The 144,179-nt window shown below is 41.1% G+C and overlaps 4 protein-coding genes across 5 annotated transcripts in view; 2 read left to right on the forward strand and 2 right to left on the reverse strand.

The window, feature by feature from the left end:
• Positions 1 to 773: 773 nt before the first annotated feature.
• COL28A1 (collagen type XXVIII alpha 1 chain) lies at positions 774 to 61,980 on the forward strand (the record flags this gene model as incomplete). The annotated part of the gene is given in 36 exon segments (XM_084260291.1): positions 774 to 894; positions 1,462 to 2,021; positions 3,388 to 3,408; positions 3,939 to 3,995; positions 5,012 to 5,065; positions 5,584 to 5,625; positions 6,325 to 6,351; positions 7,446 to 7,490; positions 10,096 to 10,140; positions 12,780 to 12,833; positions 20,429 to 20,497; positions 21,863 to 21,931; positions 23,432 to 23,500; positions 24,391 to 24,459; positions 25,260 to 25,328; positions 26,023 to 26,091; positions 27,455 to 27,523; positions 28,505 to 28,576; positions 30,418 to 30,486; positions 31,047 to 31,118; positions 31,762 to 31,830; positions 34,589 to 34,657; positions 39,231 to 39,299; positions 41,378 to 41,446; positions 48,456 to 48,524; positions 50,591 to 50,659; positions 55,027 to 55,095; positions 56,227 to 56,307; positions 56,397 to 56,432; positions 56,555 to 56,591; positions 56,873 to 57,015; positions 57,017 to 57,431; positions 58,136 to 58,323; positions 59,127 to 59,334; positions 59,790 to 59,966; positions 60,870 to 61,980. Coding segments are annotated over 35 exon segments (3,486 nt in total). The 3' UTR covers positions 59,963 to 59,966; positions 60,870 to 61,980.
• Positions 61,981 to 80,608: 18,628 nt separating this feature from the next.
• Positions 80,609 to 85,546, reverse strand: C1GALT1 (core 1 synthase, glycoprotein-N-acetylgalactosamine 3-beta-galactosyltransferase 1; the record flags this gene model as incomplete). Its single annotated transcript, XM_084280342.1, has 3 exons — positions 85,321 to 85,546; positions 83,040 to 83,707; positions 80,609 to 80,818 (listed from the first exon to the last, which is right to left on the reverse strand). The coding sequence occupies exons 1-3, from the start codon at positions 85,541 to 85,543 to the stop codon at positions 80,609 to 80,611; spliced, it is 1,101 nt and encodes a 366-aa protein (XP_084136468.1). The 5' UTR covers positions 85,544 to 85,546.
• An 18,073-nt stretch (positions 85,547 to 103,619) lies between these two features.
• On the forward strand, positions 103,620 to 123,401 carry ASNS (asparagine synthetase (glutamine-hydrolyzing)). Of its 2 annotated transcripts, none has more exons than XM_084280061.1 (12): positions 103,620 to 103,663; positions 104,804 to 105,071; positions 108,036 to 108,273; positions 109,745 to 109,930; positions 110,614 to 110,715; positions 112,835 to 112,962; positions 113,749 to 113,875; positions 115,219 to 115,325; positions 115,661 to 115,761; positions 119,628 to 119,709; positions 119,973 to 120,128; positions 121,466 to 123,401. In XM_084280061.1, exons 2-12 carry the CDS (start codon positions 104,823 to 104,825, stop codon positions 121,673 to 121,675), a joined length of 1,686 nt encoding a protein of 561 aa, XP_084136187.1. In that variant the 5' UTR covers positions 103,620 to 103,663; positions 104,804 to 104,822; the 3' UTR covers positions 121,676 to 123,401. The 2 variants fall into 2 exon arrangements, with proteins under 2 accessions (XP_084136187.1, XP_084136188.1); XM_084280062.1 differs by having other exon boundaries at positions 103,626 to 103,663; positions 104,816 to 105,071.
• Positions 123,402 to 140,012: 16,611 nt separating this feature from the next.
• Positions 140,013 to 144,179, reverse strand: part of TAC1 (tachykinin precursor 1) — a gene marked incomplete at both ends in the record, with an annotated part of 5,321 nt that continues 1,154 nt past the window's right edge. The window contains 2 exons of the mRNA XM_084260009.1: positions 140,013 to 140,062; positions 142,644 to 142,697. Coding sequence (XP_084116135.1) covers positions 140,013 to 140,062; positions 142,644 to 142,697 — 104 coding nt within the window. The remainder of the gene's footprint in view (positions 140,063 to 142,643; positions 142,698 to 144,179) is intronic.

Genomic DNA, 144,179 nt, shown 5'->3' on the forward strand with positions numbered 1-144,179 from the left:
TTTTTATGTAAATCAGGTTTAATGGACTTCAGTTTTCTCTAGAAATATGTTGAATTGCTGACTTATATGTTGTAATGTTTCTTTTATTAGTGTATATTGTCATTAGAATATGTCTTTATGGAAAGTACTGCACACATTCTGTAACATTAATAATACATTCATCTACTGAATTTCATTACTATGCCATTGTTTCTCAGAAGAATTAAGTGGTTCATGTGGATGCTCCAGACCTAGGTAATACATCTGCATTCCAAAATACCCAGGTCTTGTTGATTCCTAACAATTGGGGATTTCTAGAAACAAATGATATTCTATGTTTTCTGTAGTATTTTTGCTAGTTTAATATAATAAGTTTAATAACAAAGTATGTTAATAGCAATATACATCAGTAACAATGCCTTTCACCTTTCTTTGTTAAAAGTTCAAATAAAAGCTAGAGATAGCATTGGCTTTTTTTGTGTTAAGAAAGAAAAGGGACTCCTGTGTGTGTTCTACCCTAGTTTCTTCTCAAATGAAACAGGTTCTAACACACTTGTGAGATACAACTGGGATGATACTGGTTGCTATGCTTAAATCACCTACCCAGGGACATTTTATAATTGTTTTTTAAAATACTGTCTCTAGAATCGAGCTTCCCACAAATGTGTATTCTGTATGCAATTAATCTGCATTTATTTAATTGCATCTATTAAAGAAGTATTCACAGGTGTGATTTTTTAATTTTTTTTTTTTTACAGGAAGGAGAAGTCATCTAATTTGGGATCCAAGTCACTATGTGGAAAAAACATGTTTTCTTTTGCTTTTTATTTCTGGCAATAGAAACAAACCAGATAGCATATGGGCAAACCAGAAAGAAAGGAAGGAATTCTTATTCTTTGATGCAAAAAGATGAGGGTAAAACCATTTTCTTAAAATTTCTGATTTACTGTGGTGTATGTCTCTGTATATTTCAAGGTAATTAGCTAGTAATTGACAAGTTATGTGTGCATTTATAGAACGTAGTTTATTTTGATTATCAGGTCTGGAAAATGTCTCTTGGAATGTGGTGACATTTACTTTGTCATGGACTCTGGTTTGATCTATGATTTTCATTGACACTCATAAGCTTTTTAAAATAAATTATAAGGAGCCTAACTTTTAGTTTGAAAATGCATGTGGAAAATTTTGTATACAAAAATCAAATAAAATGCTAAAGCAATCCCATCAGGACCCTAATTTGACAGTTTATTGTCTGTAGGCTGTTTTTATAAAACTGGTATGACTTAAAGTAACTTAAATTTAGTTGGCCTCAGTAGAGTTTCTTGGATTTTACAGTGATAATTATCCTTAGAAGTTTTACAGGGGTGGCAGGGGAATGCTTGGGGAAATGATTTGAGAATCGGGATAGTTGCAGAGTCACCCGAGATCTGTTGTGCAGGTGTGCCCATCATTCATAGATTTAACTTTCTTGTTCCATTGCAGGTGACAGGTGTCTCATCGATATAGTCTTTATCTTGGATAGTTCAGAAAGTGCAAAAGATCAGCTCTTTGATTTACAGAAGAATTTTGTTCAGAACGTCAGTGACAGCGTTTTCCAGATGAAGCCAGTTAAGTCTCAGAAGTATAATGTCAGACTGGCAGGTATGCAGTTCAGCAGCACAGTCAGCATTGATCATCCTTTTACTGCCTGGAAAAACGTGCAGAATTTTAGAGACAAAATCAAATCTCTGGGCTTTATTGGCCATGGCACCTACTCTTACTATGCAATTTCCAATGCCACTCAGCTGTTTAAAACCGAAAGCCGTAAGAGAAGTGTGAAAGTGGTTTTTTTGATGACTGATGGTGTGGATCATCCAAACAGCCCTGATGTCCAGGGTATAGCCACAGCAGCTAGGAGTCTTGGAATACATTTTTTTACTATCTGCCTCTCTAAGAAAAAAGTCCAAGAAGAAAAATTGCATGTGATATCTGGTGATGCGTCCTCTAAACATGTCTTATGCCTGGATGATCAGAACCTAATAGTGGATGTGGAATTGGAACTGGTAAGTAATGCTGGTGTTAACCTTGTCACCTGTTTACCTATGGCATATTTCATTTAACCTTGGTCCTGTCCTGAAAGCGGTGCAGAGGTTTTAGAGGTGCATGCCTTAGGAGTCAGGACAGAGGGAGCTTCCTCCTCCCAGCTGCTCTGCAGGGAGTTGCATGTTTGGACAATAATAGCTCAGCTTCACTGATCACTGATGGACAGGGTATTTCCCAGCACACGGCATGTGTCTTTGAGTTTATGGTGCTAACTTTCTTTTGGGGAAGAGTGGCCAGAAAGCTGCCAGGCAGAAAAGGACCTGGGAGTGCTGGCTGACAGCTGGATGAACAGGAGCCAGCAGTGTGCCCAGGTGGCCGAGGCAGCCAACAGTATCCTGGTTTGTATCAAAAATAGTGTGGCCAGCAAGACTAGGGAAGTGATCATTCCCCTGTACTTGGCACTGGTGAGGCCTCACCTCAAGTACTGTGTTCAGTTTTGGGCCCCTCACTACAAGAAAGACATTGAGGTACTGGAGTGTATCCAGAGAAGGGCAGTGAAGCTGGTGAAGGATCTGGAAACCAAGTCTTATGAGGAGCAGCAGAAGGAACTGGGGTTGTTTAGTCTGGAGAAGAGGAAGCTAAAGGGAGACCTTATTGCTCTTTACAGCTACCCTAAAGGAGGTTGTAGCCAGGTGGGTGTTGGTGTCTTCTCCCAAGTAATAGGATTAGAGGAAACGGCCTCAAGTTTTGCCAGGGAAGGTTTAGATTGGATATTGGGGAAAAAATTCTTTACTCAAGGAGTGGTCAGGCATTGGAACTGGCTGCCCAGAGAGGTGGTAGATTCATCATCCCCAGAAGTGTTCAAAAAACATGTAGATGTGCCACTTCAGGACATGGTTTAGCAGGGATGGTGGTGTTGGGTTGACAGTTGGAGCTGATGACCTTAGAGGTCTTTTCCAACCTTAATGATTCTCTGATTCTGTGATAACTTGTTCTCATGCATGAGGCTGATAAAATCACCGCCTCCTTCCCCTATATATTTTGTTAGTGTGTCCTTCCATAATAAGGCCTTTCATTAGGAAGTCTTTTCATATTCCAGTCGTTAGGATTGTTCATTAATATTGTCTATGTAGCTGTCCCATTATATCTCATTTGTTTTCTGATCATTACGGGTCAGATGAAGTAACCCCCTATTGCTGCCAGAGAACCCTTTTTCATACAAGCAGATCCACAAACTGCTTCTTCCCACTGTGGGGAAGGGATGAAGGTATTCGCATTCTTTGCCATTCACCTTGGAAATTCTTTAAACTAGAGAGGAAAAATGGTTACATTAGTACTCTGTTCAATTAAATCTGTATGAAAGTAATACTTTTCTTTTCTTTGCAGGAAGCCTTGTTTCAGAAGCAGGTAGGTTTTTTAACTTTGGTGTGTTACAATTACTGAAATTCATACTAGATCCTCCTGGTGTCTGCTTCTTCTATAATGCAACAATACTTCAGGTTTAATCAACCTGGGGGAAGTTTCCAAACATGGTTTCTTTTAATTTAACTTCGATCCATTTCTTCCATCCCTCCTGAGAAATCTACAACTTCTGTTCATTAGTGAGTAGTATCAAGGGTAAGACATAGAGAACTCTTCCTGTGAGAGTGGAATAGGACTGGTACAACACATGGAAGTTCATTAGTGGTCTCATTAGAAAACAATAACAATGTCAAAATGGTCCAAAAATTATGTAAGGTTTCATGGTGCTGTATACTATGTATAAACTATATTAAACATTCATAGTTAAAGTAGCAAGAGATTTATTTGCTTCCTGTTATTCCACTTTTATATTGTCTAGTCTGTTGCTAGGCAAGAACAGGGCATGGGAAGGTGGGTTTTTTACTTTGAAATATTACATTTTTAAAATGTCCTTCATGTTTCTATTAACATTGTAGTGTATGCAGAAGAACTGTGTGTGTGAAAAGGGAGTAAAAGGAGACAAAGGTGATTCTGTAAGTATGTGTTTATTTGAAAAGCTTCCAGAATTAAAATTTGATTCATTGAGATCAATGTTGCACAGTATTTTAATTGGTTGCTATGTCTGTAAACAGCAGGACATTAGCTGTACTGCAAATTGAAGTGATGTGTCGTATCACTGTGAAAGGCCACTTATGGCACAGGAGGAAATCTGTCACATACTGTCTGGGAAATATATTTATACTATACAGTAACAAAACACAGCAGATAAATGGGCCCGTGATTTTGAAGCCCAAATTGAAAGGTTTATTCTTGAATCTTGCAATGGGTAAGGAAAGGTCAACTGACAAAGGTTTAACTCCACCAGCAGTTTCTATGTGTGTAAGGGATAAAGGTTCAAAAGACTGAGGGTGATGGCATATATGAAGAAAGGGCTAAAACTCTGTGACCTGCGCTCTCTTTTTTTTCTCACATGACACTTACAAAATTGTTTCTTGCCTCTGGTAAAGAAGAGAGAAGTGGGAGCCTCTCTGATCCCTTTTGTATTTTTAATAGCTCCCCCAGAGACAGCCAAGGTACATGCAGAGGATTTTGCCTTTCTCCCTAGACACTAAGAAACTGGTTGGCCATATGTGTAGCAGGTTATGATAGCAGGGCCTATCATCCAGTCCCTCAGCTATGGGTAATGTGCAACTGGAACTAAATCCCTGTTTGCAATTTAAAATTCAAGATCCAAGTATTTTAAGGGTTATTTATATAAAATTAATATTTATATAAAATTAAGGTTTTCCGTGACACCTTCTTGTTTGATTTTATGTAGAAAATACATTTATCATTAAATACTGATTAAAAAAATTCAGAGATAACTTATAAGGCCAGATCTTTTTAGCTAAGTGAAAGCAGTGTCACATGTACCATAGCTGAATCAGTGTGTGTTTCTACCTAAGCTCTAATTCCCAAAATATTTTTGGCTGCCCTGAAGATATTATCATAGAGAAACTGAAGAATTTTTTCCTCAAAATGGTAACAATATTTTCCTGCTTTGTTTCAGGGCAGCGCTGGTAGCAGAGGGGAAAAAGGTGAGCCAGGACCAAAAGGAAACAAGGTAAAATGATTTTTCATAATAAAACAAATTTCTGTCCAGTTTAATTTGGATCATAGGAGGCATTATAACATAAGTTAAAGTATAATCCAAAAGATTGTCTTTTGCTGAGAGAGGTTTATAGTCAGCTGCTTTAGAAGGGGCTTTAGAAGCGAGGGAGAAATTTGGAACTAAACTGCTACCAAGTATATACTGGCTATCATTCCATTTTATTCTCTGACAGCAGAGGTCTCTGAACCTAGCTGCAGTCTCTCTAAGCCCCACAGAGCATTCTAACGGTACACAAACCTCTTGAGCAGAGCAGCTTGCTCTGGTGATGAAGTTTTTATCTGGTAACAGTAGTGGAGTTTTCTATGCTAATTCACGAATTATGTTTCCTTGATTGTGGGAGGAAGAAGTGTGGATGTTTGTAAATGGAAAAAAGCAGCTTCTGCTTCTTAAAAAGTGTTCTTGGTTTTAGTGTTATAGTGATAAATAAAAGACCAATACATATTTTAGTTGTATTCCTTTGCTTCCAATAGGGTGATGCTCATAAAGGAGATCGCGGAGAAAAAGGTGCAGAGGTATGTGACTACTGCAGTGCCAACTCAGATCTGGCTTTTCAGATCATCTTCCAGACCACGATTCACAAGTTAGTTCCACTCAACTGGAAGTGTTTTCCATTTTTCACACATCTACTTTATTCACTTATTTAGAGCACCCAAACTAAGCTCTGATCTGGAGAAATGCCTATCCTGAGAGAAACAGTCTAACCATGTGTTTAGGTGTAGAGACGGGATGCTACTGTCAAAAGGAACTCTTGAAGCTACATGGTTTTGTATTGACTTGCATTAGACTTATTCCAAGCAGTGATGACAATGTCATCACTAAAAACATCTAGAGAGTTCTTCAGTAGCTTCTGACATCTGATTTTCTGAGCTGGAATTATTGTTGATTCACAGTAGAAAGATTAAGAGTACTCCATGGGCAAGAACAATTCCATTTAAAAGGCCCGCTTAAATGGTAGTGTATCTCTGCCAAGGGGCTGGCAAACCCAGTTGTGCATTTACAGCTACTGCTAGGAAGAAGAAGCACACGTCCAGATTTGCAGAGAATTATATGTTAAATGATTCCTGAGAGATATTTTTATTTTTAAATAGTTAAACCTCTGAAACATAATTTTTGACTGGGTTGGATTTTTTCTCCCTGTTCTGCCTTTGCTTCCTCTTGTATAATTTTTCCCCTTTTTTTTTTTTTTTTTTTTTTTGTAAACTTTCAAATAGGGAGTTCCTGGCTACAAGGGAGACAAGGTAAGATTTTTATAGAATAGTAGTCTGAAAATAGATATGTCACTTGCTGACAGTATAAGTAAAAGAATGGAAAGAAGAACCTGTCTTATCTTTTTGTCATGAGAGCTCCTAATGCAATCCCTAGAACTAAATTCATCATTTATGTAAATTTTTGCAGACTTACTTGTTGCAATTAAAAAAAAATCAGAAAATCTAATCTAAATATAAAACTGTCAAAGACCAGAAATAAAGCTTCTGGAAGGGAACAGAAAGTTGAGGGTTGAGTAAGAGATTAAGTAGAAAGAATGTGAAATTGTTTACTACAAACACAAATAGATGTGGTAGTCATTAGCCTTCAAAAAACTTACCACCAGGAAGTTTACTTTTAAGCTAATTATACCTTCTGAGTTCTAATGTTTTGTCAAAAAACAATCTCAAGATAGGCCCTCCAAGAAGCTAAAGAAATTACATGCTGCAATGACTTGCTTGATTCTAGAGCTGAAATTTATTTGCAAACTGGACCGTCACAGCCATAACAGAAACAGAGAGAATTCCATTTTGGCTGCATGGTTTGGACACTTATCTCCCTGAAAGGGTTGTTAATAAAAGCAGTGATTCTCTGAATATTTGTATTCATTACAAAAATGCTTCAGTTGTTTATATGGAAACATTTCATGGAAAAGGGAAAAGTAGGCTCATAGGTCTAATTTTCATGTGTCTATTGATACGTTAAATCGTCAGTGGAACACATTAATAGTTCTCTTTCCTCATTCCATTTGTACAATCTCAGAATTGTTATTCAGGAAAATCTCAGACATCACAATAATGCAATTAGAATATAAAGAGGATCTCTGGAGGCAGCACAGCGAGCTGGAAAAATACAGCAGAACTTACTAGATGTTAAATGTCTTAGCCTCTTACAATGTAGGCTGGAAATTTTGTAGGCATTTTCATAGAGAAAAAGTATTTATCTTTAGCAGAGCAGACCATGCCACTCTCAGGTCCTTGGAATCTACTAACCCTTCTGTGCTACTGAACTTCTTGCACAGCCATTAATGCATGTAATGTATTCCAAACATCTTGTTTAGCTCTTAACCTTTTGATTTCTTGTAAAGGGTGAAAGAGGAGAGTGTGGATCCCCAGGAATGAAAGGGGAAAGAGTAAGTATAATATTTATTTGAACTGTTTTGCGCTGATGAAGATACTAGAAAATCATGTAACATATTCCTAACATAAGTTGTAAAGATTATTGTAAATTTGGAACATCTCATAATTTCCTATCAATAGAGATACATTCATAGTAGATATGTGTTTCTTAGAAACAACCCACAGTTCACCATATTATTTTTTTTTCCATTTTGCAGAAGTGTGGTCAAATAAATTCTGTCCTGACCAATGCCAAGCACAGCTTACAAAGGCATAGTAGTATGTTATGGAGTTCACCTTTTTTGTCCCTTGAAATCATAATTTTTCTTCAAATGTATAAAGTTATATTAAAATAGAAGCAGGTCTTGCACAACCTGAACAACTTGCAGGTTTATCAGCCCATCTGTGCTGATATGCATTCACACATGTATCTACTCCTCCTCTTCTTTTAACTTGAAGTGCAGAAATGATAACAAGTGAATATAGAACTTTGTCTGGGATTTATACTCTGAAAGATGGCTGGATAATGTACTCCCGAGTGAGACAATCATGTATCTTGAGTTCCTGTAAATAGGTTTGCATACATACTACAGATCACTGGTTTATAGTTGGAGTTGTTAGGTACTACCAACTAGATTGCAATAAATCATTCTATCAAAGCACAGTTCTTCAGTTTTAACATCCATATTATGCTTACCTTTATCAAAGACCAAACTGAAAAGTATGTGGCTCCTGTTATTTGGTGATGAATTTTGGGTAGGAGTTATGAAACATTCAAGACAGCAGGTTTTGTCACAAAATAAAAAGGGCATTATAAGGCAGATCTAAAGGCTGAGAGTGTCTTGTGAGATGCTGGACTTCAAAATGGCAGCGAGTGAGTCAGAAAAGAATGAAATATCAGTGAAAAAGGAGAAAGAGTTGTATCTCTCAAAGGAATAAAGAAAGATCATAACTTCTTTATCCAGGCTATACATGAGAAATAGCACGAGGTTATGTGAAATGTCTAGCCAGATTAAAGGAAGCTGTTCAGAAGTTGGCAAAGAACATAATCAAAGCAGCCAAGGAATCTGGACATAGAAGGCATACGCCAGGGCTGCTGGAAATCTGCTGTTTTCGTTTCTGTTGAGAACAGTGATAAAGAGGAAACAAGAAGTTTGACATCTGCAGAGGATCAGAGATTGTAGTAGATTCTGGGCTTCAAAAACCTAGTTAACAAAGGAGAATGACAATCACTTCTGAAATCTCCAGCTTCACATTCACAAATGCAGAAGACAGAACAAAATTATTTTATTTTTATTTTTGATGATAGTAGGCTGTGCTAGACAAAATCTTCAGAAAAAAACAAACATGGGCAAATCCAGTATTCCAAGGTGGATGTTTAAGTGCAGTGATGGATATCGGAGCACGGTTGGCAGTAGTGTTGACTGATTTGAAAACGTTGAGGCTTTTCCCTGCTGCTTTCAAGTCTCATAAATGAGAATGAGTCCTGTAGAGGTTTTGATGCTGTGAATCTGAGTTTCTCCAAAAGCTGTTCAGGTTTGAAATTAAGACAGTTTGCATTTGGCTTGGAAATGAAAACTGTCTCCAGTCATATGTGTGTATTCTACCAAAAGTAGCTATCACCACATCAGCATATTGGGGTTTGTGCCATACATTGCTTGTGTACTTTTGTAAATGGGCTAGAACTGCTTGGGGTTATCTGCTATCTCTGGTGGCTGATGCTTTGCCTGGGAGCAAATGCCAGTGAGCAGAGAATTGTTAAAAAAATCCAAATCATCTGTAGGGGAAGAGAGTCAATGGGATGTGGCTGCATAGGTATCATTGCTCAGTTTGTCAAGGCTATGAGATGTTCAAAGTGTGACATGTGCCTTGGAAAATGTAGCAGTCTGCCAGTGCCTCTCTGTGTGGAGATGTTGCTTATACAAAGAAAAGAAAGAAAAGAACAGTAAACTATTTGCTGGAAGCTATTTTTGCTTTAGAAATAAGTTATAATTTAGTATTGAGTCAACTGGAAGTGAAACCCCATAGAATATGCATTCTGGTGAAAGATTAAAACCAGTGCAGCAGAAAGATTTGTGAACAATCTACAGTGGTAGGAACTGGTGAGAACTCATTGAATGGAGAAATGTCAGCTAATGGAATAAAAAACTACGTCTTTTTTTTTTTAATGTGTTTTTAATGTGGGATTTTTTGGGTGAACTATTAAGTGTGATTCAGACATGCTACTGGTCAGCAGTTTGAGGTAGGGGGTCAAAGTTATTTGAAGTTATTCTGGTATAAGCACTGCACCATTTTTTAAAGAATTCTGTATCTGATCTACTTCTGAATTTAAAGAGCTGAAGCAAATAATTAGTTAATCAAATAGCTAACATGTTAAGCAACCATCCACAGTGTTTGTTGTATATGAAAAGTATTTTTCACCAAATATTGAGTATGTAATGTAACAGGCAATTACTGAACACAGAATGAGAAGAGCAGTACTGTGGAGAGAGAATAAACTCCCTAGAAGAGGCTTGAACAGAGATATGAGTCATTACATGTACACTGCCGTTTTCAGCACTTGAAAGCAGTAATAGCAATTTCCTAGTAATCTGATAATTTAATCTTATTTTTCCTCAGGGTTTGGAAGGTCCTTTTGGCCCTAGGGGACCCCGGGGACCTCAGGTAAGGGAACTGAAAGCCACCCAATAAAATAAAGCTAACAACATATTACATTCTGTAAATTTTATCTACATACAACCTGTCAGCTCTGTGGAGAACAATATGTTTGGTACATGAGGCACCAAAACAACAGTCTTGCAAATGTTTGTCTTTTGGAAATAATTTTCAAAGAAAAGTCTTGGCAGCTAGTGCTGCTTAAAGCTACTTGGGGTGTGTGGCTGCCTTGGGCTCCCCAGCTGCAGAGTTCTCCTCTTGTCCTCAGAGTACAAACGTGCCTCTACTTGCTGAATTCCTCCTGTATTACATGTCAGCATCCAGCTATTGTGGAAAGCTGTACACAGTCCTCCTGGAATACAAGGCAGCCAGAGAGACTGAATTTTGTTGAAGAGAGAAAAATCTGCAGTCATTATGTAAGAACTTGAGAAATGAGCAGAGAAAGTCTTTATGTTATTAGGAGCAGAGATTTTTACCGCTCTCAGATCAATGATCATTTATTTGTTATCTGTCTGGAAGTCCAGATCTTTTTTTTCTCTATTTGGAGTTGCTGAAAAGGGTTATTGCTGTCTTTCTTCTTCTTACAGCCTGATAAATTTCCTTTAAAAAATTGGTACTAGACATATAAAAAAGAGCTGCTGGATGGAGTAGGTATCTCAAGAGGTGACACCAGTCTCCTAGTAAATCCATAGGTGATGTGGAATGATGATGGCCAACATTTGCCCAGTTGCTTCTCTACTGACTGAGCCTGGGTTATATGAAGGAAAACATAATGGGGGCATAATAGGGTTATAGAAATTTATTACACGACATTAAGATGTGAACATTCACTCCTAACTACGATTTTTGTTGTCTTTATATTATGTTTTTCTGCTTTCCTTTTGCTTACCAGTGGAAATGCAATAATGCTACAAATTTAAGAATTTTTTATTTTATGATCCAGCAATTCTCTCTGGTAAGCGATTAGTAAATATGTCACTTATTCTTGCTTATTAAAAAATGGAAACACATGGAGACTAAGAGATTTTTGGCCAGTTTTGACAGGAGATAATGAGACAAGTCAAATCACCAGCATTTCCCTACAAAATTTTAGCTCACCGTGCAGTATATGTTCAGTTTTGTAGGGTCCGTAAAACACCAGCTGCTGTTGCAAGTCAAACCATCCCTAAATTCTTGTACAATGACACAACCTGATTATTTTAAGGCAAAATTAATTTCTTTTCATGCACAACATCACTGAAACTATTCCTACATTATCCCAGCTTTGAGCTTAACATTGCATATCATCATATAGTACAATGATCTACATTCAGCTTAGGTTTGAAAGGCTAATTACAAAAAACAAGTCCTCACTGCTGGAGAACAGAAACAGATGAATGTATTGCTATACAAGAGGACTAATCAGTGGTTACAAGGATTTACTGTAATTCTGAGCTATGAGAGTTAAGTAATTAGCATGGGAACTACAAACAGCTTAATGACCAAAAGGAAGATACCATACAGTGAGTTTGAGAATGTTAATACTAATACATAAGATGAATCAGAGTATATTGTGTATTTCTGTTAGCACACCCTCAAGCATTTGCTACTGGGACATTGCCCATCTCACATCATGATCTTTTTTTTTTTTTTTCTTGGGAAGAATAGGCTATAAAAATGTGATTTCACAAAGTCTCTTATGGAAATTATTTTCAAGTACTAAGGGATTTTTAAAAAATACTTTGTTTCTTTATATGACACTGAGATACTGAGAGAGTAGAGTTTGCTTCTTTTGAAACAAACAGAACTGCAGGATTCCTTTCAGTAAATAATACTCCATGAAAATGCATAAGGCAAGGAGTAAGGCCATGTGACTCTGAGTTTGTGTACAATACAGCACTTAGGACATCACTGTATGCCTATGAGGCAGTTATTCCCTAGTTTGTACAATTTTGATTTGAGCATAATTTGGAACATTAACTATATTCACTTAATTCACTGTTTTCCCCCCCAGATTTTGATTTGTGGTCATGTAACTGTTACTTACGTGTATGATTGCATTTTTGCATCTTTGTGCAAAAGCTGCAAAAGGAAAGGAGACAATAACAATTAATTGTTTTTCCTGGAAATCACTGCTATGGCAAAATTTTTGCATCTGTTTCTTAGCCAAAATGCAGTATTTTGGAGGTTTTACTATAGCTCTTAAGGATGGTACCTGAAAGGGATTCTTTTTTGTTTCTTTTTGGACAGGAACATTTTTCCTGAAGTTTATCATATTTAAGAAAGGGAATGAACACAATCTGAGGACAATTTTATGTTAATGATAAACCATATACATTTGGATTTGGGCCAGTTTTAGTCTTTTTATGAGCATAAGATTATCCATGTGTGACCCAGCATTTTTACTACAATGAACTGTAATTTTTTGGTATTATTCTTTTTGAATCTAATGGTTTTTTAAATTTTTTTTCTTTCTCCAGCCACTTAAGCTTCATGAGGCTTAACAATATTCAGGGTGTTAGGCACTTCACAGTGTGTGATGCAGAAAACCCTGGTCTTTTAGAGCTTAACATTGTGTACATCTTACTGCACCTGGTTAGGCCAAATTCAAAAGAAACTTTACATGCACCTTCAAAGGCAACTCATTCTATACTTTGACTTTTGTGCAGGGTATCAGTGGACCTCCAGGTGAGCCAGGCCCAAAAGGCATCCAAGGGAGCAAGGTAAGATGTAATTGTATATGTTTAGATGTTATTTATATAGCAGGAGAAGATGCAGAGACTGTGCAGAGTCTTTGTACTCTACATTTTCCTCTATAGTTCTTTGTTAGTGGTGTCCTTTGCGTGGCACACATGTGCACCACTGGCTTGATGCACCATAGTGCTATCACGTTGTGAAGGCTTTGTATTGTGGGCATGTACAGCCAGTTCTCCGTCTGGGTCTCTGAGAGCATTTCATAGGGCCCCAATAGGGTGCTGCCAAAGACCTGCCCAGAGCCACAGCACTTAGGTTGGAATATAAACCACCTGAATATGTGTCTGGGCTTTTGTCATCACTTGGGAAGTTTTTTCTATGATATTTTTGAGTAAAATGCCTTGTGTTTAAAGATTTTATGTATTTCTAGATGGTGGTTATATAATCTTTCGATCAAGTATTTAAAGTAATTTTTAGTTGCTTGTATACTGTAAAAATTCAAGACAACTTTGAAATTGGTAGAGGTGTAAGATTTGATGACAATGCCTTAGTTATATATAAAATAGATCATTTAGAGTTAATGACTGCATCTTGTCAAGCAAAATCTATTGGATAACATTTGATTAACTTAGGCAGTCTCCTGGTTTGCAGACTTTGGGGAAATTGCTTCATGTGAACACAGTTGTGTTGCCTGTGGGACAGCCATTAACCTCATTGTTTGGTATAGAAAGGTCTTTCATGTATCAGTTTGAAAATGTAGGGTCTAATGACAAGGGCTTTCTACCACAGGAAAGCCTGAGTAAAGCAATGCTATATCTAAGTTATACAAGGCAACTGAATTCACACAAAACAATGTCAAAGATGCAATATTTAAACACATGTTTTGTTTCTTAGGCAACAATTTCATTTGAAGATTCACAGAAATAAATTTAGATATGGGAATGCCTATGGTAAAATATTTGGAATACTGGCACCCATCGTGATTTTCCTCTTCCTCACAAATGCTTTTTCATATTTCTTATTCCTTCATCTTGTCAACAAAATACTTGATTGGGAAAGACGCTACAGAATATTTCAGAAGAGGGGAATGAAAGAGGATGAGGGGTCTGAAAGAAGCTATTCATACATGTGGTGGAAAAGCCATGCCTCTCTAACTTCAGTACAGCAAATGACAGTAATTATTTTATCTGTCATTTGACAATGAGGATTCCAAGAGAGTACTACCAGATACTTTTATTACACACTAGGCCATATGTGTTGAATGTAGTTTGTCCTCCTGTCAGTCTCTTCATACACTTTCAAGTTTGTAAAATACCTGCAGCTGTCTCTAGAATTCATCTACCTGGATATAATTTTTGTATATATTTATATCTTGTTACACTTTGGCTGGAGATTTTATGTTCCTTCCTTTTTCAACTTCCAACTCTACCACCTGTTGTTTAAATTCTACAGTCAAGGTTTTTCCAGACTCAGACATTTATCGTCATAGAAATATTGCCAGACATGTTTAATTAATACACTTAGGTAATTTTACTTAGCATATTATAGAAATATATGTATATTTAGAGGTTATCTCTTGTCCATACCTAGTGCCAAAGCTATCCTTTCACATTTTGGAGCTTATCTGAGAGGAATGAAAGAAATTTTAATGATCAGCCCAAATAGTCAGTGGTTGTTTACAGCTTGATCAACACCCATTCAGCTAGTAAAGGTCAAGGCCTTTCTTTTGGTTCAGGCACATAGCAGACTTTCCAATATCTTTTGTCCTTACAGAAGGATTATTCAATTGCTTTTTTAAAATTAGTCTTCATGACACATAATACAATATCTCTGGAAAGTGGCAGTTATAAATAACTGCCTTGGATAAAATAAATAAGTCTATTCTTAGTGCAGTTCCTTATATCTGTGGCCTTTCCATACTAATACTTTCTGCTTTTTGAGCTAAACTAGTGACTTCACCCCAGTTCCGCAGAGCTGGAGTCAGGGGCATGGCATCAGTATCGATGTGACATAACGCAGAACACCACCACTGAGCACTTTTATTCATGTTAGTGGGCCATGTTGAGGCTTGAAAGAGGAGATTCAGCTCTTCAAAACAAAAACTCCGGATCAAGCTCAGACTACAGATGTTTTGGGCCTCATCTTTGAAGTCTACAGTTCACTCGTGTGTCTGGCCAGCTCAGTCCCCCCCACACCTCTAAATCAGTGCCGTACCCATTCTCTCCCTTGCCGGGCTGAGCAGGGGTCAGCATCGTCTGTGTGCTGTCTGGATGCCCCTGGCTCTGGCAGCCACCAGCAGGAGAGGGCTGGCAGCATTGCAGCTCTAACTAATTTAATTTGATTTCTCTGAAGCAAGGTGGCATGGAGTGCTTTCACACCTTACTACTTCTGTTACTGATATGCATTTCCTTATTCTCTCTTAAGCTGCTGGCTAATCTATCAGTGTGAAGTCTTACTGGCTGCACAATACTGCCATCCCTTTCCATGATACCTCTGTAGCATATTACCAGTAGTGATTTCACTCTCTCTCATTATCCCACTGCCTGCATTGGTGGAACTGGAACTCAGCCTACCTGCTTCCATCTAGACACCTAAACTTAGGGGTGATCATACTGAGCTGAATTGCATCCGTAACCTATTAAAGTCTTTCCAATACATTTCTCAATCAGTCCTTATCTTTAATAACATCTTTAATATACAAGCAGACTTTGTCACTTTACTTCTACCCTCTTTTGAAGCCACATGTGAGTACATCAAACAACCTACATCCTGCACTGAATGGAGCTCAGTGTGGCATTAACTAAAACCAAGTTTTGCTATTAAGAAAACTTAAAAAAAAAATTCTCTATTTACTTTTCTGCAGAATTGTAACATCTCAAATCCATCTACATATTTTTATTGCTACATGTACAAACCTTCTCCATAAAGAGCCTGAGGCATTTAAAATGACAAATTGGAACTCCACTTCTATAGAAATAAAATAAAATATTAACTTACATTATTATTAACTTACCTGACTAAATATATATCCATTTAACCATATGCTGAACTTGCATGCTAACAGTAGACCTGTAGAACACAGAATAAGTCATAATAGCTCTAAGAGAAAAACATTAAAAAGTGACAGGACACTTCCCTCACAGTTAGGAGTTGGGAACTGGTGATTTTCACTGTGTTTCTCCTGTCTTTGGAAGCAGACTTGGTCCTGTTCCCCACACATGTCCTGAGCAAAGGAGAAGAGGATTCTTCTGTTTGTTTTCTGCTTTACCAACTTGCTGTTGCCTATTGGCAGTGTTTCAGTAGAAAGATGTTAAATTTACAGGAGAAAAATTCTATTCTTATAGCCAAATTCTACATTATTTTCTCTCTCTTACTAACCTAAAATACCAAGAAAAAATAACATTCACAGTTGTGCTTTATATTTTCTTAGATGTTTGCTTCACTTTAGGGCATTCTTCAGCTTCATCAGCCACCGCATATTGTGTCCATCCTAGCATAAACAAAAAACTTGAATCAAAGTGTGCCATATACTTCATTCAGCTACAAAACATGTAAAGAAAATTACATAAAGCCCATTGGAAAAAAATATAGTTCTTTAAATTATCATGCACAATTAATTAATTGTATTTCCAGAACATCAATTGATAACCTGGGTCTAAGGAGGAGACTCTCAACTCTTGTTAATCTGCAGTTTATAGGAGTAGGGAGCCTTGATTTCATGTTTCTTGTCTCACTAAGAATGCAAGGATGGCCCCAGGGGTGATTTTGCTGTCTGATGAAACCATTTCCAAAAGCCCAGCAGATTTGATGTCACTTAGAGAAAGACTAAAAGTACCAGAAGCAGAAAGTTTGTGAAGAGAAAAGCCATCCTACCCTTGCTTCTGCTCCATTGATGTCCCATATGCCTGTCTAGAGGGCCAGGCATTGGCTAGATGGATAGTTAATAGGTTGTTTGGGGATTGCATCAGTTGTGGTTGCTTTTACTTGGTTTGCCTCTCAAAGATCATGTTAAGGTTTTACAGGAAGCCATAGGCTTTCAAAAGGGGACACAAGACATAAAGTCAGTGTTATTTATTAGAAGAAACAAAAGATTTACTTGCTCTATAAATGTAACATATTCTATCATAAGCAGTAGCATCAAGAAACATTACCCAGTGAGAATCCCATCACTCAACATTCCCAGTAATCTGTTTTCTGTCGTTTTCATATTTGGTTCTACACATCTCTTAACTGCATTGGTTAATACAATGAAATAGCATTCTAGCTGGTTACTGCATTCACTTTTGTTGGATTTACTTATTACTGCATGTATTATGTAGTTTCATTCTCAGATTAGAGCTTTGCCCTTCAGTTGCAATAGAAGAGGAAAAATACAAATATTCTAACACAAAAGGATCTCATGCACCTCAATTTCCTCTCTAAAAAGGGAACAATCACCATGATTTTTCTGGAAAACAGAGTTCTAAAAATGTATATAATGCCATTCATTTTGATCAAGGACACTTCTCAGCCCAAAGGTTCTGCTGCTTACGTTTTCACTAAGCTAAACTACCTCATTGAAGTCAGCAATGCAGAATGTGCACTTTCCCCTAGTATTCTCTGTGTTAGATAAAAACACAAATTTTCAACACGCATGCGTCTGTTCAAAATAGTAGGCATCATTTTGTCTATTTTTATTAATTTATGCTTAATTAATATTTATTTTTTAAAAACAACCCAACAAAGATATTCTATAGCACAGCAGTAAGGTTCCACGGGATTGCTTATATCCAAGAAATGTGTTTGTTAGTGAGGGGACTGACCATTTACAAACAGATTGATATGGTTACAGATTATCAATTTGGGGCATAAAATCAGGAAGTGGGCATGACTTGTGTTCCACTGTTGGAGAAGCACTGAACAGGCATGGTCTCAACCTTTTAAGGAAAGAGTTAAGTTTGAATGTGGGTATTCAAAGCAGTTATTCCCAGAAAATCATCTTGGGATAATCATCTGAAAAATCCATCATTGCGTGTTTCCCTGAAAACATATCCCAGAACAAACTGCTTCTTTTCTGATGACTTATAAATTCTTTCCTTACTATGTGGCAAGCTCAACTTTCCCAGGAGATTCAAAACTACAATTCCTTTGCTGATGTCATTCTGCCAGTGCACATTATGTACTGAAGCACAATCCAAAGCTGAACTTCCATTGTTGCTTAGCTGCTTGTAACCTGGTCTCAATTAAATTCAGTAGCCTAAATTACTATCATTGGAAATGCAATGGAGGCTCCTAAGTCCCTAAAAGCTTTCTGAAAAGTATATATTATTTTCTAAACAAATAGAATAAAGCATTTACTTACATATTTCCCCTACTCATCTAAAACAATAAGCCCCAAAAGCCCTGAAATTCAGCTAACTGTTGGTGTAAAAGACAACAGTACTTAGAACAGAGAATTTGTAAAGAGAATTAAAGGGGAGACAAGTACAACTTCCGGTTGTATTATTCTTGGCCTTCCCTAAATTTCCTGCTGATAAGAAACAATAAAAATGATTTTTGTTCAGTAGATTTTAAAAGGACAGTTTGTTCAATGCCAAATTAATCCCATGGGGGAACTGGATGTCTAGAAGACGGGCCTTTTGTGGAATTGTTGCTGTTGTCTGATCAGTTTCAAAACAAACACAGGAGGAAACAGCTATGAACAAAAAGGGTATATTTCTAATTGGCTTTATATCATTAAAAAATGCATCATTTATGATAGTCTCAATGCACATCTATTTACTTGTGTGAAGCCACTGGTCCAAAGGCTTCATGAAAATATTGTTAGGAAACCCAAACAGCAAGGTCTACCTAGGAATACAGTAAACTTGCTATATTCTGATTTCTGGCAACAGCTACATGCACAGAATCCACATTAAAGCAATGTCAGTGTGGCTAATACCCTACTGGTGCCCCATGTGGAGATACACGCATTATTCTGCTGAGTTGTGCCACCTGTCTCTGATTTTTTCTCTGCCTTTTAAGACTTACCTCCTATTGACATATTAATTTATTAGATTAAGAAGGTGTGTTATAAAATCTGGAGGAAAGCAAATGTTACTCCAGTCTTTGGAAAGGTCAAGAAGGAGGATCTGGGTAACTACAGACTGGTCAGCCTTACTTCCATCCCTGGAAAGGTGATGGAAAGACTTATCCTTGATACTGTTTCTAGCCACATCAAGGATAAGAGTGTTGTTTGGAGCAGTCAACATGGTTTTACCAAGGGGAAGTCATGTTTGACTAATCTAATAGCCTTTTATGAGGATATAACCAGGTGGATAGATGATGGTAGGGCAGTAGATGTGGTCTACCTTGACCTCAGAAAAACATTTCACACCATCTCCCACAGCATCCTCGTGGCTAAACTGAGGAACTGTGGTCTGGATTGCAGAGTAGTGAGGTGGATTGAGAGCTGGTTGAAGGAAAGAAGCCAGCAAGTTTTGATCAATGGGACAGAGTCTAGCTGGAGGCCTGTATCTAGTGGAGTCCCTCAGGGCATGGTGTTGGGACCTGTACTGTTGAATGTATTATTGGTGACCTGGATGAGGGAATAGAGTGCTGGGAGGGGCGGCTGACACACTAGAGGGTTGTGCTGCCATTGAGCAAGACAGACAGGCTGGAGATCTGGGCAGGGAGAACTTAAATGAGATTTAGCAAGAGCAAGTGTAGGGTCTTGCATCTAGGAAAGAAGAACCCCAGGTACCGGTATAGGTCGGGGACTGGCCTGTTGGAGAGCAGCATAGGTGAGGAGGACCTGGGGGGGTCCTGGTGGACAGCAGGATGCCCATAAGCCAGCAATGTGCCCTCCTGGCTAAGAAGGCCAATGGCATCCTGGGGTGTATTAGAAGGAGTGTGGTTAGTAGGTCAAGAGAGGCCCTTCTCCCCCTCTATTCTGAGACTGCACCTGGAATATTGTGTCCAGTTCTGGGCCCTTTACTTTAAGAAGGACATAGAACTCCTCAAAAGAGTCCAGCGCAGGGCCACCAAGATGGTTAAGGGAGTGGAACACCTTCCTTATGAGGAAAGGCTATGGGAGCTGAGCCTCTTTAGCTTGAAGAAGAGAAGACTTATTAAGTGACCTTATTAATGCTTGTAAAGGATGAGAGTCAGGAGGATGGAGCCAGGTTCTTCTGAATGATGGCCAGAAGTAGGACAAGGGGCCAACAGGAGCAAGCTGGAGCACAGGAAGTTCCATGTGAATATAAGGAGGAACTTTTTCACTGTGAGAGTGACGGAGCACTGGAACAGACTGTCCAGAGTGGTTGTGGAGTCTCCTTCACTGGAGACATTCAAAATCCACCTGGAGGCCTACCGGTGTGATTTAGTCTAGGTGATCCTGCTCTGGCAAGGGGGTTGGACTAGATGATCTTTTGAGGTCCCTTCCAGCTCCTAATGTTCTGTGATTCTGTGAAACTTGTATGGGATCTAAATATTTGCTTTTAAGACAGGTGGAGTTTTTGAGGGGAAGTTGTTATATTTTAAATGTTTTTTACTTTAAAGATGTTATTTCCACAGCCCTAAATGAGGCTGTGGAAAGACACTCTTGTGGAATTTGGTTAAGTTTCAATTTGTAATAATAGTTTCTTTCCATTTTTTTTTCCTTTAGGGAGAGCAAGGCCCTTTAGGTCCCTATGGTCCTCCAGGACTCCCCGGTGTTGGAGAGCCAGGACCCAAGGTAGTTCTCAATAATATCTCTGTTAAAGTACTAACTGTCATTTTTTTGGATCAAAGTTCTCACCTGCTCTTTTATTGAACTCAAACTTTTGCTTTCTAAATGTAAAACCATGACAATATTGATGGGTCCCATCAAGTCTTTAAGTTTTTATCATGATCCGATTAGTATAATAGAAGCCAGGAATAATGCCATTTAAATGGAGGTTAAATATGTGAGATAATTTTCAAGCACTAGCAGATGCTTGCACTAATGAGTAAACCATATTTCAAGGCATAGAACACGTCAGTCACAGTGATACACAGTCAAGTGACAGATTAGCCTTGTTATTTCTTCACTGGGGAACAGATGTTCTTACAGGTTATAAAATTCTCTTCTCTCAAGCAGCATTTAATTCCTCCATCTTGTTTTATTGCAAAAGGTGGAATCCAGTCTTGCTGATCTTGAAAAGTCATGTCTGCCTGTGCTAGCCAGCCAGAGCTCTTTTTGGGAAACTGCAAAAGCATCGACATAGGAAACATGACTACTCAGTTTATGAGAGTTTTTTCAGAGACCTACAGCTCAGATTCAAACAAGAAATTTTAATTGGGCAGAACTAGATCTCCCCCTAGTTCTTCTGGCTTCTAAGTCTTTGTTGTTGCTTTATGCCTTTTTCATCCTTTTTTTTTTGGAGTCAAATGCAGGTGTCATGTTTTCTGTGCAGTGGGGCACCCCCTGGAACATAGAAGGGGTTTATATGGCTCAGAAACTAGTAATTTGCAAAAAAGAACCAATAGGGGGTCATTTCAGAAGGAAATACAGTTTATGGAGGAGCAATGTCATTCCCAGTGTCTATGTTACTCTGGGGAGAGAAAAAAACTCTGTGCTTTTATCTTTGAATCACATAATCCTCAGTAAACAGGAAGAATTGTGAAGGTTATGACACCTTATAAATAGAAGACACAGTGAAGTTCCCACGCAAACCCATATTCCACTGGAGCTTCGAGTGCGTAGATAGATGCTGCCCTGAGCATCCCTCTCCCCTGAGCATTCCTGCTTCACAGTTGAGTCGTATTGCAACCAAATTTAGCCTGACTTTGCTCTCTCATCCCTGTCATCTCTTAGGTCCTGCACTTTTAAGCATTTACTCCTATGCAAAATGATAACACCCTTTTGCTGTTGGCATGAGGGCTGGAATGTGATCTAGTGTTCCAAGTACTAGCCAAAAAGTACTTTCACGTGTTTCTAAATTGTTATCCCAGCTTTTTTCACACATCTGACTTCAGACCTTTCTGGAGACATTATTAAGCCATCTGTATTTAAACGTTATGCTTTTTAAAAGCATCAAGTGGAAACAGGACTGAACTTTCTAATATTCTTTTTCACAAGGGTGCTCAAGGTCAAGAAGGTAAAATAGGATTCCCAGGACCTCCTGGAATTGGTGAGCCAGGATTACCGGTAAGTCAGTGTTATATGCATTGGAAGTGGAAATATAGTAAAATAAGTCTTAGTGAGTGTAAAGGATTGACAGCTGCTATGTTGGCTTGTAGTGGTTTAACCCCAGGCAGCAGCTCACCGACACCCCCACAGCGGGATGGGGGAAAGAATCAGAAGAGTAAAAGCGAGAAAACTCGTGGGTTGAGATAAACACAGTTTAATAAGCAAAGCAAAAGCTGCCCACACAAGCAAGCAAAACAAACAGTTCGCTCAGCACTTCACTCTTTCCAGCACAAATCCAAACCATAGACTCTTATTAGCTACTACGAAGAAAAGTATCCCAGCCAAAAGCAGCATATGGCTACTGATGCCATAAACCACCTTGTTTCAAGAGCAGCGGAACTGTGTTTGGCTACAGCAGCTCAGTATTGCAGCAGCAATTGTATGTGGCATGCCCAAGGAGGAGAATAAAGCCACATCCAGACAAACCTTGCAGAAATAAATAAAACACTTGGTCCATGTGAGCAGGTTTGCAGTGTCCAGTTTTCAGGAAGACATGGAGCTGTATATAAAGAGCTGTACCTCTACTTGTTTCAGTTGAGGATAATCTTTAAAAATTGTCTACGACCAAGTTTTAAGAAGATGAAAATCCAAGACCTGAAATGCTCCTCAACTCCTGTGTGTGATTTAGGTTGCCTGAAAAACAAAGATCCAAATTATATGTTTTTAACTATATCTATTTTCTGAAGTACAGAACTTCAGCAAGATTTTTGTAACATTGAGTTAGTGCTCACTGGTTGCTTTTTCTTTCTGAACTGTGTAAAGTGTCTGGTTTCCGTGTGTATTTCATTAAAGATCCCAAAGACATTCTTCATTAAGATGTCACCAATTTGATGGATGTTACATTCCTTCTAATAGTATTTTTGAACGTCACTTTGTGGTTGTAAAAGTCTATTTTTCTCACCAAAAAATGTAGAAACTTTTTTGCCCAATCAAGACCATCATTAAAACCTGTTTATTGCCTTTAAACAATGAAAGAGCTGAATTTTGTGGAAGAAGTATTAAAAATAATTATTTCTGTAGTTGTTTAAAACAAAATTTACACTCTCTAATTTTGTATCTTTAGCCTTCCACTGGGTATGAAACAGCTATGTTCAAATTAATGATTTGCATTATGAAAAATAATTAAACTGTATGAACTATAGGGAATAAATTTCACAGTGGTAAATGTATTTATTATAAATTAATCTACAAGTTCATTTGAGTTTTAAGGGCACAATCTTTAGACATTAATTATGTAAATCACACCATTTCAGCATTAGCTTATTCTAATCTAAATCCTCCAATTAAGGGTTGCTACCTTAATTTCATTTGCTTGGGCTCAGCCAGCTGTAATGGAAACATTTTTACTTACCAGTGTCGTAAGAGTTGCAAGAACATATACTAGCAAGTTAAACAAAATGTCAATGAAAAATGGAGTTGTTGATATAGTCTGAAGGTAGAGGGGTTTTTTTCTTACAGGGACCACGTGGCCCTGATGGTCTGCCAGGTGAGAAAGGTCTACCAGGAGAGGGCATTCAAGGCCAAAAGGTACTTTTGTGGAATTTATTATTTTTTTTTTTTTAACATTGTGGGCCAAATTTGCAGTAGTGTCTAAGTTATTTAAGATTACTGATCATTCCACTGGTATAAAATGTTAGCTAATGGATCTTGGCTTTCTGAGACATTGTGCTCTCTGAATATCCCTCTGAGTTCAGAAAATCTATCAAGTTAATTATAAAAAAGGTCATACAGGCCAATGATTCTCTTCTTTATGTGTTTAATAAGATATATTATTTTGGTAGCATTAATGAGATAAACTGTCTTCTGAAAGACTACTTAGCTATTTACATTCTGTGTTGGAAGAAAGCATTCAGGACCTATTTTCATTCTGTCGTACCATCTTGTGAAACTGAAGGGTGGGTTGTATGAGTCTCTCTGGACAGTGATGTTCCTTATTTAAAAAGTAAGTACAAACAGTCAAATACTTATTATTAAATCACAACTGGGCTTCCCATCAAAATTTATCCCTCATTCTTAGTGGCTTCAAGATTCTCAAGAGCCTTGAGCTACTAAGCAAATATTTTTCTTCCTTTTAAGGAAAAGATGTTATTTGTGTCCTTGCACCAAGTTCTGAACTGCTCTCTTGGACTAATGAACATATTATGAAATTTTCAAAATATAGCTTCCTTCTTCCTAGTATTTTATTTTCTCCTTCTGCAGTCCTGTGTTCAACAACACAGGGAATGCAGATGAAGCGTGTTATGAATTGTAACTGAATCACTTTTCTCTAATACCGATGACTCCATTGACTATTTTTCTTCTTTCTTTGTGAAGAAATACTTTTTTCCTCATCATCCACATTGGGATGACCAGTTTGTCTAAGATGGTATTCTTTATAAATTCCCAGATGCAGTTACAAAACTGTCACATATTTCTAGGGTGAAAAAGGCTCTGAAGGTGTAGCTGGTCCCCCTGGACTGCCTGGCCAACAAATCAAAGGTGACAAGGTGAGGCACGGAGTGTTTTTCTAGTTGTATCTGTAGTTAATTATATATATAGTTAAAATAATGATGGATTAGTCACACGATATCACAACAGTACAAAAGTATGTTGTACCTGGAACCTGAGGAGCTATCATACTCAGTTCTATGCAGCTCCCTATTTGTCTGTACAAGTAGCTGAGCCTCTTAATGTTGGCTGAGAGCACTAAGGACTGTATTCTCTGCAGCTGGGAGCATGAGGAAATAAATGAACATTTTTCTTCCAAAATTTATTTCAGAAATACTGTATTTAACTTATTTTAAATTTTATTTAAGTATTTTTTAAAATGTAGAAAACCCTTTGAGTCATCTAATATAACGGACTTGGAACAAGCAAAGGGACACTCTGGCTTTTGAATCCTAGCTTTTTGGTATCCAATCCCCCAAAGAGGGATCCAGAACAATTCCAGTTCCTTAGGCCTTGATGAGCATCCAGCCTGTGTCTTATGCATACCCTGAGTGGCTGATGCTAAATGCCCAAATGTCATATAGAGCAGAGGCAATGATTCAAGATCTGCCTTCTCATGGTTTGGTGTCATAGTTTTCCTTCATTTCTACCTACCTTGTCGGTAGGAAGGGGTATTATTTTTATTAGATCAAGTACTAAAGGCAGTCTTTCAGGTATCCAAACACATTTAACTCAAATAGAATCAGCAAACTTCATGGTATTGCAGCATGTGGACTATTCACCTGGTTTTATTTTAAATATATTGACCAGCTAGCATGGACTGTTTCATTTTCGCTCTTGGGAATACTTTTTTGTATAGGGTGAACAAGGTCAAGTAGGACCACAGGGCCCAGCAGGACCACCAGGAATAGGAAATCCAGGAAGCCAGGTAAGTCTACATTTTGGACATGTAATGAGCATTTGCATATATTTTTCATTTTATACTTTATCATATGTCTAATTTTGATGCGAAGACATTAAAAACATCACAGTGCTTTTGCATTTTAAGGAGTATCAAACTGGTCTTTAGGCAAAGTTTGGAGATCAAATAAGTGATTCCAACTGAATTTTGGAATTTAGTATCAAGTAAAAACAAATTTGGTCTAATCTGCATATTAATTTCCATAGGAGATAAATCAGATGCATTGCTTGCATGATGACATAATGCACCACTTCTGAATTTCAAGCCCTTTCAAACTTGAACACAGCCTTTAACAGTTAGATACAGAAAAACTGAAGCATCCCAAAAGATCTCTTTGGACTTTTTTTGAAAGATAAAAGTTCATGTTTCCACCATACTATCCCAGTGACTCAGGGGTTTACATGCAGATACTGAGACACTTCCCTTTTTTTTTTTCTCTCTAAACACTAATTGTCACTACACTAGGATACATCACTGAAATCTACAGGATAGTGACAAAGGGAAAATAAAGTAAAGACCTCAGAACTATGCCTGAGGACAGGAAAGCAAATTGTTTACTATTAAAGATAAGATAAAGTCATTATCAACTGGAAGATGGGCACATGGGGAATTTCATATGTGGCAGAGTGTAATGCACTAACTAATTTATTTTGTTTTGTAGGGTATACAGGGTCCACAAGGAAATCCTGGGGCAAAAGGATCTAAAGGTTCTGGTCTGCCAGGTCCAAAGGTACTGATTCTGACACTTTTTTTAAAATAGCACCAGCAAGAAATAACAAGCATTGTATCTTTCACAGGATTTTTAAGAGTGTGTTTGATGAGGTGGAAATGTAAGTCTTCATTGGACATAATGTTTCACTTTTGAATCTTCAAGGGAAAACCACCCCTGTTGTCATGGTGTTCCCAAAGGGAGCATATGGCTTCTGCTTAGCATCAACCTTTGTGAATGTGGATTTTAGGTTCTCTGTGAACAAACATTTTTAAACAAAGCATATTTCAGACATGTTTGTAACAAATGAGTTTGGTGCTACATAGACATTGTGTTCAAGTACAGCATTTTACAGAAAAACTTAGCTGTAAACCAGTAACAGTTTTGAGACTTTAGGCTGGTCCCACCACTCCTTAAGCCTGTCCTTCAGCCTTCCATGGTCACCACGAAGAAGAACCAAAACCAAAGGTAGAAAGAAATGCTAGGAGAAAAAAAAAAAAAAGATCTAAAGTGTTCTTAGTAACTGACACTGCGCCACAGGAGGGAAAGTAGGAAGAGAATAGGAAAGTGGGATAAATTAATAACTCCTGTCAAAGCCCAAGCCTCTAATGATGAAGTGTCAAGTGTGCACCAGAAGGGGAGAAAGAGGGAACTGCTGAAATACGAAGGAGAGCAAGTTGAATGAACTGATGACCTGTAAAGCAGAAGTGGGCTTTGTAATCACCTTGATTTACAAAAGAAAGACATTAGCTAATGTAGCAAAAGCAGGGAGAAAATAATTTTCTTCTGCACGTGTACAAATTACTTTGGCACATAAGTAGCAGTCACAGCAGCAGTGTTTAACTATGTGGGGAAAATTAGGTAGCTGTGAAACATGTTTTCTATGAGGACACTTTTCCTAGTGTGAAGATGTACTTTTAAAAACCAAATTGAAAAATGGAATTCCTATTTTTGTTTTAGAACTACTGAAAGGAAGAATTGTGAGCTTAAAACTTTCTCTTATTCAGAAGTTCTGATTTTTCTTTATTTGGATTCACTTTTCATTCAGTAACCAAAGAGATTTTGATGGAGTGGCATAAAGTACAACATACAATGTATTTTTACAGAAAGGACAAAGTTGGAATGATTCACTTGACTTGCTGCTGACTGCAAAGTTAAACAACATAGATACAGTCCTACAAGTTACTGGGGTTTTTAAAGAAGAGACTTTTCCAGTTAAAAAACTGCTTTGCTGAAAACTTGAGCACTTAGAATCACAGAATATCTCTAGTTGTAAGGGACCCATAAAGATCATAAAGTGGGTAAAGCAGTTAGTGGAATTGTGCAAGTGATGAATGAAGCTAAATTGTGTTCTTATGTTAAACAAAAGATGTTTTGTTACTAGGGTCAGCCAGGTGAGCCTGGACAAAAAGGAGAACCTGGACTTCCTGGAATTGGTGTACGAGGACTTAAAGTGAGCCTGGTTTTATTTTTAACTGCTCCTTAGAGGGTCTTCTAATTCTTTCACTAGTTGCTGATAAACTAACTGTAGGATTTGTTGGTATAAATTGACTATGATCAAAATAAGAATGAATTTCAGTGACAGATACTCACTTCACAGTTTTAGCTTTTAAACTCAAAATGCTGCACTAGAGCTCCCACCCTCTCTCCTAAGATCTTTACTGCAGCCATAACTGGTACAAAATTTCCCCCCATCTTTCCTGAGCTACTGTGCTATTTCGAGGCCTGCTAGAAATGTTGCTACCTCTGTTCCTCTGCAATGATTTGAAAAAAACCCAAAGACAGTCTGTGTGACAGTGGTGGTCATGCTGCCTGCATGTTAGAAGAGTTTTAAACACTCAACTTTGACTTCAGCTGCCGTTTTAAAGACTGTATAACATGTCCTTAATTATTTAAGTAGGGTAAGATGACATAGACATCTTGCTTTTGGTAATTTTCCCCAGGATCGTGGAAGAAGCACTTGGCAGGACTAGTTCCTGTGGATAGTTTTGTGGCAAGTCTTAAAAGTAGTGCCTAGACCAGTTTGTGTAAAAAGCTCCAGTCAACAACTAATTTCATTTTGGCATTTTTGGCTGACCACTTCTTAAGTCCCAAGTGTTTGACTTTGCAAGTAAATTACATTTGTATCATATGGTTCTTTTTGCACAGAATAATCAACAGCCCTTAATCATGTTTTTACTCACTGAATAAATGTAAATTTATTTAATAAAAACCAAAAATTTAAGAAGTAGGTGGGGAGCTTGGAAAGAAATTTAAAATACTCATTTTAAGTTGCATGAGTAGAGCAGATTCCTGGCTTTATAGACATAGCAACTGGCATTTGAGCAAAAGTGTGGTATATCATTAAGTAATACTTTAACATACTGTTAGATCCATATTACAGAATAAAGAATTTATTGAAGTATGCAGATTTAATGATTTATTCTTCTTTAAGGGAGATACAGGTCTATCAGGACTCCCAGGAGAGAGAGGGGTACAGGGAGATCCTGGAAAGTCAGGGAAAAAGGTAAGGAAATATATTTTATGGCATGTAAATTGTGTAAATGAAAGCACAAACCATTCTTTGCAGGTATGCAATGGGAAGGAGTTCATCCTGGAGGAGGGCATGTGCCAGTACTTTTGCCAGAGAAAAGGGATGAGGCTAGTTGAGATGTTTCTGACAAACTTAGTATACTAACAGTGGCTCTGATCTGAATCTGCAACTGATTTGGCTGCCCTGCCTTTAGCGTGCTCTTGACACAATCTTTCACAATCTTCTTGGAGTCTGTGTCTTTACCTGTTCCTTACAGCCTGTGCAGATTTTTCCTGACACCAAGAAGTCACATTGAAATTCATGTGACTTAGGGTCACATGTATCAGGGTGATGAGTTGTGGCTGAAACCTGTCAACCTGGTACAGAAGCCCTCACAAGCAGCTGAAACCAGGGCTACTTGTTTCCAAGGGAAATTCTGAGATTTGAAGAGAAACTCTGACACTGGAAGAAAAAAGCATAACTTCAAAATAGTGGAAAGAAATTTATAGGGGTGCAAAGTGCCCCAAATAGTTAAATGGAGGCTTTTAATTTTACTCCTTCCAAACAGACTGAGCTGCTGAGTGAGCAAAATTCAGCTCTTTGGCTGATTGTTGAATGGCTGCTGAGAATCCAGGCGCGTCCAAACTCTGCTACTGTGCAGCTCTTAAATGAGGGTAGCAGCTGGCCAACGTAGAATTGATGAAATGAAAATGATTCAGAGTAAGCAAGTCAGCATTTTTTGACTTCCAGGTCTTTAATCAGAAAATGCCTGAATAGCTGTAATAAACATCTATTATAAATGCAGCTTCACATTTTTTTCATCTACAAGTGTAATGTAAATACCAGTTTGACAAGCTACAAATGCAAAAATGGGCAGCATTTCTGTTGCTACTTAATTCATTTTTTAAAATAGCCACTATATAAGTGCTCAAAAATGAATATACTAGTGTATCAGAAGTGCAACATCAGAATAAAGAGTGAATAATGGGTTAAAGTTCCAGGTGGCTTTTGTATTTGGGAATGCTGCTGTTGTAGGTTTTTTTTCTCTTACACATTGCCTTTATTCTGATGGTCAACTTGGTGCTGTCACTCTCAAAATTCTTTATAAGTGAAAATATTAGTATTGATCAGGTAGCTTGGGTATTCAGGGCAGTGTAGAAAACAGCTTGATGCCTGCAGTGAGTAACATGGTGATGTTACAGGAGTTATTTGCAGGTGGGAAGCTGTCTCACAGAAGTGGGATCCAGTTTGATGCCTATTAACAGCAGGCTCTGTAATGCCACTTCCATCAAAAGCTGAAATCAGAAACGGTTTAATCTGCTTTTCATTTACTGAATTACCTGTGGTCATTCTAATATACTAATTTGACTTATAGTATGCATAAATACTTTGTAGATAACGTTCCTTAATAAAATGTTTTATGTGGATGATATGCGAATCATGCGAAGTAATGTTTCTGACAAGTATTTGCAGCCTAGATTGGCCTCTGGCTAAAATTACTTGCCTAAAATTACTGCTTCTTAAGAGTTGCTATTCTCAGACCTTTTCTGGTAACTTTGCAGGCAATGCCTCATCCTCATGTGAATTCTTCCTATGAAAGATCGATGCAATTGCAACTGGCGCGATTACAGATGCCTGTGAAAATGAGGAATGTGAATGCAGGAGGAGGGTAGAAAGGGTTTAAGGCATCAGAATATTTTTAGCAGGAAAAAAATTAACCTGATATTTACTGACATTTTTGTCAAGAGTGTTTATGCAAGCATTGTTTCTCATAATTCTGTTAATTCAATAAAATTATCGACATGAAAATTAATTAACCATCTAATCTCCGTTAGGGGGAAAAGGGAGATCAAGGTCCGAGAGGCCTGGAAGGACCACCTGGAAAAGGAGATGTGGGCCAAAAGGTATGGCTTGATATGCACCCTGGAGAAATGCTACAAACTTCTATAAGCGTTCAGATTCTGGCCTATTTTTTCATTCACTATATCTGAAGTAGCAACTGTATTTTAACTGATGATTTGAAAGGATTTGAGAGAGTGATGTGTTCCTGAGCCTGAACGAGTGCAGCAAAATGGGACTGGAAATATGGACCCTAAAACTAATTGAGCAGTAGAAATTTCCTAAAATTTCAGAACAGAGTTTTCATTAAAATTAGGAGGAGGCAAATTATCTCAGTTTGCTGATATGGAGAGAGTAGGAGCTAAGAGAAATGAGGTGACTCGTTAGATATCTAAACATGAAATTAAAAGCCTGGAAATACGTATTAGTGGACAGACAGCTTTTATCTCCCACCTAGTTAAATTTAAGGCATTTGGGGGCAGATTCTAGAACCAAGTAGGATTTCAGTTGGATTGGAGCATCTAAACTATGGGCGCCGTTATCTTCATGCCTTTGGTTATTTGTGTATCTGTCATTGTGAATGAATCTTTACTGTGATTGAAAAAAAATGGTTTGTTTTTTTCAGGGTGACCCTGGAGAAAAAGGATCCCAAGGACTGATTGGTTATAAAGGACCACAAGGCCCAGCTGGACCAAAAGTAAGCTTGTTCTTACAGGGCAACCCTTCACTTTGAATTTTATAAAAGAATCTATGAAGTGTATGTAATGTACAGATTTCTCAAGCATCTGGCACTTGGAGAGTTAGCAAAGAACAAGCAGAAATATTTCCATCCTCTGTCCTGAATGACAAAAAAGTCATAAGGAGAAAAAGAATTGGTAAACATGTAATTGCAGACCTTATAGTTATGCATGAGCACTGAGAAGCTAAATTGGAGTTGTCCAAGTGATTCTAACCATGAGCATATAGTGAATTTTTGCATTGGAACTTTAAATTTGTTTTACAATATTTGTAAGCAATCACTCTGTAAGTGTTGCTCTGTATGTTAAAGAAATTGAAATAATGCAAGTGTTCTGGTTATTCCACTGGCTTTGTAAGCCAGACACAAAGCACTAAACATCAAATACATGTTTCAGCCAATAGTGATTTAAAACATGAAACTTGAACCAGCTTTCACAAGAACAGCAAGCTGATTTATGTTTTTTTCCCAAATGCTGTCTATTTTGTAGATAATCTGTAGTGTAGATGTTTTTATAATATAAAGAATAGAAAAAAACCTTTTTGCTGCTCGTGCAGAAAATGAAACTGTCTGTTTAAATCTAGATGATGCCATTTTGTAACAGGGTGAACCGGGAGAGAGAGGACCACCTGGTGTCGCTGGATCATCTATTCAGGGACCTGCTGGACCAAAGGTCATTGCCTGATATGTGTTTGTGGGAGATGAGAGATCTCTGGTGTACATTTCTGTCAAAACTAAAAGAATAGAAGTTAAAGAGGTTAAAATTCCTTGTCCTAATAACAATGATGAGGGAATTTTACAAATAAGGACTGAAAAGTACTAAAAATTGACAGAGGGTGTTTGGGGGTGTTTTAAAAGGATACTGAACTTTCTACATGTTATTGCATCCTGAAGCCACTTATGAACTTTTCTTTTTTAATTCCTTGTTACATTTCTGCTGTGTTGTTGTTCCCCTCCCTACCCCCTCCCCACCCCCCACTCTACCCCCCACTTCCCCCCCTCCCCCGTGAAATTAAAAAGTTCGAAGTCTTTTTTTTTGTCCTTGGTTGAAATTTACTATACACTGTGTGTTTCTTGGACTAAAGGTTTCCTGAATGTGCCAGTAAATCCTTGCAGGAATGTGCCTATGTGTAGTTCTAGGGAGTTATATGCTGAACTTGGTGATTTTCTGGGAATGTGTTTGGAGATTTTTTTGTATGTGATGTGCATGTTTCCAAGTGAACAGCTGGCCTGTAGATGCTATTTAAATGAAATGTTGTAAATGAGATAGCTAGAGCTACATCCACCTCATTTTCTCTATGGGGAAGATATACCTAAAATGTATGGGACTTGTTGTGCTGAGTAAAATAAGCAGATTCAGCAACAGTAAAGCTAACTTTGCAGGTTTCAAAAACATTTGAAAATTCACTACCATACTATTCTTATTTTAAGAATAAAATAGGTGCTGTTTTTATTATATGTAAGTTAATTTTAACTTTAGTTGATGCTTTTCAGTTTCAGTGATAATTTTTAGGTTAGAGAAATCACTAATGTCCATCCTATTTTTCTGAAGTAATTTCATCCCCGTTTTTCTTCTTTCTTTAAAATATATGTGCCCCCCCCCAGCGCATGTAGGTGTTATATGTACAGTGTATTCCTCAGCCCACCAGCAGGGTATCACAGGGGCCTGGGATGTGGTTTAGACTTGTTTGTGTATGGAGGAGGAAGGAAAAGGGGAATGCAAAAAGCTCAGTGTACGCTGGAGTGAAAACACGATCACAAAGAAGAGAGAAAGGAGAAGACTTTGGGGTGAACTTACCTCTTATATTGGTTTAAAACCACAATAATGTGCCAAAGTTTGTGCCAGGAAAATACATGAGGCACAACTTGTATGAAGACAGGTTTTGCTATACTGGTCTCCCTTCTTCACATTTACCTTGTTACTGTGACATTTTTGGATGACCAGTAAATGAGCTGTTTACTGATCAAATGCATACTGAAAGAACTTTGTAGACTTTATCACCATTTTCACTCTGATTTTATTCTTAGTACAATTCATATCAGTTTCATAGCAGACCAGCCATCATCCAACATGCACTGGAGTCTGGAGTTTTTTCCAAACTCTTCACTAATTTTAGATGAGGACTTTTTTATGTGCAGTTGCTGATGCTAAAACCCAAGAATTTTGCGTAATTATAAAATGCTAGTTGATTTTTAGAAAATGCACAACACCTTGTCTCTCCAGGTCCATAAAAATTTACTTTTTGTAAACAAATATCTGCTATTTTTCCAGTAATTGTTCCTAATCTAGCAAGCTACACAGGTCTGTTTTCTCTCTCCACTGTGGAAAGTACAATGACTCCTAATCATTTTGTCCCTGGAACATCCTGGTATCTGCAGTAGTGAAGCCAGACATTATAAATTTCTAATGCAGGGAAGCAGGATGTTTGTCAAAGTTGGGGAGTTGTCATGGTATGAGGTCTTTTTAGTACACCTCTTAAGTATTTGATGTAGTAGTGGGTGACTGCTAGAGGTCTTAACTCCTGGACAGCCATGGTTGTGTCCACTGGAAATTTGTTTATTTTAAGCTACACCCACGTTTGGGGACTAGAAGTCTTTTTTCCCTTGACAACCATTATGCTGTTACTTATGTGGATGAAGTAACATTAGATAGCTGTTTTTCTCATGTTCCTTTCTCATGGTTACAGCTGCTCAGTTGTTTTGATAGCACATTTGATCTGCATTCCCTAGTGAATGTTTCCTGACATACTCCCTGTTCTTCTCAATAGTGTTAAAAATTGCAAAAAGTTTAACTGAAAATTGCAGTTTGCTTTTTGAGATCCTTAATGTAAAGTAATGTTGCTCTGTGAAGAGATAACATGAGGAACTTGAATTCTAAGCCTGGTTGCTTTCCAGGGAAGTCCCTGTCAGAGCTAAGATTACCCAACAGTTGTCCCTGGTAATATTTAAGAAAAAACTCAAGTTTCTTCCCATTTCTTCAGACTGTGGCGCTCCCCATTTTGAAGTCCTGCACCTGTAGCCTGTCTATACATACTCTGTGTCAGCACTTGTCTGAATTCCTTTGCTGTTTTCTGTGTGCTCTAGCAGAAACAGGGTCATGCAGCCCTGCTTGTGTGGTCAAATCAGGCTGAAGCCACAGGTGAATGCACTGAAACTGAACCATGATATTCAGCCTTCAGTTGAAAGCGAAGGCTTTCGAGTTACTTGTCGAGGTAGAACAAACTCCATGACACAGTTGCAGAGAAGCAAAAGTATAAGAGTGGTCAGAATCAAGGTAGTAAAAGCTTCCTCTAGAATTAATGGTTTCATACTACCTAGTTCAATAATTGTCACTGTCAGAAAGAATTGAATACTTATTCTTTTCTGTAAAACTTTGGAAATTCAAAAGTAAAATAATGAATATAGTTTTGGTTTTGTTTCTTTTTGGATAGGGGGATCCAGGACCCAGGGGGCCACCAGGAGATGATGGACTTCCTGGAAATTCAATAATGGGACCAACGGTAGGTTGGAGTTTTTAGAGAAAAGATGGGAAATAAAGAAACATGAGATATATGCAAAACTTGTGAAAATGTAGAAACCACTTGAACAACTTTTTCAGGAAAGTTTTCAACTTTTCTAACATTCCAGGTTAGCTCTATTTTTAAAAATAAACTTCTTATCTTTTCAAAGAAGAAACAGAAAATAGATTAAATAATCTCTCTAGTGTAGCTCTTCTCCACCTTTCATTATGTCATGGTCTTTGTGTGCCTCTGTGTGGGCAATATACCCTTTACTAAGCATAAACTGAGAGGCATTAGTTATTTTAACAGTGGTGTTTCAGTAGTACCAACCGTGCACATTCAAAAGCATAAGACCCATAATAAAGAGTTAAAAAATAGATCTTTTGGAAGTACTTATTTGTATGCAGGTAACAGAATAGGATTTACTAGGTTATATCCTCCACTGTTTTAACTTCAACACAGAGAATGGAGTACAGTAGTCTGTTGTAGGATTTCTCTGCTCACTGGCTAACTGGCAAGATCAACACACAAGTGAAAGATCACAGATAAAACAGAAAGTTCAGTGATAGCACAGAGATTGCAGTCTATGCATAAGTGGGAGACTGAAAAGTTCTCTTCTGCAGCACATGTGAGCTGACATAAGGCAGCTTGAAGAATAAGGTGAGACCAAGGACCATCCTTTTGTCAGTGGATAAGAGAAAAAGGATATAGATTAATTTCAAAAGGATGAAATTTTTTAGTTTTTATCACTGTTGAACAGTGAAGTGACCTTTTCAAAGAATGATTTTGTGTCTCCTGTTTCTTAAGTGGTAATAAGTAGTTCAAGATGACTGCTGGGCACATAAAGTTATGACTGCTTCATCTCCTTGCATACTGCATTGCAGTTATCAGCATGAAATTTCGTCTGATATTTTACTCAAACCCTTCAGCTGGGGTTTTCCTCAACTCCTTGGAACTGCCTTTAAATTAACTAATCAGAATAATGTGGCATCATTAGAAAACAGTGCCACTCACCTTTCTACATCATTTAACAACAAACTTGAAAAGTGCAGTCCCTAGAACAGATCCCATGTCTACTACAAAAACTGGATATATTTCCTTTTACTTTGCAGCTTTCACCTCCTTCCCTCTAACATAGTATATCATATTGTACATCTGTTAAGTCATGATCTGGGTTGAAAGTTTCTGTAAGCTTTCTGCCACTTTTGATGAGGGAATATTTCAGGAAGACTCCCTTCAGTGTTTGGCAAAGGTACCATTCTTGTGATCTTCACAGACCAAAAGTAGGAACCTTCTTAATAAACTTCTTTTTTTGTTCCTCTACATTTATCATGTCTGCACATAAAATGTTCCACTCAATTCCACTGTTTCACTTCTGGGGAATATAGCTGTTAGACCCAAATTCAAAGACTAATTAGTTTACGTGTACCTAGCACAATGTACTTCAAAATAAAGCAATTTAGGCAATAACTTCTGTGTGATAACATCTTAGGAATACCAGTAATGCTTTACTTCTGTCGTGACAGTCTTCTACCAGTCCACCTACCCGAGGGTGCTGAGTAGCATATTGATTCACATGCATTCAGTAGCTTTTATTTTTAAATCTTCAAAACCTCTACATTTATTGACTTTGTCTTTTATCTAGACTGCTACTTCACTCTGCTTTTTTATAAAAAGAAATTATGAACATGACTTAGTTGTCCAGTCCTACACTTCATCATTTAGGTTTTGATTATGGCAGTTGGGTTTTTTTTCTCAGCAATGACGATGGACTCGAGATTGTTTATATTCTGGTCTTGGGCTTTGAGCTTTTTTCTTTGAAAGAGTGTAGAAGCAGCCATCACTCTAATAATACTTCAGAAGATTGCTTTAAAACCTACCTTGGAAAGGTTGACAAAGTAGATGAATTAACTCAGCATGCCATCTGTGACATCAATGGCACCTGCCTTGTTGGTGCACTGACTTAGAGTGAGGCACTGTGATTGTCTTTTCCTGATGTTACTCCTAGGCTGTCTCTTGTGTATTTTTGATGCAGCTATTAAAAAAATCAAATAATCTGAACTAGAGAACTGCTTCTTATAGCAGATTTGGCTGTGGATTTGACTTAAGTAGATTTATAGCTGTGTTACTAATGGCAAAACCAGCTGCCTGATGAAACCCCATTTCTTACAGAAGAAAATGTGCTAACATATTTGGTATTTACAGTGGTCAGCTAAGGTTAAATGAAATCATCTATTTGGCCTTTTTTATTGTACTGGAATTAGTAAAAATAGAGATGAAGTCATGATCTATGGTTTCCTTTCTTATTTTTAAAAAAATGTTGTTAAACATTTCTAAAACATTTCCCATTTTATCCACAATTTAAAAAATATGAATATTAATATTGAGAAGGAATTAAAATTGGCTTTCCATTGGCTTCCTAGCAACAAAGCTGGTGAATGGTCCAGAGCACAAGTCTGTTGAGGAGCAGTTGAGGGAACTGGAGTTGTCTAGCCTGGAGAAAAGGAGGCTGAGACCTTATCACTTTCTACAGCTACCTGAATGTAGGTTGTAGAGAGCTGAGTGTCAGTCTTTCCTCCCAAGTGAAAGTGATAGGACAAAAGGTAATGGCCTCAAGTTGTGCTGGGGAGGTTTAGATTGGATATTAGGAAATATTTCTTCAGTAAAGGGGCTATCAGTCATTGGAACAGGCTGCCCAGGGTAGTGCTTAGATCGGCATCCCTGGAGGTGGTGGCATTTAAAACACATGTAGATATAGCTTAGCAACATGGTTTACTGATAGATTGGCAGTGTTAGGTTTTTGGTTAAACTTGATGATCTTAAAGATCTTTTCTAACCTGAACTATTCTATGATTATGAATCTGTTTATGAACTAGAAGTACATTTGTTGGTTAAATTTTCACAGAACTCAATTGGAATTCCATTACTTGAAAATTAGGAAACAGGAAAAAACATGCGGTTTGCACCTGGTGGTCAGGTTGTGTTTGAAGTATTCCAGTGAAACTATTCCTTTGGACTGGAAGAGAGATTCATACAGGAGTGACCTACCATGTACCATCTTCTTTAAGCATAAGATACGCTTGCATCCATGTTCCAGATTCCATCTTAAAGTGGTTTTAAGGTTTCATCTTATCCAGAACATTGAGCCTAACTTTTTTTTCTTTGTTCATTTGCCTCCTAACCTACATCACCTACCTGTGATGTAGGTCTTTAGGAGAGACAAAGCAGTGCTTTAATTTTTTCTTGAAAGGGCTCAATTAGTTAAGAATGTATGGTAGAGATGTTCATGGGACACACATTTTGGACCTTAAGTCTCTTATTGTTGGATATCTAACTAGATTATGAGTCAGTTTGTTCTCCAATCATGGACACTATATTCAGACAGACCAGCTGCTGAGGTCTGAGCTGCAATGATGACTCCATTCATAGTTTCTTGAAGCATTACATTACTGCAGATGTTTCCAGGCTCAGTGCACTGATAAAAGAGCAGTTTACAGTCATTTGTAGTTTCTGCTTTCTAGCTATATATTTTTACTAGAATAGAGAGGGTAATACTTGTTATTTGTATGTAATTATTCTCCAGAATAAGTTATCTGTATGTATGTTAATAACTGACCCTCCAACACACTACAGGAACATCCTTTTGCATGTCTGGTGTCTTTGGGACTGAGTGAAGTGTGTACACTTCTCTCCATATGGCCATATAGATACTATTCTTAGGAAAAGAGTGAATTTGTGACCTACAAATATCAGTAAGGATTTCCAATTGGTGGTGCTTTCATATAAACATCATTCCTGTCATCACAGACTGCCAGCATGTCTTGAGGAGTACCTCAAAGCAATATGCTTTATTTCTTGGTTCTGTGAAGAACAGTCTATTGCAAGGTCAATTAATTTTCTCATTAAATGTCGGGAAAATGATCACTGGAGTGAGGGAAAAGATTGCTTCTCTTCTGGTCATGAAAGGAAGCATTGAGGTTTTGCAAATACACAAATCTTCAGTGGGAGTCAGTGGAAGAGTCAACAGAAGGAGTGATTGTCTCCTGATACTGAGCATTTTAGGCTAAACTAGGAGACACTAAGAGAGATTATTTATTTTTATAGCAAGCTGTATTTCTTTCTTTTATTCCTTTCCTTTGTAGAACACAGTTTTACTGTAGTGTATGAGAGAAACAATGTGATTACCTGGAAGTGCAAAATGTGCAACATATGATAATTTATGGCTGGCATATTATGTTTCATTGTTCAAATGCCAGGACTTACCCTCAAAAAAATAAATTTAAATTATGTATTGCCTGAAGATAAAGTCAATGTTCTGGAGATTTCTCTCTGCAACTTCAAATCTAGAAACTAATGATTTACTAATAGAAACTCCTATTCCTCTTGCTGAGGAACATTAAAACAAAACCAAAAACACCACAAAAATTTTTGAGCTTTGTGAACAAGTTGCAAGAACTTGTAACTGTAATTCATTATTTCCAAAAGGATATTGAAGTTTCCTTACATATTTCGTAACGGTTGTTACAGTGTGATGATCCACTTACTAGTATGATGACTGGCTTATTACATTTAGGGTAACCGGGGACTACCTGGACTACCTGGGCCTCGTGGAGCAAAAGGCGATGGTCACAAAGGTGAAGCTGTAAGTACAATTCTAATTCTGGACTTTGTGTTATAAAAAAAAAAAATAAAATTACCATGTGATAACTCAATATTTAATTACTAAGTGCAATTAATCTTTTCTTTCATCCTTTAGCTAGTTTAAATATTTCATATATATTTTGAAGTCCTTTCCTGTCTCAGATACAGTGCTATTCCTACAGGAACCAGATATAAACTCTTTTCATTTCAGTGTCATGAAAGGGATACCATGTAATTGCATAAAGTCTTCATGGCTGCTCATACATGTTTAACGTACTCACTGCTTTGAACTCTTTTCTTTCCCCCCTTCCCTCCTTCTTGTCTCTTTACTGTTCTTTGCTCAAGATCTCTAATAATATCTGCTTGGCCAAATCTTACAGTATTCAATTCCTTCATTTTTGAAGGTTTCCTCCTCCCCTTCACTTTTCTGAAAGTTAGCTCCAGAAGGGGTTAATGCCTGAGTATTCCAGCTGGCACATTCTCTTATGAGAGCATATCATCCTAAATTTCAGTCATCCAAAGCCACACAGACATGTTTGACCGACCTTTCACTAGAAAACGTAAATACTTCTGCCATCCTTCAACCACCACAAGTCAAACTTCCACTAGCACTACTTTCTCTACGTCTGTAATCCATCCCTATTTCAAACTACAACCATAAAGGCACTCCCAAATACACTGATGTGGGACCTGAGTGCTTCCAAATAAGTCCTGGCTCAGGTCCAATTTCCTAACATTCAAACTGATCCTGGGAAGATTCTTTGCCTTTTGAATTAGTTCAAAAGGCATTCAGTCAGAATTCCTGGTGAAATGCCATATGCCTGACACATTTCACAGCATTTAGGGGCACTAGACCCACTCAAGACTCCTTGGAAGGTTGAGTGCCAGTAAGAGAGGGCAGGCAAACATATGAATAAAATCTACCATTATCTCAGATAAAAACAGAAAGCAAGTGCAAAGGCAATCGTGAAGAAGACAGTGATGCAAGTAGATGACTGATGAACTTTCAGTAGGCCTTAAAATGCCTCATGTAACTGAAGTTTTAAGCTTTGCAACGTAAGATACTTGTTTATATGAAAAATAACTATTGACAGATACAGAATCAAAGACGTCAGTGAGAAGCCGAAAACTTTTGCATTTCTAATTAATCAAAAATTCAAGAGAGGCCTGGTTTGCTAACCACTGATTAATAAAACTACAAGTGCTGCTTGTAGTCTCACAGTCACAGGACACAAACAGGCATGTGCACTTCCTGCAGTGACTAGACAATTAAAAACCAGAGCTTTGCCCTGCAGTAGCATTCCTGAAATCACATCTATTCTATGATTCCCATCCGCAGGTGCCATAAAAGTCACACTTCTCTGCAACTCAGTCTCAGGCTTCAGTAAAAGCTAGTTGGGTTTCTCACTGCCACATGGGTACATGTCTTTGAAATGTGTGAAAGGTCTGTTGTGCTGTAGCATGCATTTTCCCCCTTGTCGGGCTGCCTTTCCATGTCCCATGACCTGAAAGGGACCTGAAAGACCTGAAAAGACCTGAAAAGACCAACTTTGTAAACCACTGGCAGACATGGACAGCACTTACGTAGCTGTGTCTCTGTAGCATGACATCTGCCCAATGAATGTTGAAAGGGAGACTGGGGAGGCCTCCAAAGGGGCTGTGATGGATTGAGTGGGAAGTTCAGGAGAATAAGTTATCAAATACAATCACGCCGAAGTATGTTAGGGTTATCCAACCACCGCATTTAGATGGGTTACCTGTGGTATATCAGGTATGTAGTATCTGCGGTGTATGAATCATGGAGAAATGTCTGCTTTCTCACTGGTTTCTCTGAGCTAAGAACAGCTCTCATGTTCTTAAGCCAAGAGCTGGACTTTTTTTCCACCAGTCGGGTGGTCTTTTCAGTCCCTCACATGGGACTGAGGATAACTTGCTCAGTGCACATCAGAAATGTGAAGAATTTGGCAAAATACAAAAGAGATTAGTAACTACTGCTGAAATTCTCTTTTTTTGTTGAATAACACAAGTACTTTTTGTTTAGGACAACTACTGACATGCTTTATTCCTCTGCTGTACCAGGGACCTCCAGGACCAGCAGGCCCACCAGGACCAGCAGGCCCAAAAGGCGTGGGAGATGCAGGACCAAAGGTACTTGCACGCTGGTAGTACGTTCATCTGACTAGTAAACAAGGTAGACAAACATAAAAAAAAAGTGTTAGATTAGAATGGCATATATATGACAAAATGCTGTGATCTCATCTCCCACTTTCCATTTAAGTGAGAAGAAAAGCTGACAATATATTTTTCTGCCATGATAGATACAAACCAGTTCTTGCTTTATCCCCAGATCTGATGCAAATCTCCAGGTTTTCTGTACATCTAAGACCCAGAATGTTTCTAGATGTGAGTTTCCATGGAGAAGTCAAAATTCAACACATGCAGAGGACTGCCTAATAATTATGCACTTTCTCCTACAAAAGTGCAAGGGATGGGGCCCCAAAGGAGTCAGAAGTTATGTGGAACTAGTGAGATATTTAAAAATATCCTAGAAATGGGTTCCCAAGAGAAGGCAATAAACTTTAATCTAAAATTAATATTGGTCTAGAGGCAAAATTCATCAGTAAAAAAAAAACCCAAAGAAAAACTGATAAAAACCCTGATTTCAGGGTTTAGAAATGCAACACTGAAACACTTCTAAATTTTGGGTTTTTTTAATAAAACATAGAATAACTAGTTTTATAAAGTTCTAAGCAGTATGTAAGTCACAAAAAAAGTGACATCATAACTACTATGTTATAAAATGTTGGAAAAAGAGACTTAAGACTAAAATGATACAAGAAATTGCTTTAAAATATCCCACAGAGTGTTTTTATTAATGATTTCCTCATTACATATGTGAAATAGGAAACAGGCAGCCTGTTGCAGGAGAAAGCAAAATAAATATTGCTCAAGCAATCTTTTTTCCCAAAGAGAAAGTACTTTCAACTTCAGCCCACAGAACATGAGAATTCCCATTTAAAATAAACAACAACAGTAACTACTTAAAAATATATCCGCAATAAAGGAAAAAAACTGAAGGACATTCATCTTTAGAAGGACCTGACCTTAGAATGACCACAGAATGGCCTGACAATGGGATCTGGGAAACCTGGCTTCATGCACCAATCTGAATTATCTCTTATATACAAGAGGTTTCACATAAAGTAATGCAAGGTCTGGACCATGACATGAACTGCTAAATAAGTAAAAATTTCAATTTGGTTATTCAATATAGACTTACAGAATATGCATATGGCTAAATTAATCAGATTTTTTTTATATGAGATTGTATCTTTTCCAAGCAGAGGTATCTTATAAGACTTTTTTCTTAGTACTACAGAAGAACATTTCATTAAGACCTTAGAATCTTGTATGAAATTGTCAAAGCAGATATTGATAAATATGTAGTTTAATATTTAGTTAACAGGACTACGGATTGTCTAGGGGAAACATTATCTCTGGAATTCCTCCTCTCTTCCTAAAAGTGTGTAATTCTGTAAAGTAGCTATATCCAAAAGGAATTGGAAAGTCATGTCAGGTAACCAGTAAGATGGTCCCCTACTTTGATGTAATGGTTGAAAGACAGCAAAGCCCTGAAATAAAAATCAGAATTTCAGTAGGAATATAGGGATTTAATATAAATAAGTTAAATCCAGAATGGAAATTAAAAAAATTATTTTTTTTTACATGAAAGGAAACCACTGCAATAATTCTCATAAATGGAATTTTTATAATCTATGTTTGTGGTTGTGTTTCTGAAAATTATCATAAATGTACAAGGTATGCAGAAATGCACTTAGGAAAATCAGAGTGCCTGTCTTACATGAGAGATCAAAAAGTGGGTCACAAGTCATAGAGTCATAGAATCATAGACTGGCATGGGGTGGAAGGGACCCCAAGGATCATACAGCTCCAACCTTCCTGCCACAGGCAGGGCCACCAACCTCCAGGCCTGGATCTACACAAGGTTGCTCTTTGTTGTTCATATAATTGTGAATTTATGTAATTGCTGGAACACGCGATTCTTCAGCTGTATAATGAATGTTCCAACCCAGATCATGAATGATGGAAGTACAATATGGTGTCACAAAATGCATTAGAGGGGAGGAGGTAGAAGCTGTAAAGTAGAAGAAAATATATCCAGGTTTTGCAGTGGAAAAAATGGAATCTAGTCTCTTTCTCATGGTTATTCTTGAACCATTGTAAGTCTTGTGATATAATAACATATATTTGATTAAACTACAGATTCGTTATTTTAGTACTTAGAGCTTTCACTTTCAACTCTAAGCAATGTAAATCATTGCCAGTTGAAGTGAGTTGTTCATACTCTTTTATAAAGGTATCAAATCCTTTCTTGTCAGTCTCCTCTTCACCCATGAATGCCATCAGAAGTATTTCCATCTCTCCAGATCTGTGGGCTGAAGTCTATCTGTGGTATTAGTAAAGGAGGTTTATGGTAATATCTTTTTCTGGAGGAACCAGATTTGTGGTGCACTGGTTGAACATTACCAATTAATTATGATTTTGGCAACTGTCCCACTACTTCAGTCTGAATTTCAGTAAAAATGAAGTAGCTGTCACCAAGAGGTGATGCTCTTATAATTTAATAGCATTTAATTACAACAGGAAATAGTATAACAAAATATCTAGTAATAGAAACTCTTATTCAAGCTTATTATCTATAAAGAATCCAGCAAAAGATTAGGTAAAGGCTAGTGATAAATTCTTATCACTATTCTTATGTGTTTTCTGACAATTTTAGGTCAGATCAGGGATGTTATGTAAATTAAAAGTACATTCCTCATATCCATCAAGTCAGTTCCATTGTCACAAAAAATTATCAGAATTAGGCAGCTTGATTCTAAGAACCAAATTGTTGAAAATCACTGATGCAAAGGAAGTTGTGTTTTTAGGTTAGTTGTGGTTGTGCAAGCTGGGTGTGATCCCACTGCAGGAGCAAGGCCTCCACATGTGCAGCCAGTCCAGTTCCAGTACCTGCAGGTACAAACTCCATCTTCCTGGGTGGGTATTTTAGGCCCAGTAGGAAACATGCTGTTGAAGTGAATCTCCCAGTGCACCCATTCACTGTGCTTTGGGTTCCAGACCAAAAGGAGGTCCCACAACTGGGTTTCCTTCAGATGAAACTAAACTATATGATCTGATCTGGAAGTGCTGTTACCGTACTTCTACCCTCAGCAGGTAATCAGTCCACAGACCAGGCAGGTCCCCTCACATTGCACACAGTGTAAATGTCAGGCTGCAAATTCACTGCTCTTGGGCCTGGCACATTATTTCTTGATGGATGCATAGAGTTAGAAACTCTGCCAACCAAGCAGAGGTTTCTATTCACAATAGCCAATCGTGGGGTAGATTCGGAACGCTCAGTATCCATGGGTTATGGAGAAGTGGTGTCTTGTTCTAGGAGGAGCCTGTAGGGTAGCTGCCTTTGCAAGTAGCACAACACCATTAGGGTACATCACCCTCACACCAAATCTTGAATGAAAAATTTTGCATGGATCTGCATGTTTGATTGTGTTGCTGTGTGATAGTGCCCATCAAATCTGGCCGCTCAGAGCAGTGCTTATCTAGTAGTCTCTGTCAGAAAATTAAAAAATCAAGATTTAAAACCAATTAATTTGAACCTTTACTTTAAAATAGTTCAGCATCTCTTTTAATGATGCATCTAGATTAGTGCATTAATCCTATGGGGAAAGCGCATATTGCTTCTGTAATGGTGAGCAGCTGTAGCATGTGCAGTGTGGAACTGCTGCACCAAAGCATGGGTTATCCAGGTAGCCACATCTGTGATTTAGGTCTGTGCATCCACACTAGACATGGTGTGGAGTACGCTGGGGGGGAAAAAAACCCCACAAAGTATATAAACATCTCTTCTCCCTCCCTGATTTTTTGCTCCTGTTTGCCTGTATAAAGTTTTGAATCTTAGTCCTGCTAGCAAAGGTGCCACAAGAAAAAACAATTCACTTGAATTGCAGCAATTCCCCCAGAACTTAATTCATATAATGGACAATCTAATGTTTTTTCAAATAAAATGTATATGCACCACTACCTCTCATCCCTTCCACATAAAAAAATGAATATAAGAAGAACAGCAACAATCTCTGCCTATAAAACAGAACATTTATTTGATAAAAGAGACTCATAAATTTACACTCTAGTTAATTTGAAATTCCTTTGAGTATCATTATAGAGGAATGTTCCACTCAGCTGAATCAGAGCTCTGTTCTCCCCACTTTCAGAAATGGCTCACATATGTGCACACTGCTAGATAGGAATTTTATGTATCAGAGGTCAAATTCACGTGAAAACAAAATTGGAACATGTGGGATGCATTCAAATCCTGGCAGCACCCTATTTTCTGTAGCATTAAAACAGAAGCACATAATGTCAGAATATAATAAAAAATTGATTTAAAAGCACTTTTGCCAGCTAGGAGGTGGGTTAGAGACATTCAAAAGCCTAGCACTAGCAATAAAGTGAGCTTCATCCTCAGTAACTGGATAGCAGAAGGATTATTAAAACCCCTAGCGTAGTCCCTAGTGCATGAGCATTTGGGCTGGATTCAGTTGCAATATAAATAACTTTTGCAGCTTGGTCTCTTTCTATTTGAAATAAAAGGTGGAAAGTAGAGGTGCAGTGTATTTTTTAAACTGTGTTGTTCTTACAAATATCATTGTATCCACTAGCTCTCACTAAAGAGAGTATTGCAGTGTCTGGTTTATGTTTCAGTATCAAATATACATGCTTTACAGTTAATGAGCTGTATGTATTTGGAAGCCAATGTTTGTTTTTCAGGTGACCATTAGGTCATTTAATGAATACTTGAGGACAACTGGTATGGAATAGACATTTGAATCTCATACTTCACACTGTGTTGACTCAGCTTTTTATTTCTTGTTTCAAGTTGGCTGTTTTGCTGATAGTGACAAGCTAGTCTACAAGCACAACACAGGAAATAAATTAGACCTCATCAAAGAACAGCACTAATCTTTCTTGAAATTAATCCCCTGGAGGACAGTTTAGTGTCACACCTTGGAAAAAAGAACTGCTCCACTTCGCAGCTCATAAAGCAAAATAAAAGTCTTTTTCTCTAAGCCAAGAAATACAGAAACTTTGAGGATTACTATAAAGCTCTACAAAAGAGCTTTTCAGTGAGACATCTGGTATTAACTAAGCATGTGATTCTAAAATTCGATCCTTCACCTGCAACGACCCCATGTAAGAATGTGTTACCCGTGGGAGGAAGAGGCAGATGACTTCAAGTCACCTTTATGCTCTTTTTAGTCAGGGCTGGTCTAAGAGCAGGTTGTAGGTATGCTTTATACTGGACCATAAGGAATGATTTACTCATTTGGTAACCCCTCATTCAGGGTCCATCACAGCAGCTTACAGGCTGTTTCACAGCTCATAGCAGCCCAGGATCTTACAAGTCTTACCTGTATATCCACCTCTTGGCTGTGGCACTGTGGGCAGGTTTCAGAGAGGCTTGGGCAGGAAGAGTTGGCTGCTCTGTGCAACTTCTGCATGTAAAGGGTTCTCCTACAAACAGCTTAAGGTTGTATTATGGTTTGTGGGATCATTGAGGACCAAAAATTGTTCCTCTGATAACAGATGGTACTGAGTAGAAAGATGACTATGGTTGCCTAGACTCTCAGTATTTCTTAGTAGTATGACAGTCTCAAGCTAATTGTAAGAAAATGTGTTGCAGGAGGAATTGAGAAAACAGGTGTGTTTTACAAGATCAGGAATATCTACCAATCATTCCACTGCAAGAGGAGGGATTTCCTAGCACCATGTACCAAACTTAAAGTTCTTACAATCTTAGAGTACTTAAGATCATAACCATTAAGAGTTTATAGCTAGAATTTGGAAAGTAAAAAAGAAAGAAAAAGGCAACAAGTTCAAGGGCATTTCCAATATCTTATCTCTGTAAAAGCCTCAGGCCTTAGTTCCCTTTTCCAAACCAGACTAGAAGAGAACAGCCTCCCCTCTCTGATAAATTTGAGGGAGAAATCTCATCCCAACAAAACTTGGCAACCCAACCAGCTTGACAAACCAATTTAAAGCTAAAGGCATCCATGTACCATGTCTATGTCCTGATTTTTCCTGGCCATTCTCAAGCGCTTGGGAGGAAGGAGGGATTTAAAATAAATTCAGAAGCCAAGCATTAAATCAAGAAGGAAAGCATTATAAGCTCAGTCTTAGCCTTAGCCTGTGGATTCAGAGTTCCCACCTCTCCAAATCCATCAAACATGGAACATGGCCCTAACATATTTATGTAGATAGCACATATGTCAGGACTTAGCATGATATCACAGCCATATATAAAAACCATGGATTAGTGTTTTCTCTCACTAGAGATTGAACCTTAGGCACTTCACCTAAAAGCAGTCTTTAAAATGACTGCACACATTCCTCCGGCAAAGTAAGGGAAGCTAGTAGATTCTGTACTTTTAGTTTACTTTATAATCAGTTTGATACGTTGTTTCTTTTCACCTACCACAACTCGACGTCATCTGTGATTTGTGTGGTTCATGCTTGCACCTCTCTCCTAGTTGGAATGCTCCCTCTGCAGGCACAGCCTTTCCTACAGCTCTTCCAAGTGCAAAACCAAGTACAATGAGGAGGTTTTTATAACGAAAGTTTTTATTTTGCAAAAAAAAAAAATATTTCTTCTTGGCTCAGTTGTTAATATATTGAATGAACAATAGCTTGTCCAGAATATTTCTTTCTTTTGCACTTGCCTGCACAGGCATAGGTGTAAGGACATTTGCTAAACCTGATTCAGAATGTTCTGAGTCTATAACTTACGACTTACAGACTCCTTTTTTCTTTGCAAACTGATGCGAGTTTTCTAGTGATCATGGGCTCAATGTGTGCCTGTTCTCTCTGTACAATTATGGACTGAGGAAAACAAAACCATCTCTTTTTTGTTTGGTCTTTTTTTTAATATGTATCTGTAAAGCAACTGTTTATGTATGTAACATTGGTTTGGTTTGGTTTTTAAACTCAGTAGTTTGACTGACTTGCTTTGTAAATGGATGAAAGATGGAAGAGTTAATGGGTGATAAATCATGGACATTTCTGTGACTACTTTCAGGGAGACCGTGGCATGAGAGGATATCCTGGGCCCCCCGGACCACGGGGCAGTGGAATGGTTGGTCCCAAGGTTGGTACAATGCCAAGTTGAAGTTCTCATGCTCTTTTGTGATGCTGGCTGCCAGATTCTCCTCTCTCAGGCACCAAAGTATCTTCATCAGGTATTGATTTACATTGCTGCAACTGCAGGAGAAAGCAAGCGTAAAACCATGGGCTCTGACCATACACTACTACCAACCTGATTAGGAAGGAATACTAACTGGATAAAAACTGCATTTTCAGCTAAATTTTATGAGATTACAGCTGGAAATTGAACAGAACAATCAGGCTGATAAATTAGCTACATGATGCATTTCTTCTCTTTGTATCTATTCTGTTTCCAAGAGACTCTTTTGTGCCGGAAAATACATTAAATGTGAATTTTATGTTTCTGATTTTTGCTCAATTGAATTGAGTCCAATTGATTTCATTAGTAATACCATTAGGAAAGAAACACGCAAAGACAGAATTCTATAAGCAGCCAGCATGCAACATCTGGGCAATTTTTTCCTCCCTCCACTAAAGTGATTTATAATTCAAAAAAGACCTACTGGTAAGAAAACGAATTCAGTGCGTGCCTGGGTGTCTTTTTTATAGGTGTGTCCATCAGTTATTTTTACAAAGGCAATGAGGAGAAATCTCATGTATATTCCTCCACTTTAACCTAAAAATCTTACACCTTTTTAACTTTTTCTGTGATATCCCTAGCAAAGATCAACAGAAGTCTCCACTGCCATTTTGAATAAACTAGTGTCTGAATGGAGAAACATTGCTTCTGACAACACAGAAATGCAGTGAGTGGCGGGGCATTAACATTTTCTCAGGATGTGTCTGGCTTTGCCTTGCTTTCTGAAACCTGCAGCAGTTTTGGTACCTTGGTAAATCATGCAGACACAATCCCTTTATAAAAAGTAAGCTTGGACTGGGTATCAGTCCTATAAATGTGTGATACTAAGTGATGCTTCCATAAGGCCTTTGAGAATGAAAAATGTGTTCCCTATGAGGAAACAATATTTTGTTTTCAAGGGTGAGAACCTGCTTGGAGCATCTAGTTCATGAGATACACTATTTAGCACAATGTTTTGTGAGAATCCCTCCTTATAAATACATAGGTTAGCAGTGTTTTTCACATGACATTCTGTCAAAGTTTGAGGCAAACTTTTTGTCTATACAGATGAGATTATGATTTTTTTAAGTATCACTAATATCTAGAAGTTAAATATTTAGAGCTATGTATTTCTATTTAATGATGATTAAGTTTTGATATATTTTCGCCTAAATAGTCAACTTATGCAAAGTGTGGGTAACTTTCACACCACTGAGTGCATTCCATTTGCTGTATTTGAGCACAGTGATTATTTGTTATCAGGCAGTTATCAAAAATCCAACCTGAACTCTACAGAAACTTTTATGAAGCTTGGCCAAATTTCAATAGTTTTTTTCAGCCGAAAGTAAAGGGAGGTTTTGGGGTGGGGAGGGAGCAAACATTTCCTCCTGATGCAGTCAAAGGGATATGCTTCCTGTCGTTGCTTTGAAATGTTAGATTAGCATGCCTCTGAAGCATGAGGGCTTTACCTGGCTCTGGCTGTATGGATGCAAAGCAGCAGGTGCTGCTTTGGCTTTTCTCTCTTCCCCTCCCACTTACAATTTGCTGAATGACTGGTGCTCCCAGACACTGTGGCACCCTAGGGGCTTGGCCTACGTACATGGTGCACAAGAACTAGCTAGCATGCCTGGCAGATTTACTTGCGGTGGGTTTCAGGGCTCTGGTCCTTTGTGCCACTCTTGTGTGGGGTGATTGCACGAAGCTGTTGGATAGAGATTCTTTTTGTTGGTTTCTACGTGGGAAAAAGCAGGGGGGAATATCACACTGTGTCACAGGAAAGTTTTATTCTGTAATTATTTTCAGCTTAATTGTTCCTTTGCTTTCCTGGGAATTTGTAATTACAAAGGCCCACAGTGAGAAACCATAAAGAAGAATCAGAATTAGAGTCTTTGACGTGGCTTTGCATGCAGCGACTTTGAGATGACTTCCTTGCTGTTACCAGGAATAGAATTTACTTCCTAATTCTCTTTTTGCCCCGCTGACTGTTACAGGGTGTTATGGGACGGGAAGGCTTGCCGGGTCCACCTGGCCGCCCTGGTGACAGCATACAAGGAAGCAAGGTAATCCAGTTGGATATGGTACCTGTCCAGTTTCTTCTCAAAACTGTCTCTTAGATTCCTTGTTTGCTTTTCTCCTTGCCACTGAGTCAGTGAACTCCTGCAAGTATTTGTTGTATATTTTAAGTTTCTTGTTCATAAGGTATGTAATATTTACTTTAACTGTTGAGTTTTCAGTGTTGGTGGCACCTAATCACTCCTATTACTGTTGTCACTGCAAATACATTTAACCTGGACAAAAGTCTCATCTCTGACACGTGTCACTGATATACCTAGATTTACAGGATGCTCCAAAGAAAACATCCAGGTTTTTCTCTGGATGCCCTTGTAAAATACAGTGACAGAGATCTGCCACTTCAAAATAAGTGAAACACCACATATAGGGTTAGAAAAGAAATTAGCCAGTCTTCCACATACTCTTCATCAGGTTTTTATTCACCCAGTTCCAGCCATAATCACGGCTTCTCTCCTTATCAGGAGAAGCACAAACATGGTAACGTGTTCTGAGCATTCAGTTAATAAATTGCATTTTCATAAGTGTGTAGAAGAAAATTATTAAAACTGAAGGCCCTAGAGAACAGCACCCAAATTTCTCCTATTTCTTTTAAATCAGTTTCCTTAAAGTTAAGCATATGATTGAATATTTCCCTGGATCAGGAGGAATGTCCTCAGCTCTCCAACTCTAGATCATCAAACCACCAGCAATTCAGTAAGGGAGGGCATTGTTTTAGTTGGGTTAGGAAAGATACCTCTCCGTAGTGCAGTGGTCTGTAGCTACTAAAGCCACCAGGGCATCTGTGGACAAAATAGGTATTTGCTAGAAAACAGACACACTGAAACAAACTGACCAAAAAGATCATTAAAAAGTCCCTTGTTGGCAAAATGTTTCAGAGGAGAACCGTTATTTGGTTCAGTGTGGTTCATACAGACTTTACCAATTCCTTCTGAATTTTTGTTCAGTATTTGCTCTGATTCCAGCTTCAGTGTCTTCCATTTTTATACTCATGTTCAATCATTTCCCTTTTTTTCTTAGACACAGCCCTTCCTTTTTCCACTGTGAGGTGTTTCACAGCATAAAAACATACTTTACTACATTCTTTTTTTCCTTCTCATTGTAAAGCTCTCTTTAACAGTTTTTCTCTTCTCAGGACTTTCCTAGACAGAGTTCTCTGCGTGGTTCATGACTGTATATATTTACCTTTGGTTCTGATCCATTTGCAGTTTTGTATGCAGTTTTTTCTATATTACTTGTTATCAGCAACCGCAAAGCTATTACCTATTTTCATGTGAGGAACTTCTTCTTTTCTTTTCTTTTCTTTCTTTGCTGAATCTCTGAGGGTTCCTTGCTCTCTGCAAATAAATTCTGCCATCTCTGTTTGTCTTTATGGCATAGGGAAACTATTTCCTGCCTGGCTTTAATAGGCATTCCTAATGTGTTTCCATAATCTAATACTTTTTCTATATATTTTTAATCTAATTTTTTTTCTGTTCCTGAGAAAAGCTAAAGGTTAGTCAAAAGATACACATCTATCTAGCTAGCTATGAATCTATCTATCTCTATGCAGATACACAGAGTTTGGGATGTTATGTTGACACTGCTATGAATAAATATCCAAAGCATGTTTTAGAAGTGTAGAGATCTCAGTTTAATCATGGAAGTTTTCAAATGGAAGAATACAGCCCACTGACACACACTGTTGTCAAAGGCATGTTTGTGATGTAAGGATGTGGAATTTAGGGCTGTAATTAGGAAAGTAACATTTAGGGATGTAATTAGGATAGTAACATGCACTCTGGCTATGGAAGGTCTTTGCCCTTGTGTTTGAAACCAAACCTGTAATGATGGGGTAGATCAAACTCAGCTGGTGGTGTTTCTGTAGCATTCCATGAGTTCTATAGTTACAGACTTGACATTTAAATTTCTTTCCATTAACAATCACTTTTTAAAATTACAATTATAAAAATTATAAAATTCCTAGGAATTACTTCTTTCTGAATAACTCTGGCTGCTGTCTTCCTCCATATGCTGATGCTTGTTGAGCTTCTGTCCATCTCTTTTGTGTCCTTTTATCTCTTCACAGCCATGTCAATCTTCATCAGCTTAAAGCTACTATACCCCTGTATTTGAACTATCAATATCAGTCCAAGGATTTTTTTTTAATATATGCATAGAGCTCAGCATGACTATGGTAAGAACAGAATGTCAAAAATGAGGAGGTTTTTTAGTAACTTTATGTTGAAAGCTACATTCACGGGTCTTCTTTTTTATGCTTGGTTTCCTTTCAAAACCACAGTCTAGACATTCTCAGATCTGCACTCAATTCACCGAATGACTTTTTTACATAGAAGTCTGCTTATTGATCAGTAACCTAGCAGGATATTAGGGTCAGGGATCCAAGGGTCTGCATCCTTACATGCATACCACTTCAGGCTTTCTGATAAGACTGATGGTCAAGTTTGAATCTAATTATGTACAGGGATCGAACTGGCAAAGCAGTAAGTATTTTAAAATTCTTGCTTTTTACTAAATGTTCAGTTCAGTTTTGGCATCTGTGATAAATCCTTCATGTGTTGATTGATTGCATAAGTAGCAGAAGCAGGATTTGGTTTTGCAGTTGACATTTTAAAGGATAAAACTCATACGTGTGTGCCTGTGAGAAATGTCAGCTGTACAGCTATGAACTTTGCTAGAACAGTAGGTAACATTCATGTCTCATTGCCTGAACCCCCTCCTAGCAATGTCAAATGGGCTGTGACAAATGGCAGCAATAAATCTGTACTTTTGTTGGATCTGACATTTATTAACAGTGAAGGAATACACAGCATATCCCAAGTCCAGTTCACATGTATGTGCTCTGCAGATCTGCAAAGGCATCAATCAGGAAGCTGCATGATGCCCCTGGCCAGGACAGATAGCCAGTCCCAGTGCTGGACCACAAGCACCAAAATAAGCTGGCAAGCTGTTGCACTATGTTGAAAAGCCATTTGCATTAATAACTTGCACGAAGACCCAGGAAGCACTATCCTGCTAGCAAGTGACTTAAAGTAAATTAGATTAAATAGTCTCTGTGCGTTCCTACAGCAGCACAAAATAAATTACCTTGTGCATCCCGTTCCTTAGGAATGTTTCCTATCTGCAGGAAATTACATTTTCTACCCCCACCCCCACCTTGGGAATCAGCTATGTTTCTCTTCCAGTCTCCAGAGCCTACATCACAGTGTCTGAATTTTTGCTGCTGTAGGAAACTGAGAAGAGGGGAAGGGGGGCAGTTCTGCTTACAGAGACAAGCGGCTGCCGGTTAGCAGGTCAGTGATCGGTAGCCCCCATGTCAAGCAGAGCATTTTAGCTCCCCACGTTGAGGCTCCTGCAGTAAGGCAGTGCTCCAGTGGAGATGTGAACACTAAGTTGGACTTCAGTAAGTACCTTTGCCTAGTAAGATGAGAAGGCACCCATTTGCAAGCAGAAGTTCCTATCTCGGCAGGATCTCCATCAAATAAAACTAACTAACCTTGTCCTTGGACCTTGTATGTTAGGTTTGGTATAGGTGGTGACTGCTCCTGATTGCTCTGGCATGCTCTGGAGCTGGTTTTGGTATCTCCCCCAGGCACTGCCTTTATGTGAATTGTGTGTGTGATGTGAATTATGACAGAGCATTTATGTACCAAGGAATATAGTTGCCTCTAGCTGTGTTTAAAATGTATACAGCAGTTGATCTGAAAGAAATAATTGTGTTACCCTGTTAAATAAAGCAGGAAAGTTCCTGGGAGCCAGATGCAGTGAAGGATTTTCTGTATGTATTTTGTAACTGCTGTGTTTTATGACATGCTGTATGCCCACACTGCTGGCATGAACATGCTATTCAAGTCTGTGTGCCTGCAGCAGGGCATGTGTAACAAATCATTATAAACAAATTTGAACTTTGTGTCTGCACTGATACTGTCTTTTGAAGTATCACATTGTGAAAAGTAGACATGTCTTTTTATTTACTTAAGATCGGAAAAACTAAGTCAGCCCTGCAGAGATTCTGGGTGTGTGCTTCTAGAGAACCTTTGTGTTAGACCTCGATTTACTGCCTGTAGACTGGATGAGTCTTGGCCTCAGTGGCATTACTTTTGTCTTTCATCTGTTTCATTTAATTAATCAGGAATAAATTCTTCATCATATACTTCATAAAACTTATGTGTGTTCTGAATCCTGATTAATAAGCAATTGACTTATTTCTCCAGCTCTAGGCCATCTCACTCTTGAAAACAATTGCATAATTGAAATATCTGGGTTTTTCTATGATGCAAAATGTTATAAAGTGAATAGATAAAGCACAGATTTTACTTTAATTCTCAGTTAAACTTCCTTTCCATATGCTGTTCAGGGAGAAAAAGGAAACCAAGGTGTTCCTGGACTAAAGGGGTCAATAGGAATTGGCCTTCCTGGACCAAAGGTAAATCCTAGGTTTGCAGTAAGAGAAAAAAAAGGTAATTTTTTTCTTCCTTTTTTGGTTATTTGGTGGGAAAGGTCTTTGAAGATAAATAGAAGGCAAAGAAATGCCTTGTATAGTGCACAAGGTAAGTGCTTACCTCTTATTGTCAGCTTCGGATTCTGTGAAAATCCTAATGGCCATAAAGAACCTGGGTCTGAAGTAGGAGCTAGAATGAGGTCATACCTGTTAGAGGGAGAATAATATTGATGAATTTATGTATTCAGTTATCTTATCTATTTTTCAGTTATTGCAAAATGTCCTTTTATTTGCTAAGCAGGTGGTGTCTATGGGATTCCATTGGCTGGGTAATGTCAAGGAATAATATCAAAAGGGACAGTGATCTAAATACTATTCTAAGGTTTAAAGTTTCAAGTGAAATGTAAGCTTGTCAGTAACTTCCAGAGAGAAAGAAATAAAAAACTGTCCTGCTCAATGTTGTTCTTGGAAGAAATGTCTAATTTAGAATCTGATTCTTTTGAAGCCTGCATTAGCGGAAAACTCTTGAAACACAATGATGTTGAACCCTTTCTCTTTTTAGAAATCAAAAATTCTTGTCATTTGAGGAAACAAGTGTGGAATTGCTCCTAAATGTGAAATTACATATTTTTCAATGGTTGTAACAGTCCAAGTGTGCCTTTTCCTCTGTTCTTTGCAAGTTTCCAGTTTTTCATGTGGGTTCTATGCAAAGCTAGTGTGAGTTTCAGCACATTGGCTGATCTGAGGCAGTTTCAGCTCTCTGTAGGTCTGAATTAACATAGGTCCAGTATAAACATTGCTCTAGAGTTCAGGAAAATATAAGAAGAGTAAAAACTTATAAATTCTCAACATTTACATAAAGATGTCTTTACCCCTCACTCCTATACTAAGGTAGTTTTTCCTCAAAATTTCTTAAGGTGTTTTTACTGCCCATCTTGCTTTCTCCAAGATTTTGCTTTCAGGTGGTCTCTACATAATACATAAAAGATAATCCAGCCACACAAAAATAAAACCATCAGAAAGTTAGCTTTAAAAGCTCATTGAACCATAACTCCAGCTTGAATATCAGCAAAACTGGAGTTACTGATTGTGTTGAATATGGTTGTTTTAAATTAGGGAGACTATGGAGAGAAAGGTGATCCAGGGAGAAAAGGTGCCAAAGGAGAGATTGGAGACCCAGGACCTCCAGGACCAAAGGTAAAATAGATTTTCGTGTTATTTAATTTTACACAATATAAATAAGACAGTTTTGTCTTTTGGTAATTATCTGACTCTCATGTTTTTAGGGAATTTGGGGAGAAAAAGGTGAACCTGGTCTTTCAGTAAGTATGAGTTAATTTAAAAGAATTTCTGGGAATAAAGGTTATGTGATGTTACATGGGGTGGCTTATGGGGCATTCTTAAAACAACAGCAAACAGCAAATTAACTAATACTCTTTTTCAGAGAGAAGAAGTTATCAGACTTATCAATGAAATATGTGGTAAGAAAAAGGTGCAATAAAACACACTAAATTTATATTGACTGGATGGATTTGTCCTCTGCATGTTGGTATGTAAGGATACTGTTTGTGTGAAAATAGTGCTCGCTATGTTGCCAGAGCTATACTGGAAGTGATTTGGTCCAGCTCTGTTTCTATTTATCAGTGTCAGTAACTATAAATTAATTCATTAATTGAGCTTTAACTGACTATAAATCTGATACCTGGGTTCATGTTTTTGAAGGTGGATTCTCATAAAATGTCTGAAATGTTTATTCTTCTAGGTTGTGGTATCAGATGTAGAGTGACACCGCTGGAAGTAGTGTTTGTCATTGACAGCTCAGAAAGCGTTGGACCAGATAACTTCAATGTTATCAAAACCTTTATGAAAACAGTAATTGATGATTTATCAGCCAGCCATGCTGCTTGCTACCCGCATTGGCATTATCAACTTCAGCCATGAAGTCAAGTTGGTGTCTTCTCTGAAGCAATACTCCAGCAAAGAGTACCTGAAATCAGCCGTTGATAAAATGCCCTACTTAGGAGAAGGCACATACACAGCTTCTGCTATCCAAGAGGCCATTCAGCTATTCCAGGCAGCACGCCCGACAGTAAGGAAAGTGGCTGTTGTAATAACAGACGGACAAGCAGACACTCGGGATAAAGTACAACTGGAGGCCGTAGTCCGGGAGGCCCACACTATGAATATTGAGATATATGTCATAGGGATTGTTCAGAGGACTGATCTTCACTATGATGATTTTCTTAAAGAAATGCAGCTCATTGCAACAGACCCTGATGAAGAACATGTCTACCAGATTGATGACTTCGTGACACTTTCAGGTAAAAGAAACTATTTTAGTAAGAGGAAATTTGAAATAAGCATGTAAGAGAGTTTGGCCTTTCCCATCGCACCTTATGTTTCTCTTTTGAATGCAGCTCCTCTGTTTCTTTTCTTCTCTGGTAAAAATTTGGCCAATTTTTACCCCTTGGAGAAACAATAAAACACAATGAACAGCAGTTTCCCAGCTGAGGCCTTCTTTGGGGTGCTCCTTTTGTGTGAGAGCTTGCATCGGCTTTCCTTTGCAGCCCTTTTGTTCTTGGCCACAATGACATCTCAAAGAGGTGCAGATATCCTTGTACCTTGACACAACATCTCTGTCTCTTTCTCTTTCATATGGCTCCTGATTCTAGGAGACAAGTGGTGAAGCACTATGCAAGGGAATTGGGTCTGATAGTACACTGTGTATTTCACACTGTGGCACCTCTGCTTTCCTTCCCTGTTTCTTTTTCTTCAATGTTGAGCTACTACTTCTACTTAAAAAATGGACTTGGTATTTTTATCTGTTTCATTTTAAAAGAACAGAAGTGTCTTAAAATACAATACTTCATTACTTCTTGTTTCCATTTTGATATAACTTTAGAAGATGGTCTTTCACAAGTTATTATTAAAGGTTTAGTGTTAATGCTGCACTAAAAACTTGTGAACTTTTATGACTTTCTGTGATTCCCCTTAATAACTTACATTATTTTGTTAATCTTTTCAGCTCTTGAAAATCAGCTGTTAACAAAAATCTGTGAGAATGTGTCTGATGTCTACACCAAAAAAGATAATATTTTTTCTTCATTTCCAAGTCTGGAATCTAAAATGTCTAGTGAAGTTATTAACAGCCTGTTACCTAAAATTACTGATTCGGAGATCTATGTGCTCCCTACAGAAGAAACTAGTTATACAGTAAGTAAAGAAGTAACAGTTATCAAATGTTTTTAACAGATGCATGTCTCTGAGTTCAGATACTCTTTATTTGACCATTCACCAGTCTTCTAATATGCAAGTAAGTATAATTTGGCAATATTCTTAATTTGAAGAGCTGTGTTGCCTTCTTTACATTTTTACCAAGGTAAACTCTGAAATTCTGTTGATTAGCAACTGGCTGTTAGCTAGAAATGGGGAAAGGGGCAATTTACCACTTGGCTCGATAACATCTGTGAGGCAATGTTATTATTAGTTTCCTGTAACCCAAGTTTTGGAAAGTTTTGCTGTACTCAAGGGATTCCACATCTACAAAGATCTTTGGAGGAGCATAATGTACATATGGTTTTCTATCCATAGCAGAACAAGTGCCATGTTCCTCCTGCCTGCCATTTTCCATTTCTTGACAGACCAAAGGTGTCAGATCATTCCCAGTGAGCGTAGCAGAAGTTAAGCAGCACTGATTTACCCCACTGTTCTTGCGGGTTTTTGTTTCACATTACAGACCAAGTCATGCCTGAAATTTTGCTTCAGCAATTAATTCTGCTTAGTGACTAAATGAAAAAGCATTACTTAGCCTTCTTTTCACTCGGCTCTCGATGTCAGAAAATGCTTTTATTACAATTATGGTCACCTACCGTGTAATCACAACAAAGAGGTCCAAATCCCCCTGTCACTATTGCTTAATAACTTGCATTGGTTTCCTACATAGACTCTCAAACCTTCATCTTAACATCTAAGCCCAGACAGAATTTCAAGTTACAAGATTTTGACCCCTTTTGCAGGTTAGTCCACCACATACTGAGCCACTGCCATCTGCTCGGGATCACACTGCGACCACCTCTGCTCACAGAGAATCAGAATTTCCCCCGTTTTATGAGATATCTGAAATCAGACCTGAGAGTCCCGTTATCACTCCGTTGTTCAATGTAACTGCTGCTGAAGGTCACCACCTAATCGTACTGCAACCACAGGTAGCAACAAGCCAAAAAGGTAAGTAATAGATGCTTGTCCTCAGGTATTGGGTAGCCAGTCTGCACCAAAAATAATCAACCAGTAAAACCCACTCACTCCCCCCAATATAGTTACTAGATTTTATTGTCTTTTGTTTTTCTGGATGCTCTGGCTTCAGGTACCATGCACAGTGAGAGTCAGTTTCAAACCTAGATGACAACCTTTTGTACACCAGTTGTGTGCTTGGTATTTAAATTTAAGCTTGGTTCTTAGATCAGGAGTTAGGTATTCTTGTTTCAAACTGACCCTGTATTTGTTTAGATCTGTTCATTAATAGAAATGGAATTTAAATACAAATTTAAGAGAGACATATGTACTCACAGGCACTGCAAGGGAAAAAAAAAGTGGGGTGTTTTTCTTACTGAAGGAGGCTCTTCTAGATTAATGCAACTTAGCCCCAGGTTCCAAGCTAACTTTTACTGTTTTGCTTTCAGATCCGAGGTGTTTTGAACCTCTGAAACCAGGGAACTGTCGGAACTACGTGGTGAAATGGTATTATGACAGCAATGGCAATTCCTGTGGCCAGTTCTGGTATGGAGGTTGTAATGGTAACAACAATAGATTTGAAACAGAAAAAGAATGTCGAGAAACCTGCATTGATGTGTGAATAAGTAAGTTGTCTCCATCTGGTCCTCCTTCAATCACCTCTTTTCCAGGCAAAACAGATTTTGTCAGTTTATGTGTCTCCCATACTATACATACATATTGTATTGTCTTCTGTACCTTTGATCATGGTATACAAGGAGATCTCTTCTGCAACGGTGGGACCAGAAGTGCACTTGGTGGTCATGGATTTATGCAGTGACTCAGTGAGGTTTTCTACTTTGCTCTCTATTCCTTACCTGACAGTTTCTAACACTGTATTTGATTTTTTACAGTATTCTGGGCCAGGGGTGATTTTTTTTAATAGATCATAATCCCAAGACCTCATCTATAGGATAAACTGAGAATCCATTATATATGTGAATTTAGAATGCTTAGAAACTCAATTTTCCTTTACCACTCACAAGCTACGCAGCCAATATGACAAGGTGGTCTCTTGCAATCCTTTCCTTTGCTACTTCAGAGCAACACAGTATGGTCACAAACTTTTGTCACCTCACATTTTATTCCCTTCTGTAGATCACTTACAACTACACTGAGTAGGCCAGACCATAGCACACATCCTCCACTGACTGGGTATTCCCTTCCCTTTATTTTCTTCTTTTCACCGCTTATAAATATGAAGACCTCCCCTGTCAAACCAGTGTGACTTTCCTTTGGGGAGGGAACTTTACATTTCAGAAATCCATGAGGACTGTATTAACTGCCTTCAGTCTCACATTTGGCAAGTGAGGAGTGGACTTCAGAGAGTTTGCTTATCAGTAATAACTTCCTTTACAGAAGCCATGTAGCATCTCCAATAAATTCTTTAAATACTTTATTTTTCAGTACAGGAAAATTGTATTGAGCTGCAGCGTGTTTGGCTTCTTTAAATGTTTCAAGAAAATGAATCAGTTCCTTATTTCTTCTAGGAATGCCTGTTGGTAGGAATTTTTCAAGATGGATGTTCACACGTATGGAGGAAGAAATGACTGAGAAGAATCCAAAACAATGTGTTAACATGAATATATTACTACCATGCTCTACTGCTTTCCCACTATGGTATTCATATAGATTCCTGTATAACATATGTTACATGCAACACTATATCAGTAGCTTACAATCACATGTACACACACAGGGGAACATACCTTTCCCTCCAAATTTATATTAACTCGTTACTACTACGTGTCACAATAATGAAATTCTGGTTTTAGGGTTAAAATGTCAAAAGTGTTTACATTTAGCATTTAATGATAGAGGTCTCTTATTCTTCTGGAAGAAGAGAAGTGAGAGGTAGGTGAGAGGGACCTGGGGGGTCCTGGTGGACAGCAGGGTGACCATGAGACAGCAATGTGCCCTCAGGGCTAAGGAGGCCAGTAGCATCCTGGGGTGTATTAGAAGGGGTGTGGTTAATAGGTCAAGAAGGGTCCTTCTCCCCCTCTACTCTGCCCTGGTGAGACTGCACCTGGAATATTGTGTCCAGTTCTGGGCACCTCAGTTCAGGAAGGACATAGAACTCCTTGAAAGAGTCCAGTGCAGGGCCACCAACATGATTAAGGGAGTGGAACACCTTCCTTATGAGGAAAGGCTGGGGGAGCTGAGCCCCTTTAGCTTGGAGAAAAGGAGACCGAGGGGTGACCTTATTAATGTTTGTAGGTATGTAAAGGGTGAGAGTCAGGAGGATGGAGCCAGGGTCAGTGATGGCCAGCAATAGGACAAGGGCCAACAGGTGCAAGCTGGAGCACAGGAAGTTCCATGTGAATATAAGGAGAAACCTTTTCACTGTGAGGGTGACAGAGCACTGGAACAGGCTGCCCAGAGAGGTTGTGGAGTCTCCTTCACTGGAGACATTCAAACCCACCTGGATGCATTCCTGTGTGATTTAGCCTAGGTGATCCTGCTCTGGTAGGGGGATTGGACTCTATGATCTTTCGATCTCTTCCAACCCCTAACGTTCTGTGAATAAAATATGCTCTAGTTTTAAACAGGAGTAAGTGGTTCCTGAAATTAGCTCTCTTAATATGGCATTTAGAAACATACATTCAGATTTCCATTAATTAGAGTACCTCTTTGGAGTGTAAATACCACAGCTATAAGTAATGGGGGGGGGGGGGGTGGTGGTGTGTCCCCCATTAAAGCATATTTGGATTAACCTCAATATAATCTTTTCACTTATAAAGGTGGGAGTTTCATTCACAATTACATGAAAAACAGGATTCTTCATGTCCTTTAGGGTAGTCAGAACACTTCAGTTTCTCAGGGCCTCTGTGTTAAATAAAAAAAAAGGTACTTCACTTTAATATATGCCATTACTTTTTTTTAAAAAGGGAAAAGCACTGAAAAATGTATATAAAGATTTCTTATAGCCTTTCTACTTGTAGCCATAATGCTTTGTGAAGGTATTGTTAAAACTGAAAATGACTTGCGTGTGATTAAAATGGGAAGCAATGCCTGATGCAGAGTCCTGCAGTGCTGTTTCTTTCCAGACCACAGAACTAGTATCTACACAGGCAGCGTGGACAAGTCTTGGTATGTTTAAACAGTTGTTTGCACAACTCCTACCACCCCCACATAAGCAAATGATCGCAGGTAACACGCAAAATGAACCTGTGTACAGCAGGTAAGATGCAGACTTGAGGTTCTATGGAAGGACATGCTTGAAGTACAGTTTAAAAGCTTTTCATTTTTTTATTTTCTCAAAAATTCATTCCCTGTTAGAGAGTTTGAAATCAGAAAAGAAAAAAACTGACAACAGCCCACAGAAAAACATCCTGCTTTTACTGTACTCAGAACTATATGATGATGACTCAGAAAAAAAACAACCCTGAGGGCACAATTAACTTCTGTTTGCCATGGAGCAGCACAACTCCAGGACATTACCTTGTGCTTTGTATCCTGTGTTATCATGAAAACGAGTAGACTTGATGGCTTAGAATGAAAGTCAAGCTGTCCAAATCAAGAACTAGTTTCCTTTCACAGAAAAAGAAATCCAGAAGTAAAAATTTGACACAACATTTATTAAGTCTGATAGGGTTTTGCCTCAGAGTATACTACAAATGCTGTAGACTCTTGTGGTAAATAAAACCAGCTGCATACAAAACTGGACATAAGCAGCAAATAAAATAAAAGGTCAAGTAAAAGGTTTTGAGCAGATGAACTGTCTACTTGTGGCACAACAAGATCATGGAAAGCATTAAACTACTCTTCAGTGGTAAATCCAGTTTTATCACATCAAGAGTATCTGTGCACTGGAGACCTTTAGTAGTGAACAGAAGCCCAAAACAAGAGGGGAATAAAGACAAAGTTTAGGAAAAAAGAAGAGCAAGTGGGACAAACACAATGATGCTTTTGCATCAGCTGGGAAAAGTGGATTTGAAATATAAAACATAAGAAAATGTCACATTCTGTCAAATATGAATTATATATTAAGAGAATTTTTTTCTAGGCTAGGTCTCAGAATTAATTTCAGTTAGATGACAGAGGCAAAGTAAGAAATATTAAAACAAAGAGGCAGTGCAAACATTTGTGAGGAAAAATCAGAACCATCAGAAGAAGAAAAAAATTATCTGAATAAAAAACAATTCCCCAGCATCTGTCCCCACCCCGAAAGGACCCTCAACCTGCAGCAGCCTGAAGTTGATAACAGCAAGTGTGACATCCTCCACTTCAGCAGGAATAATCACTGCACTGAGCGAGGCAAGCATGTTGTGTAAGTTGGCGATGTCGATGGATGTAGATAATTAGAGAGGTAGGATGAAAGTAAGTAGGTAGATACAGGGTTAGAGATACATATCCAGATCAATATGCAGAGAAAAGATCTTTTCATCCAGAGAAGATCAAAAACTTGCACAGTTTAACTCTACTGTAGATTATTGATAGCTGTAAAAAAAACCACCAACCTCTGAATCTGAGTGTATCAGATTCCAAGATCCTGGAAAGCCACAGGAGCAAAGCTCACTGGAATTGCAAGGAAGCCTTGGTATCTGCAGGCTCTTTCAAGTTTATTCTCATCTTCTGTGCCTGGGCAGTTGCTTCGGAGTAGGATTTGCTGTTGTGTTCAGCTTCAGATGTCCTGACAAAGAGATATGTCTTGTCTAAGAAATATTCAGGGTAATGAATTTGGGAATAAATGTTGAGATGTAAGTTATGGGTTGCCAATAATATCTTTCATAATGTTTAGTGCAAAATTTTCTGGTAAAGTTGACAACTTTTAGTAAGTACAATTAGCAACACCATTTGCTTAACATGGATTCTTCTAAATTCAATCAAACCAGTGTGATCCAGCAGGTCACCATTTTCTTTCCCACTTCCATGTGGAGTTGTAGCAAAGAAACAAAAGTGAAGGTTATAAAGATGGGGGTTTGTTGTTTGGGGTTTTTTTTAAAGTTATGTGCTGTTCAAAACAGATCGTCCCGAAGGGAGCATCCTTTTCTGCTCAGGTCTTTCTGTGAACCCCCAAACTGCAAACTCTGAAGGTATCTTCTGACACTTACTAAACCGTGAACAGGCACGCAAATCCCAGCTGAAAGCACAACTCTTCTCTGCATCAGTGTCAGCACTGACTGACAGCGTTGGCTCCTGTGTCTCCTCACCCAGCTCTGCATCCTCAAGGCTGCCTTGGATCATGATACCAGGAGAGGGCACCCCTTGCAACACATCTGCTCCTTTTTAATTGAGTGGATAAAACCATAAAAAGCCCTTACTGACTGAAAGCATTTCAGTTAACACTGGCAAACAAACCAACCCTTTATTTACATCACAGGTGAATTTTAAAAGCAAGTCTAGTTTAACCATTAAATCTTTACATCTGCTACACCAGGGTAACTGCTATACACCATAAAACCCCCCAAATTGGTTGAGAATAACAGAGGCTTTTCTATAGAACTGGTTATTCTAAGGTGAATTCTTTCTCTGGCACCCTAGCTTCCAACACTTCAGAAAAAGACTCAGAAGATGAACAAGAAAATGGTGCCCTGTCTGCTCAGTGTAGAACAGCAGCAGCTTTTCACTTTGAGAAGCTCTACCAGCCTCTTGCTAACAACTATTCAACTGAATTCATCTTTTGCCTTAACCCAGTTCAGTCACTGTTTGTCCCTAGGGCCTGTTCAGACTCTTAAATAACACTCACTGTTATACTGTCTGCTCCCTCCATTTCTTCTACATCTTCAAAATTCCTCCCTGCTCCCCTAAATTGACTGAAGATACACAACATCTCCTGCACTGTGGTTTTAACATCCTTAGAAAACTGATTACCACGTTCCCTTGTTTGCAAGTTGCCTTCAAAGACACTCCTTAGGGGGGAAAAAAAATCAAAAAAGAAAACACTAATTGCATGGTTGAGACCAGCAGCCACTTTTTTTAAAGAGAAATTTTGGGACAGAAAAGACTTACTGCAGCATTCCTGCACTTTCTTGATTAGCTGCTTTCTTAGCTCTCTTGGTGCCATCTTCTTGTAGTTTTGTGTGGCTGGGTTCTGGTGGAGAAAGGGGGCTGCAGGGATGGTTTCTGCAAGAAGCAGCCAGAAACTGTCTGCAGGCTCCACAGAGCAAACACCAGCCAGTTCAAGGCCAAAGTCCTTGTTGACCAAGGTTGAGCCCATCAGCGATGGTCACAGCGTCTCTGGGAACCACATTTAGGAGAAAAAAAATGCAGGCAGCTGCATTTTGCCCCCAGAGAAGGGAGTGAGAAGATGTAAGAAACTGTGCAGACACCAAGGCCAGTGAAGGGAGGGAGGAGGCGCCCCAGGTGCCAGAGAGAAAGATGCCTCTGCAGCCCGTGGAGAAACTCATGGTGGAGCAGGTGTCCCCCTGAAGCCCATGGACAAAGACGAGACCCCCGCTTGCAGCCTGTGGAGAGGCCCCGTGCTGGAGCAGGTGGAGACATACAGAAGACACTGTGACTCACATTGGAGTGAGCCTCTGCCAGCACTTGCAGCCCGTGGAGACAGAGAGATGAGCAAGAGAGATCCATGCTGGAGCAGGTTTGTTGGGTGGAATCTTGTGACCCCGTTGGAGGATCAGGCTGGAGCAGTCTGGGCCTGAAAGACTGAGACGTATTCTATGATTTATGACTGCACCCCACAGCAGTGACCCACACTGGGGCAACTGGTGAAGAGCTGAAGCCTCATGGGAAAGGACTCACATGGGAGAAGTTCATGGAGAAGTCTCCCATGGGTGGGACCCCACGGTGCAGCAGGAGAAGGGTGTGAGGAATGTGCTCCCCCCCCCAGCTAAGGAAACCAACTTGTGAGGCTCTGACTGAAACCCCCATTTCCCCAGTCCCTGCCTCTCCTTGTGCCACAATGGGTGGGTGGGGAAGAAGGGAGCAAAATCATGACTAGAGTGAAGTCTGCTAAGAAGGGAGGGGTGGGGGGAGGTGCTTTAAGCACTTCTCATTGTCTGACTCTGGTCTCACTGGGTGTGCAGTGCAGTGTAACAAATCAGAGAGTTTTCTGTCCTTTATTCTGTGTTGAGTCTGTTTTGCTCATGATGCTAATTGCAGAATGATCTCTCCTTGTACTTGTCTCAACTCCTGAGCCTCCCAATATATATTTTCTCCCTTGTCCAGCTGAAAAGGGGAGTGATAGAGCAGCTTTGGTGGGCATCTGGCCTCCAGCCAGGGTCAAACCACCACATGTGTATGTGTGGCATACACTTGCAAAGACATCCAGCTCACACAGTTCAAGTTCTCACAGGTAGGTTGTTGACTTTTTAAAGATCTTTTATGTAAACCAAATAGTCTTTTTCCCCCCACCTCCAGTGAAACCTCAGTTCCACCTACAGGTAGAGCAACTTTCCCAAGATCTCCTGACACATGAACAACAGTAACTCCTGCCCTGAGGTCTTCGACACCCTCATTCTCCACTCATTTCTCCTGCAGCTTCTTATCACATCTCATTTATAATCTGCTCCATCTCCTCAGACCTGTGTTTTACCTGTCTGGTCACAAAGCTCTTCCAGCTGCTGCTGAAGCTGAATTTGCAGCAGGTCGAGGTTTTGAAGTTGCAAAGGTAAGCAGACATCTGTCTCAGCTATCAAGCTTGGTAGCTAGACAATGCGCCCTTGCATTCATCTCACACTAGTTAGCCAGACAACTAACTTACTGGAGCTTTTTGCTTACAGGGAAGTCAGAGTCCATTTTGAAATGTAGAGTACAGCCTCACACAGAAATGTCACTCCTATACTCACAGCTCCATTTATAGAAAACATCTTCAGCCTGATGGTGACTATTTTTGAGTTTGCATACAAAATATACCCAGCTCCATTTACAGACAGAGTGACAAAACCCATCGTAGTTAGGGCAGAATTACAGTTGCCCCTTATGCCTCTGTGCTGACCTCTCTCCCCAGTGATTTGCATCCAGGTTCAGCACACTTCTCTGTGGGAAATGCTGGGATCAATAATGAACACACAAACGTGGGTCTTCTCCTAAAAGCAGGAGCTAAACTAAACATCATGTGGCTCTTGCCATTCAGAAACCTCTCCCCCCTCTCAAAAACAAAAAATCTCAACAAACAAACAGTAAGTGCTGTGCTCTTGTTCTCCCTGGTGATTTCCTGCATTGTCTCCAGCCACCAGTACCTTTGCTCTCTCATCAGCAATGACCTGTGTCCTGCCAAACGCAACAGGGCTCACCACTCTGCTTGGTGATTATTAAACAGGCTACCAAACCCTCCTTCCCAAACATACCTGTATCTTGTTGGGTGACAGCAGGTGTTTTGTGGTTTCTACCCTTTTCACTGGCCTGGACAAGGGGAGATGTATGAGGATGGCCTGAGCAGGCCGTCCTTCTCTAGAGAGTCTGCTGGTGTTTCAGGTAACGATCAAAAGGTCTGTGGGAAATGCTGCTCTTTGCCATGACCACTGCAGGCTGGTTCCCCAGACCACAGTGTGTGGCCATTTGCAAAGAGGACAAACATTAAAAACATTAAAGGAGAGAGGGTAAAGCAATCAGATCTAGATTTTCCTTTGCTTGAGGTATTTGAATAGCAAACTATAAGCAGAACTATTAGCAAAGCATTGGAAAATATTTTTTGTTATTTCCATAGAGATCCGCCAGTTGATAACAAATACTTGCTGAACTTTTCCAGCAGTCAACGGGTACCTATGCAGAACACTCCAAATTCTTGAAAGAGTACAGAAGACACTGAAAAATCAACAGATTCTCTCTTCCCATTTGTGCTCAGAAACACTTTCTATACACAAAGCAGAGGAGAATTATCAGGAGAAGTGAGCAGTGCATGAGCAGAAGCACAAAGCTCTGGTTTCTGCTTTAATACAAAGTATAGGGAACTTTGGAACTATAGTGACAGCAGAGGTAAGAACATGAATCAGCCTGTCAGTACCTCAGCACTGCTGTTTCCAGCCAATTTAAAAACAAAACCAAAAGCCACAAGACTTTGGAAATAGTGTCAGATGGAAAACACAGCAAACAAAAAAAAGCATAAATATTAACTTGTAAAGCCAGTGACACGAATCACTCAGAACAACCCCATAACTAAGTTGCTAAAGACCCAATCAGCGTTCTGGAGAGAGAGTAATTTTGTAACTATCCGTACAATTGTGGAATGCATCGCTATAATTTATAAATCACAGTGTTCTTTCATGATGCTCAAACAGAGGAATAAAAGCTCCCCCAGACTGAATAAGTGAATCTGTGCTTAAGCAGCAAAACCCTGAAAGAACTATGATTTATATTCAGCTAGTAGGCTTTTACTTGAGACAGCCCTAAATACCAGTGTCATAATTTCCAGGAGTTTTATCACAGCTTTTAGTAGGGACAGAATCACATCTAAGCCTTGAAACACAAATTTTTGAGCCAAATTCTCCTTAAGCTTGTCTCTTTCTTCTAACCAGCAACATGTTGAAATTCAGCCAAATGGATAAGGCTTTAACCCACCATCCATTGGGACTTTCTAACAGTAAGTAAGACCTATTTGAAAGCAATTTCTAAGCCAAAGGGCTCTTGTCCTTGTGTCACACTCTCAGCTTTCAGCAGCTGTAAGGGAGGGAGAAGGGAGATTTTTGCCTTTTATTGGCCTGGCAAAAGGGGTGTCTCCCACATCTGGCGCAGTTAACCCTGAGACATAAAGAAAACCATTTCTTATTGTGAAAAGAACAGTAGGTAAGGGTTTTGACAAGAACAAATCTGGCAATCACAAGGCTCAACATGTGAGTAAACAATTTCCCTCCCTAGAAAAGAGCTTTGGATTAGTTTTAAAACTGCTACAAGCACAGTTAAATCTGGGTACCACTGGCAGTGATTGGGCTCAGCAGCTTAAAACTTAGAGGAGACTTTAAAAAAATCCCTGGGAACATCACCCTTCAGCAGCAGGGCTGGGGACAAGGGGCTGCAGGGGGAGAGGTGCTCAGTGCCTGGAAAGCAGTGAGGCGAAGGAGGATTTCAGGGATTCTGTGGTTTGCTTGCTGCCTGCCGAGCACATGTGTGGGTGTGGAGAGCGGGGCTGGGGATGGTCAGGAGACATTTTTACCCATGGAAAGCAAAGAGCTGGTAATTCTCTGGAATTGGCCTTTTCATCTGCTTCTTGTTTCATTCCGGAAAACTCCCTAGTGCATGATGTTTACTCGAAGGACAGCTTTTATCAGTTTTAAATACATTGGAAATTAATAGGTAAAATATATTTTGGCTGACCAGAAGGGCTGCATTTCCCAATTAATTCAAGCATAATGAGATTCACATGTAAAAATCCAGCTTTGAGAATTAATATATTCTTTGCAAGGACCCTCGGGGAGCTACAGTCCACCAGGCTGCACGCCACAGAACCGTGCAGGACATAAGTTACTGGAGGCACAGGCTGCCAAAACACACATGCTGCAGCAATGAAGTATGTGTGCTGATGAAGGTGGTGCTGGGGGCAGGACTGTGCCCTGCCTGAAGGGAACGTAGCACACGCACTCAGGAATCGTCGGGTTTTGTTCTGGATGAACTGTACAGTACAGCCAACCCAAAGTCCAGGTCTTGCAGGACGTTCCAGAGCACACAGCTGAACCTGGGTGAGTGGAAACAGTTATCCCAGCCAGATCCTTGAGAATTCAGCAGTCCTTAGGTCAGGCTTTTTTGACCTTTTTTTTGGCGTGCTCAGTGATGCGGGAGATGAATTCAGAATTCGCCAGCTGGTTGAAGCTTTCCTTTCTGAAAGGAGAAAAACCACGGAACAAAAGTTCCCTGAAGTAAGTTAAAGTCAGTAGTTTAGGTTAACGTGGAGTAAAGAGGTTGTACTGGTCCCCAAGAACTTGTCAGGTCAGCCAGAAGAAACCCCAGCGTCTACACTGATGTGGCTGCAGTACAGTGCCCCAGTGACCACAGCTTTATCCTACAGTGCCACCAGGAGGAAACCAACAAAACGCCTCTATGAGACAAACATGGCAAGACATCAACAGGTTCTTACAAATCCTATGGAAGGAACAATTTCCCAAACTCAGCAGAGCAGCAATAAGCTGGGTGAGGACATCACTTGTCTTACAGCTGATGTTTGAACTGAACAGTGTGCAAACAGGATGTCAAGCGAATCAGATACTGAGCATTGCAGGGATGAGTCTTAGAAAGTATTTACACTGAAGCAGGAACAAGCAATATAGGTCGGGCCTAGGAGAGCTTTCTGGAAGTGCCCAGGGAAGTCAGGGCTCAGCAGGGTACCAGCAGTAGGCAGTGAGGAGCCCGAGGCTCCATCACCAGTGCAAAACCAGGTGGAGGATGCGTCATACTGGAAGTGACGCTGTTACACAGAAGCAGCCTCCACTCTGATCTACTTCTCCCAGTGACCTGAGGTTAAGGACTCTGGAGCTCGTGAGCTGGTGTGCAGGAGGTCTGAGACAGAGGTAAAACCTTTAGTCTCTGCTTTTGAACGGTGCCTCGATGCACACGGCATGACCTCTCCTGGACACAGCCTGGGGTACAAGCTGAGCTACCACCTTAACCCCTCCAGTCAGCTCAGCCTAGCAATGCCCCAACATACCTGTTCTCCATAAAGCTTTCTCACGTGACAGCTCTGAGGACAAGGCTCCATTCCTGCAATGTCATTTCACTAAACTAGTCTCTTTTTCCTTCTTTTTTTTAATTGGCATACTTTGCCCAGGGAAATATTTTTATTTTTATGTATCTTATCTGTTTTCTGTAGCATCCTGTTCTGTAATGAGTCATGTCCAGCTTTCAGAAGAGCAGCATCTATTCATCAAAAGGCAGCAATGTGAGAGGGCAGCATTAACATCAGATCTACAACTCGTTTGTTGTATAAACCTCATTCCAGCCATTGCATCAGGATCACTCTCACTCTCAGGTCTACACTGACCTCTCAAGACATGTTAGTAGCACACCCTGGTCTCCGTCTCCACCTGTTCTCAGGCACCAGCCAGTTAAAACAGGGTGTCAGGCATTTGTTTGGACACTTCCCTTTGTGGGTCCTGGTGTAAAGTTTTTGGATACTGGCTGGGTTTCTTTAGCCACACTTTCTTCTCGAACGTGGACAGAGGTGAAACCGCAGTGAAACACCTATCGGCATGACCATAGAATCACAGATTGTAGGGGTTAGAAGGGACCTCCAGATTTCACCAAGTCCAACCCTCCTGCCAAAGCAGGTTCCCTAGGACAGGTCCCACAGATAGGCATCCAGATAGGTCATGAATATCTCCAGAGAAGGAAACTCTACACCCCCCTGGGCAGCCTATAGTGATGCTGATCTGAACATCAAGGGGGAGTGTTTCCTACCTTTGGTTTCCTGTTCCTTATGGATTTACTTTGTCAGGATTACAAGTAATTCTTAAGCATTGGGCTTAGACACAGGTGCAGCCCAGGCCCCTTTACAACTTCTGTGTGGGGAAAAACATTTTGGATCCTGTTCTCCCTTTGCCTACAATAACTTTTTATGGCATGTTTAATAGCAATTACCTGGTAGCTATCAGGTTGGAAGCTTTTGCAACAGTGAGAGGAACTGTGCCAACACCAGGGTTAACCTTCTAGCTCTGCATACCAAGGAAACGTGATCTCTGAGTTCAGCAAGCAACAGACATGACTGCTGTACAGGAACAGAGGAGGCACCCATAAACCCCAGAGTACATTAACCAGGATACAGCACTGGCAGGAGAGCAAACAACCTACAATTAGCCTCTTACATGACAGCAGAACAGCCCCTTGCCCACGCTAAGGAAACAGGACACACTAGCATCCATTGGGGTGAATTTGTGAACATTCAGGTCTACGTTTGATAAAACAACTTGCACGCTCAGAGATCACAAAGCTTTACCTAAAATGAAGATGTCTGATGCATTATGAGTATCATTTACATGAATGTGTCTGAACAGAACAAGATGCACAAAACTCAACTTTGGAAGCTGGCAAAGATAAAGCTTGTAAAGCCCAAGCTAGCTGGCAGAAATGCTTTAAAAGCAGGAAGCTGCTGGTTAACCTGGCAAATGATATTCTAATCCGGGTAAACAGACACCGCCCATTCTCTGCTATAAACGGGGTAACATGGACCAGTCGGAACAAAGGCCTCATTGTCCACGTTGAAGTGCTGCCAACTTCTCAACTGGAGAGTTTGCTTTTCTAATTGGTGCTTGGAAATTGGGTTTACACAATTTCTCTACCTGTCCTTGACACGCTCGTCGTATTTCAGCCACAGAACCCACAGCGGAATATGTGAAACGGCTGTTTTCAATGGAAATGCCCGAACCACTGGTGAGGCGTTCTCCTGGGCCCACTGGTGCTGGTGAGGCGTTCTCCTGGGCCCACTGGTGCTGGTGAGGAGTTCTGAGCCCACTGGTGCTGGTGAGGCGTTCTCCTGGGCCCAGTGGTGCTGGTGAGGCGTTCTCCTGGGCCCACTGGTGCTGGTGAGGCGTTCTCCTGGGCCCACTGGTGCTGGTGAGGAGTTCTGAGCCCACCGGTGCTGGTGAGGCGTTCTCCTGGGCCCAGTGGTGCTGGTGAGGCGTTCTCCTGGGCCCACTGGTGCTGGTGAGGCGTTCTCCTGGGCCCAGTGGTGCTGGTGAGGCGTTCTCCTGGGCCCAGTGGTGCTGGTGAGGCGTTCTCCTGGGCCCACTGGTGCTGGTGAGGAGTTCTGAGCCCACTGGTGCTGGTGAGGCGTTCTCCTGGGCCCAGTGGTGCTGCTGAGGCGTTCTCCTGGGCCCAGTGGTGCTGGTGAGGAGTTCTGCGCCCACTGGTGCTGGTGAGGCGTTCTTCAGTGCCGGGAAAATTTCTGACTCTCAGGAGGGATTTTCCTATGACACATGCTTAATCCCTGCAGGGTGATCACCTAGGGTACGTAGGGTACAGCAGCATTGCACCAGGGGAGATTTAGGTTAGATATCAGGAAGAATTGCTTTACTGAAAGGGTAGTGAAGTGTTGGAACAGGCTGCCCCAGGAAGCAGCGGATTCGCCATCCCTGCAGGTATTTAAAAGGTGTGGACTAGGCAGGGTTAGGGTATGGTTGGACTTGATCATCTCAAAGGTCTCTTCCAACCCAAGTGATTCTATGATCTAGGACAGACATGGGATCCAGTTTGCAGCCGCCTCCTCCACTTACATCAGAATAGCTGGAGAAAAGACTTTTGACATTGTCATACACCCAAATTTAGAAGAACCAGGAGTTTGGAGACAAAATTTGTTAGAAAAATAATTAAAAACATCTACTTGTTTCCATTTCAACCAAGTACACAGGATTGAGATCTAAATTAACATTTGTCTTAAATGTTATGCTCTCTATCTCCAGAGGCAGGGAACAGGACAATAATACCCCACACCACAACATTTGGGTAATTCCTAGGTAAGGATTCATGTGGGACAGCAAAAGGAAAAGAATAAATCATAGGCCAAGGTTTTAAAAGTGCAGGGAACTAACACACACATTAATTTCTATGTCTTTTTGATCTTACACAGAGGAGGAGTGAAGACCTTAGCTACCTGAGACCATGCAGGATCCAGAGCTGCTGGGGATAACTCAAAAAACAGGGTGGAGCCAGGAAGCAGCAGCAGGAGCAGGGAGTTTATCCAGTTCTTCAGGTGACCAAAGTTACTGACAAAGCTCCTTTCCTTACAGAAGTCAGGATTTTGTCCTAGAAGGGGAATGAAATCAGGAGAGGGCAAGGAGTTGCTGGAAGCCAGGTTAGAGATCCAAAAAGGCAAACCACCTTTTTTGACTCCAGGATGCCAAAGTGATGGGTTCACACACACCATAGCTTGGCCTTGCATGGCTGAAGCATGGTACTGCCAACTTGGGTGCCAACTCCAGCAAAGGTTTGGGGCTGAAATGAAGGGAAATAAGCAAGCTGCCCACATCCACCTTTCATTTAACAAACATGCCTGTGAAACTCCTGTCTCTATTCAGAAATAAATTCGCAATTCTGTTGCCACTCAGCTTGGTAAGAGACTGTTCACCTCTTGGTGCAAAACCAAAACCCAAGGCTGTGACTGTAGCAACTCAGCAGATAGTTGGAAAACTGACAGTTCCCACTCTTCCTTTGGTAGGGCCTCTAGAAGATGGGAATCTTTTGAAATGACAGATCACACTTCCAAAGAAGGTAACACCTGGAGTAGGTGACAGAAGCAACAATTTCTCATCCCAAGAGCTGTCTGACATGCCAGAGAAGACCCAGGTGGAACAGGGACACTGTGCTGTGTGTTGGTCAGTACCAGTGCAGACCCCAGCACCCAAGGCTTCAACCACACCTAAATAAACCAAAGGTTATTGAAGAGCATTTGGGGGGACGGAGACACAACGGGACCAGAGAGGAAACTGATACACAACAGAACAGGGGGCCGAGGGAGTCTGGGAAGAAGAGTTGAAATGAAAACGTGTGGGCCACGGCTCAGAGCCACAAACCTGAACACCAGTGTTACCAGAAGCGCACTTAGCAAGGAGCCCACCCCCTGCCCTGTTGTGCTGCCTGAGAGCACCTCTGCCATTTATTTTTATTGGCACTTTAGGCAGTCTTGCAGGACTGTGGAAAAAATGCAGAGCTCAGGCTGTGCTTCCGAATTAAATAACCATTTTTCCTCTCTAAAGGCCAAGTACCACCCAACCAGCCAGAAGTGAGATCCCCTGGCCCAGCCATAGTCCCGTGCCCACTGTGGAACAGTGAAACGTTCACTGCAGGGCTCCGATGCCCTGGCTTACCCCCACACAGCTGTCAGTCTCTTGCTACCAGGCTTCTGGAACCTGCAGAAGGGTTGCTCATTCAGCTGAAACATTGTCAAAAGGGAGAAAAGACTGAATATTTTGTGGCTAGAACTGGAACCAGCAATAGGCAGGCTTGTTTCCTCTCCTTTCTCCCCAGCTTAGAACAACCTCAGCAGTCCCTGCGTGCAGGATAATTAGTTAAATTTCTCTGCAGTTCATGCTGGCACAGAGAACCGTCAGGAAATCCCCCTGAGCCAGGGATGCTTTCTGTGAGTGAACAGGTTCTGAGAGCTTGCCTTCATTTAATAACTCACTTGTGTCTACGAGTTCTGGTAATCATTTAAATATGCCAAGTCTGTTACACATTAAAAATCCCAACCAGCCCCACACAAAGCAAACCCACACTTCGAAAAAATGTTGTTCTCCGGAGCAGGAGCTGTAGGTTTTGTTTTGCTCCAGCAGCCACATCGCCCTGCAGATTGCTGGATCTAGTTTGGTCCCCACAGTCCAAAGTTGCAGTAGCACCACATGAAAACAAAACCTATGGGAAACTTCAGGGAGAAGCTTCTATCACCTGTTCAATGGGCTGCTGTCCTTCTGCCAAAATATTCGAGGTTCTGAGCACAGTTCTACTGGTAATCACCCAACACTTCCTGCAGTTGGCACTCTGGTCAAAAGCAATGAAATAGTTAATTACTCCGGGTTATTGGTGACATCTATGACAGTACCTCAGGTCACAAGCACTGCCTTACCCTGCAGGTGCCCACCACACCTAACAACCAACACTTCAGCTCACCTGCCTCCGGGGAATTTACTTTACTGCTGAAAATCCTTCTGCATGAATAGCACATGAGAAAGGACAACATTTAAGTCTTAATAGTTTCGAGGCTTTTTGGGGTTGTTTTTTACTTTTTTTCAGAAGAGATGCACTGAAATATTTTTTTTTTTTTTAAAGGTGGTTGATTTTTACCAGTTTTGCTTCACCTTGGAGGTATCAGCTATAGCCAGCTCACTCAGGACTCTGAAACAGGGTGGGGACGCTGAAAAATCAAGACAATGCAGAAAGAACAGCCTGCTTACAAGCTGACTCAAGTACTAGCACTTATGGCTAATTTTACCCTTTAAAAAGCCACCGGTTTTGTTTTCAAGGTGTCTTGCTCTTTGTTCATAGCGTAAATATAACATCAGGAAACACAGCAAGGGCAGGAAGCTTTCTAACTTTCCGGTACCCACTTGAGACAAAAAAGTAACAGTGCTTTTATGAGACCACTAGCAGAACAGGAGGGGTAAATGAAGAGAGACCTGAACAGTGTATGAGATAACTTATTTTATTTATTCATTTATCAACTTAATTTTGATGCTAAAAATCGGTCAAAGGCACTTCAAAGAAGGTATTTAAGAAACAAATCCTTATGGTGATCATTCCAGACAAGTCACTGACTTATACCTGTCATTAGGGACACGACTACCTACAACTGCAAAGTGAAACATTCACAGGTTTTAAGTGAAGCATACTGTCCAGCAGCAATATTCAGTTCCTTTGGAGCATTAATAACATTTGTGGAATATTTTAAATACAATGTGGTAATACAAAGCAAATTACACTTTAGGAGTTACACAGACTTTTTTTCATGGCAGAAAAAGGACAGAATTCCCTTTCCAAGTGGTCCTGTATCAAGGGATCTATTTTCATCTGTGCGTGCACTATCAACATCAGTAGCAGGTACATCAGAGAAATAACTCGTGCTTTTCTGTCGTACAAAGATAAAACACCCTGCCTAGACAGCAGACTGTTCATGAGAGGTCTATCAGCTACTCACTAACATTTATACTCCTTAAGTGTAACAGAATAAATGGCAACATGTGAAGAAAAAGGGATTTTTAATACATAATCCCACCAAAGCAAAAGAAAGAGTGTCTTTAAAGGCAAAAGGTAGTGGGGAAAAAAGCTTCTGCAAAATGAGGGATGGTGCTAACATCGCCAGCATTTTGCCTCTTAAATAAAACCAATATAGGCTGCGAAACTTCAGTGGGAATGAAAGGAGATTAAAAATTGGTCTTTTCCTGCAAAGATCGTTACTATTCTCTGATTAAGAACGGTGATCAGTGGCATTCTCATTCCTTCCAAACTAAAAAACACTTTAACACAAGGTTAAACGTTACTCTGTTATGTAAAGTGACATTCCCGCATCCAAGGGCAAACACCTACTGCCTAGTAACCTTAAGAAAACTAGTTCAACGTTGTCAGATGGCTGATTTAAACCACTACGGTGCCAATGGAGGCTTTCAGGTTTCATAAAACTAAGAACCCTCCTTTAGAAACAAAACCAAACCACAGAGCAATAACCAGTACAGCCTACGCGAGCTGCTGCTGCTGCTGTGCTTCAGAAAGGTCCATCCACCTCACATACAGTAGCCTCCACGGGCTGCAGAAATACTCAAAAGTCAATAAATACTTTCTCAAAGCACAAAGACCTGAGAATGAAATTTTAAAAAAATAATAATAGTAGTAGTGTTGTACACGAAAATGATACTAACTATTCCCATTCCAGCTATGTCTACTGAAGCTTTGGAAGGGAGTGAGATAACAAACCAATTATTTCAGAGGTATCAGCTCACTGTTACATCAACACAATTCAGGAGAGAAAACGACTTCTCTGTTATAATCACAGACTACAAACCCCGATACTTTTCTAGATTGTCTGGAAGGAAAAAAGGAATAAAATCTTTGCCATGCTGCAAGAAAGGCAAAGAAAAAAAAAAGATTCAGAGGCCTAGAGCAAGGACACTTTAAACCAAAGCAAGAATGGATGTTTGAAGAGAAGGCTACTCATTTCTCCAGACACACCACTCATTTATCACTAGGTAGCCTGTTCCTCGCCTTATGCCCTCAAGGAACAAAACTTGCTCCTTTCTTTCTCCATACCCTCTGAGGTCCTGCATGTTTTGTGGAAAGGTACATCCCTGCCCGGCACTGCTAAACCCACTGAATTAGAATTGCTGCTGAGAAAAGGCTTCCCCTTGAGCTCAGCAGTGCCTGGTTTGACTTGCCACCACAGGAAAGAACCTGTGTGGAGCTCAAGTACCTCACTACCTGCTTCCTCTCATCCACCTGAGACTTAACGCACAATGAAACTGAAAACCCAAAGACAGGGCAGTCAGGATAGTAAGGAACATGAAAAGATGATACCTCACAGGGCAAACAAAAGTCACAAAAATCTGTAGAAAATATGCAGGATTACATCTGTCTGTTGTGGAAGAAACTCTTCAAACATCCACACGGATGTTGAGGCAAAACAGTAATAAAGGAACTGTACAGCAGTCCAGTAGATCTTCTACACTGGGCTGAATTTACAAAGAGATTCAGTTGGGATCTTGACTTTATTTTGCAACTTCTCAAAGCATTCTAGGAAAATTTAACTGCATGTTTGAACAATGCCACTGGAGTTACCAATACTATATGGATTTCACAATACCATTATTTGTGTTTAGCTCGAAGAAGGAAACACCTCTTGGCATACTACCACCCATTCTCCTCTGGACAAGCATCCCTCTGCCTAGAGCAAACCAGAGACTTTTTCATTTCCTAAAGAAATGCAGTTATAATATATACTTAATTCAGTTAAAATAAACTAGTGCTCGTGTCCCTTTCAGTACTTCAGAGGCAGGTTTGCTCGTAAAAGACCCTGCAGGAACTATTAATTTAACTAATACTTCATACATGAACCCAGACTACATTCAGGCAGAAAAGATGCATGTAGTGTTTCCACTCCATGAGATCTACCAGTAATTGCCATCATGCTGCAGAACAACGGTCAGAAAGAAAGTCATGACTCTCTACTCTGGGATAACAGATAGAACCCCAATCTGTACAAGAATTATCTTTGGAAAAAAAATTCTAGTACTTTATGGTAACATCCTTTTCAGGAACATCCTGAAGGACAGCAGTAGTAAATAAGGCCGTCTGCTACCAGTATGTGCCCTTTCCAAAACAATGACAAGAGGTAATTAGGTTATGTCCAAATTCATCAATATGATGAAGGTGAAAAGTGATAAAAAGATGAAGAAACTTTTGTTCAAGTGTGGAAGAAAGACACGCTACATGTCAAGCTTAACCTCATCCCCCATAATTGCTATTCACTCGATTTGAAAAAGAGAAAACCAGAAAGCTTTATGTTATCTTTATAAAACACAGGCTTGGCCTCTGAAAACTTTTAAGTAATTAAAACACCTAATTTTGCCCCACACCAAGAAAGTGTTTTCAGTTAAGAGGCAGAAATTGTCATAAAGTAATAAAGATAATGCACTTTTGAGAGATTCCTGCATTCAGGCTGGCTTACCTGAATAGCTATATACTTAAGGATTAATTTAACACTTTGTTCTGAAAGATATAACAAGAAGCAGACACAGAAGAGATTTTAAATATGGAGAAAAAAAAAGATTATCAAAAATTTGAAATTAAGTACTTTAGCCAAATAAACTAGATGTGTATGGAAGAAGCCAAATCGTCTTTGCTCCAGTTTTAAAAGAGGACCTGTTTCCATCTGTAAAGTTTTAATAAATAAGGTAACTCCACAGTCTCCAAGCATAGTGAGACTTTGAGCTTCAGAGAAACTCATTACAATACTGGCCGAAACCAAATTATTATAATGCCATTGTAACTTTGCTAAGGTACTGGTGTATATGGAAGGTGTGATGGAAGGGAGACTTCTATTTCAAAAACCATCTACCTTATGCTGAGAAATTCTGAGGTGAATTTTTATATCCATTCAAGCAACAGGGCAAATTAATTTAAAAAAAAAAAAAGCCACAGGCAAATACATTAGCAGCTTACATCACATCCACAATTGACACAACAGTAACTATTTCTGGGTTTCTCCCTACAACGGCAATGATCCAAGTTTGTATTTTTTTGCACAATAGAGACTTAAAAAATTTAAAAATAATTCATAGCAGTGAATTTCATTTCTGAAACAATTCAGGTTAACCTTGTGGGTGGATCTCTCCCTATTCTGTCATTAAGGCAATGAAGACTTGAGACTCTCCCTTCCTACAGGGCACAGTACACAAAGTAGCTTTGAGATACTGAGAATACTAGAGAAAGCCATCATGAAGTATCGGACTGAGCAGCACCCAATTTCTAACAATAGAATGGACCCAAGAGAAGATCTGGAGGAAACAGAGAACAGAAAGAGGAACAGGAATACTGTATGATTATCTTTGAACCTGTCCACTCTAACGTTTTTTATAAAAATTCTTGCAGATATTAGTGTACCAGAACCTCTTATTTCACAGCTTTAGGGCCCCAAATCTTCCCGAGCAGGGCTACAAGGTCACACTATCCCAAACACTCAGAGCCAGCACTGGACTCTTGTACACAGACAGGAAGTCTAGTACTTCCTGTGCGACAGGAAGTACTGCCAATGAGGTTTTTGATGCAAGAATCACCATGAGTAATCTCAGTCCACAAGCTTCATGCAGGAGTTTGAGGAGACTCTGATTCACTGTGCTGGCTTCTCTTCATTTTCTTCAAAGCCCAATTAATTCTCAGCAATTTTTTGCTTTAGCTTTTGATTATCCTCTGGTGCTTCATTTTTGCTCTGCTCTTCTGGATCCTTGGCCGAATCAGGGTTGTACCGATACAAATACCCATATGGACGGAGATGATAAATCAAATATTCCAAATGATACATAGTCACAGAATCAACATAGTGGAATGAAACTGCTAGGTCAGAGCAGCATCCAGGACCCTAAAATACAAAAGCAGTCAAAATAATCAGCAAGAATTGCAAAGCATGCCCTGGATTAAAGAGCCAGGAATAATTCACACACGTACTTAACTTCATAGCAAGAAATTCATTACCATCAATCCTTCATGTATTTCAAAACTTAATGCTAGGCAAGCAAAATGTATCAGACATATCTGCCAAAGCATCTTTCAAAAATAAACCTGGACAAAGGCTTTTGCTTCTGTAATCAAGCCAGTGAAGAAACTAGCTGTGCTTATAAACATCAGGAGGTTTTTGTGCTTTTCCATATATCTTTTTTGTATGTTAGTATTTAAACAAGGTCAAGGAGCAGCAAGGTGAAAATTCATTGCATGCATATATGAAGCAACATGTGCTTGTTATTCATGACAGCATCCATACAGACTATATAAGTCAAAAGTGTGTGTGTACATGCCTGTGTGCGTTCACACATTACACATTTTTGAAGATAGGGTGGTTTGGGGTTTGATTTTTTTTTATCTTTTGGGGGGATGTGGGGCATGGAATCATCAATTGTTTGCAGAGCTGCTAATATTCTGTCCCTAATTGGAACGAAGATCTGACATTTAAAGAGACAGAAGAGAAAAATTGTTATGCAGTTGTTATTCTTTCAATACAAAGCTTGACCAATACAGCTTGATTTTGATACCAAACAATGTAGTTTTTATCCAAACACAAAGATGATAGGGCAGGATCAAATATATATCTCCCATTATGGATCTCCACCACCACTGAGTCAGTTAAGGATGTAGCTGTCCACATCTCAGCCACCCATGAACTGGAACCACAACTAACACTGCTGCACCCTGACGTGTTAAGTACAGTATCATAGCTGGTTTGAGCTACAAAGTGCTCCAGCCACTGAATACAAGTAAAAAACTGGATGCTTTATAATTAAAAGAATCTCCTGAAAAACTAGACATTTTTTTCCTCAGCTTTACTATGTAAAAAAATCCCACATCCTATCCTTCATTTTGGCCACCTATGCTGACCTCAAAGCTTGCTGAAAATACCTTTAAAAATGAAATCACATGATTACATGATCATCAAAATTTACAGAGTACCTTCAGATTGCTTGAATTTCAAGTGGCACCTTAATTGTACACCCATGTGCCTCACACCCCCCTCCTTTCTTTTTTTTTTTTTATTTGATATTACAGATGTGGAAGACAAATGACAATCTGAAGTTCTGGCAGTAAGAATGTTTAATCTTGTAAATGCTGGTTTTGTTTCTACAAGAACAACACAATTTAAAAGTAGCTTTGCTGGCTCTTGTGCTTACCTCCAACAGAAGGTGGACAGGAGCCCAATACAACTACATAAGGATATCTAATTGTATTTCCTTGTTTGAATCCTGCTTTTATTACACTTCTAGGGAACATTTGTTCTTCTACATCTTTTAAATAGAATTCACTTGCATGTACATTTTAACAACCTTCAATAACAAAAGTGAAAGGAGGAGAGGGCAGGGCAGCCAGGATTCAAGCCAGGTTTACTAGTGATAAGAGAAGTATATTGCAGCACATTTGTATTTGAAGGGAAAAAAAGACCTGCAGGGAGTTCAGCCACACATATCATTACCAAGCAGCTCCTCCAGTAACTTGGGAATCTCTTAGCCAGTGTGAGCCAACTACAGTCATGAGCCAGTCTCAAAATTTCTTGTTTCTACAGGTTGAATGCAAAGTTTGCTGTTGGGGAGAAGATAAAGGTGCATCAGTGCCACCTTCCCTCTCAGAATGCTTTAGTGCAGCTAAGTCATACTGTTTGACCTGGCTCTGTATGGTCAGCACACGTGGCTTGGAAGGAACCACGGTGGCCTCGCTTTTCACCGCAGGCTGGTAGTTGGGTGTCTGGGGAGGAAGCCAGGGACACTGTGTGGGAGATGTGAGGGAATACAACAGATCCAAATGTGTCATAAAAGTGTCATCATTTTTTGCTGCCCACAGAACATAGTAAATCTGCAATAATAATTTAAGGTTCCCTAGCTCATCTGGAACATGAAGTTCTTAGCATCAACTGCTAGCTGATGACTAGCATGTTCAAAAATGTACAGCACAGGTGTATCACTGGGTATCACAAAAAAACCCCATCTTTTCCAAAATATATCGAGCTGCTATTCAACTTCTAATTCACACATCACACACATTCACATACATCACAAGATATAGTTTGTAAAATGGGTACCAGGTTCCTAAGGACTTACCTCTACAGCAGGATAATAATTGTAATTCCAGTACCAGAATGTTTTTGGTAGGTATCCTCTGATTAAATGATGTTCTGGAACAAAGGGATGAAAGGTTTCTCTACCACTTGTATCCCTAGAATCTCCTGCTTCCACATTAATGATCTCCATGCATTTTCCTAGTGCTAGGTCTTCAATTGAGGAACTGTGAGAGCATTTGTTCGTTTTAAATGCAGCAACAAATCTCTTCAGAGCTTCTTTGCTCAAAACATATCCTGCTCCTCCACTCATGTAGCCCTGTTTCACATAAGGCTTAAACCTTCTTCCAAAGTATATTGGTTGTTCAGGGCTGTATTTTGAAAGAAGCCATCTCAAATTGTCCAATATAACATATGTATCATCATCTGCTTTCATAAACCAATCAGCATCATCAAAATAATGGTCATACACATATTGAAAAGCTTTAATAGTCTTCCAGTAGAGTTGGTCCCTGCCTTCTTTGGTTTCTAGGCCCACAGTTGGGAAGTCTTTATTTTCCTCAGAACTCATAAAAAGTATTTTATTACACCGTTGGGCCCAAGTGGCCTTAACATGCTTGGCTTTCTTTTCTAGATTTTGAGGTCCAGTCATGACCCAACACAGTATTTTCACCTTCTGATACAGTTCCTCTGCAATGTTTTTATTCTCATCTAGAAAAAAAAAAAAAGTTCCAAAACAATATTAGACTCAATTGCAAAACAAACATAACAGCAACCTTCCCCCAGACATTCTCTTTCTAGATTAGAAAGTATATACAGCGAGAGAAGAGGCACTTGCTTCCAAATGTACCAGTTAATGAAATTAATGTTATATTGAGGAAGAAAACAAACAAGGCTCCCAAACCAAATAAACTAAAATTCTTAACACAGGACATAGGCAAGCATAAGAGCCATATCAAAATGGGTACATATTCAGGGAAGTGTGGCTCTGAAACACTGATTTGTACATAAAAACTGTTCAGAAGCAACTTCTTTATGGTATTGCAGGACTACTGAAAATTAAAAAGCTGAGTAATTTAGCCACTTGCAATGAACTCACTGCTTACAACACAGAAAGGTCAAAGAGCTAATAAGCTCTGGTTTATATATACACGTTATATACACACACACACACACACACACATTGATTTTAACTAACAAAACCTAACAAATATTTCTAAAAAAGCAACATATTTTCGAAAGAAAAAGCAGATGGTAAGCCAGAGAGAAAGAATTTATCAGGAAATAAATTTAAATCTTATTTGTGGGGAAAAAACCAAACAAAAACCCCCACCCAAACCAGATTAAATAAATTAGGATATCATGAAACAAGTATCATCATTGTGCTAAAATGTTTTTATTTCCAGACAATCCAACAGAATAAATAGATACACTTATTTGAGGTGTTGAATACAATGTTTTCCAAGTTGCCAAAGCATTCAGGTCTCAAAGAAACATTTTCACTTCATACTTAGGGCCTGATTTTAACTCGTGTGAAAGCATGACAGAGCAAGATCTGCTTAACTGGTCCTAAAATCTTCCTGCTTACACTTTGGGCAATGACAGATCAGATTTTTTTGTAACAATTTCCTACAATTGCACATAAAGACTCACAAACTTGTCTTACAAAGTTTGTGGTTTAAATAGCAAATTACCCATTAGCATCTTCAGCAAATGCATTATAGTGCATTTTTTTCTCATCCAAACTGTCCCAACTCAGATACTATCTGTGTTATTTTATGAGGTCTGTCAAATTTAAAGGTATGCCTGAAATCTTAGAAAGATCTACCTTCTCTGTAGAAACAAACCAAACCAAACAAATTGTAGTGCAACAGAATTGCTCTGGTTGTGACTGTGAACAGCAATCTGTCTTTAGACTGCTTCATAATCAACTTGGCAAACAACGTCCACCCCAATTCCAAGTTTTATTAATCATGTCAAAAAGTAGGGGGGGGGGGGGAGGAAATTCAGCTATATCCAAGAGGCTAAAACCACTACTTGTTGCCCACAGCTCATCTGAGAAGTTTCAGCTCCAAACAAGTCTGGGTACAGAAGCTGAGCAAAGTTGGGCTCTAAGGTAAGATATCAATACCGCAATTAAAATGTAAACAAAGAAAACCACCTATTCAGGAGACCTCAGGAGGACCAAGTTATTTAGATGTAACCTGAATACGGGGCAAGTGAAAGAAAAGGATTCATACACATTCCCAGCAGTGAGGAAAGCAGCAATTTGCAATGCATGACAAGAGGGCGCATTATGTAACCAGTCAGGCGTAACAAAATACCTTCATGCTGTCCAGAGTCTGCATTGAAATTCATTTGTCCTTGCAGCTCATTGTTATCAGTATCTGCTGAGTGCTGACCATGTGGATCATTGTGAAGGATGTGAGGCTGGATCTTAACCTGTTCTTCTAGTATAATGCTAAACAGAAGATAGCACACGAAAAATCCTATGGCTGATCCAAAAGTGAAGGTTAGAAGGTTCATCAAAGACTTAGAAGAAGCCATCTCCTGAAGGCAATTCACTGTCAAAACCAAATGAAAAACACATTAAACTTAAAGCTGCTTTACACAGAAATCAAAACTAAAACTATAGGGAGAAATTAAGGACTAAATCTCTGGAAGTGATCTCAGTTCTATCTCAGATTCAGCTCCCCTGGACTTGCATGGAAGTTTAAGTACATGAACAATACAAATATTGATATAAAATTGTACAACCATTGATAAATTTAGTGCAAAGGGCCTACCATATAAACTTTAGCTTAAAATTATAAAGGACAGTCACAAATCACAATAGTGACTGCACAACAAATATATTCATTATATTTATACAAGAATGTATACATTTAAAGTGCACTATCTTCATTATAAAACTGTAATATATGTTCACATTTTTGTTCTCTTTGCCCAAGAAATCTGTACTTTAAAATGTAATATTTAAGTCTTCTATGAAGCTAAAAGATTATGATCAAAGGCAATTTACATGTAAAAATACAATATGGTCAGGAGATGCACTAAAACTCCAGGAGCAGGTATATTACAGGAATTCTTCAACAGATGTCAAACACAAGTGGTTTTTTAAGAGTCATAATAGCAATCCCATGTTCAACATAGGGCAGTTTCCCTTCCACCTTCAGTAAGTACTGATCCTAGACTTGCAGAAGAAATAGTAAGACAACATCAGAATTTTCATTCAGAAATACCATTTTTAAATAGGATTTGGAGCAAAAGACTAAAACACACCAGCCTCAAGGCCTCCTACACACATAAAACCCTTCTACTCCAGTAATTAAAAAACTCTTGACCTCAGCCACACCCTTCCTCCTCAAAAACTAAAGGACGTGGCTGACCATTCTTGTAACATGCAACAAACCCAGCATCTACGCCTGCTGTAACAAACCCAGCATCTGAAACAAGTGTGAATTTTTATACATTAAACACTGGAAAACCAGCTTCAGGCTGTCGAGGCCTGAGGCCTTTTCATCTTCACAAAGGGTTGAGACATTTTCTAATAATTCATGACTAAACTACAAAAACATTGACTGCTAAATACAGCCAGAGCCTTGACGTGGTTGATGATGTTCCCTCCATGAGGATCATTCTTAATGTCACTGGGCAGAACCCAATTTACTCAGTTAGGGAGCCAAAAAAAAGAAAATTACGGAACGTAGGGAGGCATCAGCATCGATGGAAACCATTGATCAGAGCAGAGCTGCAAGCGCCACAGCAGCTCATTTAGCACCCGGGACTCTCAGTGGCTGCGCAGAGTTTATTGGAAAAAAGACTGTCCCCAAGCAAGCGGCGTGAATCACTGCGCAGCAACACACACTGCGAATACCAGCTTGCCCTCTGCCTGAGCTCTCTCCTGACGGGAAGGCTGAGAGCACAGAAAGCAAGCTGGCACTTTGAGAAACCACCAGATTTACTGCACATATGCAGATCTAGATAATCTGAGAGTGAAGCAGCTCCAACGTGATGGGGTTTTTTTTTTTTCCGCATTGGTAGAAAAACGGAAGAAAATTGGAAACACAACTTGAAGCCCAAAATAAAAATCCAGAGCCATAATGGCTGTGTGAAATTCACAGAACTATGGCTGATAAAGAGCTCCAGTCCTTTAATATGTAAAAGCACATTATACAATTTTTAAATCATACATCATCATCCCTCAGTTCAGTACTACACACTGGTGGAGACTGACTGCCCTTAGACATCACATCCTAAAGTATAAAATTGACTGTATTATCATCCCTGACTCGGGTCTTGAAGAAATAATTTGGTTTCCCCATTTATTTCTGTTGTCTTATATGCCAATAACTTGGGAAGAAAACATGAGGACTTAGATCAGGTGCCTTCCAAAAAGAAAAAGGCAAAACCCCCAAATGTTTATGGAAAAGCCTGTATGCATAAGCAGTCTATGACACTGAAAAGTATCCACTGTACTAAAATTTCTTTTTTTTTTTCAATTTCCTCCTCTACCACCATAAAGTCCTCTCAAAATTTGCAATAGACAAAGGGATAGGGCCAGAATAAAACAATCTCTTCCTTCAGGAAAAAAACCCATGCATGCACACAGCATAGCTACAGCACTTTCTACAAGAAAAAGTCTTCCTTGTTCCACTTTCCGATATTAGGGGTCTCTTTGCCACACAATTTCAGTTATCTTCTCTAATACCTGTTAAAATTGCTCAGGCTTGGAGAGAAAAATAAAAGAAAGAAAGAAAATTACTTGAAATTACTGCTTCTTATTAAACTATGGAATTATGTTAAATCAGATTCTTTAGGAAAAAAAATGTGTGTATTGGAAACGTAAAAAGAGAAAAAAGTGCATTTATCATATTTGGAAAACAGAAGTTGATTTGGCAGTATTCCAGAAGCAAAGAGGATTTCTGGGAGCAGGTAGGGACAGATGCTGAAGCTGTACTACATTTTTTTTTTATATGAAATGCGCTGGGTTACAGTTTTCAATCTATAATAATCTGCTCATCATTCTACCAATTTTATATCAATGGACTGGACTACTACATACATGCGTGGGTATCCATATATTTATAAACTCCAGAAGTAAACAGCACAGAAATCTTCATTTTTTAATATTATCTTGATATTTGACATAAGTAGAGTCTTTTAACTTGCCAGCAAAAATAGCAATTAGACTAAAAACAGCAGGTCTATTCTTATTAGGATAAGCATCCCCACTCAGACTCTTCATTGGCATTCTTCTCTATACAGGGGTTTATGCAGGGCCAAGACATGCAAAACATTTAACTGTTCAAGACCAGGTTCGATGAGGCTTTGAGTAACCTGATCTAGTAAAAAATGCCCCATGGTCATGACAAGGGGCTGGACTAGATGATCTTTAAAGGTTCCTTCCAACCCAACCCATTCTGTGATGCTATGGTAAGTGCAGAACCTGTCAGGTCACTACTAGAACCCCACTTTTATTCCTATTTCTATTTTTACTGCTCTCAAGTTGTAAAACAGACATTGATTAAAAAAACCCAAACCGACACCACCTACAACACAAACCTAGCTTTACATTTAATTTATGCTCCACTACTCTGTCAGGGCAGCTTAAACAAGTACAACTATTTAGATATGTAGGTAGCCCTATTCACATCAACCAGACCAAAAAAGTGTTTTAACATTCTACCACAACTTAATAGTCATTGTGGATCCGGCTCCAAATGTAAGTCTTGTGAGTCAGCCATTTCTGTATCTCCAAACTTACAGACAAAGGAATTTTTCTGCATTACGAGCTTGCGGAACCTGGCAGCCCAAATCCTGGCTGCTGCAAATCCATGTCCCCAGGCCCGGCCAGTGACTAGGCTGAAGATGTATTCCCACAGCTGCACATGCAAACATGCATATGCACATGGCTGAGCATACAGATGAAGATCAACACAGCTAAAAACAGTGTCTGGTCTTATGCTGCTCCTCTCCCTAACTGACCAGGACAAAAGTCCACTAGTGGGAAATATACACATAAATACAATGTGGATCCCTCCAGTAACTGGCTGCGGGCACTCGACCATCCATGAAACATCCCTCAGCCTCTCCAGAGCCCCACTCCAGTCGCTGGTACAGACCTCTTCACCCACATACAAACACACACGCAGCCCCTCACAGGTATACCATGATCCCCCAGCATTTGGTTCACTCAGTACCTGGTCCTTTGAAACATTTGTCTCCAGTTGCCTGTCTCAGAGATACACAAATGAGCCTCAAAAACAACCCGCAGATCTTAAACAGCCTCTCCAGCAGCTGTCCTGGACCTCCTGGACTCTCATATTGCCACACTGAAGACTCTCTGATCTCACTAGTACCTGTCCCACATTTAATCTGCCTCAAATCATGGCTCCCAAGCCTCCCATCCTACTCACTGGCTAGCCCTGCATGACATTCACTAGCAACTTGCATATTTGCCAATACAATATGCATGCACACCCGTCTCCCCGGTTACTGGCACTCCAGATGCACAAGCCTCTATGACTTACCCTCTCCAGTTGCTGACATTCAGACTCTCACTCCAGTTTCTCTCACACCAGGCACAGAGGCCCCTATAACCTATGGTACCACCTCAGTTGCTGGCACTTACACCCTGGTACGTACACATGAATCTAGTGGAGTCCCTTCGTCCAGGAAAACGAAAATTGAGCTTGATGAGAAAAGAGGACAGGCTGTGGGTAATCTGGTCCAGGGCATGGCCAAACATACTGACGAGCCACTTGTTTACAATTGACCAGGCCCTTAATCCCTTTAGCCTTCTATTTTCCCACACTTGTACCCCTTAAATCATCTTGTTCCTTCCCTTTAGTCCCTTCCCTAAGCATCCCATAATAAGATTTGTACAATCACAAGATCCTCTTCTCTTGCAACCCCTAAGATGCCCCATATTCCGCAGGCAGTTACCCCCCTCAATCTTGTAAACTGTTCCAGAGAGCCTTTTTGGTCACTTTTCTTGATGGGTGTCAAACCTGGACAAATGGGCTGATGGTTCTCCAGTGACAGAACCAGGGACTGCTTCTTCTGATGAGATTAATGGGGTCCCCTCACCCCGCTGTGCCTCTGTGCAGTCCTGGTGATGAACCCTTTAATGCATTAATCTAAAATACTGTTCTCATTCTGATAGCTCTTCCGACAAGGATTAAGGTCACCTTCCTAAACCAAGGCAAACTTATAGAAACCCCATGCAGCAGAAATATATGATAATAGAGCTTGCCCCATCCCCACCCTCCAAAAAAACCAAACTCAACCACCTTTAAAATTAATACTTTAAGCAAACTTTTTGGACTAGTTTCACAAGTAAACACATTCAACCAAAATAATCTGGGGATTTTAAATTTACAGAATGCAGGAGTCTATGATTTTATGACATAACTTTAGATATTTTCATATATGTTTTTCCCAGCATCGTTCCATAATCGCTTTAAAATTTGATAACTGGGAGAAATACAGCTATCCAACTCACACAGTCAGCTCTTCCTTAGATCCCCTACTTACAAAGAGAGGAGGAAACTCTGAGGCCTCAGCATGAAACAGAATGCAAACGTCCTTTGAGAGCTGCATAATTACCAATGAAATTGATCTCTACTACCACATACTCAAGAGTCAACCAACACATCAGAATCATTAAAGTCAAAATACAGAAAACACAGATGGCTGTGCAATGCCCAAGGTAGGTCTTCTTCTCACCAAGTCCCATTATTTCTAAAAGCTTTACATGTAAGTATTCATATGCTTCTAAAACAAAGTTATATGCAGAACAGTACATTTGCTAACGTTGCCTGCCTCGAGGATTACTGTAAACTGCTGCATTTCCTCCCTACTAAGCCCAGAGTATGGTTGTCGCTTTCATACGGTTTTCATTTCTTTTTAATATCTAATGTTGCGAGGATTTATTTGGAGAGGAACTTTTCCCATCAAAAACTTTTGGTTGTTCTACCCGAAACCACAGAGAACACGAGCAGGGTCATTTCGGACAGGTGGCCAATAGCAGCAGCTCTGGCACACGACGTGTAGCAGCCCACACGGCACGGGCGAGAGGTAAGAAAATCTCGTTCCTCTCCTTCCTCATTCCAAACGCTGACACCGTCTTCTAGCAACAAGTTACCGTGCCCAAAGCCCGGCTTCGCAGACCTCCACTAACCTAGCTGTGACTACAGAGAGCTGCGACGTCAGTCCAGGAAGTCCCGTTACAAGAGGCAGAATGCGGATGGGCGCGGGGCCTCGGGCAATTCCCCCCTCCAGAAGACACCTCGCTCCCGCCGCTGGAGCTCCGAGGGACCCACTGTCTCCCCAGGAGACCCCTCCTTCCGAGCCTCTCCTTCCCAGGCGGGCAGCCAGGCACCTGCTGTCCCCAGAACCGCGGCTCCTGCGGGCACCCTTCTCGGCGCCGCCGGAACGACGCGCACCGCCCCGTCACCGCAGAGGGGCACCTTCTACACCTCCCTTCGCGTCGCCTCCCCAGACGGGCACTGCCTTCAGGGGCCTGCCCGCCGGCCTCCCCCCCCCCCCCCCAAAGATGGCCCGGGGCCCGCCTCCACCGCCCCCTCAGCGCGCTCGGCTACCGCGGCCCGCCCTGCCCTCCCCTCCCTTCCCATCCCCTCTCCTCTTCTGCACTCACCTCGTCGACCGGCGGGGCCCGGCGCGCGCTCAGCCGCGCGACCTGCAAGCACCCGTTGCCCGCGCGCAGGGGAGGCCACCGCCCCGCGCCTCCACGGGCATCATCGCGCTGCCCCGCGCTGCGCACCCCCGGAGAGGGGCGGAGCCAGCACCGCACCGCCGCCTGCTCATTGGGTGGCGAGCGCTGGGGAGGGCGGGGACGGCCCGGCACGCGCATTTAACCCTTGCCCGCCGTGCGAGCCCCGCCGCGTGGCAGCTCGCTTGCCGCTTCGCGCTCCCGCCCGGCCGCTGCCGGTGGGGGGCGCGGGAGGACCGCGGCTCACCCGGCCGCTCTGCCCCGGGCAGGAGCGAGCGTTGCGCCTGGGGACCGGCGTCCGCCCGCCTGCTCTTTCCCCTGTCCGTTGGCAGCGCTGCCACGTCGTCGGACCCGGCCGCGAGTGGGGACCGCCGGCGTGTCGGCGGCGGGTGAAGGCGGGTGCCCCGGGCCGGAGCCGCGACGTGAGGGCGGGTGCCAGCTCGTTCTGCCGCGCTTCGTGGCTTGGTCGGGGCTTTGAAGAAGTGTGTGGGTGAAAAAATGGCACCGGGCGGAAAGGGAAAGGCATGCGAGGGCAAGCGAGGGACGGGAGAGCAAGGAGTCGCGGCTCCCCTTGACCACTGAAGGCTGTAAGCAGCGAGGCGTTTGGGGCGCCTCTGCCGCTTCAGACCCGTTCAGGGAAGGAATGCCCCGGGCAGGGCCGTCCCTCCGCCCCTCCGTTGCGTTACCTTGCTCTTGTCTGCCTGGTCTCTTGCCTGCAAGCAGCCGCGTGGTGTGCTCAGGCCGGGCTGCGGAGCTCCGTGGCTGCCAGCCCCCTCCCCGCTCCCTTCACTCCAGCCGGTCTGGAGCTTCTGCACTTCCAAAATACCATTAGGCGACTGCAAGGGACGTTGCTAGGTAACTGAACCCTCTGAAATCATTCCTTATCTCCCTGTGCTAATGCTGCCTACCTTTTTAACATCTGTGACGTTTCCCCCTCGATATCTTTCCCGAGGAAAAATCTATTAACTGTGAAGAGGGATTATAGATTTAAAAGGTGCTTTACGTTACAATGTAACCGAAGGACGGCATTGGTCAAACAGTGGGTTCCTAATGGAGCTCTGCAGTTAACAGGTAGAGGTCTGCGGGTTGTTTGGATTTTTTTAAAAGGGCTGGGGTGCAGGTACGTGCAAGAAGAACTGGTCTGTGCTGAGGGCCACCAGTGTTTCTGTAAATGGACGTCACTGTGCAGGCTACTCTAGATCTATCTCCCCACGGCCCTTGGTTCTTCCTCCAGCCTGCCCTGGGCTTCAGTCCAAGCCATAGCTTTGCCTATTCACAGCAAAAGAACTCTCCAAAACAACTGCTCCCTTGGTGGTGTGCTCTTTCATTCCCTATTTTTATATTTTTATTTCTTTGGATGATTCATAGTTCGGGAGATACTGGCTATTGTACTTGTTTAAGAAGCTCCCATGCCCCACATGGCTGCAGGTCATAGTTTCTCACCTGTGCCCTGTCTGACAGTTTGCTCCCCCTTTAAAATAATTGCAAGCAGCCTGGTGAACGGTATCTCCTTGAGTTAGTGTCATCAGAGAAGGGCAGAAGTGAGGTGAGCACGTTTCTTGTAGGGAACTCTGAGTGGCATTGAGAAATTCAGCTATAAAAATTAACAAACTTCAAAGGCTGCTGGAAAAAATGAAGTGTATGTCTTCTCAATTCCCTTCCACACCCAAATCTTGATAGGAGTTCTGTCCACCAATGTCCAGGGCATGCCTTAAAATTCTGAAATAGATTAAATTACATTTTCAAAATGCTTCCTATTACAGATAATGCAGTGTGGTTGAGTTGAATGTAAGATTTCATTTCCCTTGGCAAACTCTAAAGCCTGGTCTTGTGTCGTAAGAATTCTATTGTCAAGGACTGTGGCATACATATGTGTATATGTATGCATGAAGGGCTACATGTTTTCATATAGACATGTTCATTGAGCATTTGTTAGGCTAATTGAAAGGAAAATTTCAAAGAGAAGGTGGAATGTACTTTAACAAGTCAACCATGGCTTGCCTACTAATATTGGTGCATGCAAATTTTGCATTAGAAAAGAGACTGGCTTGGCTGCATTATAAAGGCTGTTCAACATTTTATGAAGACATCTACATACCTCACATACAGGCATTTGTTAGTTGTGGGGTTTGGTGGGTTTTTTTTTAACTTGAGGATTGATGAGATCCCTCTGGTGGATCAAAGTAAGGAAATGTGTCCCTCCAAAGGTCTGCCCTTGGTGTGCAGTGGTACCAAATACACTGCCACACCTTGTGCTGTGCAGCATTGCTCTGCGTGACAAATGGCCTGTGGGTGGCTAGGTAGAGGGGAAAAGCCATTCTCTTGCTCTCAGTTGGGAAGGGGGAGCAGGCCTGGTGCTCTCTTGCTTGCAACGTGTACAGATCTGCTTGATGACAGTCTTTAGATAAATGTGCTACTTTATTGGAGCCTCTGCTCTGCTACTGTGAAAGCCCAGCAGCAAAAGGGGACGTACCAGTGTCCTTGTAACACAGCAATGAGATTCACATCCCTACCTTCTGTCATGTGTGGCTGGGAACAAATGACAGAAATTAATGGGTTTAGTAATTTAATTTAAAAGAATATAAACCACTTGAGAATTTACATCAGTATACACAAAAGAATGAGATCTTTCCCCACTTAGGAAGGCTAGGCATATTCAATGTAAAGACTGTTTCCTGCACTCTCCCAAAAGGGGCAGAGGAAAAGCAGGGTAGCAGGCCTGTAACTCCTTTACTCATCACTGGGTAGGTCTTCATGAGCTACCTGGCTGGGCATCTTCACCCCTAAGCCTTTTGGAGAGCACTCCAGAGTACGTGTCTGCCGTAAAAGCCCACTCACAGATGAGCTACTGCTCTCAACTGCCTCAAACCAGCCAAAATGCTACAGCTGTTGTGAGGCTGTGCAGTTTGGCAGCCATGGACTACATATATAAGATTTAAATATTTAATTGAATATCCAATAAATACCTGTGGCGAAACTGTGATTTCCTTCTGGGAGCAGCTTTCTACATGCTAATGTCTGACAAGGAACCAGGCTTACCAGATCAAATTCTACATGCTTCCAGGGATCATTGTTCTGTTTTATTAACATTTTGTTTGATTGTAAGTGTTCTTGACTCCATTTATGCCACTGCTTTTATGGATCAGCAGCAAGATGCTGAAAATATATGAGTACTTGCTATATATTTTGACTGAAAGCTATGTTTGTGTTCTCTGTTTGCTCCTCTTTAGTCAGACAGACCACCAGATTAAATGCAATGCCTTATTAACATGATTTATATAAAACTCCACTAACTTGACTGTTCAGATTCAGTGAGGCCATTTTTGTCTAAAGAACCTATCAGCCATTCTGTGTCAACTTGTGAATCCAGAAATTGTGGTTGCAGGCACACTGGACCAGACCAAGAACAAGTATTATCCATGCCTACCCTAATTCCTAGAGCAGAGCAAAGGCTTTTAGGAAAGTGAACGGAGTTTCCATTTACCTCAGTGCCTTTGCCTACAGGACACACTAATTTTATGCTATGGTGTCCTGGAACGGTCAGAACCATATACAGAGCTGTAGAACTAATTTACCTTAATTACTATAATCTGTTTGATTACTGTGTCAGATGAAGTGGATTGTAATATATTAAAGAAGTAAGAGGGCTCCCTGCCCTGGAGCATGTCGGCACACCTTCCTTTTACTGGTAAGAGTGCCAGTTGGTGTAAAGCCTGACATCCTGTTGTGATACGGAACTTTACTATATTTCTTGCACAAACAATGGTGCGATTGTCACGCAATAATACACATTACTGATCAGGGAAGGTAGAAGTACTCTCTGCTTTTAAACAATGTACAGCCTCTGCACTGCTGTTTGTGTTAACCAGATCTGCTTGCAACAAATACTTGACTTAAAACAAGCCATTGTGAATTTACAGATTAGGATTTGGCGTGTGCCAAAAACTAGACTGATATGTTTTGAGTGGCAGATTAAGGAATAAATTGCTGGATATTGCTAAAAACATAAGATTTTTTTTAAAACTCTTTAAAACAATTTGAAGTAAAGGGGCTTTAAAAATTAAAGAATACTAAATGTCTTTGTATTTTGATTGGAAATACCAGGAGAAATATAATAAGCTATCATTCTGGAAATTCTGCAAAAAAGTACTTCCTGCAATATTTCCATCCTGCTTACAGACCTGCCCCAAAGCCTACTTCAGGATGCTCTGGACTGCATCCATATTCCTATGGGTGGAAGAGTGCCAGGGACCATCCTTCATTTTACAACTTTTCAGTTCAAAGTGGAGGGCTATGTTGCAGCCCACCAGGATAAGATTTCCCTATCACAAAACTGAGAAAACAACACTTGGTTTTGGTGCTGTGGGACGTGGTGGGAAGGTATGCAGGAAGTCTGCTGGGATTCCCTCAGAGGACTGTACTGTGGATGGACTGAAACCTCAGTCTTGTCCCTACCGCTCTTTAGAAACAGCTCTTGGCAAGTGTTCCTCTGTAAAACCTGCCCAGAGGTTTTTTCAAGGAATGCTACTTGGCATGGACATAAATCACACCGATGAGTGTGCTAATAATTTGTCAGCCTGTCATACTTGAATTGACTTTCTGGCCCTGATTTATTTATAGAAATGGCCTTGCAGAGCCTACTTAAGCACTTAAGAAAAATACATCTCTTTTTATTCTTGTAACTGATGTATTTCTGTATAGATAAGTGCATTTCCGTTTACTTTGCACATGCATGCAACTCAAAAGTTAGCCAGGGCAAATGCAAATATTTTCTCTGTCAAATCCTAGTTGATACTAATAAAATAATAAATTATCTAACAGTACAACCTCTAATAAAAGAGGTACTCAGATGTCTTTCATTAAAAGATGTATTTCAGAACAGCTTGAGGTGTAGCCAACACCTGTGGATACATTCTTTTGTTTGCCTATCTTGTACCTGTTCCTGTCAAAAGCAGAGGTTCAGAAGACTGTTGTCAACTAAAATGAGATACAAAGTACTGCTGCTGTAAAGTATTGTTCTTGTATAATTTTGTTCCTATGAGAACTGATAGAAGATTTTAGTTGGCTCATGTTTTTCTTTTCTGGGGGGGGGGGGGGGGGAAGCATAGTACAAATGTTGGAATTAATATTGGAAATTATCCTGTTAAATTAGTAGAAATACCCACATTATTATCTGGCATCTGTGATTAGAGATGAGATTTTGTTCAGTAAGAATTAGAATGCAGAACTAACTGCTTTTCTGCTTTGCAATCATTATTTGTTTCATTCTCATAATCCTGCTGAATTGATACTGCATTTTGAGCTCCTTTAGAATTGGTTTTCTCCTCTTTTTTGTTTTCTTTTCCTCACTAAGAAGAATTCTCCTTCTCCTTTTAATATGTAAAGGTACAAAGATATTTTTACAAAGTCTGTTGTTAAGTTTCTAGGTAAGGGAGAACTGGGAGGAGAAATGTTCCATTTTACTGTTTATATGATAGCAGTAGCAACAACAGAATTTGACCTCTGTACAGAAATCAGGATTAATTCCTAGGAAAAAAGCAGATTGAGTAACTGCAATGAAGAAACAAGGCAATAATTTGAAGGGGTTGATACTGCTTGATTTAACAGCATTAGTAAGACACTAATACGTACTGTGAAGTGAGCTCTACTTTAGCCTGTACGTCTGTGAGAAAGCAGGAAAAAAATCACTATTTTTTTTCTTTTATAGAAAATACTTGATTTAGTGTATGTGATAGCGCAGTTATTTTCCAAACTGCAAAGGGTTGTATTTGCCAGTGTGGTTATTCCATTGCAGACCTTTGTTACGTCTGTTCTACACCCCTTATTTCTGGTAAGAGTACTATCAGGGTGATGGGTTCTCATTTTGAGGTAACAGCTCGACCTAGTGATGGGAAAGAGCACCTGCAGTTACAAGTTTTAGAGTAGTTTCTCAGTCTTTTACAAACCAAAGACCATCTAATTTTTTTTTAAGATCCTCATGCAGTGTTCAATAATTGTTATTCTTCATCTTCTGTTATTCTTAATTGTATTTAGGAGGACACATATGTGCATCTAGCACATTTCACTGGACATTTTTGAAATTTTCCAGGCGCAAAACACAAAAATGAAATATGGTGCTCTAAAAGACTAAAGCAACATAGCTGATGTATAAAAACCCGAACAAATAAAAAATTAAAATTATATTCAGTTATTCTAGGTGAAAAAACCACATTCCAATGTATTTTAAACCTGTTATATATGTTCAAGCACAGATTTAGCTGTTACAGCTTTATACCATCTAGCCATGTGTTTTACAGCAGAATTTAACTGTATTCTGGATGAAAAAGATCTTGTTTGTATTAAACAAAACACCTACTCAAGCGGGCAAAATTTCACAATGGGCAAATTACAATGAAAAAGTGAATCGAACATTGTAATTTGCAGTTAATCCTGCTGTATTGACTACTACGGTTAGTTTAAATGCTAATTCAGCTGACACCTAATCTCTCTTACTGTATGAAAAAGAATGAGACTTTAAATTAGTCCTACCATTATGGCTCTGAATACTCTAGAGAACTATCCTGCTTTATGTTAGCGAATCAATATCAGACAACTTGTTTTACTTTCTTATTCTGTAAGTGTTGGGTTTTTTAAAGCATATATGTAATAGTTTTGTGGTTTGTTTCCCACTGCTCCCCACCCCTTAGGACAAGAGAATAAATTACACAGAATTCCTTCTCATTAGCCAAGACCACTATTCAGTTGAAGTCAGCAATGTTTCATCCCTCCATGGTCTTGGGCCCGGTGACAATAGAGCCATTGGAATGCCATATGCCATGCCCGCAATGTGGCTGTACGGCCGGCGGCTCGTTCAACAGCCCCTTCTTGTCTGCGCTAAGAAACACAGGGGATAATGGAAGGGCTGGGATGTTAAAAAAAGGGATGCGGCAGTAGTGCAAAACGCTTAAGTCTTTTGTGAGGCAATAACAAATCGCCTTACTTTGTGTTCTCTCTCCCCGCCGCACTAGACATGCCTTCCTGGTACTTTACCCAAGTTCTGAATGCCGGGGCTCTGGAAGAGATTTTCTTTCAATGTTTCGGTGCCGTGACCTCTAACTCTGAGGGCAGAGCAAGTCTTATTTGTTTTGAAGCTTAACATAATTAAGCAGAGAGAAAATAAAAGGGATTAAATAGGAGACACTATAGCAATAGGAACTCCCAGCGCGAGAGACCGCTACTTTTTATACCACGAGAGAGAGGATTTTGTCTGGAGGAGACACAAGTAGTCTGCATGTCCTTTAAATGTCTTCCGAACAGACATAAAAAAAGAGAAATAAATACAGACAAAATTATATGAACAAACAGCTCTGTTAGGTTGCTAAGTTTTTTAAAAGCTGAAAGCTCAGCGTCATGTGGTGCAATCCTGCAGGGTAAAAGGCAGACGAAGTGATACGAACAGGAGCCTACCTTGCTTCAAGCTCCACAGCTCCAAACTGCTTCTGAATTTGACAGTGTCTCTTTTCACTTCCTTCCCCAGTCAGATACAGGGATTAAAGTATGGTTCTGCCTGAGATCTCTAGTGTGAGCGCTCAAACTTTAACAGCACATCATGCTACTATTCTGGGAAGAAAAACCAAAATAGGAAAAGGCCTTTGTTCCCTGACATGTACCCCTGACACCAAGCCGTATGTTTCAGATGTCAGATGTGTTACCAGAACACCTGGCACTACAACTATTGCCTGCTAAATGTACATGTATTTTTACATATATGTAAAATACATAAACACACGTACACATGCATGTGAGCAGCTGCTTCCAGAAAGAGCATTTGCCACTTAATTTTATGGCTACAATGCTGGATCATGGAGCAATGTCTGCCTAAAGTCACTTTTTCCTGGCAGAAAGGAAGCCGCACACTAAGACTCTGCCCCAAGAAGAGCATTAGGTTCTTACTAGTGTCCAGTTGGGAGCAGGAAATGTAAATGTGTAATGGATCATACACAGACTTCAACAAAGTAATCTGTGGACATAGGTAAAAGCAGCAAATCAATAGTATCATATCCCGTTCTGTATGTGGCAAAGTTTTGTGTAGCAAATAGATCAAGGAAAAAATTCAAACTGGAACATCACAGAAATCACAGAAATCACAGAATCTTAGGGGTTGGAAGGGACCTCAAGAGATCATCGGGTCCAACCCCCCTGCCAAAGCAGGCTCACTATCTCATATTACACAGATAGGCATCCAGACGAGACTTGAATATCTCCAGAGAAGGAGACTCAACCACCTCCCTGGGCAGCCTATTCCACTGCTCCGTCACCCTCACTGTGAAAAAGTTCTTCCGCATGTTGGTGCGGAACTTCCTATGCTCCAGCTTACAGCCATTGCCCCTAGTCCTGTCCCCACAGACCACTGAAAAGGGGCTGGCCAAATCCCCCTGCGTCCCAAGTCTAAGATATTTATAAACACTAATTAGGTCTCCCCTAAGCCTTCTTTTCTCCAGGCTGAACAGACCCAGCTTACTCAGCCTTTCCTCATATGGGAGATTCTTGGTGATCTGTGCCCAATTTACATCATGAACATTCAGTCACTGGGAGATGAGAAAAGGGTAGTTTGAGGCCTCTGGAAACATGAAGCCGCCTATTCCCATGACTCCATTACTACACAAGTTAGGATTGGGGAAGGAAAAATAAAAAAAGTATTGCTATTGCAATTCGGGATGTGTTAAATACCAGATGGAGAGTAGCTGGCCCAAGCTATAACAGATGCTGAACACAAAAGCAGTCATTATTAAGTGTAGACAAGACAGGTCCCCCTCCTTCCCACAACCAAAGTATCTCGTTTTTCAGTAATATAAAGTGTTTCAGCATTATCCTTATAATCTCTGAAATTGTTAGTGATGTAGCACCTTTAGCAGTCCCTGACAATGGTCTGGCAGGGTGTGGAAGGGCTGTGTTCCACATCTACTCACTAGTGATTGCCTTGCGAAGGGCAGATGCAAGGCTGAGCTGAGGCATCAATGGAATTGCTGATGTTTTAAGTCCTGCCTGTCATAACGACCCAGCCCATGAATCTACTCGCAGCAACCTTCACTGTCAAACAAAAGGTGTTCAGTTTCTCTCTGAGAAACCACAGAATATGTGCATTTAATCCAAGTCTTTAATATTTGAGCCTGGATCTTGTTTTCCCACATAGGTCTGGTGAGAGCATAGACCTGGGAGCCACCATCACAAAACCAGCTGAACTGTGTTCATGCAAAAAGGCAGAAATTATAAGGAATACCTTCAGGAGACTACTCCCTGTAAACCCCCGGGGCGTTACAGGTTAAGTGGTTAGTCATCACAGTGAAAGCACTGCATGTCTCTCTTAATCACGGCCTCTGACTTCTCCAATTTGGCCTCAATTCTGTCTCCTCTCCAAACAGGTTTCACAGATCTCACACATTTCTCGTCTTCCAGGCATGCTGATGGTACCACACCCGACAGATGCAGCAAAGGTATTAGTGGGAAAAAGATTTCTGACCAATGCTGTCGGAGAGTTGAGCTGACAGTGACCAGCTCAGTCTTGTAGCTGCCAAGAGTTCATTCTGCATCGTGCTTATTTACCTGTTCTCTTTGACCTTTCATTTTACCTGTTGCCTTCAGAGAAACATCTTAATTTTTAATTTCAGGTGATTAGAAACAAAACTAATCCAAGTACTTCTTAATTAATTAACGAGGAACTTTCTTAGTAATTTTCAGCCACTCTTAAATGGCTTTAGCCTGTGTCCACATGGTCACTCTCAGGCACTTGAACATAAGATACAACAAAGTAGAAAGTCTCTTAGCTACTTATGTTCAAGCATGTTCTCTCCACCATCATCAATTTAAATTTTTCTCAAGAAAAACAGAGGGGAAAAATCAGCTTTATAGGAGTGCACAGTGGATAAGAAATTGCTGTGGAGAAATTTACACATGATATTGTCTGCAGGAAGGAGAAACCTGAGAGGGAAGATGACTGAAAAGAACAGAGCTGTGAGACTGGGGTGTAATCTAGCGCTGTCTGCAGATATGTTTGGACAGTGAAGAACGACACTTAATGTAAAGGGACTGTAAGGGCCTACTTGGCAACAAGAGAGGAGAGGCTAGAAAAGGAGAGGGACATATCAGTTATTGCCTGAGCTGCTGTAATTATCCAATAGCAACAGTGCCAATGTTTAAAAACAGAATATGGGTGGTATTTCTGCCATTACTCCCTTCTATAACAGCGTCATAAAACAGAGGATTAAATATGCAAGACACAGTAAAATCTAGCAGTTAGTTATTCCCAGTTTTTAAGAGTGGGCAGTAACAGGGCGGATAACTAAGTATGTGGCAGTTACTCAGTGTTCCCTAAGGGTGCAGATATTAATGAGGACTTAAAAGCTTGTTTTGCTCTTCCCTGGTTGTCCTTGCCCAGGCTTACACGGCTGTTTTCTGCAGGTTGCTTCTCTCCCTCCCTGCTTCAGTTCTGCCATGAAAAGGTTATTTTTTATGATATTGTTTGTGTCTTAACATAAAGCAGTGTACGAGATCTAGTTATGAACCAGGAATTGCTCGTAAAATGATGAATGTCCAGACAACTTAAGCCTAAGCAGACTCATCCAAAAGTCTTTTCCCTGTGCAGAGAAAAGATGTAAAGCAAAGCTGTTTACAGAAGTCTCTGGCAAAAAGAAACAAAACAAAAAAAACCCCAAACCAACAACCCTCCATCTCCAACCTACATTAATGCTTTTGTCAATTATTTCTTGTAGTTTTTCAAAATGCAGAGCTTGTGACATTTAGGTCTTTGGGGAAAAATGCAAGATATAAGGTGTGAGCGGTGACTCTGTGCCGTTGCACACACTGACTGCTTTTCCAGAGCAGGGCTGTACACGTGGCATCTGCAGGCTTCCCAAAGCTTTGCCTCTCACCTGTGTTCAGGTGATGCTTCCTGTATCTATTCCTAATCAGCCCTAGGGCCTGCTTCTCATGCATAGACTATTTACATGCATTTTTCTTTCTAAACCCTAAAATTATCCTTTTAGCGGCTTCTTAACAGTCCTTTTAAAATTCTATGCAGAGACCAGACTTAGTGCTGACAGTCTGCATAACCTGAAGAACATTCTGCACAGCACTGCAGTTTGACACCAGGTCCACTGAAGCTGACTAAAGCTAGCTAAATCTACGGAAGGCACTGCATGCAAATTGCCGCTAATCACTCTCTAGAAGTATGTGTGGAGAATTAAGGTTTATATTTAGTACTTCACATCCTGGTCTTCAGAGTTGAGTTTCATTTAGTTTAGCGCTCTCCAGGGCAAAACTGTCCAAGTTCTGGTAGGCATCAAACCCCCTTTTTACCCGCGGCATTCAGAGCAGTTTTGCACAGCAAAACCTGAAGCCCTCAGTACACACCTCCAGAGGTGTAAGCTTTGCGAGAGCTCTCTCTAACTAAATAAAGCGGCTTTAAGGCAGCCAGGTCGCAGGTGTCTGAGCTCTCCTTGCTTTACACGATACAAGTGACAACTCGGTGCAGATCTGCGGGGTCTGGATTTCTGATGGCTGCAAGCTGCCCCCTAAGCCCAAGGAGCCTGGCGATGCGTGGCAGCGGGCGCTTTTCTCCACAGCGGTCCAGGGAAGCAGCAGACCCAGGGAAGGCCTGCGACTTAGCTCATGCACTGTTCGAGGGCTCCCCGAGCCGGGGCCGCAGAGAAAGGCCGCGATAGGAGCCAGGCCCCACCTGGGTCGCCAGCCCGGCGTGTGAGGGGAAGGCCCGCGGGCGTCGGGCCGCCAGCCAAGACAGGCCGGCGTGGCGGGAAAGCGCATGATGAAACTTCGCGGCGGGTTTCAACAGTAGCAGGCGGCGGGGGAGGAGCCGGCACCAGCAGGAGCCGCCTCCTTCACCACCCGCCGCGGGGAGGACGACGATTTTCTCTGCGCCGGCGGCTTAGGACGGGGTAAGGCATCAATGCGGGCGGCGGCGTCTGGGCCGCGGAGTCGCGGAAAACGGAGCTGGTCGGGAGGTGCTGCTGGGCTTGCGGGCCCAGCGCAGCCGCGCCGGGAGCCGGCCTCAGCACCCGGCTCCCTCCCGCTGCCGTGCGGCCCCAAAACGCCTTGACCCGGCTTGCGAGCGAGGGGCTGGCGGGGTCGGGATGCGCCGCAGCCGCGTGGAGGGAGGCCCGGGAAGTAGCGGGCGAATGCGGAAGGAAACCGCGCCCTGGGTGCCTGCGGACGCCTGTTAGAAAGGGCCAGGGGACCGCGGGGCTCTCGGCAGCCGCCCCAGCTGGTAGGAAAGCCCAGCGCCATGTGCTGAGGCTGAGCTCCCCAGCGCCATCGCTCGTCCAGGTGAGAAAGGTGGGTGGGGAGCAGCGTCGGTGCAGCGCTGTGCTCCCCTTGGCGTGCCTTTTCCAGCCCGGTGTTTCCGAAGCTGTGGCTGCCTGAACCCTGACGGCAGCCTGGGGCAGAGGCCGAGGTCCCCAGCCTCAGTCCACCTCAGTAAGGTTTCAGAGTTCCGAGGCCTCTATCTCCAGGGACACCTGGCCGGAAAAGACACGCCAAGGGGTGCGCGGCACCGCGCCAGCGCTGCACCCTCCGCACCTTTCTTATCTGCGCCTGCCACAGGGCTGAGGAAGTCCAGTCTAAACCTACCCTCGTTCGCTCTGAAACCATTGCCCCTTGTCCTGTCACTACAACTACAGGCCTTGGTAAAAAAGCCTCTCCCTTCCTCAATAAGCCTCCTTAGATACTGAAAGGCTGCAAACTGTAAGGACTGTTAACGTGTCTGCTGAGGGGATGTGTTACTCCAACAGCCCATATCTGATGCCCAGTAATGATTTGTTATATTTGTGCTCTATTAAAAAGAAATTTAAAACTTATGTACGGCTCTGGTGCACCTAAAGGTACACTTAAACCTGATTTTCCACTGGCCAAGGCTTGCTTATCATATTACAGGCAAACTGGGATTTATCTTGTGTTATTAAAGCCTGATATTCTTTTGCCAAGTTGGTTAATAGCCTTTGTTAGTTATCTGTCTTTTCTAGGTATTGGCTCTTGCTTATAATGTTCATATCTTTATTGAGCAGGTTCTCTACTTTCAGGTAGATCAACAGCCTCACCATGTGTGGTATCTGGGCCCTGTTTGGGAGCGATGAATGCCTTTCTGTCCAGTGTCTAAGCGCCATGAAGATAGCGCACAGAGGTCCTGATGCATTTCGTTTTGAGAACGTCAATGGCTTCACCAACTGTTGTTTTGGTTTCCACCGCCTTGCGGTTGTTGATCAGTTGTATGGTATGCAGCCTATCCGGGTGAAGAAGTTCCCATATCTGTGGCTGTGTTACAATGGAGAGATCTACAACTTCAAACAGGTAAGTGTTGTGTATGGATCATAGGGAATTTTCTTGTTTTTTTTTTCAAATTTTTTTTTTTTTTAATTTCAAAACTAGCGGATGTTCAGAAAATGATTAAGACATGATGGACTAGAACAGGAGAAAAAATCATAGAAGTTATGAAATTACTAGTGTTTAAAAGGAAATAAATCATCTCAGCTGTGAATCTGTGGTGGCTTAGTAACATGCTAAGCCTTTAATACTGAAAAACCACGTTTTAATTGAAAAGAAGGACAATATGTATTTCTATCTTCAGGTCTGACCAGTTTTAAATACAGATGCTTTCTTCTTATCTCTTGGAGAGGGCAATTCCAAGCCTCTTTCTCCCCTTCTCTCTTTATAATGCAAATGCCTTTAGATTGCCTTGCTCTTCAGTTATTTTGTGTTGTTCTCCAAGCCATTATTGCTTTTTTAATTCTGCATATCAATATAGATGGGATATGTCACTTATCTTAATGTTTCCAGTAGGTCACCGAAGTCTTTAGGTGTCTGCAGCTTAAGACAGATGCCTTGTGGGGTTTTTGAGAGCCACCCAATTAAGTCTCTTTGGCACAAAACAAGCAGCAACTTCTTAAAGAGTCTGAATGTCCCAGATGGGTGTAATACTGGTGCTGAACATGGTCTGTGTGCCTCAGTCCCTGTGCTGAGATGTCTGTGCCACTTGTGGATAAAGTGTATTACAGTTGTGACTGGTTTTGAATTGCACTGATCACCCCACTCCTCCCTTCTTCCTGGACACAACTTTAATTCCAGATTCTCTTCCTCCCGGGGATGGAATGGGGATTGCGGTTAGTTCATCATGCAATACTTCTGCCACTCCTTCCTCCTCAGGGGGAGGATTCCTCATGCTGTTCCCCTTCTGCAGCCTGGGGTCCTTCTCATGGGAGACAGTCCTCCATGAGCTTCTTCAATGTGAATCTCTTCCACAGGGGCTTCAGTTCATGAACTGCCCCAATGTTGCTTCTGTGGGGTGCAGACATTCAGGAATAAACTGCTCCAACCTGGTCCCTCATGGGATCACAAGTCCCATCAGCAAACCTGCTCCTGCATGAGCCTGTCTCTCCACCAGCTGCAGGTCCTGCCAGGAGCTTGCTCCAGCATGAGCTTCCCACCAGGTCACAGCTTCCTTCAGGTGGCTCTACCTGCTCCAGCATGGGAGCCTGCTTCACCTTGGTCTTCTCCACAGGCTGCAAGGGAACCTCTCCAGGGCCAGGAGCACCCCCTCCCCCCACTTCTTCACTGAACTTGGTGTCTGCAGTTTTTTACATCTTCTCACTTATTTTTCTGGTGGCAAAAGGCCGCTGCTTTTCTCTTTTTTAACTTCTTAACTGTGTTATCACAGAGGCACTGCAAGTGTCGCTGGTTGGCTCGGCATTGCCCAGCGGCAGGCCCATCCTTGAGCTGGCTGGCATTGGCTCTGTCAGACCTGGGGAAAGCTTCTCACATCTTGCAGAAGCCACCCCTGTAGCCCCCCACCGCTACCAAAACCTTTTTGTGCAAACACACAACAAACTGGATGCTTAAAATGAATCACAAACTGCGTGTGGTAGTGTCAGAAATGTGTGAGTAATCGGAGATGTCTTAGTACTTCTAGCATCGCATTTTTAAAAGCAGAGTCAGGCTGCTGTCAGTGATGTCAGTAACATCAGGAATGCCATTGGGAATTTGACTTCATAGGCATGAGATTTAATTTCTTTTTTTCCCAATCTTCAAGTATCTGGCTGTTTGAAAGGTGAGATATACTTTGCCCTACAATACATACGTACTTTACCAACAGTCTGTAATACTTGCTGTGTTTTGCGTTACGGTTTTTCTGCTGTTGAGAGCAGAAAGAATTACTCTGTGGTGCTACACACATAATCCTGAGGGCAATTGATTTATGCAAAACTTGCATTGCCATCAGCAGGAATTTGTTCATTTGTTCTCACTGCATTGTACCCTCTCTATAGAGACTGTTCTTTCAAGCTTGTGACTGAAACCTGAAATCTAGGAAAGGATCAGTGGTGAAACAGGCATCTTTAGGGCAATGACTTAGTTTCTGTAGTATTGACTCAACTTGATCCAAGACTTTGCCCCACAAATAACAATTATAACCAAAGAAATTAAAATGCTCAAGCATTGGGGTTTGTTTTTGGGGGGGGGGGGTTGCCTTTATAGTGTTTCATTGCATCTCCCTCTTCCCCTGTCTGGTAGATATTGGAAGGACTTTAAAGAATAGCACCACATGAACATGAAGAGTATTTGGCCTGACTTAAGTCTGACAGCTAATTTCTTCCTCCCCCACTCCATCTGCACAGGCAGAGTGAAAATGTTAGTTTGAGAAATGGAGGAAGATGAGGCAGCAGGAAATTCTCTGTGTATTAAAAAAACCACTGAGGAACTGCAGTGACTGCACAACTAAACCAAAGTTTCTTTCTAAAGAATTTTGCTCTGCAAAGATGTTAACAGTGTCCATGTGTTTCAGGGTGGGGAGAGGCTTACGTAAGTGTCTTTTGGTTTTTTCTGATACAGAAGTGGCACAGAGTTATTTGAGACCACAGTAAATGTTGTCTGCCTCTGGTCCTGTTTAGAGGTGGTGGTTTCTTGAAGCACTGCCTGCTTACTTCCTCCCTTTGTCTGTGGGAGGTGGTGAGGCTGGTGCTTCTGAAGACCAGGGTCATAGGTTTGCAGTTTGATGCTCTGGGATAGAAATGTATCCCTGGAAAGGCGCTGTCCTGTGAATTGCTTAAGACTGCAGAGGCAATCTGCCTTGTCTGAGAGGTAATCCTGGGTAATATTTTGAACACAGCAGTATAATTTTATCCTTTGATGGAAATGTTTGTAAAATCACAGTTCAAAAGTTATATAATCTTAGAGTTTAATAAAAAAACTACATGACTGGTGGTGTTTTCTCAACAAGCAGTCAGCATTTACAAATTCATGTTTCTCTATGTTTTTTCGTAGCTACAGAAGCAGTTTGGATTTGAATATCAGACGTTAGTGGATGGTGAGGTTATCCTTCACCTTTACAACAGAGGAGGAATAGAACAAACAGCATCCATGCTAGATGGGGTGTTTGCTTTCATCCTTCTGGACACTGCAAACAGAAAAGTCTTTCTGGCAAGAGACACCTATGGAGTCAGACCACTGTTTAAGGTGCTGACTGATGATGGATTTTTGGGTGTCTGTTCTGAGGCAAAAGGTAATACCCATTGTGTTTAGTGCTTAAATAATTTTAGGTGTTGTCAGAGACAAACGTCTCTGACAGACTTTTCTTCTAATTGTGAAAGTGAACAGCAAGTTTGGTAATCAGCAAACTGTATTTAGTGGTATAAGAATTACACATTGTTAGAATAGAAGCCACAGAGGGTAAACCTCTTAAGATGTTTAATTGTCCTTAATATCTCTAAAATAATTTGCTTAATTTTATAATTTTTTTGTGTTCTGGAATCATAGTAGTGTGGAGTCAAAAATGTTTTATGTTACCCTAAAGTTAAATTAGTCTATGTAGCTAGACTAGATTTATGTTACAATAAATTATATTAGTATTTGTTCCTGGAGTTCTATGGTGAATAGAGAAATAATGCCACAGGAACTGCTAATCTGTAAAAGCCAAGAATTTTAAAATTCTGAAGTTTCCTGCAGAATTGGTTATTTTTATATTTATTTAGGTTAATTTTCACTTATGTTGAGGGCAGTTTTTTTCTTTTGAGATGAGGCATCAACTGTATTTTCTTTTTTCTTGTTCTTTGGGGTTAATTATCTCAAGTCATAACACTTGCAGTGCCAAAAGGGAGTTTGTTCCCTAAAATGCACTTTGGCTAAAACTGACTTTCATGATTACTTGCGTGTCTCCCATTTACTATATATCAATTTTACTATGACACCAATGTGTGATGACTCCTCTAATAGTGGTACTCAGTAGCACCAGAGCTGTACAAGCTCTGCTTCTTGGGAAGGAACAAGGGACATGAGTGTTTTAGGGACTATACCCCGTAAGCATCACAGTGGATTACTCGTCCCTCTCTAGCAGCAGTTCAGAATCTTTTTTGTGTTGTTCCTCGGGTGACAGCCAGATGACCAGCAGGTGCAAAACATCCTCTTTAACAAGAGGAATGGAAATGAGGTTTTGCTACAAGTCTGATTCTTGGTGTTCATGAGCAGCAGTGCAAGTCAGTCTGGAACTGATGAGTTATGAAATCGCTAAATCAATGTCAATTAAGCAGTCATTTCAGTGATGTAGTTTTATTGCAAACCCCTTGCTAGTTCGACTACTTTTAATTTTAAACACAAAATGAGTTATTAACTGCCATTCGAATTCCCATAAGCACGTTACATCTTGACCTGGACATCATGTGGTTAGTTAGAAAAGTGCTCCTCTTAATGCTCACAGGAATAAATTACTACTTACCAATCAGTAAAACTTGTTCTCTTTCTTTCTCTGCTGTCTGCCTCAGTGAGAGAGAGCTCAGATCTGTGTGTGCAACCTGCCAGAAGCAGAATCCAGGGCAGTCTCAGACTCAAGATTATATTTTTTTTTAATACCAAATTTAGGATCTGGAGAAAATATTTTTATACTGTTTTAGTACATAGGCTGTAGAGTGAGGTATAAGTTAACCAGCCTAGGTTAAAAACTAACTTTTTTTTTTTCTCTCTCACCATTTTACTTGTAGGACTTATCAACTTAAAGCATTCAACATCCTTATGTTCTAAAGTGGAACCATTTCTTCCTGGTCATTATGAAGTGTTGGATTTAAAACCCTCTGGCAAAGTGGCATCGGTGGAATTAGTAAAATTTCATAGCTATAAGGATGAACCACTCCATGCTGCCTGTGATACAGTAGAAAATCTGCCTTCAGGTAGTAGAATAATAGAACAGTTTGGGTTGGAAGGGACCTCAAAGCCCATCTAGTTCCATCCCCCTGCCATGGGCAGGGACACCCTCTACTAGCCCAGGTTGCCCAAAGCCCCATCCAACTTGGCCTTGAACACTGACAGGGAGGGGGCAGCCACAGCTTCTCTGGGCAACCAGTGCCAGAGCCTCACCACCCTCACAGGGAAGAATCTCTTCCTAATACCTAATCTAAACCTGCCCTCTTTCAGATTAAGGCCATTACCATTTGTTCTATCACTCTATCCCCTTGTAAACAATCCCTCCAGTTTTCCTGTAGGCCCCCGTTAGGTACTGGCAAGCTGCTGCTTGGCCTCTTGGCTAAGTTCAAATGTAACATAGTGTAGCATGGGAAAGCATTTGCAACTTATTATGACTAAAAAGTGAAATAATAATAATCTTTGAATGTAAATTTTTTATTGATTAGTTTGAAAAAAAGTCATTAAAGAAAAACAAACCTGGAAGAACTTTCTTAATGTGGGAATTTGAGAATTTTTTCTGTAGGTGGTCATGTATAAAGATATTTGAACTTGCACACGCTGATTATCAGAGGAAATTCAGACAAACATCTTTGTTTTCGTAACTGCGTAATCTAAGCAGCACTTCTTGCTTTTGGGATTTCCCCCCCCCCCCCCTCTGTTTTCTGTACAGGCTTTGATCTTGAAACAGTGAAAAGCAACATCCGCATTCTGTTTGAAAATGCTGTTAGAAAGCGTTTGATGGCTCACAGGAGGATTGGCTGTCTTCTGTCAGGTAAGCAGCAAGAATTACAGTTCTTGTATCCCCTCTCTCCTGCCCACAGCCTGCTGATGAGAGGAAACTGTGCTGGCTGTTCTGAAGTGATGGGAATTTTCAGTTGCTTTTTAGTAACACAGAACTTGCTACTTTTCTGGTTCCCAAGGACCCTGAAAGTCTTATGCTTTTAAAGCATACTCTGGGATGGGATGTTGACTTTTTGAGGCACTGACCATCTTTAACAAAGAAGAAAGTAATACAGTGCTCTTTCTTGAAAAATCACCCAATGTACTCTTAAAAGATTTGTGCTTAGGTTGGTGTATAAAAAGAAAATTTAATTATTTAATTCACTTTGTACTGATTGAAAATGAAAAACACCTTGGCATTTTCAGCTAGCAGGAGGGACTGAAGTTCTTTTTTGCCACCTTCCTTGCTTTAGTGTCTATCCTAGACTGCCCTTGATTTACCAAATCACGGGGAAGTGTCTGGACCAAAATGATTTGCTGGTTTTTTTCAGGTGAGATCGCAGCTTATGGTACAGGAAGTTGTTTGCTGAATTGGCTGATCAGTGTTGTGATCTGATGTGTTACCAGAGCAGTGTTACAGAGATGCCTTGCAGAAGCAAGGCTTTGCAGTCATAGGACTGACATCTTATTTACTGTGGTTTGTAGCACCCTTTATTTGTGGCCAGCATTCTGATACGCTGTTCATGCATGCAGTGACCATCAGTAATCACACACACTTGTCACAAACACTATTAAATGTGCATTTGAATGAGAGAGGGCTGAGAAGGAGGTACTGTTGTACCATTTCCTCACTGTGGCATGATAAAAAGTAGGAGTGACGTAAATGGAACAGGGCAATATACAGAGTTGGAAGATCCCTGCCCCAGTAAAAAGCACGTTCAAAACCCAAATGTCAGATACCAAGTTAGCTGCAGTCAGCAGCTCCTCAGATTTGCATGCAGAGTGTAACAGTAGAAAAACTAAGTGTCTGTGCTGATATAATACCAGAGTATCTCAGTGCTTCACAATTTTGAGTATGCTTGGAGCAACTCTGTTGAAGAAGTGCTTTTTCCAGCCATGGAGGGAGTTCTGCAACTTCACAGTGGAAACCTAGGTGTTGATATCCCTGACTTCCACATCCCAAGCATTCAGTTTGATTTCTGTGCTCTCCTTTTCTTAGGCATGTGACTTCTACAGAGGGAAATATTTTTGCAAGGTAACATGCCCAGAAAGGGGATCAGGTTGGGAATGGGTAATAATGCACCTGGCTGAAAAACCACATGCAGACTGTGGAAAACAGTGAAGAGTATTTTGCCTCATGTTTATCAGAACTGCAGGCAGGTGTGGGGCAACAGGTACTGTGTTTTGCTCAGTACTTCAAAGGGGAGCAGCAAGTAGAAGTACTCAACGATTAGCCAAACTAGCTCATAAGAATAAAGTGGACCTGTAGAGTATATCTGGGTATCTTATGCATCTCTTGTTTTTCTTTCTTTGTTTTCCAAGCTGTTCAAATTCTTGAACTGGCTGCCTCTGAGAGGAGGAGAGAAGCAATCAGTGTCAGTAGTGAACCTTTTAACCTTGAAGTGATGTTTAAAAAAATATTTCCACTCAAAATGTGTGAAACACACTTCTAAAAAATTATTGGGCAAGAGTGGAGTCCTTGTTAAGGATTCCACTAAACAGAACTAAATGTTTTGTTCTTTTACTTAGTTCTTTTTATTCAAACAGCAAACAAGGAAAAAAAGTGCGTAGTTCTGTTGGTGGAGTATCAGATGTGTAGGTAAGAAGACAATAGAGGGTAGATTTGAAATGGAGAATAAATCCCATTATAGCAAAGTTGAGAAGGGGCATGTTCAATATTTTCAGAACAATATTTTCAGAATACTTTCTGTGTGTCTTAGAGAAGGATTTGCACTGATGCTTCTGATGCCAGCAATACTAACAAATGTAACTGAAGATGTTCCACTAAAATTGCCTGATTCTTTTGTTAAGCAGGGGTAAACGTGCACTTGTACAGAAGTACCTTGGGTTCACACAGCTTAAAAATGAAGCCCGCTCATGAGATTCTGTGTCCTTAAGGGGAAAGAAAAAAACAGGCAAACACCTAACCAAATCATTTCCTTTGTTGGCAGGGGGCTTAGATTCCAGCTTAGTTGCAGCTGTTCTTCTGAAACTGATGAAAGAAATCAACATTAATTATCCATTACAAACCTTTGCTATTGGAATGGAAAACAGTCCCGACTTACTGGCTGCCAGAAAGGTATAGCAAGCGTTGCTTTCAGCTTTTTCTGAGATGCTCAACAGTGTGTATTAACAGTGGAACTTCATGGCATGCTATTAATAGTAATACTGAATATTCATTTATTGCGATCATGTAAATCAGATTGCAGTAAATAACTCAGTACATCATTTACTGCTTAGTTAAATCTTATGAAAGAGATAATTGAGCCATACCTGTTTTCTCTTGCATTTGGAAGACTTTCATGACAGACTCCCACTGCATTGTTACTGAAATGACGGTGCTTTGGAGTACTCTGGATTTTGCCCCTGTTTTTTAGGGTAAATCTCCATGCTATGGTTTCTGTGATATGGTATTTGCATATACGTTAAATATTTTAAGTTAATCCTCAGTTTACTGAATTGAGAGCCTTGTATGAACTGGTTGGTGTCTGGCTTACCCTTTAGGTATCCAGGCTGTCATGGCTTTTGAGGTGATTTTTCTCTTCAGGACAAATATCTGGAGTATTTAGAGGCTCTACAGAGTCTATTATGCCTTGGGCATGGCCGGTTATTGTTTCTGTCTGGCCTGTTGTAATCATGATCGATCACTGTAATTAGGGACACTGTGTTCCCTCTGGTGATGAGTACACCACCATAAGTCAGAGGGGCTGCTACAGAATCATATGTTCTTAGCCTAATGTCATGTGATGATCACTGTGGCAGAAGGGAGCTGGTGCTTTCACTCAGTGTGTGTTTTAAGCACAACAGGTGTTTTAAAAAAAGTTAATTGAAAAAATGGTACATTATTGTGACCTTTTACAAACAGGTGGCTGCACACATAGGCAGTGAACATCACGAAGTAATATTTAATTCTGAAGAAGGAATTCAGGCAATAGAGGAAGTTATCTTCTCCTTGGAAACCTATGATATAACAACAATACGAGCTTCAATCGGTAAGAGTTTTTCCATATCAATCTCTGCTTTATATCGTCAAATAAAATGTTAGGCAAAATCAGGTCATCATCTACTAGCTCCTTCAGCTATCATGGAACCTCGGAATTGGGATTCCCGAGTTCTGCTCCCCAGTGTTGCCTGTGATACTCCACTGAGGCAAAACCAGCTGTAAGTTTCAAAGTCACCAACTGTACAAAACAATCAGCAAGGGCTGTCCCTGAAGCTTTGGGGTGAAAAACAAAAGTTACATGAAGAAGAAATGTTAGAGTTACATGTCTAGGCTTTTTGCTCTGTTAAGTATGAACTGTGGAGGAAGAGGGAAAATTGACCAGGTTATCTGAGGTACTGAATGTTATAACAAACCTGTTATGATTACCGTATTGCTTGCATAATTTTAATACTGAAGTATTTCTTGTCATGCTCTAGTGGCCTGTGTACCCTCAAGTCATGTAAACTTCTTATAACCTATGTTTGATCCTGAGAAATTAAGTTACCTGAAGCATCTTACAAAGGGTTGCCAACCTGATAAGAATGAAAAACCATAATCCAGTATGACTTTCTGTGTAATGCCAGCTCCCAGCATTTTACCCACTTAATCTTGTCTCAGCCTGAAACATTGTAAAAGAAGTTAATAAGCCAAATAGGGAACAGTTTTGGAAACTCAGGTTCCTGAGTGGAATTTGGTACATGAAGATAGGACTTTGCAATTTGAAATATTGAAAGTGTTTCTTTAAAAATAAAGCCAACTTTTTATCTGTCACATTTCTTTGTGATTGTTGCTTAGTATGAGAAACAATTAACTAGATCCTTTTAGTTAGATCTCTAATACTTTTGTTATAAAAGCCTATTGTTTAGAAAGATGCAGTGAGGAGAAGGCATAATTCTGATTATTCTTTTTTTAAAAAAAGAATTATTCATTAAAGGGCTTCATCCTGTTCAACCCACAGCGGCAGAGAGTTTAGCAGCAACTTTTGCTGGTAGTTTCATTCTCCAAAGCCAGAAGGTTTATTTTAGGACTGTGCTGGAATTAATCATGCTTAATTTCAAACTTAGAGCAATTCATATGTGTTCCCACGGGAATCCTCCAGAATTCCCAGGATCACAAACACACACATTTTTGATATTGTGAGGTCTAAAGTGTAAGTACACAGTTTAGATGTATTTGCAGCACTTTGTGTGGCTTTTGATGGCTTTGAATAAATGAGATGTCATTTTTGTATATTGCAGTTGTTTGCTAGAGAAGAAAGCATAGGAGAGAACTTCTCTAATGCTAGATTTAAAACTCTGCTAGCTATGTATAGCATTGTACATGCAACTATTTTAATAACTTTTTTTTTTTAAGGTATGTATCTGGTCTCCAAATATATACGGAAGAAAACAGACAGTGTGGTCATTTTTTCAGGAGAAGGATCGGATGAGCTGACACAAGGATATATATATTTCCATAAGGTAAATGTTCACTACACAGAAAACTCATGAGCTGCTTGTTCTTCCCTTCAACAGAAAATCTACTGAGTCTTCAAGGTGTGAATTTGGAGAATTGTCACAGCTGTATATTTGCTAATAATTTCTACTGAGGTGGCATAAAATCCAAGGGATTCAATTTAATCACTTGAAAAATAACTTTTTCAAAAATCCCTCAAAATTTCTTGTGACTCATTTCTTGTATGTAGGTTTTTGTAGTTCTGAAATCACTGTGGTCCTTACAACTCAGATACCAGACAGCAAGTAATGGTTCCCTCAGTGCAGCTGTGTTTTATGTCTGTGTATGTGTCTGGTTGCAGGCGCCGTCTCCCGAAGAAGCTGCAGAAGAGAGCGAGAGGCTGCTGAAGGAGCTCTACCTGTTTGATGTGCTTCGTGCAGACAGAACTACTGCAGCACACGGGTAAAACATGCTGAGGACTTGTGTAATTTAAAAGATGTTCAAGTGGTGTTTCCCCAAGACTCAGTTGCTGGGGCCAGTTCTGTTTAACATCTTTATCAATGATCTGAACAAGGGGATCAAATACATTCTCACTAAGTTTGCAGATGACACCAAATTGGGCCGGAGCGTTGATCTGCCTGAAGTAAGAAAGGCTCTACAGATAGATCTGGGCAGACTGGATCGATGGGCCAAGGCCAATTGTATGAGATTCAACAAGGCTCTGCTTGGGTCACAGCAACCCCGTGCAATGCTACAGGCTTAGTGAAGAGTGGCTGGAAAGCTGCTTAGCAAAAAGGACCAGGGGGTGTTGGTTGACAGTTGAATACGGACCGGCAGCATGCTCAGATGGCCAAGAAAGCCAACAGCATCCTGGCCTGTATCAGATTAGAATAGAAGTGACTGTTTCAGTTGCAAGGGACCCGCAATGGTCATCTAGTCCAACTGCCTGACCAAAAGTTAAAGTATATTGTTGAGGGCTTTGTCCAAATGCCTCGTAAACACTGACATGCCACCAGTGACTTCTCTAGGAAGCCTGTTCCAGTGTTGGACCACCCTCTCAGTAAAGAAATGATTCTTACACCTCCCTGTGGCAACTTTGAACTATTCTCATGCATCCTATTGCTGGATACCAGGGAGAAGAGCTCAGCACCTCCCTCTCCACTTCTTCTCCTCAGGAAGCGGTAGAGTGTGAAGTTGCCCCTCAGACTTTCTCCAAACTTGACATACCCACAGTCCTTGGTAGTTTCTCACAGGACACTTCTTCCAGCCCCTTCACCAGCTTTGTGGCCCTCTGGACCAATTCAGGGACCTCAGTATCCTTAAGTTGTGGGGCTCAGAACTGCGCATGGTACCCCAGGTACCATGAATACAGCCGGGTAACCATCTGTCTTGGCCGGCTGGTTATACAGTGTTCAGTGCACTCCAGGTTGTGGTTTGCCCTCATGGCTGCCAGGGCGTGTGGCTGCATCCTGCTGAGCTGCTGCCACCAGCATCCCATGATGTCTCTCAGCAGGGTGGCTCTCCTGCCACTCCTCTCACACTTGTGCCCAGAGTTACTCCTTCCCAGGTGCAGAATCTGGCATTTTGACTTATTGTTAATCATAGCCCAGTGATGCAATTTATCTAGATCCCTCTGCAAGGCATTCAGGGACCTTAAGACAGTCCACAGCACCTTCCTGTTTAGTATCATCAGTAAACTTGCTAATGGTGCATTCAAATCCTGCATCCAGATGGTTGATAAATATATTGTACAGAACTGGCCCTAGAAGTGAACCCTGAGGAACACTGCTGGTGACCAGTTGCCAACTACATGCTGCCCCATTCACTATAACCTTTTGAGCTCTCCCCTTCAGCCAGTTCTGCACCCAGTGCACCATGAACCTGCTCATCCTCCAGTTGGACAACTTGTCTAGAAGGATACTGTGTGGAACAGTATGAAAAACCTTACTAAAATCCAGAAAAACTACAGTTACCACCTTCATCCCCTTGGTGGGTGACCCTATAGAATAGTATCATATCAGTTAACCAGGACCTTCCGTGTTGAACTTGTGTTGATTTTGCCAGAAATAGTGTGGCCAGGAAGTGATTGTCGCCCTGTACTCAGCACTGGTGAGGACTCTTCTCAAGGACTGTGTTTGGTTTTGGGCCCCTCACTATAAGAAGGACATTGAGGTGCTGGTGTTTGTCCAGAGAAGGGCAGCAAAGGTGGTGAAGAGCCTAGAGAACAGGTCTTATGAGGAGTGGCTCAGGGAACTGGGCTTGTTCAGCCTGGAGAAAAGGAGGCTGACAGGAGGCCTACTTGCTCTCTGCAGCTACCTGAAAGGAGGTTGTGGTGAGTTGGGGGTTGGTCTGTTAAGTAACAAGTAATAGGATGAAAAGAAGTTGCCTCAACTTGTGCCTGGGGAGGTTCAGATTGGATATTAGGAAAAATTTCTTCACTGAAAGGGTTATCAAGCATTGGAACAGGCTGCTCAGGGAAGTTTATTCACCGTCCCTGGGGGTATTTAAAACATGTAGATGTGGTGCTTAGGGACACGGTTTAGCAGCAGACTTGGCAGTGCTAGGTTATGGTTGGACTCTGATCTTAAAGGTCTTTTCTAACCTAAATGATTCTCTGATTTTAAAATTGAAGTTGTAGCCTGAAGGAATTTGAGCAACACTGCAAAGTTTAATCTCATCTTCTGTGATTGCAGAGCCCACTGTGTTACCAACTGATTCAGGAAATAGCCTTTGTCTGGGATTGTGTTGGTTTTTACAGGAGCAGATTAGAAATACAAACATTCAGAGTTAAGGAAGAAAGGCAAAGCTGTATCTGACTTTAGGTTTTTTGAGGTTTAGACAAAGAGGACTCTTGAACCTGATGATCATATGCATATGGAGAATTAAAAACCTTACTGAAAGAGAAAAGCCTGTGCATTGACTTGGGCAGCTGACTGTAGTAAAGAGATGTTGGGATACAGCCCGTGACTGATACCTTAAAGAATCACCAAATTGTATGCTGCAGAAAATAACAGTATTTTACCAAAGAAATAAAAGAATTAAAAGGTGAATGTTGTTGGGAAGCTGGCTATAGATGGGAACAAGACACTACCTTTGGCAAAGTGACTTACTGATCAGGAAACTTATTTGCCCAGGTTTTTATAACCTTCTCATGTTTCTATTTCCTACATAAAAGATGGACCTGCCATTTGCCTTATTTGTTTTGTGGTGAAAAGTTTGGCCACATTTTCAAGGCTGTTCAAGGTCACACTTTGGCTTCTCTTCTTTGGAAAGTTGCCATTTCTTGAAGAGAAGCTGGGGTCAGCTTCACAGCGCTGCTAGAAAGAAAGAACCCTTGTATTAATAAATTAAAACAATGTAAGGTGTTCACATTTATAGAGGAAATAGAGAGGGATTAACAGAAGAGAGGAAATGGTGGGAGAAAGGATGGAAATACTATTTCAGTTAAAAAGAAATAACTATAGGGGAAGACTTGCAGTGCCTTGCAAGTATGTGTGGAAATTGAGCCTCAGTACTTGATTGCTCAGTGATGATGCTTTTTAATTTTTTTATTTTGCTTTTTTTGCTGCAGTAGGTATTACCTGAAGTAGTTGAAGCTTTTTATCAGAGGGGAAGCTACAGAGAGACAGTGAGATTACTAGAATGCAGTATAGCATCCCCATTTGACTTTGAAGCTGGGCAGCATCATGTCTCTCAAGGAAACATGCTGAAAGGGGGTCTTTCTACCAAAGACACAGTTACTGTGATTTTATTTGTTGCCTTCAGTGTCATTAGATGTCACAGTATATGTAAGAGAGTGTAAGCAGGAAGACTGTTTAATGTGTATCTGCCACAGGTATAGGTGAGAACTTGTACAAGTAGTAGTCAGTAGCTTAATGGTGTCCATGCAGGCTCCTTTCCATTGTTTCTTGAAAGAACAAACAGATGTGGCTTTCAGAAATTACAGCAGAAATCCTTTCTTGTTTCTGTGACATCTTTACAAATGCTGATGCAAACCCCAGTGAGCAACTTTGTAGTTCTCTGGAGGCAACGGATTCTTTTTCCAATGTGTTTTTGCTTATGCAGAGCAAGAGCTGTTGCAAATCCTGTAAAACTGCAGTCTTAAAATTCATTGTACTAGAAGTTATCCAGCAGATGGCATCATAAATCGGGATCTTTATTTAATCTGTGCAGATGGTCATGAAATGCAAGTGAAATTTCTTCTAAGTAAAAGCAGAACACAGTGTGTTTATGTGAGAGACAGGGAAAGCTTAACTGTTACAGAATTTGTGAAGTGGATGACTTGTTGGATTAATTTGGTATCTTTTCTATTTATTTCCTCTGTTTAGTCTTGAACTGAGAGTCCCATTTTTGGATCATCGGTTTACTTCTTATTACTTATCGCTACCAGCAGAACTGCGGATCCCAAAGGTATGTAAAACCAGGGTTGGACCCAACTGTAAACTTAGAAATTCACCAATACATGTTTTAAGCATGACCAAATTGCTGAATTTGGTGGTTAAGCCCTATACCCAAAGTAAAGCACGCTCTTGAGTATTTTGCTGGATTGTTGGACTACAGGGAACCCTTTCCTGAGCAGACTTCCTGAAAGAAACCACTTCTGAATGTCTAAAACCAGATCTTTGTATTGCAGTTCCTGAAACTCATGACATTGTTTGTTGTTCTGCAAACAGAATGGAATTGAAAAATATCTTTTAAGACAGTCCTTTGAAGATTCCAACTTGCTTCCCAAAGAAATACTCTGGAGACCCAAAGAAGCTTTCAGTGATGGCATCGCATCAGTAAAGAAATCCTGGTTTTCTATTCTTCAGGACTACATTGATCAACAGGTGCAGTACCATTATCATTATCCCTTTTTGTCTTTTCACGTTTATGGGTATTGATTGGTACAGCTGCCAAGGGGAGGCAGCTCACATGCTTAGCTGAGAGAACAGATCTTAGTACAAAGTAACTTGAGCTTCACAGTGGAGGGGCAAGATAAACTTTACTCAGTGGTTGTCTAGCTGTCTGAGTGGGTTAAAGGCCCCTGAAATCAGACACAGAGAAATGCTCGCGTCTGACGGAAATGACTCTGTAAGGAAACGAGCATCACTTAAGGATCTAGATTGCAAATTGGATTGTGTGTCAGCAAACACAATTTCTGGGTTACACGCAAAGCAGCTGCTTCAGCTCACATGAACTTACTCTGCAGCTGAGTAGCAGCATAATGACTTTATAATGTCCTTTCTTGTTTATGTTGTTAATTTTTTCCAGCCATGCCTAGCTAAGCCCTTTTGCTTTTTAAAGTGTCTGCATTGCCAGCCAATGGAGACCTAAAGTATTTTGGCTTTGGACAAAGGAGAATCATCTCTGGTGTACAGATGTAGTTTAATCATCAGGAAGGAGGAACACACCCATTTTACACCAGAGCTCTGCTCTACAGAAATGTCTGCAGTCAGGCCTGTGGACAGGTGCTCCTCTGTCCTACCACCAGCTCCTTGTTTCCCATTCTCTTCCTCTATATCCACGGGCAAGGAAGCAGTTGGGTGGGGCAGTAGTGTTGTGCTGCCTGTATGGAGACTGTTTTGGTGGTGTAGGTGTTTGTTTCATGGCTGTGAGGAGTTAGGCAGCATGTTGTCAGTGCAAGCTAGCTGCTTTAGAAATTGCCTCAGCTGGTGCAACTAAGTATTCATCCTCCCTTTCTCAGTCAGCTTAGCAACTGCAGGTGTCTTTGCCTCTGCGTCCCCTTTGTTGCTAAGAGCTTGGTTATACAAGCAGAGTCAACAGCTCCCTGTGAGCTGGAAAGAAAAAAAAACAAGGAAGCCACTTACATGGTAGAAAGACTGTTTCAAGTTATTCTGGTTGATTTACAACAAAGAGAAGGATAGCAAAGAAGTTTTTGTGAGCTTATAACTAAAGGTGATTGTAACCCAAGGAGAAACGGGCTCCATATATAATACAGAGAGAAATATTAGCAGCACTGGAAATACAATTATGTATTCGTGAAGATCAAGGCAGCCTATGGCAAAATTTCACCTGTCACAAACAGCTCTAGAGCAGAGCTTTTTATTTAACCTGTGGGTCTTCAGTGCTTGGTGAATCCTTGTATGTCTTTAATATACAGCAAATTGAATTGTAAATGTTGAATGTATTTGCAGCCTAACTGGAGTTTTGCTTATGTCTGTAGGTTGATGACCTTTTGCTGGAAAAGGCAGCAGAGAAATACCCTTTCAATCCTCCTAAAACAAAAGAAAGCTATTACTACCGCCAGATCTTTGAAAAGCACTACCCAGGGCGAAGCAACTGGCTGCCCCACTACTGGATGCCCAGATGGGTTAAAGCTACTGATCCTTCTGCTCGCACGCTGAAACATTACAAGTCAGCTACCCAAGAATAGGCCCCTGGAACAGTCCCCCAAACACAAGTGCTGCAAGCGGTTTGCATGCACGTTGCTTTAAAAAGAAACACAACAAAACAACCAAAACCGAACCACAAAATACCCAACCCAAAATGAATTATGCAAACCTAAAGCTTAAATGGTCTTTAAGCTGCATTCTGACAATGTTATTGGAAATAAGAGCTTTCTGTGGTTAGTGTGCTATTAAAAATTCACCCTGCTGTACCAAAACTTTGGAATTCACAGGAAAACACTTTCTGGACGAGGAACTACCTTACCTGGCAGCTCTGTTCCTTATGTGACCTCGATTGTATTAATTTCCCTGACAGTCATTTAATATATTTTAATGTAGGCTCTGTTTTGAGGACTTGGGTAAGGCTAAGTGATGCAGACTGCTGCAGGCCCCCTGAGCAGAGGGGAATCTGACCCTAGCTGTTTAGTGATTTGTGTTCCTGACTGTGGGATTTGGGTAGTCTGTCTGTACTGTTCTCTTCTGAATGTCTTTCTGAGCATTCCTGAGAACTTGTTCTGGTTTTCAAAAGGTATTTAGATATTTGTAGCTATGCAGAGATGCTTACTAGAGTCCATAATAGTGGTGGTGCTGGGTGTTAATTAAATGAGTGGGAATCTTAATTGTTTCTGTAAAGCCACCAGTTGGCTGGTTTGAATCTTGTAAATATACCAGCAGCCTGAAGATACAGTGGCTGTTGTCAGAGTGGAACAGACAAGAGAAACCAAGTTATGGCTTTTGTTTCTTACTCAGGGGCTTCGTTTTTAAAATGCATTTATTATTCTTGAAAACAGAGCGTTAACTGTGTGATTTGTATCAGTCTGCTGGAAGTTGCATGACAAAGTGTTCTAAGAATTTTTTCACTTACGGTAAGAGTTTTTTCCACCTGTATGATGAAGAGGCAGGCTGTGTTGCTGCCTAACTGTGTGTGGCCAACTGTGTAGTGACTCAACCCTGTTAACAATAGATTTCAGTCAGACAAAGCATCATTGAAAGACAATGGGATCAGACACCTTACTTGGAAAAACAGAAAAAAGCTTCTCCAGAAACCACAAGAACTTACAATACACTACTGAAAAACAAATGACTTTTCAGCCAGGATAACTTTCTGTTAACTACTTAGACATAGGGGCTGCTGTTTTGAAGGTAACTTTTAAATGTAAGAGTGGTCAAAATATATATATGTGTGTGTGTGCTGCAGATTGACTTGATTAGCATCATAGCTTTTATGAAGACACAAGTCTAGCTGCTTATCCTTGACTAGGAAACCAAAGCCAATTGTTATTTAAAAGAAAACATATAAGCAATTCTGGTTTAAAGCCTTCATAAAATGACTGATTATGTCACAATCCTGTGTTTGAATGTCCATTCCAGAAACATTACTGAATCTCTTCAGTGGTACCACAGAGCCCATGAACTGTCCTGCTGTGGCCAGGAGTGGCCATATTTTGACATAAACTTGCACATATTGATATTTATAAATATATGATGAGTAAGGTAACATGTTCCTGTAGCCTTCTTAAGGGCCATGTGCTTGTCTTTCTTGATTACTTTGAAGCACTAAAGTGTATTTTGACTTGAGAGGAATATGAAATTTGTTGACTAGGTACTGATGTGTGAAGATAAGATATACTTACTCTGTACTACAGTCCATAAACTTAACAGGCTGAGATGATAAGAAAACACCATTTGCCTGAAGTAAAAAGAGACTTAACACATTTTGGGGTCGTTGCTTGAATGCACTTTCTGCTGCAACATTTACAGGTATTGAAGGAAATCCACCTTCATCATTAATTCCTAATACATTGTGTGTTTATGTGGTGAGGCAAGATCCAAGGCTGGTGATCCTGTTTATCCTATTTTAGCTTTTTACTGATGTGCAGAGGGAAGATAGCATGTTTGGTGCCTTATTCTTTTTGAAGTTATAAACGCATGGGGTCTCAGTGAAAATCCATTAATTCCTTCCCCATGTATAGACTCGAATTCTGCAACCTGTATGGCTGCTGTGACAAGCCATACTTTGTCTGGGGTTTTTGGTGGTTTGGGGTTTTTTTTGTTCTGACAACAGCTACTCTGGATCATCTGTTAGGTGCAGACATGTTTGTAGTTTGCCACAGGAAGGAGTGGGATGCAGATCCAGTGCACAATGCTGTCTTGTCCAGTTCCACTGTTTTTATCTTTATTCTGCTGTGGTTTCCTCTTTTCCTCACTCCATTTCTTTGGGGGAAAATTAAGCTGGACTCTTCTGACAGCTGGAGTAGGTTGGTTTGAGTGGTGTGTTGGAATTAGTGATCTGCCTAGGAGGGAGGAGATGGATAACTCCTTGGCTTGCAGAACTGCTGAGGGCAAGGGCAGAACATGCAGGGTTCTTGCAAAGTGGATAGTGTTGTTTCAGTTTTGTTTTGTTTGGGGTTTATTTGGTTGGGTTTTTTTTTTTTTTGCTTTGGATTGATTAAATTTTTGAACAAGGCTTTCACTGCAATCCTTCCCTCTTGAGGAAGGACAAATAAACAGTTTATCTTCCAGGGAGACCACTGCACAGTGTGGGACCAACCAATTGCTTAAGGTGGCTCAGTGACACCTGTGCCTTTTATCTTTTTAATAAAGCCTACCTGCTATTTTAATCTCCAGTCAGTTGGCTCATGCGGAGCTTCTCTGTCTCCAGATCCAAGTGTCCCTGACAGTGCTGCTCTAGAGAAGATCCCCAGTACAAACCATTAAGAGCCAGGAAAGACTGGACAGGACTTTGGGGACCCTTGGCCCATTAGGCAGAGATTTCTATGTGAGATGGCTTGAAATTACTCCAAAATGTTTGAAACGGTTTAAAATCACAGGAAATTGTGAAAGTAACCTGGTTTACTGATGAGAATATGGAGAGCCCCTTTGGAGAGAACATTTGGTGTGGGAAATGCCTTTTGGTGAACATGTACAAGGTGATGATGACTTAATTTTTAAATAAAAAGGCTGCTGAAAAGCTAGGTCACAGGAACCTGTGTTTGCTTTGCTCTGGAAGCTAATTACTCAGTGAGTTTATAAATTTATTCAGATTTGGAGTCGATATCAATCGAGGTTGTCAGGTTTCTCCACTCAGAATTGAGGTGAAATATGGTAAATTGTGATTAAAAATAGAATATAAAAAATTCTGTTGAGACTGAAACTCTGGAGCTTAGTCTTTTGTTCTGATGGATGTGATGTATGACATGAGGAAATGAGAGGTGAGTTGTCTGAGGGGTAGTTAATACAAGGTAAGCCTGTGTTTGACCTGGCTGTAGAACAAGCAGCCCAAAGGATAGGGGTTGAAGTGCAGGATAACCCACCCATTTCCACAGCGAGTTAAGCTTGGGTGTTCCTCAGCAACCTTCCTACATCACCCCCATGATGCCTGTTAACTTGGTGCCTGTTCTCTTGGGATTCCAGGCCCTACTGTTTTTGTTGACAGGTGACTACATTGTAGTTGATGGAAAGGTTGCAGTTGGGAAAGTCTTGAGAGGCTGTGAATGAGCCTGACTGGGTGCAGGTAACACACAGGTTTGGAATTTACTAAATTTAAATAAATCTTTAATAATTTTACATCTTTACTTACAAAGCTGGTTACTGGGGGAGATGCTACATAAACAGGGTTTGTGCATGCTGTGTTTTAAGATCTGTTTGTGGTATTTCACTCACCCCTTTCCATAGTGCCACTTCCCATCTTCTGGTTGCCTGGAAACTCTTCCAATAAGGGAAAACAAGCTGGGCAGAGGGGGGGGGGGGGGGGGGGGGGTTGCACTGTGTGTTTAGGTTTCAGTTTTTCAAGCATCCTGTGGGCTGCCACAGGAGGTGTGGGCGGTTCGCTAGAATCAACCCAGCGCTTGGATTGCTCCCTGGTGAGTGGGTCAGGGCTGGCTCCGCTCCGCAGCGTTACCCCTTGTGCTGCCTGCTCACCCTCACACAGCGTGTGTCTGAGGAAGCTGAGAGCAGGCCAAAAAGAGCATCCCAAAGTTTGAACCCAGAGCGAGTAGGTTCTTCTGGGCGTGAGTTTTAAAACTGTACATTTTTCTTCCTAGCCGGCAGATGGCAGCCACAGTTAGTGTGTCTGTGGAAACCAGCTCTGCATCCCTAGGGAATGCTGCTTTCCACCCTGTTCTCCTTGTGCCTCTAGCCTGTTCTTTAACACAGGCTTGTCAGTAGGATTCGTGTGTGAGCTTTGTGGAGGGCAATTTAATAAGTACCCTGTTAGAATGGGGGTAAAGCCAACCCAAAAAGAAAAAAGGTTGTTTAATTGCTGTTGCTGACAAGATAGCGTGCTGAGCTCCTCGTGCTGGTGCTGCAAGTGGGAGATGAATGCCTTAGTATTGAAGGCATTCAACATCCATAACAATGCATTCAATATCCAACTTGAAAGTAATTAAAAATCAGATATGAAATTTAAAAAAAAAAAAAGGAATGTGAGTTATATGAGGTATGAAATGCCAGTCCTAGGGAAGGTGGAAGTAGTGCTGGGCTGAGGGATAAGCAATGTTTGGTTTGCCTCACAGCGTGTTAGGGGTTAGTTTTCCTATTTTCATCGTGATTAATGTGTGGCTTACAGGACAGTCATACAGGGAAAATTCTGTGTCCCCTGCTAGGAGGTTTTACAGATGTACATCAGAAATGTTTAGGGCCATACCTGTGGGGTTTTTTTCTCCAAAGCATGATTTAACATACACATATACATACACTATAAAATGCAGTCACTCATATAAATTTGTAAAGATTTCCTGCTTCTGTAAATGGGGTGATCCAGTTGTTGTGTGAGCTCTATCTGATGATGAACAGCAGCAGGCTGTGTGCACCTGAGGATGAAGATCCCAGCTGTGCCAGGAAACATCCCCCAGTGACCACTGGTGGTATAATGGCAAGGTATAGCTGGCTGGATGATCACTGGACAAACACAGTGCTCACCTGCTCTGGAGAGAGGTGTTCTGCTTTTTTTTTTTTTTTTTCCTTAGAAAACTATAATCCCAGGTACATAAAATTATTGGAACTGACCTCTGTTCCTACGCCATAATCTTCCAGAAGCCAAGAGGAGAGCTAGTGTTCTTGCTGGAAAAACAACCTCCATTTCTGCTGCTATTGAGGATAGAAGTAGTTGTCTATATTAACAAACTATTACTTAACATTTCTCACCACTGCTCTCAAAGAACGCTTTTAACACCTGGGGCAAAATGTATATTAATACAAATTACTTTTGATTAAAACCTTTATTATTATAGCACAAAAAGGAAGGGGGGGTAGAAAGGAACATTCTCTTTTTCAACATTTAAATACTCATTACACCAAAGTGATACAAATTACTGGCTGACTGACAACTTGCTAATAATAGCTTAAAAATGCAAATAGAGCTATTATCCCAATTGACACTAATTGGAACTCCTTTGGCAGACCGGGAGGGCAGGGCAGGAAGGTTTGATTGTTTCCTCTGGCTGAAAGGGGGCTGGTAAGGAAGAGTAGGGAAGGTGTGCTGGGGATAAACAGGCCATCATCCCTGGACATCGGAATTCATCGTGCTGTATTCCAAGAGCATGCTACATGATGTGCTGTCCTGTGCCTGCGCACCATTTCAGTAAGGTTTGCTGAGTGGACTGGCCCCACTCGTGCCCACGAGGTGTGGGCTCTGCCCAGGCTCAGTCGGTGCCATGGGAATCCAAGCAGCAAATGCTGGGGCCTCGTGAGAGAGAGACCTGCCATGTCCCTTCGGAATGAGAAAAATTATCTGCCTTAAAAGTCACTGAATTGCGACAATTTTCTGCTTCCCGTAGCTGCAGAGCCTGTGCTGCAGGGTGACTGAATGCAGAGCTTTGTGGGCTGAAAAGTCAGTACAAACATTTGGTGCAGAAGATGGCAGAGGTACCTGCCAGCGGGAGGGATCGCTGTGCCTTGGCAGCGCTGGCGTTGCAGAGCGGCTCGTGTGCTGGGTGTCATCAGTTACTCGCAAAGCATGAGGCAGCCTCCGAGGTTAAGGTGAGACATCTGTCCTGACACCCTGTGATGCTCTCCGAGGTGATGGGCTGTTACAACTGTTAGTTACTCTCTCAACGAGCTTTATATTTTCCCAGCAACAAGGAGCTCCTGCTGCCTGTGGTTCTCCACCCTGGCAAATCCTTCCTGCCTCCTCTTCTGCAGAAAGAGTGTGGAAGTAACCACCAGCCTTAGCAGGCATACTGGAGTCAAGGATATGGTGTAGAGCATCCATGTGCACCCTCAAATTCCCTGTCTAGACTTATGTACTTCTTCAGCTGTGTCTGTCACCATTTCATACAGGCTATTCCCCATTACTGCCACCGTGCTGTAATGTGGCATGGAAAGAAACCTGGTGTGACAGCCTGCTCTTTGCAGTAAGTTCTTCATGGACAAGGTACATTAACAGCTCAGAGGTTGTTAGGGAAGGGGGTATGTGTACATGTACTAGGAAAGCAGTACTATTTTCTGAAATACTGTGGTTTATGTCATACAGTGAGGCATGGTGAAATGCCACTCCAAGCACAGCTCCTAAACCATCTTTAGTTCTCTAAGACGATGGAAAACAGGTTCAACCCCTCTCTCCAACAAAATCTGCTTTTATAAGGAGGAAAAAAGCACTTAGGCTTCTCTGTCTTCTCCACTGCAGCCATTTCCCACTCTTCAAAGAATGCCATGAAGGTAAGTTGAGGGATTGAGATGGCTGTGTATGTTCTCCTTCATCCTGTCTTTCATGCTCTGTGGGGCATGCCGTCCCAGAAGGTCAAGCCTGCTGCTCTCTAGCAAGGCTTCCTACTTGGCCACTTTTGTCCTGGCCAGTTTTTACAGTGAACCTCCCAACTACTGAGGAAATAATCTCCTCCGACTTTTGAGTGACAAGGTAGACTTTCCTCTCTCCTGCAGGAAAAAAGCATGGGGATCTGAAGCTTTAAACATGGTGTTTAGGGAAAACAAGATGGGATTCTGAACTCTTGAGTGGAACTCTGCAGCTGACCATGCAGAGTGAGTGAGCCCACACTGTGCTGTATGCCAGAAGGTGCTGCTCAGTATCTGTCCCTATTAAAGAATGTTTGGTGCCCAGTGGCGTCTGGGTGTCACCAAACTTATCTGGCAGAGAGCAACATGGTGCTGAGTTTGGCTGCCAAAGGGTATGGGAGCAGAGAGTTCTCTAGGTGATCCTGCTCTGGCAATGGGGTTGGACTAGTTGATCTCCAGAGGTCCTTTCCAACCCCTACATCCTGTGACTCTGTGATTTTGAGACCTTGTCAAAACCCAGCTGAAGTCACTGCAAGATTCCTATTGCTTTTGGCATGCTGTAGGCAAGGTCCACAGGACAAAGTTTTCTCTTTCCAGGCTTAACTGTGGTGGATTAGGGCTGAAGTAGGAGCATCATTTTTCAGTGCTCTACAGTTCTGTGTAGACAGTGAGCTGCCCTGAGTTAGGTTGAACTGCAAACAACCTTGGTCCATACAGAGAAGCAACATAAAATATCTATGATGATCTGAGCTCTCTTTGGTTTCCTGGTGTCTTCTAGGTGGTACTTATGGAGGATGCTAAGCTACAGGAATTTTGTTCAGACTTCTCAGTGTGATTTATTTATTTTTAAATCACGCCTCCTTTACTATTAAAGAATTAACTGCTTTCAATATAGCTCAGGGTGATATCAGCGCAGATATTTTCGCTCTGGTACAGAAGACAGCTACAACAGCTGGAGTTGTCAGACAGACCTCCTCTCATGTTTAAAATTAAGCATGGCTTACTGCCCCAGCTTGAAATAGAAAAGATAAATACAGTAAGTAGCTCTCTGTAGAAATGTAAGTGTTCTCCAAACAAATGTTTTATTGAAATAGTCTATTATGGAAGCTAATACTATGGTGTAATTTTCTTAATCACCATGGCCAAAACAGACTTTTTACAGTTTTGTTCATTTTTTGATTCATAAATACGGTTGTTTTTTTTTTCATTTTCTGCACCATGAGATTGTGAGGAGATATTTGCATTAATTTCCTGTGCCTCTTCAGTTTTGCTACCATTCTTCTTCCTTTAGCATGCAAATGACTGATTAGAGGCATTCATGAGATAATGAAACAATTTAAATATGCAAATATTTTCCAGTGCTGACCTGGCTCTATCAAAGCTCCTAGGAGGGAATGAGAGATGCCTGCATTATTCCTGTGAATAAAAGTTGCCCTGGCACAGCAGTATTTGCAGCCTTCTGACTCCCTGGTAATTCCTGGCTGCTAATTTCTCAGTGCCAGGGAGCAGGTCACGCGCACGTCGGGGTTTGTAGCGGTTCCGGGATACGAAGATGTCGTGCAGAGTTAATACCTTCCCATCACAGCCTGTGCTGATCACATACCGGTTTTATTTCCGCATCCAGGGGGACTGATGGCTGGAAAACCTTGTCATTTGGTACAGGAACTGTCACGCTGCCTGGCCCGGTGCGATGTGGAACGACAGAGCCGGAGGCGATGCTGTCTGTCAGGGTGTGACTGAAAGCACTGCTGCACTGCTGCTGCAGCAGGAAGCCAGCACAGTGGAAAGCCTGCTGCCACCCCATACAAAACTTTCTGGCTTTATCTGGTGGCAGAGGTGCTGCTTTAATACAGACACATGTGGTAAGGCTTCAGCTGAGCCAGCTTGACAGAAAGAGCTGAGAGCGCTGCAGTTCTGTAGAAACTTGGTGTTGTACCGGGGCGTCAGCGGTGTCTAAGAACAGGATTAGGAAATGGGTGGTGGCACCCAGAACAAGCTCAGGATAAGTATTTTTATCATTAGGGTGCTGACAATGGAATATTATTTACCTTCTGCCTTTAAAGCACTGGCTGATGTAAATCCTGGGAGTCAGAAAGGATCAGAAAGAGCATCTGCTGCAGAGCTGTGGAGGGACTGGAAAATGGAGCAGTTTTTTCTCCTCAGCAGCTCCAGGAGCCAGGGAAGAGGAGTTCTGATCCCTGGAGTGTTGTAGCTCAATGTATAGAGAGGTGTCTTTGCACGCAATGCTAGGCAAAACGTAGAACAAGAGGGTTTTTTCCTTCAAACAGAAAAGGTGATAGGTAAATAGCGAATTTATCTGAAGTGATAATGTTACTCGGCAGAAAGAAATGTGTGGCTCCACCCAGGATGCTCTGCAAAAAGCATCCTTTTACTCAGGGCTTATATCTAAATCTCAGGATTTTTTTATTGGCTTGTTTAATTGTTTCTATTTTAGATAAGTCTGAAGGAATCAATATCAAAAACGAAAGTGTAGGAGGTATCAATCATGATTTTTCAATTAAGTTATCTTAAAACAATGTTGCAGCTACTCAAGGGCACTTTTTTTTCCCCCCCCATTATAACTTTGCTCTTAGGAGACAAAAATAGAAAGATTCATGAGTGTTTTAGTAGAGCTGGGGTTTGAAGAAATATTGAGCTTTAGAAATTTGCCGTAATCACCCTTAAATGCTACAATAGCTGCCTTAGCTGGATCAAATGCTTAAAGCACATGTTTGGGGGCGTCATGATTATTATATCTTTTGAGGTGTGTTTAAAAGGTGCGATGATATGAGAGGAATACAGCCGGAGCGCTGCTCTGAATTGCTAAACAGGCTGTTACATTCTGCAGTAGCTTCTGTTCCCAGCTGTGGTTTTGTCAGTGAAATCACAGAATCGTAGGGGTTGGAAGGGACCTCAAGAGATAGATCATCAGGTCCAACCCCGCTGCCAGAGCAGGTTCCCTAGGACCTATTGCACAGGTGGGCGTCCAGGCGGGTCTTGAATATCTCCAGAGAAGGAGACTCCACCACCCCCCTGGGCAGCCTGTCCCAGGGCTCTGTCACCCTCACTGTGAAAAAGTTCTTCCACATGTTGGTGCGGAACTTCCTGTGCTCCAACTTGCAGCCATTGCCCCTTGTCCTGTCTCCACAGACACTGAAAAGGGGCTGGCCATTTCCCACTGTCTTCCACACTTCAGATATTTATAAACATTAATAAGATCCCTTCTTAGTCTTTTCTCAAGGCTGAACAGCCCCAGTTCACTCAGCCTTTCCTCACAGGGCAGATGCTCCGGTCCTTTCATCATCTTTGTAGCCCTCCTCTGGACTCTCTGCAGGAGATTCCTGGTTTTTTTATACCTGGGAACCCAAAACTGGACACAATACTCCAGGTGGGGCCTGACCAGGGCAGAGTAGAGGGGGAGGATCACCTCCTTTGACCTGCTGGCCACACTCCTTTTAATGCACCCCAGGTTGAGAGAAGGGGCTACAGCTGCCAGCTGGTGCTGGGGGCCCCTTACTGACGGCTTACATTAAGAAAGAACCTGCATAGCTCTTAAGAAAGCATATAACGATGTAACGTAGCCCATTGCACTGTCTTTTATTATTATTATTTTTTAAATCTCTTTATTTTTCTTTTTTTGGACGACCAGAAAGCCTGTGGCTTGGCTGCTCTGAATCTCAGGTGGCTGAAACGCCACATTTGGACAAAGTTGCTAATGCTGTCTTTTGTTTCCTGCAGAATCTATTCCTCAGCGCTGCTATGAAAATTAAAACAAGAAACCTAATAAAGGTGATGGAAACAATACCCCATGACAGTTCCTGTGTCCTCTTTCTGTGTCAGGAAGGTGAAAACTCTCTTTACAGTTAGTTCTAACAGTTGACCAGGCACTTGAAAGTTCAAAGCGAAAGCCCTCCTGAGAAGCATGGAGAATATCATTAGGAAAGTCCTTTCTAGGGCCAAAAGGCTTTCTTTTCAACAGTTTTCATGTGAAAAGTGTTTTTTTTCTGAAGGTGGGACCTCTATTTATCCACATGCCTGTGACAAAAGGGAATGTCTTTGGTTGTGCTCTTGGGCTCGTTGGAGCAAACCAATGTGGTATAGGGACTGTTGTCACAGCAGCACCTAATGGCTGTGATGATGAAACCATTAACAGAACAACCAGGCACGGGTGAAGATCCCAAGGAGAGCACAGTGCCAGCTCTCCCAGGGGTTTCCATACTAAGGGGTATCTTCTGCAGTGCAGAGATAACTCCACAGAATGAAGCTGCAGTGCTATGTAAAGTTGCAGAGAAAGGGAGTAACTAACACAAGGTGACATTTGTCCCCCTGGTAACAGCATTTTGATGGTTTGGAGAATCTGTGCTTGAGTGTGAGCGTACAAACATATGGAATGCTGACAGGGCCAGGCACTCTTTTGTTTTGGTTTTTTTTTAAGCATATATTAAAACCATAAAGTTTTATAAAAGACTGTACCTGGAATTTCTTTCTTCTTTTTCCTTTCTGAATAATTTCAAAAGTTTCCTCTTAACCCATTGTCTGGAAACTTTATTTCTTTTTCAGTCTAAAATTTGAGACTCTTCTATAATCACATGTTAATATGTGGCAATCTAGGCCATGGCAGTACCAACAGTGGTGGTAAAATATTTGTTTCTCCAGAAAACACCTGAAAAGAACGAACTTTTCTCAGATTCTTGTCTCCAAAAAGGTGCAGGAGCTTTAAAAAACTAAGCTGCTCACATATTCGACAGTGACAGTTGACTCCAAGACAAGAAAAAGCGCATGTAACTTCTGCTGACACAGCTGGGTGCACAGGACAGAGGGATGATCCTCTCCCCTGCTAGAAATTCAACTCTTCCTCCTTGGCAGTCAAAGTCTGCTGCTGGGGGAAAGTTTCCTGGATGGATGGAGTGTTTGCTTTAACAGAGCTGGAGAGTGCCTGAAAACCCATTTCTATCTGCTGACCTACGTCCCCTCTGAGCAGCTCATGTACTGTGACTCTTCCAGGAACTGCATGCACAGAAAAAGGTAAAAAGGAAAATATTTTGTGCGGCTCTGCCTTCTTTTCCAGAAGATTTCCATAAAACAAGGGCACTCAAACCAGCAGCCAGTGGGGCCAGGACCTATGTGCAGAGAAGTGGGTCCTGTGGCCCAGAGCTCCTTGAGCTGTAGGTGGAGCCATGCCATGGGTACCCTCATGGTCCCATGGCACTGCTTCAGAGGGCTGTCCAGCCACCTTCCCCCTAGCTGTGCCAAACTCAGCCTGTTCCCCAGCTCTCCTCTCAGTAGACAGACAGCATAGAGCTGTACTGGAACAGAATTGGTTTTACTGGGATGCTCCAGAGGCCTTTAAGTAAAGGCACGGTCTGTACTTCTGAGTGTAGTCCTGGTACACCATAGCCCACCACAGGGTGTGAGCTCAAAAATAAAGTCTTTTTAGAAAATGAAACAGCACACAACGTTATTTCCTCACCTCTGTGGTATACTTCTATGCAAATCAACTCAGGTGCACAAGTACATCAGTACATCATATGAGCAATTAAAAAAAGGGGGGGGAGCTAAGTGTATATGCAAAGTTTCTCATCTGCAAACAGGTATCTGCAGGTATATGTAAAATATCTCTTAAAATATCTCTTTCCTATCACACTGAAAACTTCATTTCTCAGACATACCCATCACATAATTTAGCAGACACAAATACAGCCTGCTTCTCACACAGATCTGCAGAGAATCTGTCACCATTGTTTGGTTCCCTACAAACAGGATTTTACTTTTAACTTCTGCTTTTAAACACAGTGTTAATGTAGCCATGCTGTATGTGTGTGTTCCTTCAGCATTTAATGTGTGTGTCTTCTCCAAGCAAAGTTTGTTTCCTGAGGGTATTGCCTGGATGTTAATGCTCTGATACACTGAATTACAATGTGCTTATTGTTTCCTGAGGATTATAACAGTGAAGATAAAAGGCATTTCTGTGTGCCAGAACTGAATGTCTGTGATTTCTTCTGTTGCTCAGTTAGGTGTTTTCAATACAAAGTAGTTACTGCAGAAAGCAATGTTAGAAGTATATGATGTTGGTGCAGGTGCGTCTTTTAACTCTGTCACAGCTGTGTGATGATGCAAGAAATGGTTTAGAAAGAAAAAAAGCTTTTAAAAATATTATTTAATTTTAATTAATAAATTATATTATTATTAATTTGCCAGATATTATATCAACATTCAGCCTTGTCTTTGACAGTTCTTCCTAACTTTCATAGCACTTTGGTAGCATCTTGCCGAAGGGACTGGTTGGGTACAGGGCATTGTTTGCTACCACTGGTGCTACCTTTGGATGAGCCACTTCACTTTAGGAGGCTTCCTCCCTCCAGGCTTCTGGGAGAGCATGGAGCCCCATGGCAGACACAAAGAGTTTGGCCTTTTAATGGTCTGCTCACATTTCTATTCTGCTGCATGCTGTAAGCAGTGATGCTGTTTAACTGGGAGAGGGATATAGAAAACAAGAGGTGATGTTTGTTTCATGCACTCTGCATAACTCTCCAAAAAGGGAGGTTCTGAGCTGAGGAGTTCCTGGTTTATTCTGGCAGAAACCAGATATCTATCAGGGATGGAGCAGTGATAATTTTTAATGAATATCATAATGAATTTCATATAGCCTAGATGTTTTTCCTGTTAACAAATGTTTCAGTCTATGCTCTTTCAAAAACATGAGGAGAATAATGTGAAGACAGTCTGTCTTCCCTGAAAGATGTAGATAGGCTTCAGGACATTTGTAATCTTGCTAACAGTCAAACAAACCCCAAAACCAAACCAAGAACCCCACCTATTTTTCCAGTAGCAGCCATTCTCTGTAAAGGGAAGCGAGCCATTTTGGAAGGACGCAGAGCTGTACCCAGAATCGCAGGTGGCTGCGTCCTGACACAGTACAACTCCAGGGAAGGAGCCACTGTGTGCTCTCATCCTGGCGCTCTAGGAGACGTTCATTCACGCAGTCTGTGATGGGATATGATGGCTGAGGGAACAGTTCAGGCTCATCGTGGCAAAATTTGGCCATTGCCGAAGTTTGCACTGGGACTTGTTTGGGATCTCTTTATGCTAAAGCAGTTATCTATGCTGTAGTTTAAGAAGGTATGAGGACAAAGTCTGCATTTAAATAATGGCTCTTCATAGCTCTGAAGGAGCTGCTACTGCCATACTCTGAATAAACAGCATTTTTAAGAATCGCTTTAATAATTTAAAAAAACCTCTCGATGTTATTCTGCTCTAGCTAAATATGGCTGGGGGCTGGGTTCTCTGCAATGATCTGTGTGCCCAGACATTTCCAGATTCTTCTTTTCCTTTCGGTTAGGAAAATACCAGGCTCCTGACATGAACCCAACAAAGGACTAGCTCTTGGCAGCTGAGCATGCAAGCAGTACAGACCCCGAGCTCCCCAGGCAAGGTGCATAAGGGGGCTAGTCACCCTTCCCAACTCCCCAGTTTGTGGGGGGCTATGTACCCTGTGGCTCTGTCTCTCCAGGGTAAGTCTGACAGCATCTGCACCATGGAGGACCAGCGTCCATGCAGCAGCAGTGAGCTGGAGACGATGGATGGAGCTGGTGGTCCTCTGGGTCATGCTTGGTCTGGGCAGGCTGTTGAGAGCCTGACTGCAGCATCCCTCATCTGGCAGAAGGGGAGTGCCCGTGCATGTGAGGGAGTCGGTCCCTACCAGAAGCACAGCCGCCTGTCACAATGCAGATGAATGATGTATTTCTGAGGGAAAAGAGAAGCACAAAGGGGGCAGAGCCTCTCGGAGGCGGGCTGTAATGTCAAGCTGCCTGTCCCCGTGGGGACAATCACCAGCATCACCCTGGGCTTGCTCTCTCCACTGATTTCCTAGAAAGATTTTTATTGCTTTATTTAAAGCTCACTTGCATTTCGCTGACAGATGCCCTTGCTGCAGTGTTATCGATTAGCTTACGCAGCCTGAGGGATGTCAGACTGCTGCCATCAAAAGGGAGCTAAGTCTGTGTCATACTCGTGTTGCAGAGATGGCAGGGGATTTAGCAAAAGCCTCTCCAAAGCCTGCAGTGGAGCTGGAGAGCTGGCATCGCCCAGCAGTCCAAGGCACGAGTGGCCTGGGGCTGTAAGCAATGCTGTCCAACATCTAAAAGTGTTTAAAAGTTGAAGGAGCCTCGAAAAGGAGATTAAAGACCACAGAAATTACTAAGAAGTCCCTTTGAAGCACTCAGCAGTGTACAGGCTATATCACTTACTGCAAAAGGCTGAAAAAATGCAAAATGTAAGAATTCCTGTTGGAGCCTCCAGGATCCGGGGATGCCTGTGAAGACAAAGGTTTGGGCAAGGAGGGTGGTGAAACTGAGCCCACGGTGGGGACAGGGCACTGCTGAGATGGATGGCTAGAGGTGTGTGTGATTCATGGGCCTCCGCTACTGGCCCCGACTCGCTGGGCAGGCACAGCCCCACAGTGCCCATGCAGCACAGCTCAGCCCAAGCCCTGAAACATGCTGAAGGGTTTTTGTGTTGTCGGTAACGTCAGTGGGAATGTTCCAGGCTGCGCCTTTTGGGGTAGGTGTGGTTTATTTCTAGCTCGGAACGTACGCCTGTACAAACATATACATCAGTGCCAGTTTTCATCTTGTTGTTCAAAACCTAAATTAGCACAAATCTGACATTATTTTGCCACCAGAAATTAAAATGAGTTGATTCAAATGCCAAATTAAAACCACTCATCAGTCAACAATGTAACAGGAGAAAGTTCTGATGCCAGAGGGTTTGCCTTTCCTTCTGGAGTGAATGGCAGTGGTGCAGCTGATACACTAGAGAGACGGAATATCTTCCAGAGGGATGTTGACAAGCGTGAGGAGTTGAGCCTGTGCGAACTACATCGTTTATCACGGCCAAGTGCAAGGTCCTGCACCTGGGTTGGTGCACCAGTATCGGTACAGGTGGAGTGCTGAAAGGATTGACAGCAGCCCTGTGGAGAAGGACTTGGGGGTACTGGTGAATGAAAAATTGAACATGAGTTGACGATGCTTGCAGCCCAGAAAGCCAACTGTATCCTGAACTACATCAAAAGAACCATGACCAGTATGTCAAGGGAGGTGACTGCTGCTCTACTGTGTTCTTCTGAGACCCCACCTGGAGTACTGCATCCAGCTCTGGGGTCCCTAGCACAGGAAAGACATGGACCTGTTGGAACTAGTCCAGAGGAGGGCAATGAAGATGACCAGACGGCTGGAGCACCTCTCCTATGAAAACAGGCTGAGAGAGTTGGGTTTGTTCAGCCTGGAGAAGAGAAGACTCCAGGGAGGCCTTAGAGCAGCCTTTCAACATATAAAGGGGGCTTACAAAACAGACCAAGAGAGACTTTTTAGCAGGGCCTGTAGAGACAGCACAAGGAGCACCAGTTTTGACTTGAAAGAGGGTAGATTTAGGTTGGATATAAGGAAGGAATACTTCACAGTGAGGGTGGTGAGGAGCTGGCACAGGTTGCCCAAAGCTGTGGCTGCCTCCTTCCTGGCAGTGTTCAAGGGCAGGTTGGATAGGGCTTAGAAAAACCTGATAAGGTGAAAGATGCCCCTGCAGGTGACAGAGAGTTGGACTAGATGATCTTTAAAGGTGCCTTCCCACCTAAACTCTTTCATGGTTTTATGGTTTTGCCATAAAATTCAGTCCCAGCCCTTTGCTGGATGTGATTTACTAGTATCTCTGCCATCCTACAAATACTTAAAGCCCACTTTGTCTTGTGTGGCCTTCTCTGGATGCAAGTACATTTGCAGTGGTTGCTTCTGCAGGGAGGTTTGCGATATGCACAGGCTGCCGCTGGGCTTTTTCTTCCCTGTCTGTGTCTCACAAACACAGGCTGTGAGCTCTGGGAGCACTGTGGGTCTCCGGGTTTGGGGATCAACCTTGGAAAGCTTTTTCCTCTTTCTTTTTACCCTTCACTGAGCATTATTCAACATGCATTTCCGTAGTCCTTTTGCCAAGCTGTTAAGCCCAGCAATCAGCTCCCCCTCTCACTGAGCTCAGCAGGAGCCCACACAGACGTTCATTAGTTTGAAAATTAGCCCTGTCAAGAGAAGAGCTGGCAGAGCGCCAGCGCAACCACCGCATCTCACACGCACGTGGTCCCCACTGCAAGCCTGCCTCAGTTTCCCCACCATGTAGCTCGCCACCTCGCTGGAGTTGGGAGTGAGGTCTGTTCTAAGCAAGGCCAAATCTAAGTGCTCCTCCCAACCTAGCAGGAGAGAGGTCCTACATCCTCTTGCTCTTAATGGGTGCAGTTGTAGGGATGCCTCAGGTGAACTTGAAAATGGAAGTTGCTGAGTTCACTTTTAAAACAGAAAAACAGCAGCCAGTCAATCACTTCACATTGCTTATTTTGAAATCTAGTGTGCGTACACCAACTGTTTTCACTGCTGGTTCACCTGTGGTGAAAGCTCGTTGTGATAGCAGGTGGAAATAATATAGATCTCCAGATGCCTTGGCATCTGGTAAGATGTATGGAGTGCTTTGGGAGTGTCCTGGAAATACAGTTACCAGACATTTTAATTAAAAACATAATTACACCCACTTTTTTTTTCCCCTCTTATATTACACAGATTCAAGCCAACAGGTGCTTTAATTGTGAATCCAAGGGCTAGAATTTATTAAAAGCTTGGCTTTGAAATAATAAACCTGCAGTAGTGGATAAATTCCCCAGCAAATTATTCCACTTGGAGCTGGCAGATACATCTGGCCATTTTCAGTTGACACAGTTCTTGATTTCCATCATGTTTAGGACACATGGTACCTTGTGTGACCCAGAGCAATCCTGGGAACGTCCAGTAGCAGATCCCCACAACATTCACCAAGCCTGCACTAGGAAGCTCACAGCCTCCCTTCAAGAGGAACTCGTTAATTTGGTATTTCCTTCCAGTCTCAAACCACTGTTCCTTGGACCCGAGTCTCATTCCAGGCCAATGTCGGAAATAACTCCATCACTATCACCAAAGAAAAGTATGTTGCAAAACCCCCAGAGTAGTTTTTATTTAAAACATTACTGTCATAAAATTCCAGACTATGAAATGAAGACCTTGAATTCCCATTGAAAGCTTACACACCCACCCCCTTTTTAAAATATATAGATACATAACCACAAAACATAAAACATGCTGCAATGATACAAATATATTTTTCAATATGGAAATTACAGTACATTATAAACCATGAAAACAAATTGAGGCACTAGACTGTACATCAGCTCTGTTCTGCACTGGCCGTGAAGCTGGTAAGACTCACTTTCAATGAACAAAAGAGTATTTTCGTAGTTTGATGGGCTTAACTTTACGGGTCATACCAAACGATGTGCTTTGTTGTGGGACATCACCAGGGTTGCTGGTCCTTTCAGAACCACAACGCACCTACACAACATGTATCACTGCCACGATATGAAAAATAATAATAATTTTATTGAATGTACAACTCAAAAAACCAAACCAAAAAAACCCCCATCAGTTATTATTAAATAAATAATTATTCCATACAGTGGTTAGTTTATATTACACTGCATTGGCCATTGGAACAAATGAAGTTTAATAAATAATGCACGAGAATGTCTCATTTACGCCTCCGTTCGTAGTTCTGTGCTATGCTCCTTTCAGAGGATCCTGCGAAAAAATGAAGCAGCGTGAGACTCACAGTGCAGCCTTGCACAGAGCCCAGCAAGCACAAGGACGTGTCAGAGACCTGCTGGGTCACCACCAGACCCCACCGACGTGCTTGGAACCGAGATGGGGGCTCCCTGCCCAACCCCGAGATGCTTTGATTTGGTCCTACTCCCCCCCAGACTGCACCACCTCTGGGAGGCTGGAGGCCTGAGCGGTGTTTTCTGCCTCCCATCCGTCCAGTGGTTGAAGCACTATAACCTCAGAACCTCAGAGGCTCTTTACCTCCCAGTCCTCCGTCTAACTGATGGGTCTGAACACTCAGATCAGTTTGTGGGTAGAGGCTCTCTCAATTGACATGTCCTGCAGTCAGCCTTCACCAGGTTGAAACCCTCCCTGCAGACAGTGACACCTTCCACTAAAACCTGCAGCAGGAGCTAAGAATACCTCAGACTACCCTGCAGCCTAAAATAGTCTTCAGTAACATATTCAGCATTTAGTAGCAGTAGATCTCTCCTTGCTCTTTTAAAATGAGAGGAGAAGCCAGAGACCCCTTCTTGGGCAGAGTCCCACCATAGATGACATAGCTGGTCAACCAAATCATCTTTGCTTCCAGCCCAAAGGGAGGAAGCATTTTGGTTGAAGCTTTCATGGAGCGTACAGATGCCTGACTATCACAAGCAAACACAGAGCTAGTTTGGGCCAGGGCGGGGTGGGGTGGGGAGAGGGGTAGGAGTGGGTTCAGCACTGCACGCGGATGGGAGCTGGCATTTTGGATGAGTGAAAGGTTTAAACTTACAACACTTCCATCCTCACCAGGCTAAAAGCAAAATGAGTTGAGGTTTCTTTCCCAGCACGGATTGTTGCAGTGTCTTTACTGTACGTGTGACTGTTTCCTAGCCTCTGCCTGGCACACTCACCAAGGAGACTGCACGGCCTGGGACGCAGGCCGCATCAGACCCCGTTGTACCAAACCAGGCCTGAGGCACCAGCATCCCGGTACCCTGCTTAGTCAGGGGAGGCTTGGAATTGGCACATTGCTCCCACCCAGCAGCGGAGTGGTATAAACTCCTACACAGTGCCAGGGGACTCGGGGGCTTCCTGCAGAGGAATAAAACCGAGGCACCAAGGCACAGCACCGAGGAAAGGTACTGCCCAGTTAAACATCTTCCAGTAGGGAGCAGGAAGGGTGGCCCTAGCATGTACTCTCATTCTTGCTTTAAGTGCATAGTCCTTAGGACCTGTCTTCTCCTCCAGGGAAGCAGAGACAATGTCATCCCATTTTCCTCTCAGGAAGTCAGGCAGAAACGCAGCTGAGTTCTAGTTTTACCTGTCAGGCAGGTATTACACAGCCTGACAGGGCAAAACTTCATTACTCCCCTTTGTTACAAACACCATGTAACAGTATCCTAACTGTACCAGCGATTTCAAAATTAGGGCAATGAAATCTTCGCCTGTATTTTACCTTCTCGTATTAATGTAAATGTAATCCCAGTGGAAACTGAGCCAGATTTATTATTTCCAGGCTATTTACTTTTGTGATAGTGGATATATTTACAGGTATTATGCATTTAATAGCTATTGCCACCACAGATAAAATTGTACAAAATTATTCATGATACATAGCAATTTGCAAAACGATGCAGAGAGCAATATTACTAGTCTGAACAGGGTTTAATTGAAAATAAAAGTTACTGACAACCATAATTGCAGAATATAGATCACAGCGTGTATCCACATAATATAAAGGTGTCAGCTAGTAATTTCACTTTTATCATCCATTTAACAAAACAGTGATAACTATTTCAGAAGCGTGAAATACGCATTAGGGGTTTTAAGTTTTTATTCTTTTTCATCCCTGTTCTGGGGAATTAACTGACACTTTATGGTTCACAGTGAGGGATTTCCTCTTCGCTACCTTACAGCAAAGGGAAGGTAGAGCTACTGGCAGTCTACGGTTGTGCACATGAAGGAGCAGGATTCTGCCCTATGCAGATGCTATGGGAAAATAATAAAAAATCCACAGTATCAGCTCAAAGCATAAAAGATTTTTGCTATTTTTTTTAAAGAGAAATGAAAAGCCGGAGGAGGGTGGGAATGCTTAACAGCTTGATCTGCAGAATGAGGCAGTCTTAATGGCAGATCTCTGCTCTTTCACCTCCTGCTCAAGTCTGAGGATCAGTGATCTGCAGAGACAACAGAGGTATCCCTTTATCTGGGGAGGATTTGGATCACAAGTTCAAAGGAGCTTTACATCTTCAAACTCTGAATTTTTCTTCATATGTTCGTAAAATTTAGTTTTTTCTTGTATTAGCACTTTGGGAACCCACAGAAAATGCTGTAAGGAAACGTCCACCTGACCTTGCCTGCACTGTGGCAGCTCAGCTGCCTGCTCGCCTCAAGCACTGAGGCAAAGTGGACCCTGAAATATCTTGGTTAAGAAAGAAAATCCTGACCCCTTTTCAGAGAGCTTCAGGTCTATGCTACACAAAGTCTGCTTCTTCCATACACCGTGAAAGAACAAAGAGGCAGCAGAATGAGGAGGCTGTATGTTACCGAGTACCAGATTTAGTAATATACATACCAGAATTTAAAGATCTTTTGCCCATAAGTCCAACAAAGGAGTCTGTTTTATGCCCTGAAAAAAAAATAAATTTGGGTGTGTTTTAATACATTTTCAGTAGGCAGGCTTTTAAGATAATGTTCTCACAAGGAAGGCTCCAAAGCTGTTCATCTCATATCCTAGTTGTTCACACCACTCTCAGGCAATGGAGGACAACCATCAGCCTGATTAGTCAGGCTAAACTAGTTAGACCAAGGCACAGGCCAGTTTTAATGGACAGCTCATTCACTCAGACTTTTTTGTTTTGTTTTGTTTGGGTTTATTATATACAATGGAAAAAGAATGGCCAATGCCTGATTCTTACTCCTCTCCCAGTACAAGTCCTACTGATCTGAGCAAATGCACAAGAAGGCAGTATCTTGGCATAGCTTGCACCTATACAGTTCATCTATTCTACCTAATGATGGGGTTTTCTTCTGTAACATAGAAAAAAATACCTTCCACATAGGTCAGGCCGAGCCCTTACTGGAAAGGAAGCCAATGGAACTCTATGTCTGGACACATCTGAGCCAGACAGTCTGGCTCTATTTTTGGAATATTTATGAGTTCAGATATTACCTTCCTGTCCCATTAGTACTCCTCGAGGCACTGGATGTGTAAAGGATAAATTATTCCAAGTTTTGGCCTACAGCATGCAGCAGATATAGTGGTAGTTACAGTTTCAGACAAGGACTGAAAAGAAGACATTTTCCTTCTAGCTGACTTTCGAGACAAACTTAGAAATGTCTCTTTGGAAAGAACTGATTCATCTACAAATGGAGAAAAACGATCCTCAGACCTCACGGATATTGATTCAAGCTGAAGCAGTTTCATAAAGCTAATTTTTTTTTTTTTACTCTATTCAGCAGGTTATTTGGCATGACCTTTGTATTGGACTCCTTAATTAGTCTTCTAATACATAATCCTAGTGAGAAAATCCTGTGGGTAACAGAACACCAGGACAGTTATTGACCTCTATGGACAGAGGAGGTTTCACAGAATATAAGATCATTTTTACTTGTTAATAGTCCCCCGGCTCCAGTCTAAGCATCTCCGGATAAATTCAGAGACTGAAACTATCAGTGTGCAGAACCAGCCAACGCCACGCTGCAGAGAGCATCTCCTGCTCGGTGTGGCACAGAAGCAAAGGAAGGCATGGGACAAAATACACTTGTTTATATGGCAGTGGATCATCAGTCAGCCTTGGCTGGGAGCAGGGGTCTGATTCCCACCCAGACAACGCTGAGAGCACAGATGCCGTATCTCACACGCGATGACATGGGCTCTTCTGTGGAATCATTCTCGGGGATTTGGGAATTCACTATTCTAATTTTCCAGATTTTGCCATCTTAATTGCTCCTCTCTGAGCCTGGCAGTAAGCCTGCCTTGCCTATGAGAAACACTCACAGAATCCCCCCCGTGGGAAATAAGAGAGAGCTGCAACATCCACACATTAATGTGGATTGAAATCTCAAAGCCTGTGGCGGCTCAGATGAGGTACAAGCTCACGGCTTCACC

The sequence above is a fragment of the Gallinula chloropus genome, assembly GCF_964237585.1.
Source record: "Gallinula chloropus genome assembly, chromosome: 2".
Taxonomy (NCBI): domain Eukaryota; kingdom Metazoa; phylum Chordata; class Aves; order Gruiformes; family Rallidae; genus Gallinula; species Gallinula chloropus.

Bases quoted from the DNA above. Each gene is read 5' to 3' on its own strand.
- ASNS (XM_084280061.1), top strand. From the start codon at position 104,823: ATGTGTGGTATCTGGGCCCTGTTTGGGAGCGATGAATGCCTTTCTGTC. The intron at 110,716-112,834 runs GTAAGCAGCAAG...CTTTGTTGGCAG, and splicing joins GATTGGCTGTCTTCTGTCAG to GGGGCTTAGATTCCAGCTTA. The intron at 112,963-113,748 runs GTATAGCAAGCG...TTTTACAAACAG, and splicing joins ACTTACTGGCTGCCAGAAAG to GTGGCTGCACACATAGGCAG.